This window comes from Leucopleurus acutus (assembly GCF_964270905.1).
Source record: "Leucopleurus acutus genome assembly, chromosome: 17".
Taxonomy (NCBI): Eukaryota; Metazoa; Chordata; class Mammalia; order Artiodactyla; family Delphinidae; genus Leucopleurus; species Leucopleurus acutus.
The window spans coordinates 22,035,418-22,179,596 of record NC_139159.1 but is presented as its reverse complement, the minus strand read 5'-3'; the positions used below and the strand labels follow the sequence as shown (position 1 = coordinate 22,179,596).

General features: G+C 36.2%; 1 protein-coding gene across 2 annotated transcripts; it reads right to left on the bottom strand.

Annotated features, from left to right (window-relative positions):
* Positions 1-28,432: 28,432 nt before the first annotated feature.
* Positions 28,433-124,042, bottom strand: PKIA (cAMP-dependent protein kinase inhibitor alpha). Of its 2 annotated transcripts, XM_082858673.1 has the most exons (4): positions 123,910-124,042; positions 59,406-59,531; positions 32,962-33,139; positions 28,433-29,759 (listed from the first exon to the last, which is right to left on the bottom strand). In XM_082858673.1, exons 3-4 carry the CDS (start codon positions 33,110-33,112, stop codon positions 29,680-29,682), a joined length of 231 nt encoding a protein of 76 aa, XP_082714799.1. In that variant the 5' UTR covers positions 33,113-33,139; positions 59,406-59,531; positions 123,910-124,042; the 3' UTR covers positions 28,433-29,679. The 2 variants fall into 2 exon arrangements, with proteins under 2 accessions (XP_082714799.1, XP_082714800.1); XM_082858674.1 differs by lacking the exon at positions 59,406-59,531 and having other exon boundaries at positions 123,910-123,995.
* Positions 124,043-144,179: the final 20,137 nt, after the last annotated feature.

The window sequence follows — 144,179 nt, the reverse complement described above, 5'->3', positions numbered from 1 at the left end:
TTTTTTTTTTTTTTAAGCAAAGAGTTTTGTTTCATTCCTTAGAATTCTTTAATTTTTTGATTTTCATTTTTAATTAGCATTATTTAGACTGTGCCCAGAAAGAACAATGAAAGATACTTATAAAGTGAATAACGTGTTCTGCTTTGATTTAGAGTTTCTAAGGTCTGTAAAAGTACTCTGTTGTTTCAGAATCTGAGAACTTTCTGTGAAATGGAGATTTGATTAAAATAAAAAAAAGAGTACTTGAAGGAAGAGTGAAGGATTATAGATGTTAGGAAAGTGTGGTAGAAATAGTATGCAACCTTTGGCAATATTTGTAATAAAAGAAGGTATGTGAGAAAGTTATTTAGATGGTATAGTTACAGCATTATTCTATTCATTATTTTTTACTTTAGAACAAAAATAATTGGAGCCTGGTATTAACAAGACTATAGATAGATCTTAGAAATATATTTCATACTTTACTTTTAGTATAGAAATCCAATGGTGGTACAGAAGGTATTTAAGAAGTGTTCTTTAAAACTTTACATATGCCTAGTTCTCAGGGTTATGTGAAGAGTAATCATAAGGTCAACATAGTTGTTGAGTTAACAGAGCTCTAGGCATTCCCATTTCTGATGGTCTGTAGGACGTTTACTCTGGAGTATCCTATCATGATCTTAAACAAAATATACTTAAAACTAAATGCATCAAAATCTCCCCAAAGTTTTCTCTTTTCAGAGCTTCCCCAATTTCTGTCAGATATTAGTACCATTCTTCAAGGCTAGAGGCCACAATCAACTTCAATCTGTTCTGTTATTCCTTGTGGTAAAACTATCTTGAAAATAAAATTTCAAATCTGTGAAAGGTTTTGATTATGTATTTTTAAAGTCACACGACATAAACTTGCATTTATAACAAGAAGACCATTTGATTCAGAAAATATGTGTAACTGATCCTATATGTGAGATGGTTATTAATGATAATTCAAATTTCTAAGTAAATCAATTTGAATTACTACTAGGAAACACAGTAACTAGCAGTAAAATTCATGCTGGGAAAGGAAAGTTGCTTTTTCTACCTGGAAAGTCAAAGTTACTGAGTTAAAATTTTAAAAGTAAAAATCCTAATTATGTTTTCACAATCCCTTTATCTCAACACGTGGAGGAAAACCAGGAGGCAGTATCTTTTAGAATAATATGACAAATTTAAAGATTTTCCTCCCTACTAAAGTTTTCTTCTCTCTCTCTTAATGATACATGCTATAAGTGTGGCTCTGAGGACAGTTTTAAAAACATACCAGAAAGATTGAGTGGTTCTGGGAGGGTTCAATACTGAAAAGCCTAAGCAAGAGAAAGAAACAAAATGCAATAGCTACGTTGCTAAAAGCTGACATAGGTAAAAGGACACACATTATACCTTATAGGAGACTATGATAAGAATAATAATGTCAAATTATATTTCATTGATTATTATTTAAATGTTTTGCTTTATCCATAATATATTTGGATAAAAATAGTTATAATATTTTTGTCATTATGTACAAGATGTGAAGGTCATCTGGTCCCTGTTTCTCCATCTTGGTCAAAAGTGAGGTCTGTACTAACAATTTGATTTAGAGAATATGTAATAAGATTTATGGACCAATGTGATAAATAGAGATTTATTGATCTAGATTTAAAATAATAGGTAGTGAAGAGGCCCTTTTTATTTGTTTAATGTATAGTCAATGCACATGAATATTCCTTGCAGTGTCCAGAACTCATCTATTCCCATTCATGTTACAGAACCGTCTCATCATGTATCTTATTATCAAGTGTGTCATTCTTGGTTCAAGTCGTAACCCCCATCACAGTAAAAAGGTAGTTTTAGAGTGCTATGGCTTTTGTAAGCTGTTTGTATTGGGAAAAATATCTTTTTGCCACTATGCTTTGAAATATGATTTTAAAAGTTTGTTGTATCATCACTTAATATTGCTGCACCATCCATCATGCTGCTTATGATTGAATATTGACTTCCAGTATCTCTCCCAAAGGATGTTAATGTGCTTCATTTGATCATGCTACAATATAACTTACAAAATCGGAGTATACAGGAAAATATGAACCAATTCATTTTCTGTTCATGTTAAATTTACTGTTTTAAATTTCATAATATATACGAAGCACCATGTCTTCCAACCAGGTCTTCCCTTGAACTTTTTAGACCAAAATCATTGCATTTCTACAATACGATCTCTTTTAATATTGACCATACCACTGCCTTCTGCACACCACCACCAGTGGTGAATATGTTCAGATTGAGAAGAGCATTCTCATTTGCACACACACAAAATGTCCCATCCTTCCTCTGTCAGGATTTAAGAGCAAGCATGATGTCACACGTTGGTCAGAAACAAGAGAAGGAATCAAAATTAGTAGAAAGTTTTTTACTTCAGTCTATATGTTGTAGTCAAAAAAGTATGTATAGAGATGAGTGAAAATTTTTGAAGCAATAGAAATTGAAATAACTAAACTCTATTAGATCAGTAAATGTTAAAAATATCATATATGTGTGTGTGTATATATATATATACACACACACCAAGCAGTATGCTAAGAGATTTTTCTTTCCAGCAGAAAGAATACAAAATTAAATTTTACAGCTGCTGCCCTCAAAGCAACTTACAGTTTGGAAGATGGATGTATACACAAATGCACAAAGTAATAAACAAACACATGCTAACAGTAGGAAGTTGAGGGAAGAGAGGAGGGGGTTTTGGTTGGGGTATTTTTTTCCTAATATGCTTTAGACCATCAAAGTGAGATATATCTACTACAAAAATATGAATTCTTCACAAATCAGGAATAGATCATCAACTGGATATCATGTTGGTTTCCAATTGCCAAAATTATTGCACTATTATGGTACGTTTCAGCGTCCTCCCTGGATTCCTTGTAATAGGGCCTGAGTTTGTTGTGGAGACACTGGGGACATTGAGTTGAAGAAATGATAGCAACAGATGCTGCTAAATATAAACCTGATGCTTATGCAACCATTATACCAAGGGTAGAAGTATCTGTTTAATTCCTTTCTGTGGCACATGTACAAGAATATTTCTAACAAAATGAACTGAATTTGAATGTGCAGTAGGCCATTTATAGTTGATAGCTTTGGAAGGAAGAACTAATCTCTATACATCTTAGTCTCCTCCTAGATTCAATACTCAAGGCTGCTATGAGGACCATGTATAGAGACCTTTAGCATATACTGGCCTCTCCTGCTTCCTTACTTTTAAAATTATCCATTTGTAGCACACTTATTTTCTTAAAGTTGTCCGTGATATTTCATTTTAGCCTAATTTTTATCTGCATAATTTTAGGGGCTAAGAAGGAGAACATACCCCATAATTTGTCTAGCAATACTCACTGTATGGCTCTTTTTTTTCTTTTTCTTTTTCTTTTCTTTTTTTTTTTCTTGCAGTACGCAGGCCTCTCAGCGTTGTGGCCTCTCCCGTTGCGGAACACAGGCTCTGGACGCGCAGGCTCAGCGGCCATGGCTCACCGGCTCAGCCACTCCGCGGCATGTGGGATCTTCCCGGACCGGGGCACGAACCCGCGTCCCCTGCATCGGCAGGCGGACTCTCAACCACTGCGCCACCAGGGAAGCCCTGTATGGCTCTTTTTATAGTCTGCTAGTCTACCAAAATAATCTGTGACAATTTCAGAGTAATGTGACAGGGTACGTTCAACCACAGTTGAAATCAAAATAATTGCCTCAAGCCTGTAATATTATTTTATCCCGTATCATCAGGATAGTAAATCTTTGGAGACAACTGTAGATAAGAGTTTATTTCCAAGGGACATATTCTCCGTGGATTTGTAACTGAAACTTTATCACTAAACCCTATATTATTCTCAATCATATGCTTTTTTTGTTATTTTTTTATGAAATAAATGTGGTCATTCTCAACCAAAATTTGGAAAGAATAATAATGTTATTCTTTAAAGTAAGCAGTTTTCTATCCCTAAAGCAAATAGCCTATCCTAATAGGCAAACTGGGACTTAAGGGGCCATTTGGTATATTGCCTCACAGACAAAGATAACTGCAGGACAGCCAGGAGACAAATTTAAATTCTGTTAAGAATAGCAGGAAGTATTTTGGTTCTCAGCAGGATAGCACCACTTGTGGTTTTGTTAAGTACAAAAGACAAGTCAGCTCAACTCTGTGGATTTTGTGTGTGAATGGAAACAACTCCCTTCTGTCCTAGTTCTTCACTGGAGTGCTGACATGTGCAGTGATTGAAAATTCAGATCATTTTATTGGAATCAGCCAGAGTTTACCCTGGCACTTGAAAAGAAGAAACTATTTCAATAGTACAGTAGCATCCATTTTCAGGTTAGCAGAAGGCATATAATAATATTCAGATGTGAGATTTGTTGGCTATGTTGCTTTTATGGTAACAGTGTAGAGTGTGGTAGGAGAAGAGAAAGAAAGCACGGTTAGCCGTTACATTTCTTTTTTTTTTTTTTTTTTAATTTTTTTTTTTTTTTTTTTTGGCGGTATGTGGGCCTCTCACTGTTGTGGCCTCTCCCGTTGCGGAGCACAGGCTCTGGATGCACAGGCTCAGCAGCCATGGCCCACAGGCCCAGCCGCTCCGCGGCATGTGGGATCTTCCCGGACTGGGACATGAACCCGCGTCCCCTGCATCGGCAGGCGGACTCTCAACCACTGCGCCACCAGGGAAGCCCAGCCGTTACATTTCTTAAACCTGTCAGAAGTAGTAGATAAGAACAATTAAGAGATATTATCCCTGTATTAAAATTCTAGAATGTAGAGAATTTATGAATCTCAGATTAAAATTCTTAATGCATTTCACTAGTACTCCATAAATTTGAACCTTTCAAAGTCCGTGACTGTGGATGTGTGTCTTTCAACTAGTTTTGGTTCTATTTATTTTGGCTGCCATGGGCACAAATGCTGTGCAGTGAAAAATCAAGTGGAAAATGGAGGTTTAATTGGCAGTTAAGACACGAATAAACCTTTATTGAGTGCTGCTGACTGACAAATGCACAACCTAAAAGATGAGAATTAATGTTTTATTCAGTGGATTCACCGAGGACTTAAGCCTGGGATACAGCCTCTCAGATAGCTCTGAGAGACTGTTCTGATGACTTAAGGGAGGAGCCAGGATATACAGGAGTTTTTGCAAACAAACAAACAAAAAACCCAGGTAGTTGGAACATCAAAAGATTACTGCTAGCTAAAGAAAACTAGACATCTCAAGCTAATGAATTTAGTACTTTTCTATGTACGGGAAGATGCAAGGGTCTGAGCTTATTGAAATTAATCTTTTGATATGCACCTTAATTATCTAGAGCCAGTATCGTGTTTTACTCCATCCTGAATTCCCTCAGGGTGCACTTTTGTGGGTGACTGCAGAGGCTGATGTCTTGGTGGCACGAAACCTGTTTTTTCCCTCAGGGTGTACCACAAGGGGCAGCTGAAGTGGTTGATGCCTTGATGGCCTCAACATCCTTTGTTTACTGAAATGGCAGGTGACATTCTTTGTCCAAAGCACCCAAGAAGGGTCAAACAATTTATATTCAATCAGGTTAGGGTTAAGGTCAATGATACTAAGTAGAATTGTGTACTCTAGAATCCTATTAGGGAAAGAAGTTGTTTGAATGTTGGGGTCAGATGTGTTTGTGGTGAGAGTGGTCCCTTCAGTTTCACCATTTCTATTTGGTTTTACATGAATCGCTGGTTCGTTGTTGTTGCTCTTGTTTTGTTTTATTCAAATCTTATATGTTTCACTTATGTCTCAAGCTAGATTTCCCACAGACCAGATACTATATTTAATGTCTTGAGAAAATACACTCTTTCTGACCTCATATTAACTTAAGGAGGAATTTGTTCTGAGGGCCTATGTATAAGGAACATTGCTCAGTGTTTTCAACTGTGATTTTGGACAAAAATAGAGAAATATTTTTATTGTGGGTGATTTCTTATACTGTCCTCTCAGTGCTGAGAGTTTAAAGACAAATACTAACTCGGAGAGGGTATTGTTTGTTAAATGGGAAATTGAGTAATGTGGTTCAAGTGTATTGCATATTGAATATTTAATTTCACACACAGCCAAAGCCTTTAGGTCATAAGGAGTGACTATTTCAGTGAAGCTATGAAGCTGCCTCTCCTCTATGCCTTATTTTCAAGGAGGGTTTTATCAAACCTTACATCATAATTTCTTATTATTTATATCTTGTGAAATTGAAACGCCAGTATTTTGTAGAGTTTGAAATGGGATTTTTAGTTTTTCAAAACGAGGACCCCTAGAAGTGATGTCTGGACATTGGACTCTTCCTCAGAATTGAGGGTGGGTGGAGCTTCTTTACTTCATCGTGATATGCTTCAGGTCTGACTCAAGAAGGCCCAACATGTCTCTCAGATAATTGCTTAGGCTAACTCATGGATAACTGTGGATTTTCTAAAATTCAATAAAATCTTTGCCAGACTTAGCAGAAAATTAAGATTTCACGACAAACCATCCTCACTTAAAAACATTGATCCATGGCTTCCCTGGTGGCGCAGTGGTTGAGAGTCCGCCTGCCGATGCAGGGGACACGAGTTCGTGCCCCGGTCCGGGAAGATCCCACGTGCCGCAGAGCGGCTGGGCCCGTGAGCCATGGCCGCTGAGCCTGCGTGTCCGGAGCCTGTACTCCACAACGGGAGAGGCCACAACAGTGAGAGGCCCGTGTACCGTAAAAAAATAAATAAATAAATTGATCCAAAATTTCTTTTTAAAAGTATTAGCAAGGGCTTCACTGGTGGCACAGCGGTTGAGAGTCTGCCTGCCGATGCAGGGGACACGGGTTCGTGCCCTGGTCCGAGAGGATCCCACATGTCGCGGAGCGACTAGGCCTGTGAGCCACGGCCACTGAGCCTGCGCGTCCGGAGCCTGTGCTCCGCAATGGGAGAGGCCAGAACAGTGAGAGGACCGCGTACCGCAAAAAAAAAAAAAAAAAAAAAAAAAAAAAAGTATTAGCAAACAGAATCTATTCCCATTAAAAAATAATAAACCATGACCAAGTGGGATTTGTTACAGGGAAGTAAGGGGGAGGCAATATTAGAAAACCATAAATTGAAACCTATCAATTTAAAAGCCCAAAGGAGAAAAATAATATCAATACTATCATCTTCTTAGACTGAGAAAGACATGAAATGCCAATTTGTGTTAAAAAAAAAAAAAAACTGAAATAAATAAGAATTGATGGCTACCTCCTTAACATAAGATAAAGGTGTGTGTGTATATATATATATATATTTATTTATTTATTTATTTATATATATATATACACACATATGTACATACATATATGTATATATTCCAAAAATATAAATATATACACATGTATATATTCAAAAACCTGTATCTTAATGGGAAAGTGAGAGTGCAAGAAAGAAAAGAGTGGTATGAGATATTTAAAGTGTTGGAAGAACAAATACTAACCTAGAATTCTATATCAAGTGAAATTATCCTTCAAAAATCAATGACAAATAAAGACTTTCTCAGAAAAACAGTAGCTGAAGGAGTTCAGAGAAAAGGAAAATGCTAAAAGTCAAAAACTTGGATCTACATAAAGAAAGGAAGAACATGAGGAAGAGAGGAATAAATGATGGTAAAAGAAAATCTTTTGCTTTTCTTATTCTCAATGAGTTATTTTCCTTTACTTATTTTTATTTATTGAATAAATACATGTATTTATATTATCTTTTACTTATATTCTTATTGTTAAGAATCATTTTACTTTTCTTATTTTTAATAGGTAACTGCTTCAAGTAATAGCAACAATTTTTGGGTGATTATAGAATATGGATAAATGAAATGAATGACAACAATGTTATAAGAGAGGGGAGAGAAGAATTATAAATACTCAATTATGCATAATTTGGACTTTACTAAAAATAAAGATTTCTGTTCTGTGAACGGCACAGTTAAGAGAAGGGAAAGAAGCCACATATTGGGGAAAATATTTGCAAAACACCTGTCTAATAAAGGACTTCTGTCCCAAATATAGAAAGAACTCTTAAAACAAAAATTAGAAAACAACAAATCCAACTGGAAAACGGGCAGTAAATCTAAATAGACACCTCACCAAGGAAGATATACAGATGGTAAATTAGCATATAAAAAGATGCTCAACATTATTTGTTATTAGGGAATTGCAACTTATGAGGAAGTTGAGATAGTACTACACACCTATTAGAATGACAACATTTCATAAAACTTATAATACCAAATGCTGATGAGGACACAGAACACCAGGAACTCTCATTCATTGCTGGTGGGAAGGCAAAATGTTACAAACACTTTGGAACAGTTTGGCAACTTCTTACAAACCTAAACATAGTCTTGTATGTTTACCCATATAATCTAGTGATTATGCTTTTAGGTGTCTACCAACTTGAGGTGAAAATTTTTGTCCACACAAAAACCTGCACAGAAATATTTACAAGAGTTTCATTCATGATTGCCTAAGCTGGAAGTCACCAAGATGACTTTCAATAAGTGAATGGATAAACAAACTCTAGATACAATGGCATATTACTCAGCTATAAAAAGAAATGAGCTATCAAGTCATGAAAAGACATGGATAACTGCATAGTGCTTAAATGCATATTGCTAAATGAAAGAAGACATTATGAAAATGCTATGTATCAATACCATGCTATACAAGTCCAGTTATGTGTCATTCTGGAAAAGGCAGAACTATAGATACAGTAAAAACTTCAGTGGTTGCTTGGGATTCAGGGCTGGGACTTGATGAATAGGTGAAGCACAGGCGATTTTTAGAGTGGCAAAACTATTTTATATGATATTGCAATAATGCGTATATAACACTATGCATTTGTAAAAACCCATAGAACTTTACAGCACAAAGTTTGAGCTTTAATGTATGCAAATTTAAAAAATATTATTGCAAATTTAGGATACTGTAGTAGCAATGTGCACATTTAGCAACCAGATCTTAGTTTCTAATCCCCTTCTCCAAAAAAAGAGCCAGGGGTTGGAGAAATGGCCGATTCTGAGACTGGGCAGGGAATGTACAAAATATCCCAGGATCATCTTATAGTCCCAGAAAGTAAGTAAGCGCTCAGAAAAAAAATCCACATTGGTGGGAATAGGGCAAAGGGGCACAGGAGCCAACAGAGAGAATCCCTGGTGACCAAAGCTGGAACTATTTGAGTAATAACAAAATAGTATTGTTTTGCATTATGTATTATATATTGTATTATTTAGAATATAACCCAAAATATAAAATAAATATATATGGTCCATGAATGCTGAATAAATAAATAAATGGGGGAAAAGAGACAAAACTCCATGCAGAATTCCAAATAAATTATACAGACGCTCTAGCCCTAAAGGAGAGGATACATCACTCTCCACTCTTTAGCGTGGGCTGTGCATGATGATCACACATCTTCTTTCTAAAGATCATACATCTTCTTTCTAAAGGGTACAGTATGGAAAGGGAAAAGAATAAAAATAACTTTTCAAAGGAGAAAGCTGACAAAAAGAACTTCTGCCAGGAAATCAAAGTCAACATCAACATGACATCAAATATATAGCATGTTGCTAATATGTATCTTTGATATGATGTAATGAAAATGGCTCTTTACCTTTGTGATCTGCTTCCTCAAAACCCAGAACCTGAGTCTAATCCTGAGAAAAACGTCAGACAAATTTCAGTTGAGGGATATTTTACAAAATACCTGACCAGTAATCATCAAAATTAAGTCATTTAAAACAAGGATAAGTCCGAAAAACTGCCACAAGCTAGAAGAACCTAAGGAGACCTGACAATATATATATATATATATATAATATATATATAATATTGTATCCTGAATAAAATCCTGGAACAGAGAAAGGACTTTAGGTAAAATCTATGATATATGAATAATATATGGACTTTAGTTATTAATAATATATCAATATTTGTTTCTCAATTCTAACAAATGTACCATAGTAGTGTAAGATGTTAATAATAAGGGAAACTGTTCCAGTTTTGTACAGGGACTCTGTACTATCTGCTCAATCTGCAAATTTAAAACTGTTCTAAATAATAAGGGCTATTAATTAAAAAAGGAACTTCAAGAGACTTCTCAATAATTACAATATATAGACCTATTATGAATTCAGATTCAAACTAACAATAGAGTCATTTTGTGAGATAATTGTAAACTGGAACAGTGACTAAATATTTGATAAGAAGACATTATTCTTTTTCTTAGCTGTGATAATGCTACTGTAATAATATATAGGACAGTTTTTATTTTTTAGAAATGCAAACTGAAGTATTTAAAATTAAAACTATATGATGTCTGGACCTTCCTCAAAATAATCCAGTGGGGTTGTAGAGTGTGGGAGTGTAGATGAGACCAGATTCCCCAAGAATTGATAATGTTGAACCTGGGTAATGACTAGATAGTTCATCATACTACTTTTTGCTTAATATATATTTAAATATTTCTATTAACATTTTAAAAAATTTATATTAAAGAGCTGTCATGAGTAAATGAATATTTGTCCTTATATGTCAAATATTTCTTCTCAGGAATTCATTGTTCTTCAATTGTATAAGAGGGCATTCTTCTATGATAATGCAATCATTTTATATTTCAAAACAATAGCTAAAAAAAGATAAAAAATTCCAATAGTGTTTAACAAAATATTTTACATATAATTCAGTTCAGTGATTTGGGTTCAGTTAAGTTATTATGTTTATTACTTATGTTTAAATGATAGCCATTCTATTCTTTCCCTTTTGCAGACCAGCACTAATCAAAAGAACATTGTGAGATATGTAGAATAAATCATAAATATTTTCTTTCCCAACTAAACCCTCATATTGGAAAAAAAAGTGATTTAGGTGCTTAGTCTTGTGTTAATTTATCTAACAATTTCTGAATTACAGATATTTACAAATTAATCTTAGCAGCTAAGATTGGCCTTTTTTTTTTTTTTTTTTTTTTTTGCGGTACGCGGGCCTCTCACTGTTGTGGCCTCTCCGTTGCGGAGCCCAGGCTCCGGATGCGCAGGCTCAGTGGCCATGGCTCACGGGTCCAGCCTCTCCGCGGCATGTGGGATCCTCCCGGTCCAGGGCACGAACCCGTGTCCCCTGCATCGGCAGGCGGACTCTCAACCACTGCACCACCAGGGAAACCCTAAGATCGTCTTTTGAAACATGCTCCTTCTATTCAAAAATTATTCTGTATCATGAGCTTATAAGTTAAATATTTATTAATGACATGACATACAACATATTTTACTATTATTTCTACTGAGGCAACATTTCAAAAAATGACTCAGATTTTGTTAAATCATAGTTTTAAAATTAACCTCAGTATATTTTTATTTTGACAAAATCTCCTGCATTTCTAACGTATAGTTTTAGTAAGCAATGCTATGTTCCTGTCGAGGCAGGTTTGATACTTCCCAAAGGGTTTTATTCTATTGCCAAGTAAAGGAACTTAACCAAACAAAGAAGCATATATTTCTCTGACCATCTCTGATTGACACAAGAGACCTTACCTCAGGAGAATGTATATAAAGAATATTCCACTTGGCTAAAGGTAATAAAGGCAAATCATACTGTAACCCTAGGACTGTGAGGCTTAGGGGAAGATATTTGTGACAAATGTATTAGAATTACCAGGCAAACATTTTAGTTTGATCAAAACTAGTTTCCTGAGGACTTAAATTTATGTGCATATATTTATGGCTTACAATCCAGTTGCGTGAAAAGGGGGAATTGTGCTCCACAATGTCCTTGAAAGGCACTGATGTCCTTGGCTACCACTGCTGACTTTTTCCCTTCTTGGTACCAAGCTGATCCACCATTGCTTTCCAGAGTGAGTAGCTTTTTAAGCAAAATTCTAAAACAAAATCTCTTTGCTGTGTTTTAAGAGACACAGGCTATTTTTTTTTTAGAACCGCATATGGCCACCAGGAGGCAGAAATCTATTGCTCATTATTTATCAATATTTACAGAAATATGATTAGAAAATAGAAATATAGAAAAATATAAAGGTATATTTTTATTTTACCCTTGAGATAGATGAATGATGATTTAATTATTATTAAATAACTTGATTTTCCTATCTGTGAAACGTGTCTTATTTAACACAAATATTTATTCAAGGACAATTATAGAAAACATTTGATTAATCAGAATGTCTATCATATAGAACTTGCTTAGAATTAAGAGGAGAATTCTTTTTATTTAAAAATTATTGAGAACAATAAAAATTTAAAAGTCAACTCTGCTGGTTTAGTAAATAGCTTCATATCCCCTATATATGCTGGCTGAGATTTTGAGGGCTTCAGGTCTTTTTTTTTTTTTTTTGCGGTACGCGGGCCTCTCACTGTTGTGGCCTCTCCCGTTGTGGAGCACAGGCTCCGGACGCGCAGGCTCAGTGGCCATGGCTCACGGGCCCAGCCGCTCCGCGGCATGTGGGATCCTCCCGGACCGGGGCACTAACCCGTATCCCCTGCATCGGCAGGCAGACCCTCAACCACTGCGCCACCAGGGAAGCCCCCATTTTGTTTTTAAATCAACAAAAAATACTTCTTTAGTATGTATGAATGATGTGTGAGTGTTATATCAATCATACACTTAATACTGTGTGCTGGAAATTGGTATTTATTAAAGAGAGCTTTCATGATATAACTAACTAGAGGAAGAGGAGTCTCTTAGTCTAGAAACTGGGATAGGAGGAAAAGTCTGTAGATGAAAAGGGAGAATTTTGGGGGTAGTGTCTCATCTCTCTTTAGAGGACCTCATGAGTAATGGGAGGGCCTGGAAATCTTGGACTGAAGTTAACTAGACTGAAAATAAGAAACCTTCCTTTAATAAGCCAATTAATTTATACTCTCTCTGTTTTTCCTCTTTTTGATTTCCTTGGTGTTTATCAGACTCTTTGCCTGGTCTCAGTTTTACCAAGGGGAACCAAGAGAAAGGAATTTTGTTTGCACTTAAATCAGAAGGCTAAAAAGAAAACAGCTCTCAGAGGTGCCAGTAAGAAATCAACGTCATCAAATGATTGATCCTGTCAAATGATTCCCCCTGTCCTCCTAGTGTCAATCTCTGATGGCTTCGTGTTTTATTTCATTATGAGTACTTATGTTCCCTTCTACTAGCTATTGACATTGTGAAACTGCAAAGGTAACAGTTGTAAGAAAAAGGTAGAGCTGAACTTGAACTGACCCTAAGACAGTCCGGAAGTAGTTTTCCTCTCTCTTTCTCTTTCCTCCCCATTCAAATTTTGCCCCTCAAAGTTTGACTTTCCTATAGTAGACTAGGGTAAATGTTCTAAGTATTTAAGTTGCTAGCATCCAACTGAACTGGGTTTTATTAGTCTTTAAGCTTCACATGGTTGGAGATCATCCCTATGGTTAAACCATTGTATAGAAAGCATCCTTAAAGTACCTCTCATGTAGAAGGGACTTATTCATCTTTGTTCAATAAGTGAATAAGTAAAACCTCTGTGCTATTGGATAGCACTACCCATAAAGAAGCAAAAGCCATTTAACTATTCTCTCTGAGTTATCTAAGACTATGAATACATATTTCATAAAACACAACAACAATATTAGTAACTAATATTTATACTGAATTCCAGGCAGTTTTATAAGGTGCCTTATATGTATTAACTAATTTCAACCTTTTAACATTCTTCTTGTCTACTATTATTCAACATCCCTAAGAGATGCTATTATCAATTCCTTTTGCAGACAAGAAACTGATACCCAGAGTGGTTAAGGAAATTGGGCAAAATCATACATTTACTTAGTAAGAAGTCTAGGTTCTGGGTCCATGCTATTAAAATCAGTCTCTCCTTCGTATATTTGCCAAGTGTTTCCTAAAATTGTCAGTCACTGGGAGTTCCACTGAATGGACAAATGAAAACTCAAGGTGTCTCTCTGATATTTGGGGAACTGGTGAAATTTCTGACTTCTGGTGGTGGAGGCAGTTGGTATCCTCTACCACCTCTGCCATAGTTGGTAAATGACTCATTGGAAATTTGTAGAGATAGAGGTGAAAATTACTCTTGCCACCAGTGTCAGTTATGCATTCCTCCCCATCACTTTTCCTTATGCCCCTCTCCCTCCCCAGGACCTAGGGCTTATCTCCATACTTCCAGCTAACTTTACATTGATCCTAGAAGCTTAGGTATGGAGCTCATTTCCTGTTTTCTTTCTCCCACATGAAGTTAGGTAGTGGCTGAGGAGTGCAGAAAGGGCTAGGCAGAGGGATTGAGGGAAAAAGCTAGGGTTGGGAGGATGGAAAATGGCAAGCAATTCATTAGGTACTCCTGAGGATTATAAGAATGGTGAAGCGATAAAACAAAGGAAAGTAGTGATAAATGAGTAGGAGGAGAGGAATGTGGAGAGACAAAATGTAAGTGAAGAAGCTTGAGTGAGAAACTGGTGGAATGAGGCAGGTGGGCCGAGTAGGATGGAGTCAAAGAGGAAGACAGCTGTGTTAGGATATTGTCAGATTGAACCATGAAGGGAGGAACAGATGGTCATGTTTTCCTATTTTCAGCTGCAAATGCTGTCTTTGCAAAGTCAGACTCATTCAAAATATTCTTGTATGGGCTGGAAGCACAACAAGGCACTGTTCTGAGAGCAGGGAAAAAAACCAACACTGTGAAGCAATTGTGATTCCAACAAGTGGCAGGCTGAATACTGCTGGGTGTTGAACACATCAAGAAGTTGTTTACTCAGGATTCACTGTAGCATGGGACTCAAGAATGCAGTCCATTTTCATGTTTGCTCAAGTTGGCTGGAGTTAGGAAATGTCTTCACTGAGTTTTTTTTTTTTTTCTTGATTAAACCAATGAGGGAACACCTGTGGAACACACAAAATTTGAATTTTCTTAGAAATGTATTTTAAATCTCTTGAATCTGCAGAAGATAAATGACTAGGAAAACAAATGCTGTTTCCAAAGAATTGAATTTATAGGACCAGAGGGTGTGTGTAGTAATGAGAAGGGCTGGAGCAAAAGTTTGGGGAATTAAGTACCAAGGAAAAGGTTGTAAGCCTGCTGGGACTTAAGCCTGTTCAGTAGGAAATTGAAATCACTGTTACAGGCTTCACAAAGTTGCTGTCCATTTGATCTGTTGATGATCAGGGAGGTGAAACTCAGGTGAGAAAATAGGTGGATAATCCAGGAAAGGAGGGGAGAAGAGCAAATACCCAGTATCATGCAACTTAGAAGGGCTGAGCAGACACAGAGCCAGTGGTTCAGGACTGAATGGAAGCTGGACCTGCATGGACCAGGAGATACAGTGGTTTGAAGGACCTGTGTTTTCTCGGGTAGAGATCCTCTAGAACAGGGGTCCCCAACCACCGGGCCGAGGACCGGTACTGGTCTGTGGCCAGGGCCGCACAGCAGGAGGTGAGCAGTGGGCAAGAAAGCGAAGCTTCATTTGCCACTCCCCATAGCTCCCCATTGCTCGCATTACCACCTGAACTATCCCCTCGCCTTATCCCCACCCACCACCCCTCATCGCCGCTCTCCATGGAAAAATTGTCTTCCACCAAAATGGTCCCTGGTGCCAGAAGTGTTGGGGACTGCTGCTCTAGAAGACAGATGGGTTAGCACGTGGTTTATTATTTCTGGGCTACAAGTTGACCTGACAAACCCTAGGTTAGAACCCTGCAGAAGAGCAAGCTGTATTAGGTGACGGTTCTATAAAAGCAGATGTGGATTCACCATTTTATCAGTCTCATGAGATGTAGCACTTTGCAGGGCAAGGTGACTAGAAGGGAACCTGACTGGGGTTTCTCAGGTGTTGGAATGTTCCGATCCTTGATCTGGATGCTGGTTACCTGATCATTTAATAAAAATCCATAAAACTGCACACTTATGTGCACTTTTTTTTTTACTACTTAATTTTACTTCAACAAAGTTAAAAGAATATTGATGCCTGGGCATTACCTTGCAATAAAATCAAAATCGAAGGAGATAGGGCCACATTCTTAATATGTTTTATAAGTTTTCCAGGTGATTCTGACAAGAAGCCAGATTTGAGAATCACTGAGAAGGAACTATACACGTATAGGCACACTCTATATCCCTATATCCCCAAAGTGAATCCTTTCTCTGCTTAATCCTTGGAAAGCAGAATAGGGTATATAATTTGTGATGTGTAATATGGTAGTCAGACCACTTGAAATGTAGCTAGGCTGACTTGAGATACGTGTATAAAACAGACACTGGATTTTGAAGAATTGGCACCAAAACAAAATGAAAAAAGAATGTATCATTGATTTTTATATTGATTACATATTAATGGACATATTTTTAGATATACTGGGTTATTTTACTGCTTTCTTTTTATTTTAATGTGGCTACTAGAAAATGTTAAATTGCATGTCTGACTTGTATTATTGTTCTATTAGACAGCTCTGGTATAGTTTGAAAAACATGGGAAATGTCAGAGAAGATAGACATAGGTTTCAGTCTTGGCTTTACAACACAAAAGCTGCATGGGTTTGGACAAGACACTTGACCTCTCTGAGCCTTATGTTGCTCATTTATAAGGAGATAGTATACTCATATTTCAGAGTAATTGTGAGAAATGGGGTTAATATAATCAAGCATCCAATACATGTTTGGAACATGATAGCTATTACTACCCTGAGAGAAGATTGAGTCTTCTCCCCCCTTCCTATGGTACTAAAAGACATTTTTTTCCCACACTTGCACCACATGTTGTCAGCTGAGAGATATAGTGTCTATAGAAACTGAGGGGTACATCAGGGCATGAGTAGAAATCATGGATAAAGGACAGCAGCAACTGCTTTGCCAGGCAGGATTCTGTCTGTACTGGGATGCACGCATCTTTCCTGCTTCTCACTTTTCCTCTGACGTCTGTTTTTTTCAGCTGCTGGATTCTTAACCTTGGTATAAGTCCTTGTGTCTGCTTTCATCTTGGAGGCCTTAGCTCGCCTTTAAAATCTTAACTCTCACTTTCAAAATTCTTCTGTTTCTATGTTAGGCCCTTTGGCATGGACTCCAACTGTGTCTCAGGGTCTTTGTGCCTGAGACATACCCCAATGCCCACACTCTTCCCTATGAGTGATCCGTTGGAGCTTGGTCTGCCAGCTGCTGAGGAGCTGTCAGACACACTCATGAGTTCTCAGTGACTTTCATAATCTTCTGGGTCTTCCAGGTTCCCTTCCTTAGGGTCTCAGATTTCTACTCCTCCACCTGGCTTGGTGTCTCTCCTCAGAATGTGCTCTAGCTAATTTGGATAATTTTTAAAATATATGACCCCGTGTTTTCCTACCTCTGTACGTCAGTTTATGTCATTTTGTTTTCTATGTAGAATGTCTAATATCAATAGGCGGATTCTAGCAAACATTTAGAGAGGAGCTAACACTGATCCTTCTCAAACTCTTCCAAAAAATTGCAGAGGGAGAAACACTCCCAAATTCATTCTATGAAGCCAACATCACCCTGATACCAAAACCAGAAAAAGATATCACAAAAAAAGAAAATTATAGACCAATATCACTGATGAACATAGATGCAAAAGTCCTGAACAAAATAATAGCAAACAGAATCCAATAACACATTAAAAGAATCATATACCATGATCAAGTGGGATTTATCCCAGGGATGTAAGGATTCTTCAATACAAGCAAATCAATCAATGTGATACACCACATTAACATATTAAGGAATAAACACCATATGATCATCTCAATAGATGCAAAAAAAGGTTTTGACAAAATTTAATACCCATTTATGATAAAAACTCCAGAAAATATGCATAGAGGGAACCAACCTCAACAAAATAAAGGCCATATATGACAAACCCACAGCAAGCATCATGCTCAATGGTGAAAAACTGAAAGCATTTCCACTAAGACCAGGAATAAGACAAGGATGTCCACTCTTGTCACTCTTGTTCAACATAGTTTTGGAAGTCCTAGCCATGGCAGTCAGAGAAGAAAAGGAAATTAAATGAATCCAAATTGGAAAAGAAGAAGTAAAATTGTCACTGTTTGCAGATTACATGATACTATACATAGAAAATCCTAAAGATGCCAGCAGAAAACTACTAAACTAAACAATGAATTTGGTAAGGTGGCAGGATACGAAATTAATGCACAGAAATCTCTGGCATTCCTATACACCAACAATGAAAAATCAGAAAGAGAAATTAAGGAAACAATCCCATTTACCATCTCAACAAAAAGAATAAAATACCTAGGAATAAACCCACCTAAGGAGTTGAAAGACTTGTACTCAAAAAATTACAAAACACTGATGAAAGAAATACAAGATGACATAAACAGATGGAGAGATATACCATGTCCTTGGATTGGAAGAATTAATATTGTGAAAATGACTATACTACCCAAAGCAATCGACAGATTCAATGCAACACCTATCAAACTGCCAATGGCATTCTTCACAGAATTAAAACAAAAAATTTTACATTTTGTATGGAAACACAAAGACCCCAAATAGCCAAAGCAATCTTGAGAAAGAAAAACGGAGTTGGAGGAATCAGGCTCCCTGACTTCAAACTATACCACAAAGCTATGGTAATCAAGACAGTATGGTACTGGCACAAAAACAGAAAGATAGATCAATGGAACAGGATAGAAAGCCCAGAGATAAACCCACGCACATATGGTCACCTAATCTTTGACAAAGGAGGCAAGGACATACAATGGAGAAAAGACATCCTCTTCAATTAGTGGTGCTGGGAAAACTGGACAGCTACATGTAAAAGAATGAAATTAGAACACTACCTAACATCATACACAAAAATAAACTCAAAATGGATTAAAGACCTAAATGTAAGACCATACACTAAAACTCCTAGAGGAAAACATGGGAAAAACTCTCTTTGACATAAACCATAGCAAGATCTTTTTTGACCCACCTCCTAGAGTAATGGAAATGAAAACAAAAATAAACAAATGGGACTTAATTAAACCTAAAAGCTTTTGCACAGCAGAGGAAACCATGAACAAGACAAAAAGACAACCCTCAGAATGGGAGAAAATATTTGCAAATGAAACAACAGACAAAGGATTAATCTCCAAAATATATAAACAGCTCATGGAGCTCAGTATCAAAAAAACAAACATTCCAATTAAAAAATGGGCAGAAGACCTAAATAGACATTTCACCAAGGAAGACATACAGATGGCCAAGAGGCACATGAAAAGATGCTCAACATCACTAATTATTAGAGAAATGCTAATCAAAACTACAATGAGGTATCATCTCACGCTGGTCAGAATGGCCATTATCAAAAAATCTACAAACAATAAATGCTGGAAAGGGTGTGGTGAAAATGGAGCCCTCCTGCACTGTTGGTGGGAATTTAAATTGATACAACCACTATGGAGAACAGTATGGAGGTTCCTTATAAAACTAAAAATAGAACTACCATATGATCCAGCAATCCCAATACGGGGCATATACCTTGAGAAAACCGTAATTCTAAAAGAGACATGTACCACAATGTTCATTGCAGCACTATTTACAATAGCCGGGACATGGAACCAACCTAAAAGTCCAATGAGAGATGAATAGATAAAGAAGATATGGCACATATATACAATGGAATATTGCTCAGCCATAAAAAGAAACAAAAATGAGTTTTTTCTAGTGAGGTGGGTGGACCTAGAGTCTGTCCTACAGAGTGAAGTAAGTCAGAAAGAGAAAAACAAATACTGTATGCTAACACATATACAGAATCCAAAAAAAAAAAAAAGGTACTGATGAACCTAGTTGCAGGGCAAGAATAAAGATGTAGACATAGAGAATGGACTTGAGGACATAGGGTTAGAGGGAGAAGTTGGAGCGAAGTGAGAGTATCATCGACATATATACACTACTGAATGTAAGATAGTTAGCTAGTAAGAAGCAGCAGCATAGCACAGGGAAATCAACTCGGTGCTTTGTGATGACCTAGAGGGGTGGGATAGGGAGGGTGGGAGGGAGACACAAGAGGGAGGGGATATGGGGATTTATGTATATGTATAGCTGATTCACTTTGGTGTACAACAGAAACTAACACAGCATTGTGAAGCAATTATACTCCCATAAAGATCTATTAAAAAAAAAAAATCATTCCAGCGTTCCCCATGATCTTTCCTATTGAGTGACATTTCTTCCCAAGAGTCTATATGGGATATTCCATGTTCATCCATTATTGCTCATTAAACTTAGATATTTATTATAGATATGTATGTACTTGTCTTACCATTACTATTATAAATGAGTACACTTTAATAAGCCTTAGGGTCCCACGTGGCCCTGTCTTTGTATGGAGCCACATTCAAAAGAAGTCTCATCCAAAAACCAGAAATAATTGAAAAGTATTCCCAATATTTACATGTATCTCTTTGAGAATATTAAAGAATATCTAATTAACAACCCATAAAAATGCTCTTTTCTGTCCTTCTGTCCACACTACATTGATACAGTTCTCTGTTTCTTCATTGAAGCCTCTTACTTGTCAAACCCCAAAAACTTGCTTTTGGAAACTCAGTTTCATAGCTTTTTCTAATCCTCTTTCTAATTCTTAGCTCTTTATTATACAAATTGACTTAAAAATGCTAGCTTGATAAATTTTTTGTCTGCTTCAATCGTTAACTGTTTTACCCCTCAACAAAGAACAATTGTGGTCCTGTTTCTTCATGAAAAAATTCTCCTTTTTCCTCTTATCACTCTAACCTGTGTCTAGATCTATTCTCCCACTTTTGTGTTACAAAGGCCTGGGAGTCACCTGAGCAAAAAATAAATTCTCATTACACAGTGGAATAGAAGAAAAGTTCCTTATAACAAGGAATGGAGTGGTGATGAGGAAGGCTGGGAATACTGATAGAAAAACTATGGGCACCATCATATATTTCAGTTTCTATTGGTCAAAGATTTTGTGGTCTTTTTAAAAAATTTTACTCCTTACTGCACCTAACACAGAAACTTAAACTTACTAAAAGCTCATTAAATATTTCCTAAATAAATGTGATGACTTACCGAATTTTATTTAAGACCATCTGGGAAAGCAGGTTCTGTTTAAGTTGTCACTCCCTAGCTATAGCTATTTTTACATAACTTTTTGCTCTTAAAATTCACAGTTATGTATTGTTTTATGGATTTAAAAAAGCATGTGGGGTAAAAGAAAACTTAGAAATTTAACGGGACAGTCATAATAGTCACACCATCCTACTCAAGTGAAATGTGTAAAATGAATCATGGCAGCCAAAGTGCAAACATGTGTTCTGTTAAAAATTACCTACACCATTACCTTGGCCATTCTTATTTCTTGGTTTCAGAGTCAAAAAAGTACATAATACTTCTTTAGTCCTGTTAGGTTTCCAGTGTTAATTTGATTACTACTATTTTTCTGTTTTTTTCAATTGATACAATATTCAGGAAAAAGAATTTAAGGTCATATATATATATATATACATATATATGTATATATATGTATATATATGTATATATGTATATATGTATATGTATATATATACATATATATCAGCAAGAAACATGTTTTTATATACTCAAAGAAAGCATATATCAATGTGCTTTCTTTGAGTATATAAAAGCATGTTTCTTTTATCATTTCCCCATTTTTTTCTATGAAGTCCTTCTGTTGAAGTTCATCATATTCTTATCAGAACTCCCATTTCTTTAGGCTATTACTGTATATTAGAGTTCATTTCTGTAAAGCATATTCTTAGAAACTCCAGTGTACCCTTGTTCAAGGCCCACAAACATCTCCCCAGAGATCTTCCTCTCTGGCTAATGTGTTGCTTAGGCCAGGAGATTAGGATACAACCTCCTTTTCTGGCTAATAAAAATTCCAGCAAACTGAAGGGAATTCATACTACAGAATGCCAACAAATACCTTTACCAAGGTCACTTCGTAACTAAATGACATACTCTGACTTGCTCATTCATTTCTATATTGTACTATTAAACAGCTCATCTCCGTTAAGTCGTATCAAATCTTCGTGTGTATGTGTGTAAATGTGCAGCGTAGAGTTTGAGAATCAAATTTAAAAATAGTTTATTGCACACACTAGGAAAAAAAGTGTTTATAGATAGAAATCAAGTGTTTATCTTCTGTAATGCAATATTATGTAGGTTTTACTATTTTCAAACATTAACTTTATCTTTGAATTGCATTTTCCCCTAATAGATCTGTGTGTAAACCTCTCAACTATATTGTGAGCTTCGGGGGGCAGACAGTTATTTATTAATATTTGTTGAGTATCTAATAGACAACAAGGTTACAAAGATAAATAAAGGAGGGCTGCTGCCCTCAAGGAACTCATATTCTAGTTGGAGAAATACACATGAAAACAAATTGCTATGGTCTAGTGAGATATGTTTGCAGACCAAGTGTTAGGGGAGCAAAGTACATAGAACAGTTAATTTCCTAGGATGGGGTTTGGGAATAGGGATGCAAGTCCAAAAGGCTCTATAAAAAAGGGTGAAGTGAGGCATAGTCTGAAAGGATCAATGAGAATTTTCCAACAAGCATGAAGAAGGACATCTTAGGAACAGGAAAACAGCTACACAGAGCAAGGAGTTATATAAAAATAAAATATGGCACTTATACCAAAAAGTGTTGTCTGGCTAAATTTAAGGATTTTTTAAATTAGAGGAGTGAAGCCATCAGACTTATGTGTTAGAAAGATACTTCTGATTGCAAGATGGATAGAAAGGGTGTCAGACAAGGTAGGCCATTGCTCAGACATTATATTAGAGATAATTTTTTTTTTTTTTTTTTTTTTTGCGGTACGCGGGCCTCTCACTGCTGTGGCCTCTCCCGTTATGGAGCACAGGCTCCGGACGCGCAAGCTCAGCGGCCGTGGCTCACGGGCCCAGCCACTCGGCGGCATGTGGGATCCTCCCGGACCGGGGCACGAACCCGTGTCCCCTGCATCGTCAGGCGGACTCTCAACCAGTGTGCCACCAGGGAAGCCCCTATAAGAGATGATTTAAAGGGCTGAGTGTAGACAAAAAGAAGTGGGAAGTTTCAAGAAGTAGTTAAAATTAGAATTGATGGACTGAAAAAATTGGAGGAAGAAGAGTTAAGAGAAATCTGAGAATTTTGATTTAAGGTTGCTGAGGAACCAGTACTACCATTATATGAGATCTGTAGCATATGAAGGAAAGCAGGTGTGGGAATGGTCTCATATACTGGATTTAGCATCTGAATGTTGAATTTTAAGATGCTTTTGGGAAATCCATGTTGAGCTATCCAATAGGTCAGGTGATTAGGAAAACCCCGGGCCTACCCAGGCCCAGGATATGGGATTCATCATGGTAAATATGGTGATTGATGGTGTTGGAGTGGAAGATTAGTGAAGAGTGGGATTGGAGAAGGGGAAAAAGGATGGAATTCCAGGGAGGTAGTAGGGACGTAGAGAAGGAAGAACTAGTCAAGCAGAGTGAGGCGTTGCCAGAGAGAAAAGGACAAAAGATAACTAACTAAATTTAAAACACCTGGGAAAAAACATGAAGGCAAACGAAACATCTCAAAAAAAAAAAAAAATCCACGGTAAGATTAAATGCCATACATAGGGTAGGCTAATAAAAGATATATAAACTATCCATTATATTTCATCACTTGGATCGATATATTTATCTAGGTCTAATTCAGAGAATTAGAGTGGGACTGGGTACAAAGGCGTTAAGTATTTTTGCTTGTATGTGGCTGCTGTTTCGAGGAACTGGTAATATCACTGACAGTCATCCCAGGGTATAATGAAACAGAGAACTCTAAAACATCACAAGATAATCTTGCCCATCTCTGGATGTATGGGCCCTAGGTTAGTGCCTATACATGTAACCACCACTCCTATGAAGAAGCGAGCACTGTAGGATCTGGGAATGTAGCAAAGGAACATTATGGGGAGAATGTGGTCAGAGAGAAAGGACACATACATACGTAATGGAAGATTTGAACCTGGAGGAGAAAACAGTCTTTTTCTTGGGATATGTAGATTCCATCTTTACGAAGGCTTTTATTATGCAACTATACTGTGCCACACTAATATCAATCAAAATTATAAAATCATTAACTTTGATTTTAGGTGAAGCTTGAGATCTCTGTAACATCATCACTTTTTAATTTCCACATTGACCAGGGCTTCAGTGACAATTACTGAGAACCCAGGAGCTACTAAAGATGTCATTGGTAATGAAAAAAATTTAGCTGGAAGTCAGATTGCAAAAGGATAAGAAATAAGGAGAAGCAGGGCTTCCCTGGTGGTGCAGTGGTGGAGAGTCCGCCTGCCAATGCAGGGGACACGGGTTTGTGCCCCGGTCCGGGAAGATCCCACATGCCGCGGAGCGGCTAGGCTCGTGAGCCATGGCCGCTGAGCCTGCGCGTCCGGAGCCTGTGCTCCGCAACAGGAGAGGCAACAACAGTGAGAGGCCCGCGTACCACAAAAAAAAAAAAAAAAAAAAGAAAAGAAAAGAAAAAAGAAAGAAGGAGAAGCATGAAAACAGGGAGCATAGATTGTTACCTTGGGAAACAAGTAGTGAAGGAAAGAGGGGAACTTGAGAACTTGAACACATTTGTGGAAAAGGGTAAAGTCAGTGAAAAGGAAAGGATAATTAACAGACCTCCTGTTAAGGTCAGAAAGAAAATGGGTTAAAAACCTCAGATGAAGGAATAATCTTAGACAGGAAGAGGAAAACTTCCTCTGTCCCCAGGGACATGAAAAAAAGTAGCTGTGCAGCACTTATGTCTAAACTGAGGTTGTAAACAATGAATAAACATTGTTATACACTTTTTACAGTCATCCAGAGGACAAGCAAAGAGAGATGGTTTGGTTGATTTTGATCGGACAGGAGTGTGAGAAAGACAAGAAAGCAAGGAAATTGAAAGCACTGAAGAGAAGGATTAACAGGGATTCCAGACTGAGAAGAGAGCTGCTGAGAAAATAGCCATCTTGATATGGTCAGAAAGTAAATGTGGTGCAAATTAGAAAGATAATGGGTGATAGTCAGGTGGGTTTTTACTTTTGACTTTACAATGAGAGATGGCCAGGACCCCAAATCCCTATATCCTGGACTAGACACATGCAAAACATTTACAAGAAGAGACACGAGAGGCTAATGCAAACTGGTCGCACTGTTTCTAGTATTTTGTCCCAAATCCCTATGTAGTGTTTTATCCTCATGACCTGAGTAAGAAGAACTTAAAGATCTACATCCTTTTTTGCCTCTTTGGCTTAAGTCCTTCCCTGGATCCAGGCTGAGTGCTATTTGATGCTTGTTTTCTCCTGAGCCTTGCCTTGGTCTCTGCTTGGTCTTTACTGCCTGTATGTGGTAACAGTAACATTTTGAAAAGAGAGCAACACACTAAGATAAAAAAAAGTTAAACTGTTTGCTCCTCTATTCTAAGATGCTATCCTTAATATAGTAAAACCCTGTGTGTCTGTGAGCACTCCTTTTTGTTGATTCATTTTAGTTTTTCAGTGAACAGGTTGGGTGCATCAGGAAGCCTTGTACTTCTTCTAGATAAGTGGTTCTCAAGTTGTGGAGGTGAGGGTAGGAGAAAAAAAAAAAAAGATATGAAAGTATCCCAGGGAATGTTTCCAAGGGGAAGAGAGTGCTCATATCTCTGTGTGTGCAGGGGGAAGGGGGAGCATTGTAAAAACTTTCAGGGGGTACTGGTAAACACCTATCTTTCTTCTGACTGAAAATCACTGTCCTACAGGTGAGCAGGTAAGAAGACAGGAGTGATATTGGAGTTTAATATTTGAGAGGTGGGATGGCTCTAGTAGGTGATAAAGTCCAGGAAGTGGGCTACCAGGGTGGAACGGAGGTGAAAAGTTTTGGAGTAGAGGCCAGGAAAAATGAGGCTGGAATGCTGGGTATGTCCACCACAGGGTGGCTGAGCTTTGGCTTTCTCCTTTATTACCTGCAACACTTTCCCAAGCATCAAGTACATAGTGTATGTTCAATAAATACTCTTAATAGACTGTGTACATTTCAGAAAAATGTATTACTTTTAATATCAATTATGTGAGCATGCAACATTGCTAAATACAAAAGTCATACAAGCTCACAAATGACTTCAGAGACTGCCACTTGCAATTAAAGAACAATTTAGGCCCTATAAAGACATCATAAACATAGATCCGTTCCTGTTTTCACTTGATGACTATACATTTTCACCCTGTTACTACTGGTTTCACTCAGAAACTCTATTGCCCACAGTTACATTTCTTTACCCCTTAATGCTTCTCTGAAGAGAAACAGACATTATCAGTCATCTTCTAAAATGGTGTATTTCCACTGTGCCTGAGTAAGACTCAAGTGTTGGGCATTTACAGTACACAGCTCTGGGGATATTGCCTAAAAATTGGAGGCTGCCTGTCTAGTATCTGTTGGAAAAACATTTCTATGAATTTATGATATCAATATGTCAGCATAGGACACTTACAATTGATAAAAGGTAAATTTGAAAAGTTTACACTTGTTGCAAATAAGTTGAAAAACGGAAAATTTCAATTTCTAGTTAATTAAACAAAATGAGTAGCATGGAACATAAAAAGTCTGAACCATGCTAAGTTTACAGACTCCATGTCAGAAAAAAATGTCTTCTGGGAAGTATAACACGAAAAAATAAGTTGACATTAAATTTATTACTATTATTTTTTAGATAAAAGTGCTACTCACATATGTGTCATTGCTCATCTAGGTAACCTTGAGAAAAACAATTGCCCTTTCTGGGACTCAGTTTCCTCCTCTAAAATATGGAGGCTGATTCAGTCCATCTCTAAAAGTTCCCTTCCAGATAAACATGCTCTGTAACTGGCTTCAACTTTAGGGCGCGTGCAGTAGAAAGCTCCCTGGAGACAGATAAACAGTTTCAAATTGTATTCATCATTTATTAGCTTTTCAAGCTTGTAAAAGTTATACTTTATTGAGCCTTAATTGCCTTATTTATGAAATGGAATAACGCGACCTCTTTAATTGAATTGTTTGAGGATTAAATGGGATAATATGTGCTGTGAAGTGAATAGCATAAAGTCAGTTGGTTAACAGGAATTCAATGTGTATTATCAAATCAGTGTCTTAGTTTTCTACTCTTTCCTTCTCTCCTTAAAAATTCAATTCCTTGTATGTTACTGACTTGCAAGTAAAAGATATTATGATAAAATTTGGAAGATACTATGAACTTTTGCTGAGCAACATTTGTAGGATGTGAATGTTTTGGAAAGCTAATTTTTATTTTCTGGCTTGGGAAAACCTCTGGATTTGAATATAGCAGACAAAGTAGCAGTAAGAGGTCAAAAATAATTCAAAAGCTCCATATGACTTCACAATTTAGCAACTATTATATATTCAAAGACAGGCATGATACCACATGCATTAATAATAGTATATCACACAGGAATATAAATACTCCACATATACTCAGCACTAGTCCTAAACTTTACAAAATCACATGAAATCAGTTTGGAATTCCACAATTTTAAGGATGAAGAGAACTTTACCTAGAATCACAAGAAAGCTATGAGGATAATAAATAAGGATATTAAAAAGTGATTGTATGGGTTGGATGTGCTAAATAGACTAGCAGAAATTGTCTAAAATAGCCCCAGGAACCTCTTTTCCCACTTGTGAGTCTATTAATAGGTGGATTTGTTTGAACGTTAACTGGACATTTTGGATCCTACTGGGTTAAGCAGAAGGAAGTACTCTAAAATTTAATCTTTCCTATTGTCTCAATGACTCACACTGTTAACATTTTTTCTAGTAATATATGATTGAGGACCATGTGATACCCATGCCCTTATTCCACTCATTCAAAAAGTACTGTAAAGGGAGATGAGGGCAGACTTACCTTTCATCCTTTATGTAACTACAAAGGAGGGCTGAGTTCCTGGTATGTCCATATAGATTATCTGTTGAAATGCTGCTTAACCTACTTCACATGGGATTGTATCTAAGACCTCAAGGACCGTTAAGTGGGGTCTTTATTGCAAAGGGTCTTCCTGTTGCCTGCCATTTGTCCAGTAATTCATGAGCCATTGGCATATTACTGGTGCCTTATATATTACCACTGAGAAATGATTTCATAATACTGACCAGTGAGATTACACAGCTCATAGAAACTTTCCATATAAGAACCACGATGTCAAAACACAGCAGAGGTCACTAACAGTATTAATGAGGATTTTGTCAGCTTCTAATGATGATTATTATTGTATCAGAATGGAATTCACACTAATTATTAGTAAAAGTTTACAAACATTAGAAAGTGCATAATAACATTTGGATCTGATAGGGCTGAAAAAAGACATGAAAAACACAACACAAGGGCTTTACTTTTGTGTTTGGTGTCCACATGATTGCAAGATCATTTTCTACATCTTTTGCTGCTCCGTGGAGATAAGCTGTTCTCCAAATTTTAATAGTATCATACAGCACTGTGATAAATTTGATTCCATAGAAGAAAATATTTCCCATGCTTAGTATTATCTTGTATTCTCTTTCCCACCTCCCCAATTCTCAGAAATCCTCATAATTGGAAATAAAAATATTCATTGGAAAAAGTTCTCCACTTGGGAATAAGACAAAATTTGCAGTTTGAATTCTGGTCTGTGTAGACACCAAACAGACTGAATTCAGGTAATATTCACATTAATGGATATTTTCAAATGCCTGTATAATAAGCAAAGGAGTCTTGATGAATCTGTTAGACTTAATTCATCAGCTGTGCATTAAGGGGAAAGATTAAGTTTTAAAAAACGTGTGCTCTCAGGGCTTCCCTGGTGGCGCAGTGGTTGGGAGTCGGCCTGCAGGTGCAGGGAACACGGGTTCGTGCCCCGGTCCTTCGCGAAGATCCCACATGACGCGGAGCGGCTGGGCCCGTGAGCCATGGCCGCTGGGCATGCGCGTCCAGAGCCCGTGCTGCGCAACGGGAGAGGCCGCAGCGGTGGGAGGCCCGCGTACCGCAAAAGAAAAAAAAAAAAAAAATGTGGGTTCTATCCTGTGCACACCACCACACGATGGAGCAGAATTTTTAGGCAGCCCTTTTAAAAATGAGTAGTATAAAAATTCACAGTAACGTACATCATTTTTGTTTTTCATAAGCAATCAAAGAAGGGGGCAGTGCTGAGCATCTATATTGTATAATACAAAACAGTGTAAATAACACAGCAGGAACACACAGATACATAATGCTAAAAACAGTGCTTTCTGGATGGTTCTTTTACTGGGTGAATACTTGGGCCAGAGATATTTAAACTCTGGGGTTCAACCAACCCTTTGCGATTAGACACAATTAAATCCTCTGACATTGTGAGGGGCCAGATGCTACAGGAAGAATCATCACCTAGGTCGGTGCTACTCTCTACAAGCATTTAATCATATGGTCAAGTGAAAGGATCCGTACAAAAATGACATCCAAACACAAGCCACATGATTTCAACCATTGCTGATGCCAGAGGTAGAGAAAAGTCTGTCTGCAGCCACAGCCTCTGCCCCCATTTTTAACATAACAAGCAGGTTCCTGCAATGCAGCACAGCCATTTTCTTTTTCCCCTTTTCACTCTTGGAAATAAATGCATTCCAGCCAGGCCTGGAGATTTGAGACATTGTCAGGTGTTGATGAAGATCAAAGTGGGGTGTTAACTTTCAGATTTTGCTGCTTCTCCCTGGGCTTCCCCACTTTGTTCTGTTGAATTTCGCTGTGCATCTTCTTCACCTTCTGTTAGAGACATAAAAAAGGATAAAGGCAAAATAAAAATGATTGCTTATATTTACTGACTCTCAGTATATCAAATTGGAAATTTCAGAAATACTCAAGTCTGAAATTCTCATAGAGACAAGTATATTTTCTTGGTAATCAATTCCCCATCAAGAAAACAGCTTAAGTGTTTCAAGGGCTAATTCTGGTTCTGGAAAAGCATGGCTCAAAAACAAAATAATAACTGTATTTTTAGAATGGTTAGTGATGCTCTATGCTTCTGATAAATAGCTGGGAAATCTCATGGCCAGGTCATGGCATGGCACTTGTACTTTCATAGGTTGCAGAAATCAGAAGTAGGGAACAAGTTTACCTTTTGATGCCTGACTATCTTATATTAAGAAATATTTTAAAATTACATTTTACATTATTCTGAACACTTGATGATAACCTAGCTGACTTCTCATAGGTTTAATTAATTTAAATTAAAAGCAACAGTGGAAGGACATTATGTCAGCTGGTTAGTCCCTTGTCAAATAGTTATGATGGCCTCTGGCCTGCCCTTACAGAACATATGTACAAATCCAATAAAACCACTTTCATAACTGTACCCTTAGCAACAATCTCAGCCATAGCAACACTAAAATTAAACAATGCTTTCTCTCCATATTAGGTCACTTTACCTGGGTGCAAGCTGCAGGCAATTCTTAATTCAAAGATTCAAATATTTGCATGTGTGAGCTTGTTACTAAGCGACAAATATGGCTTAGTGGACAAAATATTTGGGTGTGTTTCAATAATGTGTGTTATATTAATTTTTGCTAAGAGTTTATTACCATAATTCAAATTAATTGAGGTAAGTAGGCTGTCCATTATTTAGATGGAAATGTTGAAGGTAATTTCTCCTTTACGCTTAACAAGTACACACAAGACACCTCACCATGCACCATACTTTAGGGAAATTAAAAGCAGTTTTTCCACATAAAAATCATATTCTGTTCTAAAGGTGTTCCAAGCATATCATGATGCATTATATAGAATTTTCATGTACTATCTTCACTATTAGAGAAATGAACAAGCCCCCAAGTTATGCAGATGGCCTGAATCTGAGATGTGTAGATTAGCATGAGATGAGAACTTGATAAATAGGAGAAGCTCTGTCAACCAAAGGAATGAAGTCATATTAGGGCAGATGCAAGACAGTAGAATATTAAGGATGAAAATGACTGCATAAATACAAGATGAGGATCTTGACTCCCATGGGGCTTGGGACTTTCTAGGTATCCAGGGATACTCCTCAGGGCTCAGAATAATGCTGCAAACACAGAGCTGTGGCTAAATAGATGCTTGTTAACAAGTCAAGATAAACATGGGACAACAATATTGTTGAGCATAAACTTAAATAGAAGCTGAAATACTCAGGAATTACAAAGGAAGTCCCGTGCTATTCTCAGCTAGTGATATTTAATTTGCCATTGTACAGTTGTCTTTATTTTTTATGTTTTAGACTTTTGATTGTACAGTTATTACTTTTAGTTCTTGGTACTTAGAATAATAAATAAAGTCAGTGCTGTTTATACTTTGCCTTATTCTGGATTTTGTGATTTGAAGAGAAACAGAAAATTCTTTCAGGGTCTACAGAATTGCAATTAACATGTAGAAATATTTGAAAAAGAATATATCTGGAAGCATAAAGATATTTGAATTATTTTAAATTATTTAATTATAACATATTAATATCAAATATAAAATTATTAATATAAAATGTCAACCTATTTAAATTTTAACATAGTCTAATAGACTATGTTAAGAGACTATAGTCTCTTGTATAAGAAAGGTCTTGAGGTTAATGGGTCTTAATTTCAGTGAAAACAAAAAAAGAAGAAATTAAACTACACTATGAATAAAAATGTCCTCATAGTAAGAGTGGCTAAAATTAATGCAGATTATTTAAAATAGAGTATTCATATAAAACACAAATTTTATGAAAAAGATTAGTAAATTCTCAAATATTGCAGAAAAATTATATTTACTTACTTCATGCCACCAAATTGGAATAATTCCCTATAGCCTTTCTCAGAGCTATTTTGAAAATTAACTTCTGGTAGTAACAGAGAAACAACAAAATCTAAAATATACATCAGTCTATATACTCCATGGAAGTGATTATTAAAGTTTTATTTTCAACCTGAGTTTTAAAAGACCAATCTATGACCTGCTGACCTGTAGTCATTGAATAAAGTTCTGTCAGTAGGTATTTTAAGGTAATGTTGCTGAGCTATTTCATTAACATATATATATATATATATATATATATATATATATATATACTCTGACTCAGTTTTCCAATAACTGGAAGGCTTTGCCATGAAAATTCTAATAGCAAAGAATTATCAAGCTGTTACCAAGAGTCAGAAACTGACCAGTGTTTTTCACATATATAACACTGTGGTTCCTTAATTGTGAACTCCTTTTTACTTTTAAAGATTATTTTTTGCACAAGTGTTTTTCAGGGAAATACATTCAGCTTTGATATTTGCAAAAGCTATGGATGGAAGAGCCATCAGGGGTTTCAGCACTTTGTACTTTGACATGTCAAACTTATTTTACTTTTTCATTGGTAAAGATAGATTTGGTGGGTAGGAGTTCGAGGCCCAATAGTAAGACAAATTTTTCAAACTCAGTCTATCATGAAAGGAAAACTGAAAGAACTTCTTACCTAAGACTTATTTATGTAATAGACTATTTTACTTCCATTCTCAAGAAAAATGGTCCTGGAGACCCTTTTATTTTGAAATGGTTCTTGGAATCGAGATCTGTCAGACTCATCTGTGAATCTTGTTAAATATCTAATGCTATTAAGTGTTACAGGTGGCCAAACTGTCAAAGGTAGGAGCTCCAACTTTGTTAAATGTTCTACATAAGATATTTCAGAGTTTTTATAGAGATTAGGATTAAATAAAAAAAAAACATGTGTTTTATTGATTGCATTAGTAAAATCAGATTAAGGATTCTGCATTTGAGTGGGAAACCCTGTAAGATGCAGTCATTGAAAACAGAGTGGGAGTGATTAAGAGATTAGTACCTGCCTTTTATCTTGCCTTAGACTGTTTATAACTTTCTATTACGTTACTTTCAAAGGTGTTTTTTCATGACTTAATCCTACTTAGCGAAGTGCTGCAAATCACTCCATGTTCATAGAGATGGATGTCAAACGACTCACCTGTCTTGTTGATATCAAGACCTGCTAATTTCAAGGCTAATTCATTGCTGTTACCACTTGCAGAGGAAACCAGGATATCATGTATTGCATTTCTTCTACCCGTTCTTCCTGAAGCAATAAAATCTGCATATGTAGTTTCCACATCAGTCATTGCTAACAAATATCCACATAGCAGGAGCTACAAAACAGAGAAAAATTAATAGGTAAATATAATGTTGGTCAATGGTAAACATTTAACAAAGATACTTGTTAAATTACTGACCTATAATATGGATGTGAAATAACTGTCTTCTTACATGTCCACAAAGCAAGTAATGCTTTGATTCTTGATCAAGGGTCAGGGAACATTTTTTGTAAAGGGCCTGATAGTAAATATTTTAGGCTTTGAGGGTATATAGTCTTTATCCAACTACTCAACCCTATGGTTGTAGGACAAAAGTACTCAAAGAGAATACATTAAATAAAAGTAATAAACTAAACTTATAAAAATAGGCATAAGGCCAGATTTGGTCTGCATGCCGTAGTTTGTGGACACCCAGTTTAGATCATAAAATTCTCCTTCTCTAATACCATTTTAGTCAGTCTTCAACTCTAGAAAGAAGAACTTGAGCTCAGTAGCATACCAAAGTGGTGGGAGGTGGAGTGGAAGTTCTCCACCCTAGACATGAGCAGTAAGAAAAGGCATTGTTTGCAGAGAACCTAAGAACAATAATGAAATTGACCAAAATCCAGTTTGCTTTTTATTATCATCATGCACCAGCAATTCTAAACAATGCCAGTGACCAAATACCACTCCCAGTCCAGGAGCACAGCTCCCTTGTTGCTTACTTGGTAAGTCATTCCTTGGGAGGAATTATAATCTTTCTTGACTGAAACTTTGAAATAAAATCTTCAAAATTACAAAGGACTCAATGAAAGTGAGTTTCCCCAAACAGACCTGGTAACACACATACTTAGTTAAAGACTTAATGAAGAAAATATTTTCAAGGTAGAATATGAGATACATGTAATAACAAAAGATCATCAAATGTAAATCTTTCATTTATTTTTACATCTTTATTGGAATATAATTGCTTTACAATGATGCATTAGTTTCTGCTTTATAACAAAGTGAATCAGTTATACATATACATATGTTCCCATATCACTTCCCTCTTGTGTCTCCCTCCCTCCCACCCTCCCTATCCCACCGTTCCAGGAGGTCACAAAGCACCAAGCTGATATCCCTGTGCTATGCGGCTGCTTCCCACTAGCTATCTACCTTACGTTTGTTAGTGTATATATGTCCATGCCTCTCTCTCGCTTTGTCACAGCTCACCCTTCCCCCTCCCCATATCCTCAAGTCCATTCTCCAGTAGGTCTGTGTCTTTATTCCTGTCTTACCCATTCCAATTACATTTTACTATAGTTTAAGATTAAAAACTCATGCCAATAATCAAGAGAAAGGAGTCTTTTCAAAATATACGAAATGTGGAAGAAGCAAAAATGGTAGAACCCATACACTATCATGGACATGCACACTGTCACTCTGAAATAAATTGATGCCATTTACAGTGAAATCCAGGATGGCAGTCAGTAGCACTTTCCTTAAAGCTTAGTTCTTCTCCCAGTGCATAATGAGGGAGCTATTAATTTAATCTGGGGAAAACTTTTATACTCTCTCTTCTGTAAGAGGAAGCTAAAAGAGGAAACAGGGAGGAATAGCACAATACAAGTTTTGAAATAGGAAATATATGAATACTGCATGCTTTACTGTGACTATATTATGGTTCCAATCACTTGACTATATCCATCATTCTTTTTCATGGGAATATGATTTAATGGTTGTTACCATGTTACTTAAAATTTCCAAATGCTCCTCAGAAGATCCTGGATTTAGTCCTGCCCCTGACATTGGGTCATGGAGTGACAGAAAATTACTTGACCTCCTGGCCTTCCATTTTCTAATAAGTAAAGCAGGACACCTGGATGACATAATCATTAATGGCACTTTAAGTGAAAGTGTAAAAACAATGATCACTCAAAACTATATCATTTCTAGAAGCTTGAATTTGGAAATTCCCTTCTGTGACCATAACCACCAATTTTTTTCTTTTCCTCTTACTCATAATGAATCTGTTCTTCACACTGGTCATATCTTTAATTCCTTTAACCCTTTTTGTTTTAGTTTCCTCTAGGCCCAGTCTGGATCAATTGCCCACCATTTCGTGTAGCTTCTCATTAGCATCAAGAAGTCCCTTTGGTTTACCGTCACCTTGACTTTCCTAAGCCTCACCTGGAAAACAGCACGGTACACTTTCTCTGATCTCATTACTGGGTGGATAAGTGTTACCAAAAAAGTCATAAAATTGTGCCAATTGGTTCAACTAAACATTTTTACTCTATTATTAGTATACACTCTGAGTTGAACGGAAATTCTTTTGTTCACTTCTATTTGACTCTTCTGTATGGCTTCTCTCTGTGGGAAGGATTCCAAACCCTTTGTAGCCCACACAACCAGACACTACCTGCCTTAAGAGGTGACTTTGCATCTTCCTTCTTGGGGAAGATATAGGACATCTGCTGCAAGTTCTCTTACATTTCTTCCTTTCTCAAATACATTTCTCTGTAAATCACTATTGTTTCTTTTCTAAATGAACTAGCTGCTTTCTTTTTAAGGCATGCTATTGATTCTATTTCCTATTACCTCCTGTATGACCTTTCTCCATCCATTTTTTTCTCAATAATTTGAGTCTTCTTTAGAGGAGTCTGGATTTCTCTGTCAAGTTTATAAGCATGTTCAAGTCTTTCCTTACTAAAAAAAAACATGAACCAACCATTCAACCAAATACCCATTCCTCGACCTTCATAAATCTTTGCACTACCTTCTCTTTCCTTCATTAAACTTCTCAGTAGGGTTCAACTACTTTTATTTTCTCACTTTCCTTGAACCAACCTTTAGAATTTTTCTATTCCATTGGCCTTTATATAGTATGTTTTACAGAGACTACTTTCATATAGATCACTGAAATGATCTGTATTAACATTAAGTAACCGCTTAGTGTTAAATGTTCTTGTGACTGTCTATCCTGTTTGAGCTCACATGACACTGCCAGTTACATTATCCTTGAAACTCTCCCCTAGCATATATTAAAAGTTATAGAGGCAAAATAATTATAAGAATCAGATTTATCTGTATTTGAATCTAGACTTTCCATTTACTTGTTATGCTATGTCTAATCCCTCTGTGCTCAGTTCTTTATCTATAAATTGTGATAAATATACTTAGTTCTCAAGATTATGAGAATTTACTTGGATTATGTATCTCAAGAGATTAACATAGTGTTTGGCACATGGTGGGTAAGTACTGATTAAAAAAAAAAAACTGTCACTTCCTTAGCTTTCATGATCCCTTACTATCCTGGTTCCATCCCATTTGACCTTTGTATTTTTTACAGACTTCCCTTTCTAGGGTCACCTTTAGAAATCAGAGCACATTTTGTAGGAATTTAGAATCAGTCATTGACCTTCTTTACTTTCTTACTTGAATAACTCATCTAATCCCAATGCTTCTAATTCCTCACTATGGATAATACAAACGTCTGCATCTGCTATTTAGAATGTTCTCCCAAGGTCCTCACACACAAGAGCAACTGCCTGCTGAATAGGGACTTCCACTTGGTTTTGCACAAACATTTCAAATTCAATAAAACAAAGTAAGACAACAACAAAACACATAAATAGAGAAAACTGGCTTCATTAATATGCCGTGTTGGGGCATATTTTGACTTATTTCTCTCACTTGATATCCATGTCTAATCATCTGCCAGGTCATGTTGGTGTCTATTTGATGTCACTCATATTTATTCTCTGTAAAACACAGAAAAAGCTCTTACCAGGATTATTGCTGAGTTTTCCCACAATCTGAAAAGAACCCACTTTTGCTGCTTTAACTTTAACCACTCACTCTCATACTTGGTATACTACAGAAAAATGCACAGTGTTTTCCCAGAGCTTCTCTGATGGTGCATTTGCTCAAGTCTGTTATTCAACCTGGAATGCCTTCTCCTGACAAACTTGCTTGTTGAAATGGATTTAGCCCTCAAAATTCAGCCAATGCCATCTTCTCTTTGCCTTCTTTCCCCCATCTCTTCACCTAGCACTCCCACAGGCCTTGATTTGTGCCCGCACAGGGCGTTAAAATTCTAACTGGCATCGTGGTTGCCTCTCCTTCTAGACAGATCACAAGTTCTGACAAGACAGGAAATGCATTTTGTTAATATTTTAACTACATAGAATTCCTAGTAGAGCCTTTTGCACATAATCAGTGCTGAATAGAAGTATGTTGAATAGAACTGAACAATGAGGAAGAAATACATTAATCACCTTTCATCAGTAGCCACAGAGAATTTCCCTATCCGTGGGTTATACTAAATCACCAAATCCTAAAACTCTGGAAGGTTTTATAGGTGAAAAATCTGAGGACCAGATAGTTCAAGTGATCTGCCCATCTTCACATAGTTAATTAATTAAGTGGTTGGAATGAAGGTCTTCAAATCCCAGTCCACTCTTTCTGTTTTACCAGGTTGCCTGTCTGTGAGTAAGCTACAAATTTGCATAAACTTTTTGACCTTGAGTAATTCGGTGCTATTATAATGATATTTTCATTACCTACTCCACTATCATTAACCAACGCAGTACTTAGTTTCTATGTTACTTTAAAGATTTAGAATTGGATATCTTTACTGATTTCTTTCTATGGTCACATTTTGAAATAAGGGCACATTTTGTGGAAATTTAGAATCAGTCATTGACCTTCTTATATCTATCAAATATATCTGATAAAAAGGCAAAGTAGGTTACAGGAATAAGCTCATCTCAAAGTCATTGTTATTGTCTTTCATTCTTAGTCTCTTTATGGCTTTTTAAAACATAGGCTTTAAAAATAGCACAACTGCTATTATTTCTCATCTGATAACAATGTTATGAAGTAGGCAAAAATATCCTCATTTTCATTTGAAGAAAATAAGTCAGAGAGTTAAGGGACTGCTAAATAACACACGGAACTATGACTTGAACCCAGGTCTGTGGGCTTTGCATAAAGAACACTGTATTTTGCAATAAAGTTCCTTGTTTTTTGCCATTATCATTTTTTAAAATGTAGACTGTCATAATAATACTCGTGTATGTGGGAGTTTACATCTAATTCACTTTGCTGATAATAGTTTTAAGAAGATTTGAAAAATCAGAGTGAGACAGAAAAAAGTGGTGACATTTTCCATGAGAAGATATGAATTAAAAGGAGCACTGCATTATGATTTGTATATCTGTGAATGTTAATTTCTGTGACGGTGCTAATTCTATTTATAAGAGGGGAGCCAAAAACTTAATTCGAATTTTCATTTAGGGTACTCCTAAGTAATGAGCACATGGAAGAAGAAACAGGGTTATGAGAGATGTATGTGTATACTGTGTTCATCTTTGAAATGTGTGTATCTAGATTTCAATTGGATTTAGTGAAAGACAATAATGAGAATTGTGAGAATAGATTATTCTGTAAACTCCTTTTCTTCTTAAGCATTTATGAAATATACTTGCTAGATTGATGTGCATCTTATTGTAAACCTCTAAAGTAACATAGAAAGTACTGGGCATTCAATTATGGTAGCCATTATAATTATTATTATAATAGTTATTATTATAAAGTAGTATTTCACTTTTATTAGATTTGTTTTCTCCAGACAATAAACTTACTTTTCAGTAAAAAGAATGATAGCTGACAAATAGTGCATATTTAAATACATAATTACATTTTGAAACAAAACATATACATGTTATAAACTCTGTATCTTTTTCTCTCTCTCCATGATTATACTTCCTTAATGAATTCCCATTAGGTGCTCAAAAACAGTAATTTTTACATGCAAGGCAGCTATGTTTTTTTCCTTTCAGCTAAACATCTTGACACAGCTTTTCAATTTATTGATATGACTAACAGAGATTGGAAATAACTTTTACACCAATATAATCACTGCATAATGACTTGTAGTTAGCTTAGAAATTCTGGGGAAACTGTTGCCAAATGACTATGGCTGACAGATGTTCACCCAAAAATGACAAAAGTCAAAAAAAAGTCTAATAAGTGTTAGCAGCTGGTAGAGATTTAATAGAGTAGCACTTAGCACACATTCTGGCCTTATGCAAAATAAACTAATCAGAAAAAAACTTGGAAAAATTTACCAAAGTGGGCTTTGACTCTTCATTAAAGCTTCCTATTTATGTTGCTATAATTAGAATTTTCTAGACATGACAAAATGGTAGTATTGGATATAACCAAGATAATATGGTGCTATTTTTTGTATCTAGTTATATGCAAGAGCTAATTATACTAATATTCAAAGTCGGATTAGAGGGAGGAAAAGACATTTTATTATTTAAGTACTGTACTATTTAAAATTAGATTAAATTTTAAAGCATAAATTTCTAAATATTGATATCTAAAAATCCAATCAAAATTCATGACTAAGAAATAACCTTGCCTTCTTTTCCCCCTTCTTAAAAAAGTCTCACTTTCTCCCTCTTTAACAAAGGAAACAGTATATTGGTATTCTAAAATTGTTTTGTTTGTATAATGGATTTCTAAACTGAGATTCATAATTTGTGTTGGTCTTTCCCTTATTTATGGCCTTTATCTTTTTAAATATCATTTACACAAATTGAGAGGATAAACCAGATTTCACCCTAGCATAATTTATAGATTTAGATAGACTGCAAGAGGCTAGAAAAAGTATGTACTTACGTCTCCTGTATTAAACAAATTGAAGTGTCCGCATAGATGTATTCTAAAAGAAGTTGGGTCTATGAAGCTGCTTAAATGATTTTTATAGTGACATTGAGTCATGAGCCAAATGGTGACTGGATAACATGCTAATTTTACTCCTGTAAATGGGGACACATGAAAATGAGACTCACAGACTTGGAAGAAAGAATGGAGAGAATGTCATCAGCAGGCACTGAAGTCTTCTCTCTAATATAAATGGTATGATTTTTTTTTAAAAGAGAAGGAAAATTCTTCCTCTACCATTATTACAAATACAGTTACATGACTTCTCCATTGTTACTTTATGAAATCATGTGAAGTATGATAGAAGTCATTGAGTAGTTTCCTATGTGCTTAAGACTTGGTCTACATTAGTGTTTCTGAAACGTTTTGGCCTCAGATATCCATTACATTATCAAAAATTACTGAGAACCCGAATGAGATTTTGTTTATATAGTTATATCTGCCATATTTACCATATGTGAAATTAAGACTGTAAATTTTAAATATTTATTAATTCACTTAAAATATAAATAAAAAGCCCATTATGTTTCAGTAAATAGTATATTTTTAGTGAAATGAAATATATATTCCAAAGCCAAAATAAAATAGTGACAAGAATGGCATTGTTTTACATTTTGAAATTTTCTGGCTTAGTTTTGCAAATGTCTGGCTTAATAAAAGATACCTGGTTTCTCATATCTGCTTCTGCATTCAATGTCTCAATATGTTGTTTCAGTTGAAGTATATGAAGAAAATCTGGCCTCACACAGATTTCTTTGTTGGGAAAGTGAGGAGAAATTTAATAGCTTTTTCAGATAATTATGGATTTTTAAATTTTGCAATGTGGAATCTAAAACCATATCAATATGCTTCCCTTACTGTTTTATTAAAATCTGTTGTCTACTTTGCAACTTAAATGGATCTTTTGCCCATGTGTATTTTTAAAATATCAGGTATTGGTCATTTAGAAAAATATTGGTTCACTAGGTTATGTAAAATTTCCAAATAGTAGCTTATTTCATTATATAATATCACATTTGTTAGTAATGCCACCAATCTCAACAGAAAATTCTTTAAGAATTGAGAAACTGACAAGTTCACAGGGGCCGATAGTAAGTTTTCCAAAATTGTAATTTTTATTTGAAAGCTCAGATTTTATCATTGGCAACAGATACAGTTGGATTTTGCTTCTCTTGAAGTGACAAGCTCACTTTGTTCATTTTCAAGAAAATCTCTGCCAAATATCCAAGTTTGAAAAAACCACAGTTTGCTTGTCAGTTGTTCTTCCAAGTAAAAATGGTGATTCATGAGAAAAGTGGCTAATTTAGCTCTCAACCTAAGCAGTCACACAAGTACTTACTTGAGACAACCACGCAGTTTGGTACATCTTCACTGACTTACCATTTCATCACACAGAATATTAAAAAGACCTCTACTCAAGGGTCAAGATTTGACAAAATTAGTATATTTTTACTCCTTAATCAAGTACATTCTTAGGTACATCTTGCATTTTAAAAACATTAACTCTGAGTGTGTGGCAGTGAAGAATACCAGGCTTACTAGTAGTTTGCTGCTACTGACTTGATTCATGCTAAGGTGTCAGCAGTCTTCCCCACCATGCTTTTGCACCATTAGTGCAAATGGCAGCCAAGTGAAAAAGGTAAATAGCATCAGTATTATTATGAAAATTATTTTAAACTTGTGAATCCACTGAAAGTATCTCAGGGAATGATTGAAAGGGTCATTGGGGACATGCAGGAGTTGGGGGACCAAAGTTTGAGAACTGTTGATCTACACAGTAACAGGAAGCTATCCGACAAACACTATGGATTAGAGAAGGGAACCCTTTTGTAAAGAACTTAAGTAAGCAAGTTTTTGATTCCTAAAATATTCTGGAAATAATCAGCTATTTCCATGCTAAGTACAATACTATCTATCTTTTTCTCTTTTCTTTTCCTGCATAAGAATATTACTTATTTATCTAATTCAGGCTTACAAACAATCTAATAGCTTATTTCTAAGAACAACCCGCCGATTTCACAAATCAGAGGGCTTCAAATTAAGTCTTATGAGCTCAGGACAGGGAGCCAGAACTTGATGCTACCTTAGTTCCCCTTTTCCTTGAATTGGGCTATATTCTAGTCACATTTTGGAGTAAGTGACAACAAAGAAGAAATCAAGAACCATACCCTGTTAATAGTAACAATTTGAAAATTTCCACAGAAGTCTCCTCTGTTAAGGCATAATTATAAATCCTGCGCCAGATCATGACATTGCATGCTCTAGAATACCATTTGGTATAATGGGACACGTATTGTCCTTTAGAAGAGTTTGGATAGTGTTCTATCAAAAGCACACTTAAAAAAAAGTAATTTCATATACTGAGTTGTATCACAGAATGATGCCAACACATATTAACTCTGCGAAGTCAAACCCTCTTTTGTTCTAAATCCAAGGTATTGACTTTTTAAATCACAAAATACTGCTAGAATAAATTTTGCCTAATATGAGAAAAAATAGGCTGTCTTTGATGGTTTTCACAGTAAGTTTTTGACTAATACTACTAGAAATAATAACCCACCTACATTTGTTGGGGGGAGTTCGTCACTTCTTCCCTGATTTTCAGTGTATAATAAAAATTCTCAAGTTCAAAAATGTCCAACATTTGATACTAATGGTTATTCTTTTCAATCTTCTCTCTATTCATCAATTCATCTCTGATCCCCAGTAATGTGATAATTGTGATCCTTATGCCTTCATTCAAGATTATATATATATTTTTCCTTGTTTTGACATGGGCACATTTTCATATTGTTTTTGTAAATTCATGACCTAGTCAATTGTATTATTACTTAACTTCTTCTCTGAAACTTCCTTTAGCCCAGATTCAAATCCTTTTTTTTTTCTTTCCACAGTGCTTAACAAATCAAAACTTTTTGATTTGTTAAGCCTAAAATGTTATAAAGCCTAAAAATGTTATAAAGCCAGAAGCACAGGCTATCTTAAGAAAATATTTTCACTGTCTAATTAGGCAACAAGTAACCTCAAAACTATTCATAAATTCCTTTGCTGATCTCTGGCTGACCCGTTCACCATCCTTAAAAACAGCAATTTCTTCATTTCTTTGTGTTTCTTAAGTCTCACTTGTATTTCATCTTCTTTCACTCCATAGAAAATCTTGCCTAATGAATTTATGGAGAATGTCAAGGTCATCCTACATAAATTCCTTCAATTGCTGTTTCTTTATCATCACATCAAAATTGCCATCTTTTTATTTGAGTCCTTTTCCCACATTAATACCTGACTGGTGCTCTTGATTCTGTCTTCTCTCCTATTATTTTTCCTTCAATCCTGCCTTGTGCTTCTGGAGTCTTTCTTTTCCCTGCTTTCTCCAATGCCTATAAAATTATTTACATATTACCTGTTATAAAATATATTTCATCTTTTAGCTCTGTTCTTTTTTTCACTCACCTTTTACTTTCATTTACTCTCAAACTTACAGAAAAAGAGGCAGATACTAATTTTCCTGCATCCTTTATAATGCTTTATGTTTAATTCCTTTGCAATTTAACTTACATATCTATCAATTTACCAGAATTGTTTTCTCAGAGAAAAAACATTACAGATTAATCACAAAATTCAATAGGCTTTTCACAGTAATCATCTATATCAAATTGGTACAACATTTTACATTGCTATTCCTCTCTTCTTGAAACATCTTTCTCCCTTGGCTCTGATAGTTACTGTACTCTTGATTCCCTCATAATCTTCTTATATTTCTTCTTGCCCTTTCCCTCACTTAACTATTAAATAATATATTTTCTCTCTTTTGTTCTTTATGTTCTGTTTGGTAATCCCATTTACCCCAATTGTCTTAATTTCCAACTGTTTATAGACGGCTATGAAATCTATAATTTGGGGGCCTGATATTTTTCTGAAGTGTAGCTTGGGAATTTTTACTGCCTATTGGATATTCCCCCATGTTTGTCCTTAAAAACTCAAATTCAGTAAGTTCAAATGGAATTTCTTTGCTGCATCTCTACCTCCACCCCCAAACTATTTATTATCCTTATTATTTTAGTGTATATTACTACTATTTTCTTAGGTATCCATGATATTAATAGAAATCTTAGAATTGTGTTCAATTACTTCCATCTCACTAATTCTTCCCATCTAATCAATTCTCAAACCTCATTGTTTTAATTCTATCCATTCAATGCTTCTTCAGTATTCTTCATGTCCGTTCTTTGTCTGGTCACTCCCTTCATCACTTTTTTCTTGACTATTGCAATTATAGGCTAACTACTTACTTATCTAAACTTATTCTTTTCCAAGTTACCTTTTACACTTTCGCCAGAATTAACTTTATTAAACATAAAATACTCAAAAATCTTCAGTGGCTCCTGGGAACCCTCAAAACATAGTTGTAACTTTATTTGCATGGCCCTCAAGAATGTGAACCCAACCTAATTTACTAGCTTTTTTCCCTATACTATCTCTCCCATGTATACTAAGTTAGATCATAGCAAATACTTGCTATATCTCTGGTGTTCTCTTATTGGTCTTCTCATGCTGCTTTTCTCAACCTGGAGTGAACTTCTCTCCCAAGAACAACAAAATTCTCATCTTTCAAACCCAGTTTATAAGCTACAGCACCTCCCCATCTCCAGGTAAAATAAATAACTTTATTATAATATTTAATTTGGCACTATGCAAGAATTAATTATTTTCATGTTGCTCTTCTTCCTATATTATATGTTCCTTGAGATCTGGGTCTTTGATTTTTGAGTCCCCTCAGAATGTTTGGCACAGGATTTTGTATGTTGTTCTTACATCTGAAAAAATGTATATTGTAGATTTATTTTTAATCATCATACTCAAGATCCTTATTGGTAAAGTAAATCTGTCAATGTTATTCCATTGTCAATAGTAAAAGTATTGATAGCTCAGAAAGCATGTTTCTTTATTCTTATTCATTTCATTTTCCTGTCTCATAATACTATCATCAATATAAAGAGGTGAATTGTAATTATTTCCTCTAATACACTTTTTCTTCTGTGTATTCTTAATTATGACAGAAGATTTTAAAAAAAATAACAGCAACGAAAAGCACTCTAGAATTCCAAGTAATGTATCCTATTTTCAGTTTACGGAAGGTTACCTCTTCTTAAGTTTTTTATAAAATATATATGACTAAAGTAGTGAATTAATGCATGGAATGATTTGTTCTGTCCTTCTTTTGTTAAGGCTTTTTACATCATTTATTTAATATTTCAAAAGGTTTATAAATCATTTATTAGCTAAACTTTGCAGCATCCCTGCTGACACAGTCAATTAGCTGAAGAAGTACTGCTGGTTGGCAACTGACAAGTAATATTACTTGCACATTACAGATGAAGAAACGAAAGCAGAGAGAGGTTAATCGACTTGACCATGTCTTACACAGTGAGTGGTAGTACTGATGTCAGAATGGGGACCTGGGGTTATTCACATCAAAACCACAAAATCATTAAGAGTCCAGAGCTGGTGCTGTTCTTTATTATATTATACTTTCTAAATCCTTTGTTTAATCTCCTTTTCTGGCTCTCTATGAGTCCAAGGAGGAAAGATACTTTTAAAATCTATACCTTCTCATTAAACTAAGACTATTTTTTCTACATCCAATAAATATTTAGTTTTTGCAAGGACGTTAGAACATCGACACATTTCTTCTCAAAATAACTCATTATTAACTTTTCCATCTTTAAAAGCATGATGAAAGATCAAACCAATCTCAGTAATATTTTCTGGTCTGTTCTGGTCTGGTCTAAGTTGTAATAATGACCATAATAACATAACAGTTATTGTTTACTAATTATTTATCAATAATAACAAAAATATCAAGTATTTGCCAGATACAACACTAAGAAGTTTATGTGAATTGTATAGTTTAAATTCATCAACAAATTTATCAAAGAGGAATGTTCATTATGTCCATTTTAAAGATGGAATATTAAAGGTTTAGAAATATTGTCATGAAACTGATAGGTGATTTAACCACTTACAAAACCAGTTGCCATTTTCCAACATTCATTTTGGAACATACTATACTTAATTTTTTGTTGATGGTTTGCCATCCCTATTTTTTTTTTTAATATGTAAGCAGTTCACATACTGTGGTGTTGAGACATTACTGTGTAGGGTGATATTTTATTGACATCCCTACAGAAGCTGGCTTTTTAATACTATCATCTGATATACATCATATTAATTGACACTGCAATTTCTTCCTTGATTTGTATATTTTTTTCTACAAACACTTTGCATTCCAACTTCCACGTATCTGATCTACTCAACCATGTGATGGTCTTCATCTTCAGACATCTTGCTGTCTGGGCTGTTCAACCCTGTGACAGTAACAACACACTCACTAGGGACTAGGAGTTTGAGAAGGACTTAGAAAATTGTTTGACACCTGAAAAACATGGCTCCAGAATATGAAAAAAAGATCTGCAAAATTGAGATAAAAACTTGTGTAATTAATATTTTCAACTAATATTACTACAACAGCAATGTTACTCAGCTTTCATATAGTTATCTATAAATTATATTGGATATGTGACTTGGGCACATTTTAATGCATTTGATAACATTTAGGGTAAAGCTTCTAAAAGGGCAATTGCCTAGGACTAAGGAAGGTTTAAAAATGTCCTTGCACAGAATGAACTAGAAGTGACTTCAATGGGAAGCTGAGGCAGAGATGCTGGACCCGGAGAGTGACAGAGCAGGCGTACATTGGAGAGAGCTTTCCTATATAGGAGAGCCAAGAATCTGTTACTTATTGAGTGGGGAGCATGAAGGTAGGGGACCCTATAATGAGAATCTTAGGATTGCTTCTAGATTTCTAACTTGGATAAATGACAGGACGGTACTCTTTGGTGAATACTAAAGGAACAGCAACAGCAGCAAAAGTCTAAGAGTGGTACTGTAACATATCACAATGCCACCTTTAAAGTAAATTTGGCAGTCTTCTCTGTTATGAATGAATGAAAATGCATTAATTAAAGACATACACATTCACACACCTGCTAATATCTGCTCTTCTGCAATCATGTGTTTTCTGTATAGTGTCTAAATATCTATTCCAGTTGAAGTAGTGCTTAAACACTTCAATATGCCTCTTTTCAGCCAAAAAGAAAAACTGTCTATGACTGTTTCAACATATTTTAAATATATGTATAATCGTTGCCAACTTATCTGCTTTGCAGATACTAGTTTCCTATACAATATTTAATATCTCCCTTTATTGAAAATGTCATTGCTCAGTATTATGGTTAATGTTTTTCATTGTTATTATATGTCTGAATGTTAGAATTATTGATTGATCTTTTTATTAATGGAATGATTTTCAGCACAATGTTAAATACTCTTCTTCTCTACCATTATTATATGTTATTTTAAAGATTTTCCATACAGTTACTTTAAATGGAATTTTCAGATTTTTCAGGCTTTTTGAAGTCAGTAGGATAGGCTCCAGTGAGTAGAAGAAATGCTGAAGAACAATATGAATTAAACAAATTTAAGTAGTTAAGAAAGCACTGATCTAGCCATTGAGAAATATATACTAATATTTACATAGTATGTATATATAAATCAATAGTTTCCAAATGAGATAATCTACTGAACAAAATATCTTAAAATGTGAATTAAAAGATGTTGTAAAATCTCTATATGATTAAAGTACAAAAAACATTTATAAGCTTGGAATATAAATAATAAGTGCATTTTTGTCTGGGAGACAAGTTGTTATCTGAGAAACCTCAAGACATTTTGTAGGTTATCGAAATCACTTTACTATCAATCTTGAGCATTTCTCCTATCAACTCTATAATTAGTATTGGAAATTAGCATTATGACTATTTCACTATCAGGAACATTGAAGAAACTATTTAAAGTGCTAAACGTTCATTTTAACAAATAAAAAACAATTCATCTGAAGAAGATGTTACAATGAATTGAGGAATTAAAAGATCTCCAAGTAGAGAAATTTCACTGACTGCAGTATAAACAACATGAGGGTAGAGAGTTTCTGTTTTTCCTGTTTGCCCTCCAAAGTTTGGAACAGTGTTATATGCACGGTGCAGGGTAATAAGCAAATATTTAACAAATGAAAAGTACTGAATTCATTACCTTGTGGTACAAATTAGGATTTCTTTTGTACTGTAACTAGAAGATTTTAATTTCAGCATTATGAATTATTAATGTCTTTATCTGCTTCCCAGTTCTGTGTCAACCAAACTTATTTGAGTGATAATTAGAGGACTTCATGTTTATCCTATCTTCTAGGATTTCACTTTTGCATATCTGTTAATTCATAATTTTGATATTTGTATAGCACAACCAAAGACTATAAAAACACATAGAGCAAGCACTTGCCAAAGAACTCTAAATAAAACAGGTCTCAGATATGAAATTAGAGCCATGCTTGGTTATACTTCTAAGTGCTTCATCTAAAGAGAGACCTGCAACACTGCTGCATGAATTAATCACCTAGGGTGACTTTTAAACCTACCAACAGCTGGTCCCTCTATCATATCTGATTTTATTCAATAGTCTAAATGATAATAACTAATAACTGTCCAGATTTCTTGGAGTTATAGATACGTTTTTTATTATTCTAAGTGTTGACCTGAGAAATTATTGAAAACAATAATTGTTCTAATTTACTTATTGAATTGCCCAGTTCTTACATGGCCTGACATGAAAGGTGATTTAAAAGATTGCATTTAAGTTTGGACATATAGCCTTCATCCTGCGGTTTCATCACAGACCTCTTACAGGATAAACACGTGCAACCATTTTGAGTTTCTGAATGGGAGTGCTCCTTAGAGTATTTTCCCCTTATAAATTTCTTGCCAACTTACTCCAATTTGAATGCAGGTAGAAATTTATAAATTTCTCCAAGAACTTATTTTTATTTTTATGAATCTTACTGATTTTGTTTTAATACCGAGGACTTTATCAAATTCATAGACATTTGATAGAATAAAAAGCAAAAGCATAATTAGGAAAAATCCAAAAACCTCAAATAGAAAATAAGATGCTATGTTGTTAGTTACAGAAATTAGCACAAATAGACTGAAAAACTGACCACCATTGTAAACTGAGCTTTTAACTATGGGAGTCGCCAGGAAAAGGAGGATTACCTGACTCAGGGGTCTTCTCCTCTTTCTTTGCCTTCCTTTAACAATCTCGAAAATTAAAGAAAGGTTGAAATGACAATAAGAATAATTTATTTCCCAAACCATTTGAGAGTAGTTGCCAACACAATGCAATGTCTCCCCCAAATCCTCTAGTATTTCCTACAAACATATATCCAAATATAATCATGAAAATCAGGAAATTAACACTGACACATTACTACAGTGCTACTAAGCCTCAGACCCCTTTCAAGTTTTGTCAATTATCCCAATCATGTCCTTCATAATAAAAGGATCAGCCCAGCATCACATGTTGCATTTAGTTGTCCTGTCTCTTTAATTTTTTTTTTTTTTTTTCTGCTGTACGCGGGCCTCTCACTGTTGTGGCCTCTCCCGTTGCGGAGCACAGGCTCCGGACGCGCAGGTTCAGCGGCCATGGCTCACGGGCCCAGCCGCTCCGCGGCATGTGGGATCTTCCCGGACCGGGGCACGAACCCGCTTCCGCCTGCATCGGCAGGCGGACTCTCAACCACTGCGCTACCAGGGAAGCCCTCTTTAGTTTTTTAATCCGTTAAATTTTCTCAGGCTTCCCTTGAATTTCATGAACTAGAAAATTTTAAAGAATATGGATCAGTTATTTTGTAGGATTTAGCTGTTTGTATTTGTCTCATGATTATTCAGGATATGTGTAGTTGGCAGGAATAACACAGTGGTGAAGCTCTGTTCTTCTTACTGCTTCCTATCAAACAATTTTGGCAAATTTTTAACTTGTAACCTTACTGGAATATTATTTTACTTATTTGATTAAGGTGTATCACCCAGTCTTCTCCATTGTAAAGTTATTTTTTTCTCCTTCATTATTAATAATTTCTGTGGTAAGTCACTTTGTAATTATGTAAATATCCTGTTCCTCATCAAACATACTTTATTCAATTTAATTATTTAAATCAGTATGAACTCATAGACTCCTATTTTATTCAATTGACTATAATATGTTTCTACCATTATTTATTTTGAGGCTTAGATTGTTCAAGATTTGTCCAGTGGAAACCCCTTCAGTTTGGCTTCTATATCCTTTGATGTTTCCCAATTATTCTTTGATATCTCCCTTCTTTTTTTTTTTTTAACATCATTATTGGAGTATAATTGCTTTACAATGCTGTGATAGTTTCTGCTTTATAACAAAGTGAATCAGCTATACATATACATACATCCCCATATCTCCTCCCTCTTGCGTCTCCCTCCCTCCCACCCTCCTTACACCACCCCTCTAGGTGGTCACAAAGCACCAAGCTGATCTCCCTGTGCTATGTGGCTGCTTCCCACTAGCTATCGGTTTTATATTTGGTAGTGTATATATGTCCATGCCACTCTCTCACACCGTCCCAGCTTACCCTTACCCCTCCCCGTGTCCTCAAGTCCATTCTCTACATCTGCGTCTTTATTCCTGTCTTGCCCCTAGGTTCTTCAGAACCATTTTTTTTTCCTTTAGGTTCCATATATATGTGTTAGCATATGGTACTTGTTTTTCTCTTTCTGACTTATTTCACTCTGTATGACAGACTCTAGGTCCATCCACCTCACTACAAACAACTCAATTTCATTTCTTTTTATGGCTGATCCCTTACTTCTTGAAACAATAATATGTTCTAGGGTCATCTTATATTTTCCCTGTAGTAGCTCTAGAATCAGTCATTTCTCCAAAGAGCTTTAGTTCCTTCAGTTGGAGAGCTGTATTTAGAAACCAAGATCCGGACACTAGGTGTATTCATTGCTCTTGGGAAGTAGTGGTCCCAGGTACTCTCAATAGGCAGAGCTAGGGGATTTATGTACATATATACATACACACATATGAAAACACATATTCATAACCATTTACACATATTCATAAACATATATTCATAAACATATGCATACATATTGTCTATGTTTATTTCTATAATGTCTCTATATTGAAAATTATGTGTTCACATTAACATCCTCCATTCCCTTTCAACACCCTTTCATTCTAGTTTTTGCCCTTTTCATATTTTAACTCCCTCCACAGATATTAAAATAACACTGATGACCATATCCTTAATATCCTTACTTATCTGATCAATCTTCCTGTATTCAAGTAAATTCTTGTAGCTGCCACTTTCCCATCCCACACATTTTCTCCACCTGGCACGGGTTATGACTATCTGTACAGAGTGGTTGCCAAGGCCACTTCCTCATGTGGATGCCCTTTCACACGAATCAGACTTCAGCAGTCAACTCCAGGCTCCCTTATGCAGACATCCTCTCCCCTTTCTCAGACTCTGAGACCCAATGCCAAGTCATGTGGTTCCTTGAATGCCCACCTCCCCCATGCTGACAAAGTGTTATTTTACCTCACTTAATGGACCAATTTGTTCAAGAAGGGAAGGGATCACAACACTGTAAAGAAATTATACTCCAATAAAGATATTAAAAAAAAAAAAAAGAAGGGAAGGGACAAGGAAGGGGATGAAGAAAGGGAGGTGGACAGGGATGAACAGGTATCTTTTTTTTCTAAACAATATTTGAAGAGGTCCTTCATTTAGAAGTTACCAAGACATTATGAAGTATCAGCTGAAGAACTGAAACAACGACATATATTTACACATCTATATCCCTACATCTATGACACACAATGTACACCTAATTTTACAGCAACCAAAATATAATTTAACAAAACTTATGATGCTTAGCCATACACTTTAATACTCAGCAACTTAAAAAAATATGCAGTGCCATTTGGCTGTTAACTATCAGTCCCTTTATATGAATGGATTTGTAAAACTCCTAGCCAAGAGTGCTTGGGATAGCGTCTCTACTGGTCCTTACTGGATCCTCTTCTTCTTTTGTCACTCTTTTCAGTCATTTGTCGATTCTCGATTGTATCTCATTGATGACTTGCATGACCATTGGTAATCATATCTGGGCAAATACCCCAGCTTGGTGTCTCTCAAAGGGCTGACTGAAAACCATTTGCAACAGAATCAACTGAGGTACTTGATAAAATTCAGGTCTACAGGTCCTGTTCTGATTTCCTGCTCAGAAGCTCTTTAGAGAGTAATAAGTATTTGGAAAATACCTTAGCTAATTCTCACACATTAACACTGAAACCATGGTGTAGTTTGCATGTCTACAATTCCTCAAAGTTCATGGTTTAAAACACATAGGTCTCACCAACTGCAGTTCTTTTATTTTAGCTTCATCAATTCACATTTGTTATTTAACCAACTTGGAAATTGCTAGATGTGTGAATAGCCGCCAAAGTCAAATGTATCTATCTTTTTTTTTTTTTTTTTTTTTTTGCGGTACGCGGGCCTCTCACTGCTGTGGCCTCTCCCGCTGCGGAGCACAGGCCCCGGACGCGCAGCCCCAGCAGCCATGGCTCACGGGCATAGCCGCTCCGCGGCATGTGGGATCCTCCCGGACCAGGGCCCGAACCCGTGTCCCCTGCATTGGCAGGCAGACTCCCAACCACTGTGCCACAAGGGAAGCCCCTGTATCTATCTTTTGCAAAAATGTCTTCTACCAAATGTCTCTACAAAATGAAATGTAAATACCTTCTAAGATCTTGCTTGGAGGAATCTTACAGATTTTTAAAATCTTCCAGGTTTCAGGGAATAGCAAGTGCAAAAGCCCTGATGTTGGGAAAGCCACTGCAGAAAGAAAATCTGGATGTGTGTGTGAGAGAATAGTAGTAGTAAATGAGTTTGGAGAGTAGGGCAGAAGAAATATTGAATAAAGCATGTAGGACAGGTAAAAAGTTTAAGTTTTATTCTAAAGTGATGGGAACGGGTTTTGTGAAATAATGTGATATGATTTATGGGTTTTTTTAGATTATTCTGGCTATTGTACTGTTTATAAGGATTGGGGCAAGAGGGGAAGAAGCAAGGAGGTTGTGGAAGAGGCTGCCTATTGCATTAGATGAGGCAAGCAATGATGGCTTGGAGTTAAGTAAAGATGGCAAGAGTAAGGTGAGAGGTAGGTGGATTCAGAATGTATTTTCAAGTTAGAGCTGGCAAGAATTTCTGATGGACTGGACATAGGAATTGTGGGAAAGTGAGAGTTTAAGGATGAATCTAACATTTTTGGCCTGAGCAACTGGATGAGTTATGGAGCCAGGAAAAACTGGAGTGCAATGGATGGATCAAAGCAAAATATTTAGTTTTATTTGCTAAGTTTGAAATGTCTATTATGCATAGATTGGAGATATTTAGTGGGAAATTGGAATTAGGAGTCTGGAGGTTAGATGAGTAGTTAGGGCTAGAAGTATGAATTGGGGAGTCATAAGTCATCTTCCCATTAAAGTAACGGGACTAGATTAAAACTCATGAGTAGTTAAGGTAGATGGAGAGTGAAGGGGGCCAGGAATGAGCCTTAGGGCATTCTAACAGACATTGAGGGATGGGAGGCATCACCAAGGGAGACTGCCAAGGAATGGTGAGTGAGGAGGGGAGAAATCTAGGAGAGGATGGTGTCCTGGTAGCCAGTGAAACAAAATATTCATTCTGGAAATTATGAAGTTCATTTTCCAAAGTTTCTTGAATTGATGAGAATTTGAAACTTGGTATTTTAAAAAGAGCTTTAGCAAACAGAAAAGAGAATAATTTTCTATAATGAGTGATTGATTGCAGTAGCATGGGGAATGGAAAAGTTGTGAAAAGGGAATCAAGAATTTATGTAAAAGACAATTTTAAACAAAAGTATTCATTTAAAAAACAAGTACAAAATATTTAGACATTATATTTTGCCTTTGTGTCAACAGCAGTACAGCATGCTGTAAGTGAAAGATGAAGGATTACAGTTTAATATCAAATCAGGGAAAAAGGTGAAATACTTGAATTGTTTGTAGATTTTTAATAGATTTCAAACCTTTATTGGTTTTGAATAATGTCATATTTCAAACATAATTTTCTAAATAATCATAACAATTTTAGTATCAGAATAAACCTTATATAACCTTATATAAACCTTATTTAAATGCACATATACTTCATTTTTATGGGTAAAATTAGGACTCCGGTCTTCTGATTACCAGTACTATTTCTTATTGCAACACAGTGTTTAAATGTATAGATGATTGAAAAAAAGAGCATACCAGTGATCTCTTAAATGTTTTACAAAATATTAAGTAATTAAAATTAGGGGAAATAAAGCTCATGAGGATTAAGTTACAGGAAGAGTTTATAAGAGGGCAAAGAAGTAGGAGATGTATTTCCACACGGATAAATATGAGATTTTAGGAGAAAATGACCAAAATTGCATTTATAAGGTCATGATACTAGCTAAATGAAATAAAGACAACCATCATGTGAATAACATATAATTTTGAAGATGAATTTTGAATATGGAGACTGATACAGATTAACATCTGATTATAATAAAAATCAGATAGGCAGGGTAACAAGGTCTTCTTCATCAAATCACAGCTTATCAGGAATAAGGGAACCTCTTGATACTTTGGTATGTGCCATTTTAGGACAATAAACTTGCTACAAAGTGAACACTTGATGCAAGAAATAGTTTAGAAACATAAATGTGATTCAAGAAATTCATGGATGGTGAAAGCTATGTTGGATTATTTCAAAAAGTTAGGGATGACGAGGTTAAGTAACTTCTCTTTTTAATAACAGAATAACTGTCACATGAAAGATCTCACTATGCCATTGACAAAGATAAAATCCCGGGATGCCATGGCTTCACAGTCTAATAGTCTAGAGCTACAATGTCCAGTATACTGTCCATTAGTCACAAGTGGCTATTAAATACTTGAAACGTGGGCAAGTTTGACTTAGGAACTGAAATTTTAATTTTTTTGAATTTTATTGAATTTACATTTAAAAATTTAAAAACACATGTGACTAATGGCTATAGTTTTTGACAGCACTAAGAACATTTCCATTATCATGGAAAGTTCTATTGACCAGAGCTGACCCATAACATTTTTATTTAATTTTACATTTATTCCTCTTTGCTAAGAAAATCCTCTCTCTTGCTAAAAAATAATATCAGCAAGATGGCTAGATATAAGCTCAAGATGCAAAAATCTATTGGATTTCTATAATCCAGGAACAAAGAGAGAGCTTAAAAATTATTTAAAATGGAAAAAAAAACTACCTAGGAATAAATCTAAATAAAAATGTGCAAGACATTTATGGAGAAAATAAAACCTTATTGAAAGATATTAAAGAAGTCTTAAATAAATGGAGAGATACATCTTGTTTATGGATAGAAAAGACTCATCATAATGATGTAAATTTTCCCCAACTTAATTTATATAGTCAATACAATTACAATAAAAATACTTAATAGAGGTTTTACAGGATTGCCAATTCTGAAATTTATGTGAATGGTCAAGAACAGCTCAGACACACCTAAAAAATCCATTCATTCCAAAATGGTCCTGGAAAACTTAATTATTCATAAGAAAACAAAGAAATTGGATAATACAGACAAGTCGATTGTTAGTGCATTAATGGCTTGAATATAAAACAAAGATACACTAGAACTTTCAGAAGAAAATATACTATATCTGAGTAGCATTAAACTAGGGAAGGACATTTTAAGTAGAACAAAAAGACACTAAGCGAAAAGATAAATTTGGTTTCATTAAAACTGAGAGCTGCTATTTATCACAAGACAACATTAAAAAAGTGAGAAGGCATGAAATAACTTATTTGTGTCATATATAGCTGACCAAGGATTATTTGCTTGTATTTAAAGAACAATAGAAATAAGTAAGAAAAAGATAAACAGTAGAAAAATGGACAAAAGATATTCTCTGGACTTTCACAGAATAGGAAACATAGGCAACTATTAAATAAATGAAAGGATTCTCAACCTATCGGTAATTAGGGAAATACAAATTAAAATTGTTATGGACTGAATTGTGTTCCCTAAAATTCGTAGGTTGATGCCCCATCTCCCAATGTGGCTGTTTGGAGACAGGGACTTTGAAAACATAATTATGGTTAAATGAGGTCATAATGGTGGGGCCCTAACTGATATGACTGGTGTCCTTGTAAGAAGAGGAAGAGATACGAGGGATGTATACACACAGAGAAAAGGTCATGTGAGGACATAGCAAGAAAGCAGTGGTCATCTGCAAGTCAAGGAAAGAGGCCTCAGGAGGACCCCAAACTGCCAACATCTTGATCCTGGACTTCCAGGCTCCAGAACTGTGAGAAGATAAATCTCTTGTTTTTTAAGCTACTGAATCTGACGTATTTTGCTAGGACAACCTGAGCAGACTAATAACAAGGAACAAAAGACTAGACTGGCCATTCTAACTGGTGAAGCTATAGAGCAAAAGGACTGAAAATTGATTCCATAACTTTGGAAAACATTTTGACATTATTTTTTAAAGTTGACTATTTGAATTCCCTACAACTCAGCAATTCTACTCTCAGTATGTCTACTCTTTTACTTATGTTAAATCTTGCACATGTGTACCAGGAAACATTAAAATAAATGTTCATGGAAGTACTGTCCGTAATAGGCCCAAAACAACCCAAATATCATTAATAGAATAATAAACACATTTTCTTGTATTTATACAATAAAATATTGTACAGTAGTACAAATGAATGAACACTAGTTAAAGCAGAGTGGATGAACCTTAGAAACATAATGTTGAGTAAAAAAAGCAAGCGCAGAAGACTAAAGTATGATATCAATTTTATAAATCTCAATAATAAGCAAAATCAGATAAAAATTATGTGGATGTTGAACATAAAGCCAAGATCAGAGTGATTTCTTTGGTGAAAGCAGGAAGGTGGGATCAGGGTAGAGAACAGAGAGAAGACTCGGCAGTTTTGATTCTAGTTCTTAGTTTTGGTGGTGTATTTGCAGTTTTTATTATTTCTCATAACTTACATACAATTAAATATATTCTTTTGTATATTATCTAATAATATTTTAAAAATCCATTATATACCAAAGATAACCCCTAGACATTAATTATAGAGAGTCCACTTTGAAACAACATACATAGTTACTCATAAATCTTCTGTAGTTGAAAGCTTTTAGCTATGAAATTCTTCCCCTTTCATATGAGGACTTTATGTTCCATAATGAAGGAAAATTGTTCCTACTTTGGGACAATTTGCCTTCTTTATTTAAGTGATACTAGTCCTTTGGCTGCCTAGAAATTTTAAAAACAACTGATAACTACGATCTACTGCCTGCAAGAGAATAAAGGAAAAGGAGCATAGGAGGCAATCTCATACATTATTGATAAACACATATAAAGACAATATTGGTACAAAGCTATTTCTCCATATAGCAACTCTGAATTTTAATAATAAATACATATATATATATCAAACATTAATAAAAGAATAAAATTATCCAATATGAGTACATTTGCTCTTGTTTTGCAATTAGTTCCAGGATTCTATTTTAGATTATTACTTCATATCTGCGAGAGTTGGGTGTATGTTTGTGTGTTTGGTTTTGTGGAAGCTGCATTGTGCTAAATTTTACATTTCTTTCTTGAATTAAATGGCTTTTGTTATCCCTTGGGAATACTGAAGATAGCAACAGCAGATTACTACCTACCAGTGGAAAAATATAAATAGCAATTTTAGCTGCTAGTGATTCTGAAATTGCCCTTAACTTTGTCCTTATAAAAATGCTCTAAGAATTACGTTTTGCAAATCCACAGATTTACTATCCATATTCAAGTCATTTATGTGGACAAAGTATGTAGCCAGCCTTATCGGTAACACAGGATGTTATAGCCATCAAGCCATCAGCCACTGAAGCCACACCCAAAGCTGCACCCTGAGGGGATTCAGGATGGAGAAAACAGGATACTGGCCCTAGATAATTAAAGTGCATATCAAGGGAATGATTTCCATGAGACCAGATTCTTGCATCTCACCATATATACAAAAGTGCTAAATTTATTAACTTAAGATGTCTAGTTTCTTTAATTAACAGTAATCTTTTGATGTTCCAACTACCTGTTTTTTTTTTTTTTTGCAAGAACTCCTAAATATCCTGTGCCCTCCCTTACCTCTTCAGAACAGTCCCTCAGAGCTATCTGAGAGGCTGTCTCCTGACTTAAGTCCTCTGTATGTCCTCCAAATAAAACATAATTCTCAACTTTTAGGTTGTGCATTTTTTTTCAGTCAACATTTAATTGTATGGCTCATGTAGGTACTATGCCTAAATGTAATGGGATGAGCTGTAAATTATTAAAACTAGATAAATTCTGTCAGCTCTACCACTAGCTGAGATCCAGGCTTTCACCTCTGGATACTTCTGTCATAGACCTTGGCAGATATGGGGTCTGTGTTGGTCTTAAAATTATTCTTAGAATTGTGGGGACTCATTCATTCTTTCAACGAATTTTATTGCTTATATTCTATGTGTCAGTTACAGTGCTGGGTCTTGAAATACAGAAGTCAACACACGAAAATACAAGGATAAAACACATTTTCTACCATATTAATTTTTTTCATTCATTAATTCATCTCTAAGTCATTCAACACGCATCTTCTTATTGAATACTGATGAGGGGTCAAATGCTATGATAAACACTGAGTATATAACTGCAAATGAGATGGATAGGCCCTGATTTTGATGTCACTACTATCTTTTGTCCTGCCATATAATGGGACAGCTTCATTATTCCCTTTACCCTAAGTTTTTTTTTTTTTTTTTCCGGTATGCGGGCCTCTCACTGTTGTGGCCTCTCCCATTGCTGAACACAGGCTCCGGACGCGCAGGCTCAGCGGCCATGGCTCACAGGACTAGCTGCTCCGCGGCAGGTGGGATCTTCCTGGACCGGGGCATGAACACGTTTCCCCTGCATCGGCAAGCGGACTCTCAACCACTGTGCCACCAGGGAAGCCCTACCCTAAGTTTTTATCACAAATTACTAATGAAAATAAAACTGTTAGTGGAGTTTCAACGTGCATAGGTAAATGAGAACACAGAACTCCCCTTTCACATGCCCCATTCTCCTCCTTCTAACTCCCTATGTGAACTCACTTTGTGCCAAGACCAAGATGTGCCCCAATAAGAACCAAGCTGATTTCCTCACACTGACTGGGGCTATTGCTCACTTAGAAGACTTGATGCTTAATTTTGATGAGCAACTAGAAGACCATGGAGACAACCTATAAAAATGATTTGTCTTGGGAGAAAATACTAAAGAGGGTTAATGTGCTGTTCCACATGTCTAACCTCCTGGGATTAAACCACAGGCACCAAGATCACCAAGTGTACTTGGCAACAATGAGCTAAAAAAAAAAAAAAAGCATTGTAATCATTTTCCCCCAAGGCACTCTCTGATAAACACCACAACCTCTAAGGGAATTGAGAACAGCTTCCTTGTGCGGTAGGTTATATATGCATCTTTTTCCAAGCAGTTAAATCATATCCAGCTATCAGCACACCTTACTTAAGGTGACGTAATGTATGAGATTAAATGTTCCTACCTGATTGGAAACCTTCTTGTCCTCAATTCATTGGCTATACTGGATTTTTTTCTTGGGTCAGACCTTCAGACTTCTACCAGAAATTGTTCCTTTGGGGAAACCAGGCCTTCCCAGAAACTCAGGAAACTGAAATGGAGACAGCAAGAGAGAGGGAAATTATTTGGACATATAGACCTCAATTGTTTGGTTTTAAGTAAACGTCCAAGCAAACATCTTCTAAATGGTATAATAACTTTAGGGAAGTTCACAGTTTATAAGTTTGTGTACTCATAAACTGAACATATTATGATAAGAGTACAGGTTGCATTTTGTGTCTTCAACTCAAGCAAAGACTTCAAAAAAGGCCCAGTAATCCTTTGTTCATTAAAACACAAAGAGAGGGCAAAAAGGGCAAGTTTCTAAGTCTTTTTCTTTAAAATTTACTTCCTTTCTTCAGTCTTCATCAAAATCTTCAGGAAATTAACTTTACTAAAGTTAATTATTCATAAAATAAACATAGGAACCTGTAGAAGACTATTTCACAGAGACCTGTAATGTACAATATCCATTGCATACATGCACCATGAGCTTGTCTTTTCTAGCACTGGCATACAGAAAACTCTGTGTGTGTGTGTGTGTGTGTGTGTGTGTGTGTGTGCGCACATGTGTGTCTTTTTTTGTGATGAGCCATAGGGAGAAAATAAACCTATTGGCTGCAATTCAGTGATGTAGAAAGATTTAAGGGTACAAGAAAAGGCTACATCAAGTGAAGCAATAAAGTCATGAGGTTGTGGTTCCATAATAATAACAATAGCAGTCTTCTGTAACGAAGGGAGCAGGCTCCTCAAATTATAGTCACACCTGTTAGACCATCTGCCCATAAATTTCACACTATCATGAATGGAAAACAAATGGCACTGTCTCTCCTTCCCTTTATCCATTGGCCATTCTCACATAAACTCTTTTTCTCTTCAAGGTCATGCTCTTTCCTATCTGTTTAAATATATTAGGATTTAGGAGGAGTGATACGTAATGTGCCGTGCCTTGGTACTTGTACCAGTGACAGCTCTGTAAGGAGCATTGGATTATTAGGAGGCTATCAATTGAATTCCCCTAGAAGCAGAACTGAGGCAATAATTTGAATGCAAACTGTTCATCTGGGAGGTGCTTCCAGAAAACTCAGAAGTGGAGTAGGAATTGAGAATGGAGGCATGGAAGGAAGCCAACAGAGGTGCATTACTAAATAAATTACTCCTGCAGGGAACTGCTGCCAGTACTTCAGGGGAGTTCTGTGAAACTCTATAGAACATGTCTCAGAGTTATCCCAAGAATCGGTGAGAAACTTGAAGTACTTATCTTCCAGTCCCCTCCATCCTTGGTTGAAAGCTACACCCAGATACATTAACTCCTGTACACTTCTGGCCTGCCCTAAGGTGGATAATTGCAGGTGGTAGCATGATTCTATCAGCATATACTGGAATGATGAGTGCTGGGGAGATATGAGTGGAGCATTGAAACCATCTAATACAGTCGGGGCAGGAGATATTAATTATTGGCTTGCAAGTCCAAATGGATAACCTTAAATTCCTGGGTTAATGGTTTTACTTTGAGGTATTTAAGCATGATGTATGAGTAAAAATTTCCTCTATTAAATCAAGTTTAAGATCCTAAGTCCCTAATCTTCTGGAAAACCGTGGGTATCTTTTAACAGATTTTTGAAAAGTAACATGATTAAGATTTCAAATTAACCATTCATTCATTCACTCATTCAACAAACATTTATTGAACACCTAAAGTATGCCATGGGTTAAACTAGGCACCAGTGTTACTGTTACTAAAATCATTATCGTGCCACCTAGAATTCAATGTATTGTGACAATCAAATAAGAAAATCCATAGTTACCGTAAAAATTATTACAGAGTGCTATAGGAAGACACGGTAAGACCTTAATTCATGCTGTGGACAGCAGTATATGGGGGATATCAGTAGGGTTTTCTGTAGAAGGCAATTGAAATGGATATGTAACATGACGGAGGGGTGAATTTTTGAGGAAAAGAGAAGATACATTCATGGTTGCCGGAAAATGAATGGTTAAGGATCAGTCCAGAAAGGAGTTCCATTCATAATCAGTATAAGAAATGCTCACTGAGGCTTCCCTGGTGGCGCAGTGGTTGAGAGTCCACCTGCCGATGCAGGGGACATGGGTTCCTGCCCCGGTCCGGGAAGATCCCACATGCCACGGAGCGGCTGGGCCCGTGAGCCATGGCCGCTGAGCCTGCGCGTCCGGAGCCTGTGCTCCGCAACGGGAGAGGACACAACAGTGAGAGGCCCGCATACCGCAAAAAAAAAAAAAAAAAAAAAAAAAAATGCTCACTGGAGTGTAAGAAAAGAAGACAATGGAGAGGGTGGTAGAAGCCATATCATGAATGGTCCATGTATGTATAGTAAGTGCTATGGTCTAGTCTTTGTGTTCCCCTCCAAATTCATATGTTGAAATCTTAATTTCCGTAGCTGATAGTATTAGTAGGTGGGGCCTTTGGGAAGTGATTATGGTATTAGTGCTCTTATAAAAGAGACCCCACAGAGCTCCCTAACCTCTTCTGCCATGTGAGGATACAATGAGAAGTCTGTGACTCAGAAGAGGGCCCTCATCTGACCATACTGGCACCCTATTCTTGAACTTGCAGCCTCTGGAACCGTGAGAAAAAAAACAAAAATTCCTGTTGTTTAGGAGCCACCCAACCTGCAGGATAATTTTACAGCAGCCCAAAAGGACAAAGAGAGTTTGGATGTGAGATTTTACTCCAAGAAAGATGGGAATCCATTGAAGGATTTTAACTGGTAACTTAGAAGAGAGAAAAGTTTCATAACACATCAGGTATTTTTATAAGAAAAAATTGTTTCATCTTCAGAAAGATCACTCTGGAAATACTGTGACTAGATTTCTGGAGAAGCGTGATGGCAGTCCTGGATATAGAAAGATGAGTTAGTAGTCCATTAATATAAGTCAAACATGAAAGTGGGTATAAAAAGTGTGAATTTGTGGCTGAGAGTTCTTTTCTTTAAGTACTTGAAAAATGTTATGTCAATGCTTCTGACTCCATAGTTTTAGACAAGAAATATGCTGTCATTGGAATTGGTGTTTCTCAATAAGTGATGCATTGTTTCTGCCTGTCCACTTTCGAGATTTTTTTTTGTCTCTACTTTTCAGAAGTTTAATTATGACATGTCTTGGCAAGGATTATCTTTCTGTTTTTCCTCTTTGGGTTTGTTCAGAATCTTGAATTTGTGTTTATGTCTTCTAAAAAATTGGGAACTTTTTAGTCATTATTTCTTTGAATACTTTGTCAGTCCTACGTGCTCTTTTTTTTCATTCTGGAACTTTGATGATATGAATGTTAGTGCTTTTGTTACTGTTTACAGATTCTTGAGATCCTGTTCTTTCTCCCATCTCTACCCCTCAGTCTATTTTTCTCTGTACATTTGGTACATTGTACTGATCTCTTCTAAGTTCATGATTCTATGCTTTGTAATCTCCACTCTACTCTTGAGCAAAGTTTTTTGATTGTTGTATTTTTCAGTTCTACTGTTCTCATTTGTTTTTATTCTTATAACTTCTAGTTCTTTGTTTAAATTTTCTATTTTTTCCCATTTCTGTCAAGGAACACATAATTGCTAATTGAAGCATTTATGTGACAGCCTATTTAAAATCCTTGTCTGATAATTTCAATAGATGTTTTATCTCAGTGTTGGTGTATGTTTATTGCCTTTTCTCATTTATTTTGTGATTTCCTGGTTCTTTGTGTCATGAGTATTTTTCAATTGTATTCTAAACATTGTGAGTTATTATATGACTCTGTATCCCATTTAATTGTATTATTACTTTTTAGAAGGAAGTCATCCTATTTGAGGTGTAGTATGAGGACTGGGGGGTTACGTACAGATTTCCATTGGGCCCTACTGTCAATACCCCAGCAAAAGTGGGCACTTACATTGTCTCACTGAAGACAGATCAAGTAGAAGTTCAGCTATCCTATTGGCCCTTCTGACACCTTCCCCCCCAAAGTGGGAACATTAATATCATTGTGTTGCCTTTTAGTAGGAGTGGAAGTTCATCTCCCCAGTACATTTCTTGGCACCAGGGGAGGGGAGAAGTGAAGTGTTTGCTGTCCTTCCTCCCACTTCATTCCTTCTTGTTGATGCCGGGTGTGGGTAGAGGGTCAGCTACCTGCTGGCCCCACTGACACCAGGGTAAGAGGAAGAGAACTGCCCACTAGCCCTGCTTGTGCCATCTCATTCTGTCTTACTGCCTCAGGATGGTTATGGGGATTCAGCACCCCACTGGGTGTCACTGACACCATGTGTTGGGGGTTAGTGGGGTGCCTACTCCCTCCAACCTGTAACATCCTATTCTTATCGATGTCAGGGAGAGACGGAGGCTAGGTCCCACCATTGGACCCCATGACTGTGTGAGGGCAGCCCAGTGTTAACTAGTCTGTCAGGCACCACCTTTGAAAGTCTCTTTGCTAATGCAAAGGGGTGGAGGCTCAGCTCACCACTGGACCACACTGAAACAGCCCTGGTGGCGAATCAGAGTGCTGCCTCTTCTGGAGGGCAGGAGTGGGGTGGTGTAGAAGATCAAATCCTAGCTTGGCCCAACTGAAACCACAGGACATAGGGGATGGGTGCAATATTCCACTGGCACTTGGCTCGAGTAGAGTGTATATTATTGCCCAAATGGTTTTTTGTCTTTAGCATCCCCTTTCCTCATACTTTGGCTAGGGGGAACGGGGGTTTTTTTGAAGCTTTTTTGTCTGTTGTTCTGTTGGTGGTTATTGATTGGGGGTTCCTGTAATACCCTCTCCAGGATGTATGGGAAGCAACAGGAAACACAGGGGACTCATCACCATGTTATTCCTCAAGTCCCAAAGTCCCTAGTTAAGTCTGCCTTCTCATCTCCACCTTTCAGTGTCTTCCCATGTTTGTTTGTTGTTATGTTCAGGGTTTTAGTTTTAAGTGGGGGAACCTGGGAGAAATGGGCTACTTCATCTTCTTGGAAGCAGAGGTCTGGAGGCCTATTGATGTTACAAAGTACTGCTGACTATAAATTAAAATTTGATGATATACACCTTGCCCTTTAAGAATTATTCTGCTAGATGATGTGGCTTCCCAAAGTTACTACAATTTGATTTTCACACTTTTAAAAGTCAAGTGTTTTGCTGGAGTTGAAATTTAAAGATAAGCAAGAGATGAGGCTAAGATGATCTATGTGGTAACAGATTAAAGTTGGAAACATCAACATACATTCATGTTTAGCTTAAATATTGCTTCATATTACCTTAATACACATGTTATGTAGAGAGATACTTATAGATATGTGCATATACATGGGTAATGTACACACATATTATCTCTTTGCTCTGTCAGCTGAGAAGATCTAGAAGCAATGACATCCGGGCAGCAATTAGCACACCCCACACCCAGATCCTGCTGTCTAATACTGTTCTCTACTAAAAAGACCTAGTTATCCTTGAAGAAATAGCTGATTCTAGGACTGGGGCAGTAAATATACAAGATTTATATACAAGACCATCTTATAATGTCAGAAAGTTAGGAAGTTCCAAAAAAATATATAGGATGGGGATACCTCAGAGTGGCACACGAGCCACTGAACTGAAAAGAGTTCACAAGGGTCAGAACTAGAGCAATTTGAGGAACAAAGTAACTAACGTAGAATTAGATTATAACCCAAAGTATAAAATAAAAATCCATGTGTTCTTCTGATATAAATAAATAATTGGATACATAAGTAAATGCAGGAGAATAGATAGATCTCCAGTGCAAAAGAATTCCAAATAGTTTATGTAGTACTCCATCTTAAGCATAACTCCCTATTCCTTAGCTGTGGGCTGAGCATATTGACTTCCTTTCAAAAAGTACAATATGGAAAAGGGAAAACAGTAATTTTACAATGGAGAAACCTGAAAAACACTACCTCAGCCTGGTGATCAAGGTCGACCTCAGCATTCATAATGCATATTGATACTTTGTATGCTTGATGTGATCTGACAAAATAACCCTTCTACTCTGTGGTCTTCCTCCCCAAAACACATAATCCCAATATTATCATGAAAAATGCATCAAACAAATTCTAGTAGTGGGCATCCTACGAAAACCTAACTACTCAAAATTGTCAAGGTCATCCAAGGAAAATCTGAGGAGCTATCAAACCCAAGAGGAGCCTAAGGAAACATGGCAACTAAATGTAATGTGATGTTTTGGATGAAATCCTGGAATAGAAAAAGGACATTAGGTAAAAACTAAGGAACTGGACTAAGGTATGGACTATAGTAAATGATAATGTATCAGTATTTGTTAATTGAATGTAACAATGTAACATACTAATATAAGTTGATCATCATAGAGGGAAATGGGTATAGTGTATATGGAAACACTTTATACTATCTTCTCAATTTTTCTGTAAAATTAAAACAGTTCTAAAAAATAAAGTCTATAAAAACATTGTGTTTTCTTGTTTTATGATCATGTGCCTGTATTTCCTAATAAATATGTAAATTTGCTTTACCTTCCTTGATACTGACATTAAAGAAAATACTAAGTTACTCTGAAAGAATTTGTAACTCCAATTCAACAAGCAATAATTATTGGTATTAACTTTTTGGAAGAACCCATGGAATAAATCAAAGCAAATCATCTTTAAAGGCTGAATTTCTTTTCAGTGTTTAATCTTTTATATGATTAATGCGTACCACAAGCATGATTCTGTTTCAAAGGGCAGAAAACATTGTAGGCAATGTCTAAAGTACAGTGAAATATTAATGCATGAGGCTATAACAACCTTAATGTATTTTATGTTTTCAAAATGATGAATTGTTATTTCAGTCAATAAAGTATTCACTTGTATACATTTCCTACCCACCTTTTCCCAAAACACCCACAAGGAAATGATACTATCATCTGATATTAGGTTCATCAATTTAAATTGGAGTTTTTGGTAGCTGTGGTTGCCAATGGTACTGGAATGTGTGATACTTTTACAAATCCTCTCCATGGCAAAATTGATCTTCACAAGGTAAATCACAGTAGGTGCCTAAAGCCAAATGACATATAGCTTTGTAGCTAGATTACCAAGCATTTTACTTAGAGGCACAATAGAATGTAGAAGAGGCCACTTCTCTTTCTGTCTTTTTCTGCTCAAAGGTCACTCACCACCTTACTTTTTATCAGCCATCTCAGAAGTTTTCCATAAATTTAGACTATATAATGTCACTTAATGTGAATGTAACTCAACATTCTGTTTTAGTACAGCTAATCTCACATTATTTTATTGGTGCTAAATATGTAAATCATCAGCAAATTTTTGTACTTAACTTTTTTTTTGATGTGGACCACTTTTTAAAGTCTTTATTGAATTTGTTACAATACTGCTTCTGTTTTATGTTTTGATTTTTTTGGCTGCGAGGCATGTGGGACCATAGCTCCCCGACTAGGGATTGAACTCACACCCCCTGCATTGGAAGGCGAAGTCTTAAACCACTGGACCGCCAGGGAAGTCCCTGTACTTAATTTTTTTTTTTTTTTTTTTTTGCGGTACGCAGGCCTCTCACTGTTGTGGCCTCTCTCGTTGCGGAGCACAGGTTCCGGACGTGCAGGCTCAGCGGCCATGGCTCACGGGCCCAGCCGCTCCGCGGCATGTGGGATCTTCCTGGACCGGGGCACGAACCTGTGTCCCCTGCATCGGCAGGCGGACTCTCAACCACTGCGCCACCAGGGAAGCCCATCCTGTACTTAACTTTTAAAAATAATTAAAATAAGCTATTCAACACATTTTTCCTTAAAAATAAGAAGCAATTCTTCTTAGGCTGGCCCTGGGCACATACATGACTTTGCCATTTTTTCCATGGACTATTTTCTTATCTGTTCTACTGTGTCACATTTGTTCTACCTTCTCAAAAAGAAGCATTTAAAAATTCATCTACGCATTCATACATTTATTAAATAAATCTATTGCACACCTACATACGGCACAGAGAAAAAGGTAGAAAACTAATCTGGGTTGCACAGAAAGTAATGAACTCAGTTAAAATTTTTGGTGAAAACAGGTGTTACTCAATCTACTGGAAATTACATTTCATTATGGAGACTCACAGACTCAAGGAAAACCAAGACCTAAATAATAATAAAGTAATAAAAGCACTAGCCATTTACTGAGTGCCTGCTTGTACCTGACTCTGAAACTCTAAAATCATTATGGATGTTTTGAGGATTGTCTGATATAATTGTAATCTCCATTTTACAGATGAAAATAACAAGGTTCAGAGACATTAGATTACTTGCCTAAAGTGAAGTGGCCCAGAAACTACAGAACTGGAAATTGAACCTTAGACTTCATAATGCCAAAGTCTGTGCTTTCAATCACAATGTGTGTGTGTGTGTGTGTGTGTGTGTGTGTGTGAGAGAGAGAGAGAGAGAGAGAGAGAGAGAGAGAGAGAGAGAGAGAGAGAGAGAGAGAGAGAATGTGTTTAATAGAGAACTTCTGAGAAATGGCAAGAAAACTGCCAGGTATCCATAAAACAATAATTTAGGAGCTTCTTACTATACAAGTAATTGTTAATCATATGGCTGAACAAAGGATCTCTCACGTTTGAACTAAGAAATCAAAAGCTTCCAGAAGTTGAGTCTAAATTTTACACTTACATAAGATACTTCATACAGAATGCTAAAGTATAATAACTAAAGAGCTCTGAAAATACTGGAAGCATTCATATTAGTATGATTTCATAATGTGGAAAATAGAGGATTTAAGAAATTGGAAGATGCAGCTGCAGACTCATTTGTTATCATTTCTGTGAAGGGCAAGATAAATGAATAAAATGAGAAAAATGAAAAAAGAATGGCTAGCAATTTTAGGTAGTTTGCTTAATCTCCATACTAGGAAAGACTAAGCAAAAAAATAAAATTCTCGAAATTTTATTTTGAAAGCACCTACAAGTGTGTATGGTCTTTTTATACCAAATAACTTGGAATTATGAACTGTCAAATAAGTCTAATCTTCTCTGATGATAAAATTGCTGACTTTAGTTGAAACTATGAAATGAAAAATGAGGTAATAATAAGAAATTCTTAAGAAAAGGAGTAGATAAAGACGCAGACCTCCTAGAGAACGGACTTGAGGTTATGGGGAGGGGGAAGGGTGAGCTGTGACAGGGCGAGAGAGAGTCATGGGCATATACACACTAACAAACGTAGTAGGGTAGATGGCTGGTGGGAGGCAGCCGCGTGGCACGGGGATGTTGGCTCGGTGCTTTGTGACGGCCTGGAGGGGTGGGATGGGGAGGGGGGGGGAGACGCGGGAGGGAGGACATGTGGGAACGTATGTTTATGTGTGACTGATTCACTTTGTTGTGGGGCAGGGGCTGGCACACCATTGTGGAGCAATTGTGCCCCGGTAGAGATGTTAAAAAAAAAAAAAAAAAAAGAGTAAGTCTTAAAAATTCTTTTTTGCATTTTTTTTGTTTTTGTTTTTTTTGGCAACTTTGTTGGAGTGTGGTTGCTTTGCAATGGTGTGCTGGTTTATGCTTTGTAGCAGGGTGAGTCAGCTATACATGTGTCCCCGTGTCTCTTCCCTCTTGCGTCTCCCTCCCTCCCATACCCCCGTCCCACCCCTCTGGGTGGTCGCGGGGCACCGGGCTGATTTCCCTGTCCTGTGCGGCTGCTTCCCACTAGCTATCTATTTTACATTTGGTAGTATATGGATCTCTAATCATTGTACTACCAAATAACATAGACTCTATTATATGCAAAATAAACTATGCTTGGCATGAGGGAAATAGACAAATACTGCACATCTTTAAACATGGGGTCAGGGAAAAGTTATAACAACAAGTAGTTAGAATTCAAAACAAATGAAGTGATTTTTATAAAATAGGTTGAAGGAAATGTCTGAGGGGCTGAAAAGAAGGTAGAGTTAAGAGAGATGGAATTTCCTGGAGGAGGTACCATTAAGTAGAATCTTGAATAATGACCTGGATTTCAAGTGTACAATATCTGCAAATATTGTAGAAATATTTCTGAAATTTTGGCTATATGAACATGGTTAAAAATCTAGTGGGTGGGGCTTCCCTGGTGGCGCAGTGGTTGGGGGTCTGCCTGCCGATGCAGGGGACGGGGGTTCGTGCCCTGGTCCGGGAGGATCCCACATGCCGCGGAGCGGCTGCGCCTGTGGGCCATGGCTGCTGGGCCTGCGCGTCCGGAGCCTGTGCTCCGCGGGGGGAGGGGCCACAACAGTGAGAGGCCCACGTACCGCAAAAAAAAAAAAAAAAAAAAAAAAATCTAGTGGGTGGTACAGACACTTTGGAAGACAGTTTGGCAGTTTCTTACACAACTGAATATACTCTTGCCACACAATCCAGCAATTGCACTGCTTGACCATTACCCAAAGAGTTGATAACTTATATCTACACAAAAATCTGTACATGAACGTTTATAGCAGCTTTATTCATAATTGCCAAAACTTGGAAGCAACCAAGATGCCCTATACTAGGTGAATAGATAAATAAATGGTGGTACATCCAAAAATGGAATCTTATTCAACACTGAAAAGAAATGAGCTATCAAGCCATGAAAATACATGGGGGAAACTTAAATGCATAGTACTAAGTGAAAGAAACAAATCTGAAAAAGCTGTATCATACTGTATGATTCCAACTATATGACATTGAGGGAAAGGTAAAACTGTACAGACAGTAAAAAGATCAGTGGTTGCCAGGGATGAGGGGAGGGATGAATAGGTGTAGCACAGAGTGTTTTTAGGGCAGTGAAAATATTCTTTATAATGCTATTATGTTGGATACATTATACATTTGTCCAAACCCATAGACTGTACAACACCAAGAGTAAACCATAATGCACACCACAGACTTTAGGTGATTATGATTTGTCAATGTAAATTCATCAATTGTAACAAATGTATCACTCTGGTGGGAAATGCTGATAATGGGGGAGGCTGTACATGTGTACCATTAGGGAATATATGGGAAATCTCTGTACCTGCCCCTCAATTTTACTGTGAACCTAAAACTGCTCTGAAAAATAAAGTTTCTTTTTTTTGTAAAAAAAAAATTCCTTACCACATGAAAAAAAAAAAAAAAAAAAAGAAAAGGAGTAGAAAAAACAAAATTTAAGAGTTATGTTAAAAAATATTTTGAAACAAATGTAAAATCCCCATTACTGGTACAGAGCTTTTAAAACTTTATTTTGGTTTTAAGTTTTAATAAATATTTATATGTTTACATAATTACTGTCATATGGAAGACACAGTTTTAGGTCAGCTTTCTTCATTCTTTCTTTATTAAGCATTACTCTATTTTGCTCCATCATCTTGTAATTATAATATAGTAACTGTGTAATTTTCTACTAAGTGGATATAATTTCCTAAACTGTTTTCTTATTGTTAACAATTAAAGGTGTTTCCAATTTTTTGTTATTACAAAGGACATGACAATGAGCATCTTTATATAATAATTTTCTGGATTATAAATTATTTATTGGCATAAGCTTCCAGGAGTAGAATTAATGTGTAAAAAGATATTAACATTTTTATCTTGCTAGACATTGCCGAATTACTTGTCAAAAGATGGAACCAAATTATATTGCAAAAATCTTTGCCAACAGAAGACATTATATATAATTTTTGATTTTGCTAAATTAATAAGTTGGAAACCTATATTCCATTTCTTTGAATTCTTTGATGACAGAGTGCTGCTGGAGGCTGGGAGGGCAGCCATGTCCGTGAAGGCTCCCCAGAGTTGGAGCGGGGAAGTGGAAAAAGGTAAAAAAAATACTAATTGTATTTTCCCTCGATTGTTATCCCTCACTCTTTTCTGCCTCTGTGTAACTTATACCCAGGTAGCTGGAGAAAAATCATGTGGCAGGGCAAATTGGTATTCCAATAAATTAATAATCACCAACTTCAAATGGATTTTCAAGACTGGAAATATTGCTCTGACTTACAGTAAGTTCTTTCTAATTCTCCTTAAGGACTATTTTCTTAGAAGCTTTACCTACCCTCCTCAAATTTTCCTCCATCCTCTCTACTTCCTTCACTCTGAGCTGGTGAGGTGCTTCATAACTCATTAAGAACATAGAAGTCAGTAAACAGTCCACTGCCAAATCCATTAATTCATTAGCATTTGCATTGATCTTTGTATTCCCTTTTACTACAGGAGGTAAAGTTAAAAGGCCATGTGCACTACAGATAGCATATCATTTTTCTCTCATCTTCTCAAGTACTTCACAGCACTGCATTTTCTACAACCCATCTACTCCTTATGAATGATTCTTGCCAAAATTCAACCTCATTCTAGACTAGTAACTCCAACTTAAAGTGTTAAAAACTATACATGTAACATGAAAGCCTCCCTCCTCCCCTAATCCCTGCATATATTCTTTAGCCAATTCATGTCTAAACTTTTCAAAATTGTTATCTTCATATATTGTTTCTATTTCCTCACGTCCCATTTACTCTATAATTTACATCCATCTGACTTCTCTCACCGTAATCTCTCTGCCCACTGTCCTGAAATTTTACTTATGAAGGTCACCAGCGATCTCCATGTCAGTATAGCCAATGAATAGTTTTTGTCCTATTTCTAGGCTCTTTCCTTCTAAAAAAGAAAAAGAAAAACAAAAACAAAAACCGTTTTTTTTCCTTTATGCTTTCACACTCTCATCATCTTCTGTCCTGGTATATTATACTGGCTTTCTGTGTTTAATCTGATTTCTAATATTCTATTAGTTTCCTTTATCTTCAGTGGAATAAACCACTATATGAAGGATTATTCTCAACAGTTAGTTCTCATAATAACAGTACTAGTAGCAGCAGTCAATACTTCTATAATGCTTATTATGTGCCAGACACTATTCTAAGACACTGTTTAAATACATATATATAGACACACACACACACACACACACACACACACACACACACACACATATATATAAGGTTTTCCTCCTCATAGGCCTATGAAATAAGCCTATTATTATACCCATATTACAAATGAGAAAACTGAGGCAATGAGAGGCCAAGGTCACATGATCAGTACTTGGTGAAGCCCCGCCTGAGTTAATGCTGGAACTTTAGAGTAGACAAGTTAAATAATGTCTCACAGATTGGCCTTAAAAGTGAGCAACATTTAATTAATGACTTGTGAAGTATCAGAAAAAAATGGAACATTTTAAACTGAATGGGATCTACTAAGTCATGTATCAGTAACTAAGAATGACTCTTATTGAATGAAATTATTTTTCATTATTCTTTTGAAAGAAAAATATTCTTGTGTTACTGTTTCAGTTTTTTTTTCATTCACATATTTATTCATTTATTAGACACACATTTCCTACACACCTTCTATGTGCCAGTGTCTGCTGCAAGCCTTGGAAGTTTCAGTGGTGAGCAAAAAATTACAAAGTCCTTGCTCTTAAGCAAATGTCCAGTGGTGGAGGAAGACAGTAAACATGTAAATAAATGTTGTACAGTGACAGAAATACGACTGGACAATGGGGTGGAGAGGCACTGAGGAGGCAGATCTCTTTGGTCAAGATAGTAGTGGTGGCGTTTGAACCGAGACCTTAACGATCAGAGGGAAATTGGTCTGGGTAGAAGGATTAGCCAATCTAAAGCTGGGAGAGCAAGAAGTAGAGCTTGTTGCATCTGAAGGACTGAAAAAGACAACTGTGCCTCGAACCCCATGAAGGTCAGGGAAAGATGCAGTAAGTGACCAGCGCACATGGTCCCTGTGAGCCTGGCTAAGTAGTTGAAAATTTAATCTCTTTACAACAGATAGCCTTTAGAGGTTAGAAGCAGTGCAATAATAGCGTCTGATTTGTGCTTTTTAAAAGACTACTTTGACTGTTGAGTGTCCTACAAAAGCAAAATACTTGTGTCTCTATGAAGTGCAGATAGTAAATTTTAAAGAGCCCAATGAGCTCATAAGCAGTTGGTTTACTAACTGTAATCATTTATCTTAATTAAACTTCATTAATATAAGCTTGGTGACCTTGGGGTCCTGGGACATATTAGATGAGGGAAACCCAACTATTTTCAAATAGTGTGATTTGAAAAATTCTCAAAATTGTTGGGGTTCAGGAAGATTTTTTTATTGCTGGGGCTGGATGGGAAGTTTAGAATAAGAAAAGAAAGTATGATGGCTGGCTTCCATCTATTCTCCCTTTCTGTGGGAGAAACAATGGTGGGGTGACTGCTGTTGACCCAATGCTTAAATTTCAGAGCTGGTTCAATCCAGTAAATATGTGCTGAACAACTATTATATGTTAGGCACCTAGCTGGAACTGGGAATATAAAGAGAATAATTAATAATAAAAGCAGGTATTACTAATAAGAGACAGGCACTGTGCTAATGCTTAACATGCACCATCTCAAGTTACATTAATTTACACACTAACCATATGGGATAGATGCATTTATTATACCATTTTCCGGGTGAGAAATCTGATCCCTTTAAGGGGCTTAAGTTACTTCTCCAAGGTTATACAGCTAGTTAAGGGCACAGGCAGTATTTGGACTCAGGTCTGGTATCAGCACCAATTCTCTTAGCCATTATGCTCTATAAGGACCTTACTTGAGAAGTTCAGGATTATACATATATGGGTACAACCAACCCTAAGACCATCTGGCAAAACCAGTTGCTTGAGAAGTCCTGGATTTATGTAAGATGCTCTTGGAATGGAGAAGATCGTGAAGGAGGGTCCCCAAAACACACTCTCTTTACTAAGGGGCAACAGAAGAGAGAAAGAATTAGCCTACAGCAGTATGATATTGAGGACCAAGAAACAGTGTTTCTCTCTTTTGTGAATAGTTATTAAATTATTTCCACTTCAAAATATCAGAAAGAAATCACAGAACTATGGACAGTTTGTGGAGCCACCCTATCTTAGCGTGAATCCTGGCAGGTGTAGAGTTCATAGTATGACCCTGGCACCTAAGTGTAGTTAAGTAAGCTTTCATTTTTCTTTAGCCTTAAAGCAAAGCAGCTTTCTGATAGGTATAATTTAAGAAAGTCTTCAAAGGAAATAGTTAAAGTCCACTATCTCAGAGAAAAGCAATTTTGCAAAAGATCTATCAGCAAAAGCAAGGCCAAACACACCAATTATTTAGTGAGACTTGTATTGTTATGTCATTGCTCATGTTGTTTCTTTATGCATTTACCTGGAAGAAGGCTTTTAATGTTCAACAATTCTCAAAGAGGTAAAGACCCACACTGATGTGTCAGAGCTTTGCCCTGGAATTAGATCAGTTTAGGTTTGGCTACTTACTAGAATTAGGTAACATTCTTAATCTTTCTGAGCCTGTTTCCTATCTGCAAATAGGGATAACACTATCTATTACAGAGGGATGTGGCTAAATTAAATGACACATGTAAGTGAAATATATCCTTCCAGACTGAGAACATACCTAGTAAATGTTAAGTGATCTGCAAATATTCTGCTTTCTTGAAATGGATGAAACCTGTTATCATGTTCTTAACCAATGGTCTAAATATCAAGACAATATTTAGTTAAAAGTTACATTTGTTCTTTCACTGACCATCTGCATTTTAACATATTCTAACATATTCTCCTTGATAAATTTTGTCAATATTAGTAACATTTGTCATTTAAGCTATTACTTTTCATATGTTTAAAATATTTCAATGTGATATAAGTCATTACTCAAAGGGATGCCTAGCTGGCTTTGTCAAAGATTTATTTTAAGTAAAAATAAAAGACACATTTTTCATTTTCACCAAGTTTTATTGAACAGTGTATTCATTAACTGTATGAACTTTCTGGCCAACCCAATACAGTAGCCAAGACATGGAAACAACCTCAGTGTTTTTTTGTGGATGAATGGATGAAGAAAATGGGGTGCATATAACCTACTATTATTCAGCCATGATAAAGAAGGAAATCTGGCTATTTGTGACCACATGGGTGGATTTGGGGGGCATTATGCTAAATGAAATGTCAGACAGAGAAAGAGAAATACTTTATGATCTCATATGTGAAATCTAAAATACTGAACTCATGATAGAAAGAATGGAATGATGGTTGCCAGAGCTGGGGGTTGGAGATGAGGAAAATGAGTGAAGATGATCAAAAGATAAAAACTTCTAGTTATAAGATAAGTGAGTAATGGTGATGTAATGTATAGCTTGGTCACTACAGTTAACAATACTGTACTTTATGTTTGAAAGTTGCTAAGAGAGTAGATCTTGAAAGTTCTCATCACAAAAATAAAATTTGTAATTATGTGAATTAAGGTTAACTAAACTTATTGTGGTAATCATTTCACACTATATATATGTATCAATCATCACATTGTACACCTTGGACAGATACAATATTATATATCAATTAACCCTCAATAAAACTGGAAAAAATTCATTTGTATTTTAGCATAAATATATCACATTGGGTTTCTTGACAAGATTAATAATAACTATAAATAAAAGGAAATAAGATATTGTTGTTGCTGTTGTTTGCTTTTCCAGAGTGCAAAACACTAAAAAGGGGGGAGGTGAGTATGGGCTTGCCAATGCTGCTCCCTGGGCCCTAATGCTGTGATACAGACATTTAGTCCAGATCTGAAAGAGAACTTGAGTCATTTCAACAAATCTGCAAAACAGTCAGGTTCAAACATGAAGAGATGAATAGATATCAGTAAATTCTTTTTCACACTGCAAGAAATCTGCCTTCAGCTTTCGGCAAAACCTCAGTTTTTGGGTTATGAGAGTAACAGTTCTTAAGCAACCAGTACGATGCTTACACCAGTGCTTTCTCCCCACGATGAATAAGTTTTCAGTCTCCCCACCAGTGCTCATCCCTTCTCCCCTTAATGTCTTGGCCAACATTCAACAATCAGCCCAGAAAACTCTTTTCCAGTTTCATTGCCTGTACATGACCACGTTATTTCAGTCACCTTGGCACATTTATATTACCTACTTCCTAAGGTAGGTATTATATATATGAGATTTTAAATAAAAGAATGCCTGTACTTAATGCTCAACTCCTAGCACAATATGAATATTCCATAACTGCTGACTAGCATTATTATTATATCATTTACATTAAAACTAATCTGTACTTTCTTTCACACACCCATGTTCTTTGTCCCCAACTGGGGTAAAGGAAATAAATGAACGTTTATTGATTATCTACAGTGAGAGTATAGAATGCAGTGTAGGCTATAGAATTAGTGGTGTTCAAGCCTGAAACTGACCTGGATTTGAATTCCAGACCTCTCACTTACTTAGACTTTACTACGCCTCAGTTCCCTTACTGATAATTAGAGATAATAGACATTTCAGGGACCATGGTAAGGATTAAAAATATTATAATGTTTGGATCCATAAAGGGCATTCATTACCTCATTTAATGTAAACTGTTAGATAATCTGATTGAGTTTTGAGAATCTGATAACGGCTCTGCATCCTTTTGCTAAAAATATTTAGATAGGTAGATAACTATTCATAGCATTTTGCATATAATTCCAGGGCTTTGCTAATATGAAAATCAATTAAAGGTTTTAGTTGGCACAAAGAACTCAAAGAAATTGTTATGGTGCAAGAATTATAATTCTTCTTGAAATATAGACTATCATCCTGGAGAAGAAAGAACAACATTTTAATGTGGTCAAATTTGAGTCAAAACTATGCACTTCCATAATGGTGTTTCTACCAGGTCTTGATTTGACTGGGATTGAAATTTCTGACAATACTGTCCCCATCACAGATTTGAAAACCTGGCAGACAATCAAGTGCAACCTATAGTTAAAGGTCGCTCATCTAAAAAAGTGGGTATGTTAACTACCATTCTGACAAGAGCATTATGAAGATTAAGAAAAAGCACAGATAAACTCTCCTAACACCTGACAGCCAAGTAATACATCTTTCAGCTCTTTCAATTCTTTTCCCTTCTTACCTTACTTATTTCCTTCCCTGCTCTGAGTTCTCACTGTGTTTCATGTCCCACAACGCTGAAGTCATTGTAATGCTTTTACTCAGAAATCTCATTTAACATTTAGCATAGTAAATAAGAAAGCCTAAGAAGTGATTCACGTAAACTGCCATTATTACATCATTCTGGTAACCTGATTTGTCCAGAAGTGTAACTATGTGATTCTCCTTTACTTCTAGTTGCTCACCATTCATGGGCACAAATTGAGTGTATATCAGATATATTAAATTCCTGGAAAATTATCTGTGGCGTGATTTGGGGTTCTATTTGTGTACTACAGCTTTCCTAAAACTAAACTATTATCATTTCTACCTCTCTTCTGTCTGAAAATCCTCAAAACATAATTTCTAATTAATAGTTATACTAATTGGCATTATAGTCATTCTTTTTTGCTTTTTCTCTGATTATATCCTCTGACTTTTAAGTCAATCAAATGGGTTCTTTACATATGAGGAAGTTCAAAGAGGAAAATAGGATGAGTAGGGTAAGAAGACATTCACACATAGAATTAGTGGAAGCCTTAGCAGTAACAAAACTAGTGAAATTAGAGCTAATTAATTAGCAGTCAGGAAAATTTTGTCATGTGCTGTCATTAATTGGTCAACGAGGGTAATTAGGCTTACAAACAATAGAAAGCAGAGTGGAAAATCTATTGGTTCTGCCAGCTTCTCCGGCTTGTTATCAGCACAATTTTCTCCTAGTTTATGAAACAATAACAGTTCGCTATTAGAATTTAAATGCCATCAATATAAGATATGGAGATATGTGAAGCCTACTACACTTTCTTCGTAAACTAGTACTATAGCATCATAAATTTCACAGTAGAATGATTTAGTTGAAAGATAAAATTCATGCAGAGTACACTATTTGTTTAAACTTCAAAAAAAATCAAAAAGGATTGCTATATCTTGGCACACTCTTCTTTGTAGAATACGTTAGAGCCGGCCTTTTTTTGATTAAGAGCTACTGTTCTGTAGAGAACACTTTTTTCATATTCATAATCATCAGGCAAATCAAGGATCTGACTTCCTTAGAATCAATGTTTTTTTCCTCACTTCTTAACAAAGAACAGAGCAGCTGATAAGAAAACTAAAATACCTCTTTTTTATTGATGTATAGATGATTTACGATATTATATTAGTTTCAGGTGTACAATATAGTGATTCAATATTTTTATAGATTATACTACATTTAATTATTATAAAATGATGGCTATATTTCCCTGTGCTGAACAATAAAATCCCTCTTCTGTTAAAAAAATAGCAAATGATGGAATGTTAGAAAATTAATTTATTTCCCATGAATAATGATCAATAACTATGGGACACTGGCCCATGGAAGATAAGAGGCTTCTTTTTCCATGTGATTCTGAATACAAAATGTATCCATATTCAGGAATCGTTTTCAAAGTGAATTTTTTTTGGTACCTTAATAATCATAATGGGTACTAAGATCAATTTGTTTTAACACTTATGTAGATAAGTGTTAAATATAAAATGGTAAAACGTAGGGTCTTTTCACTTTTTAATTTTAACTCTGTATATGAGACAAAGAAAACTAACCGCTTTCTATCATACTGTAGTTTTTGCTCAACTACTACTACCAAAATTCTTGAAAGATAGTATTACCTGTTTGTGTCCTTTCAGAACAACCCCCTTGCATACCAGTGCCATAAAAAAATCAATAGCCTTGAGAGACCGTTCAAGGAAATCATTGTTATTGATTCATCCCTCAAATATGACCTAATTTAGCAACAAAATGATGCTGAAGTTTATTGTTTCTTCTCAGTGAATTAATAACTCTGGAAGATTTAAATGTATTTTCCTACATGACAGAGATGGCTTCTATACACATACACAATGGACACATACACACAAATAACATCCTGATATCCATTTTACATCTGTAATTCCACTCTGAATTCTCCCTGCCATTAACCAACTCAAATCCACATTATTCAACTCCTTTCCCTTGCTGGATGGATTGGGTTCAGGAAACAGGGAGCAATTTTAATGTCCTCTTTAGTAAACCTACACCCTATTTATGAACTAAGAAGAAATAGCTTTGGTTTCTATTTTCTGGTATCTTGAGCCTTTCATATGATTGCATCTCTCCAACTATATAGCTTGCAGAATTAGTATTATGATTAGAGATGCAGAAAAATTTTGATGCCTAAAAATGTCTTCTCACCTACTAACTCATGGTTGGCACTCAACTCTCATCCCTTTATCTCTGAATCTCATCCCGTTACCTTAAATCTTTTTTTCCCATTAAAATTCAAATACTGTTTGTGCTTTAAGATCGTAGTCATTTTTACCTCAGCCTGAATGATCCAAAAGCAAGTTTTGATGATGTGAAAGAGGGAAGAGAACTTGAGGGCATAAGTGTTCTGCAGAGGGTATTAGGGAATAGAGAACACAGAGCAATAAATAGACTCACAGGGGAAACTCAGAAAGTGGAGCTTGATGAAACAAGCAAACATCACGGTTTTGCTAAGGTCTATTATAATTAGTTGTTATTCGTGTGTAAAAGTTTGCCTAAAAAGCATAACCTATGAGTGATGTGTGTCCCTGCAGATTACGGATGTATAATATAATTCAAACAGTGCAAGGAACACACAGATTACCACATGGCCTCAACCATGCTCCATTTTGTAGTCTGCCCACTTTGAGCATCAGAAAATGGATTGTAGAAATCTGGTTCATCTTATTTTAAACTTCTCATTCCCCAAATTTGAAATAGTATTTATTTAAAAACTAGGCTCTTTAAAAAGATCTCAAAAACCCTATAAAGTATTCATTGAAAAGAACCTAACATTTACTACTGTAGTACATTATGTACAATTTATTGACTATTTCTCCTGAATATACATTTATGTATTTCATAATCTACCATTTATATTAAGTATAACTATAATATGATTCTGGTGCCAACCTTGACAAAGCTGGGGAAATCCTTTGCTACAAAAATATGTCTCTGCCTTATATGTTTGTTTCAGTATTAATTTCCACATTTGCCAGCAAGATACTTTTCATCCTACTAAACTAATAGGCCACTTAGTTGAATACTGGATAAAATACAAATTGCAGAGAATTCTCCATTTCTGTTTATAATTTTAAAAGTTTCAACTAAAAGTGCAAAGCTTTTATCAATTTCTGTAACTTGCTCTCTTCCTAAACCTACTTGCTTCTTACATCAATATTTAAGTTTCTGGTTTTAAATAACTGTGACTCTCCTTTAATGTGTCCTCTGTTAAAGGCTTTCTCTCCCTTTAGAATTGTTAGTAGGAGAAGTGGTATTTTTGTGGGAAGAAAACAGCATCTTCTCTGCTACTCAGCCTTCAGGACTATAGAGCAACATCCTCAGATGTATAATCAAAAACCTGGCCTGGCATCAACTAGTGGGATTAAAAACCACTTTTTCAATTCCTTGCAATTAAAATATTTACATCAACTTCTCTTTGTTTTAACGATACCATATAGAACCCAGTGTGGGTGTAGCTCATGATTCTGCTTCTCTGACTCATGATCTTAGACTTCTTGCTTCCAACTTCCTGATGAATGTGCCCTTTAGCAATTGCTGGGGGCCAGGTTTGTTTACTGCTACCGGTTTCCAACAGTTCAATGCCCTGAGGCATCTCTTGAAAGTATTTCTTTGCTACAAAGTATTTCTCTCCCCTGCCCTCACCCCACTCTCGGGTTCTGTTGCTTATTTAAGGTTTGCATCTGTAAATAGTCCTTTGGGTTTGTTTCCTTGGTGGACTGGCTGTCTTCCAAGATTTTGTTGTTAATCTTGTCAGACATTTTAAAGATGACCTTTTGGTGTTGTTATAAAACTTCTCAAGAAAAGGAAAACAGAAGTGCTCATCTAACCCTCTTCTAAAGACTATGCAAAAAAGCCAGTTGTTTTAAAACATTATGGCTGGTGATATAAATGGCTGCAGCATATTATATCTGCACCTGCATGTTTTTAACTTCCAGAAACTAAAAATCAGCTCTGCAACATGCAATCAGACATGAAGAAAAAAACAAACAAACAAAAAGCCAGTATTGAAAATTTTCTGCATGATATGTGAATGTATTGGCCAACAAGCCTGCTAATTCTAATATTTACATAAAGACAGTAATCAAATAACCAATGCAGTAAAACAAACAATTCTTCTATGAGAAAAAAGAGTGATGCTACTTAGAGTTGATGGACATGAACTTTAGGAAGTTTAGAGCTGAAAATAATCTTGGAGGCCTCCTTTTATAGATGAGGAATATGAGGTCTATGGTGGTTAAGTGAATTGTCCAAGCCAGAGATGGGACTAGGGTCAAAGTTGAGGTCTTCTGCCAGGGTGTTGAGCTTACTCTTTGAACTTGCTGGGTGTTTACATATTGCATCAAGAGAGCCCATACGTACTGGATTTTCTTCCATTTACTAATAGAAGTAAGTTAGTGCCTTTACAGTTACTGTAGTATAAAATCAGCCCATTCAGTCAAACTAGTCAAAAATTAGTCAATCTAGGAGTCCCAAAGCGACAATGCTTTATAGGCTTTTTCTTTTCTTCTTTTATTTCCACTGGAAATGGGAATTAGATAATGCATGTTTGTGTGTGTGTGTGTGTGTGTGTGTGTGTGTGTGTGTGTATATATATACACTTATATCTTGTTCAAATTTAAAAGAATGCAATTTTTTATAGTCTAATTATGTATGACATAAAAATAGAACATGTTGTTAATCAAATATATTTGTACTATTTATTTTTGTAAGTAACTTCCTTTCTTTATCTATCTATACAGTTTTAAAGATAATGGGACGACACAGAAATATTATTCATTTTCAAGCTAACACTGATAAACAATGTTTTGTAAGTGCCCTAAATTATGTAAAGACTAAAAGTTCCATTGTTCTATCTATGGAAAGTGGTTGATGTTTAGCTATGAAATAATGTATCAATCTCAGGAAACAATTCTTAGGTTAAAAAACTCATTTTCCCCATGATGTCTTTTCACAAAGATTTAATTCAAAGAATTTGCCTTTGTAAGATCTCGATCACTTTTCACCATTGTTCCCATGCATGTTCCTGTTAAGGGTGCCTGATTCTGTTGCTAAGCAACCTTGCAGTCTTGTTGGGGCATGATGATGAACTAATAATTATTTTAAATATGTCTGTTTGGATAGGGTCTTTTTAAGAATATTGTGATACTTTTGTCTAAGAGGCTGTGTAAGAGGGTTCTTCATTTCAACTTACAGTTCTACAGGAATATAAGTGATAGCATGATGTTTTCCAGAAGAGTTGGAAGAATGCCAAGAGTACACTAGAAAAGCACTAGGTCTTACTTCCTCCCGGTATGCTTTTTTTCTAGAAAAGGGTAAAAATCAGTCAGCTGACAAGCCAAGAAATTTACCAAAGGATTTCAAAGAAATATGAGGCACATCAATATTCCTTTTATTGATTAGATTAAATTATTATTTTTTTCCTTCTCATCCCAAATTCTTAAGAAAAATTGTCAAGCCATATTATGTTGAAAAATAAGTCCCATGTAAGCGAGACATGGGTATTTGAATTTTATCAGGCTTCCAGATAAAACTAAATTGTTGATTAAATCCTCTCCATCCTGCTTGCTCTTGTCCCAGACATCCCTCTCCAGTTCAGGAATATCCTCCTTTAAATAGCTTATTTAACCATATGGGACTGATGCCAGTGGCCTTAATATTTTCTGTACGGTATACTGGGATATATAAGGGGACTACCATCATATCTTTAGCATGTAGTGAGATTTAGTAAATAGCATTCCCAGTGTGTATCTGGAAAAACAAAAAGGTTGTTCCTTTAAACAATCTTCTTTGGTGATAAAGCAAAGAATCAAAGGTATTTCATTACTAAAGAATCAGAGAATGTCCTAGCTCTAAGACAAGAGCACTTCTAATGTCATCTCAATATCCATCCAATCCAGAAGCAGAGCTGATGGTGCTACCAAGAGACAGAGCCTCCTTGTGGTGACACCACCTTCAAAAGTTTTGGAAGGTACCCCCAAACATCACCAGTTTTCTTTACAACCTTGCTTGTCTCTAGTATTTAAAGATACATCTGATACTTATTGATTCTATTTATATTTTGAGGGTGATCCCTTCTTAGGGATATCATCTCATATGCAAAGTTAAAAGTATTGATCATTGTTCTCTCCTAAACTTAAACTATTATAATTTATGTTTAAGGCAGCCAAGTTTAATAGCTTTATGACTTGGGGCCATAAAGGTGAGTGTTTAAATCTTGGTTCACTGTTTTGTAGGTGGTATATGGCCACTCCAGGTATCAGTTTTCTTACTTATAAAATAGGGTTTGCAGTGCTTTCTTCACAGATAAAGGATTAAATTTGATATGCTAACATAATGTCTACCATACAGTGTACATTAAATGTGAGCCCTCTTTCCTATCTCCACTGGGTGTGGCCAACTTCTAGTTTTCTAGGATTTACTAGAAAATTTCATACCTTCTAGGAATATATGGCTTCTGATCATATTCCCTTACCATCTTCATTTTACTAAACTAAAGGCTCTTAATTTTTTTGTAATTCCCACATTCTTATTTCCTATCTCAGCTACTTTTCTGTTAATTTTTTAGAATTCAGTTTATTTTAGCAGGCATTAATTGAGGTAAGGAATTACGGTAGGTCCTGTGGTTACAAATGTAAACAGGATCTCTGTTTTCAGGTACCTTATAGTCTAGTGTCAAGAGTAGTAAACAGACAAAAAATTGCAATTTGACCTGATAAATTCTGTGATATTGGTAAGCCTGTGACAACACAAGTGAAATATCTAAATCAGATTAGGGAGGATGGGAGATTAAAGGTAAAGGAACTTGCTGTACTTGTAGGCTTTTCTCTAGAGTTGGCAAACATCTGTACCTGCGTTCAAGGTTTAGATTGACCAAGACAGCCTTAACATTCCTTTCAGCTTAATAAAACTTTAGACAGGTTTCTTCCTGACTTATAGGCCCTTGACCTCCCCTTATTTAGAACATTTACTCTAAAAAACATGCAAATTCTTTTTTCACCCCTTTGACACGTAAATCTTCTTCTAGTAATCTTGCCAGATTTACAACCCAGGAATGTCTTTCTCAAGGACATGGGAGCCATTTTTCGAAATGCAATCATCAAGAAAGATAGCATCACATTCTCTGTGGGAGGGCAAGAGTCTAACTTCAATAAATGCTGATTAGCAAACACAGATGGCCTAATCACATTAACCAGTCTCCTAATGTCCTCCAGTACCAGTCCACTAGCTCGCTCCAGAATTGATAAACTCTCCCACCTTTTGTTTCAGCAGAGTTTAGTCCAATCTCTCTCTCCAATTGCAATAGTTTTGAATAAACTTTCCTTTGCCTGTTTAAGTCTGTCCTTGGACAGGATGCATCCAGGTTTTGTACAAGGGAAAAAAACTGATTTTTGCCCAATAATCTACTCACTGATGCCTGGCACTTGGTCAACTTTTGTAATTGCTGATTAAAATAAGTCCATCATGTCAATGTCTAGGGGGAAATGTTTTCAATGGCTCTAAACACTTTGAGCAGTGATAAATGAAACCTCTAAGTTCACCATCTTCTAATTGGAACTAGAATTATTTTTCCAAAAATATATTTCTTTACACTTATGCACAAAATGACCCTTTGCCTCAAAGAGACTGTGAGTAGGCTCAAGTATCCATTCGTCCTAAAAGCTTTATACTCATTCTTTTGGTATTTCAATTATCTCAAGTGTTCAGAATCATGAATAAAGTTGGGAGCAATTCATGAGGATGTTAATCAACTATAAATTACTCAACAAGGTCTCCCCTTATTATACTCTCCATGAAGCTCTCTAGAGGATCAGCTCAGGTACTGGCCTCATGCGCAGTCAAGATTGAGAGAGGATTTCAAATAATTGATGGTTTTAGCCAAAATTTTGAATTCTAAAAATGGATGGAAATTTGGAAATTCTAAATCAATCATAGCAAATTACAAATTATCATCAAGAAAGACTGCATAATAAAAATTTCTAAAGGTTACTGTAGAAATTAAGCTTAAATTCAAGTTTAATTCTAAGGTAAATAAAAATATGTATTCCATTTTCATTTTTTTATTATAAAATTTATAAAACCAGATTTTTCCTTCTAATGTGTGCATTTGGTGTACTTGCTTTTTCTCTCCAAAAAAAGTTTCACTAACTTAAGGACATATACAACATATGGCACCTTAGAATTAAGGAAATATGGGAGAATGATTTTGATTACCTCCTCATGCTACATGAAAATTCATTACTTCAAACTTTCTTGGACAGTTTTTAAAAAGATGCCAGTTATCTAACTCATACAAACACCCATATACATATGTACATCTCTCTTGTTGGGGAACAGACTTATATTAGTGTAAATAAGTGGTAATTAAAGTTGATGTGTTCATTTTATATAGTTATCATTTAAGACATAGTAGAAATTGGTTTGAACATGATATATACCTTTTTAAAATATATTAGAGACTTATATAAGCACCTCACAGTGCCTATATTTGTCCATTATGAGGTTTAGAATATACTTTACTACTTAAATGAGTTGAGTATGATATTTTATAATTATACCTTTGCTTTTATCATATATTGTGGATGTAGAGTCTTTGGTCAGAAACATACCCTCTATATTATAAAATCATCATTATAGAAAAATGCAGTATTCTTTTAATATATAATTTAACATGAAACTAGGACAGATTTTCAGCAAAAGAAGGGAGCTGCATATATTTGGCTTTTACTGGCAAGCCTGTTTCTGCCCAGTAATTACCCAGTCTTTACATACATGTTACAGTTCAGGGCTTTTAAGGAAATCCAGCTTTCTTTGCTCTCTGATATTTCTTCTCACAAAATACTTAGCAAACACATAGCTATTAGCTCCATATGAAGTGGTTGTATACATCAGGTATTTTTCACAAGCCCACTTAACCAAGGTACTAAGTAATTTGACTAGAATCCAAACCAAATCAGTTGAAGAGCTAAGTGTGCAAAAAATCCTGTAACACACTAGATTCCAGTGAGCCACAGTTTTATTAACACTGCATTACTTAGCAAACTCAGATGGGGTCTTTGGGTCTTTATGTTGAGTTTCTTTAATTGGCAAATACTTAAGAGCACACTTTATTTATTTATTTATTAAAGAATCATCATTTTTTAAAAATTTATTTATTTTTGGCTGCGTTGGGTCTTCGTTGCTGCACGCGGACTTTCTCTAGTTGCAGGGAGCAGGGGCTACCCTTCGTTGCGGCGCGCGGTGCCTTCTCTTGTTGCAGAGCACCAGCTCTAGGCGCGCAAGCTTCAGTAGTTATGGCACATGGGCTCAGTAGTTGTGGCTTGCGGGCTCTAGAGCGCAGGCTCAGTAGTTGTGGCACACGGGCTTAGTTGCTCTGCGGCATGTGGGATCCTCCCGGACCAGGGCTTGAACCCGTGTCCCCTGCATTGGCAGGCGGATTCTTAACCACTGCGCTACCAGGGAAGTCCATAAAAGCACATTTTAAATGCAGTTACACAATGAGATCATGATAAGAAATGCTATAGGAATATAGGCATAGAAAAAAAAATAATAAATCATCACTCACATATACCCTGAGCATTTTCTGCTGAAGAGAGAAACTGAACTCCATAATGAGGGTACAAATATATTACATGCTTCTGATAGTAAGTTCTTATCACTTGAGAAATATCATTAAACATTATATCTGTGCAGCTTAATCCTTTCTTAACTTGAAATATACCTTTAGAAATAATACTTTAACAGTTTGAGAAAATTCAGCTATTACATAGCTATTTATCTAAATATTTATGTGAGATAATTATGAAAGCATTCTATTAATAATTTTATGAAGACATTGTAATAACAATTTAGTCTTAGAATTTTAGAAAAAAAAACAGACCAATAAAGGTACTTCTTCTGGTTCAAATTGTACAAATGAAAATTCTGAAGCTAAGTAAATTGGGCAAAGTATGTTGCTATTTCATAAGTTAATGAAAGTAAATTTATTTATTAAATTGTTATTTATTTATATTCTCATGGGTTTATAACACATAAGTTTCATGTGTATATTATATTTTGACATTTATATACACTACGGTGTGCTCACCACCAAAAGGTTAGTTGTCATCTGTCATCATATTGTTGACCCCCTTTACTCATCTTGCCCTCCCTCCACCCCCTTCTCCTCTGGTAACCACTACTCTGTTCTCTGTATCTATTTGTTTCAGTTTGGTTTGTTCATTCATTTTGTTTTGCTTGTTTTTATATGCCACATATGAGTTAAATCATATGGTATTGGTCTTTCTCCATCTGATCTATTTCACTTAACATAATACCCACAAGGTCCATCCATGTTGTCCCAAATGCCAAGATTTCATCTTTTTATGGCTATTATTCCATTGTAAGTGTGTGTGTATCTTCTTTATCCATTCAGCCATCAGTGGACACTTAGGTTGTCTCCATATCTTGTCTGTTCTAAATAATGCTGTGATGAACACAGGGGTGCATATATCTTTTCAGATTAGTGTTTTTGTATTCCTTGGATAAATACCCACAAGGGGAATAGCTAGATCATACGATAGTTCTAGTCTTAATTTTTTGAGGTATCTCCATGTCATTTAACATAGTGGCTGCACTAATTTACATTCCCACCAAAAGTGCACAAGGGTTCCCTTTTCTTCACTTCCTCTCCAACACTTGTTATTTCTTGTCTTTTTGATAACAGCCATTCTAATGGGTGTGAAGTGATATCTCCCTGTGGTTTTGCTTTACATTTCCCTGATAATTAGTGATGTTGAACATTTTTCACGTGCTTGTTGGCCATCTACATACCTTCTTTGAAGAAATATCTATTCAGTTTCTCTGCTCATTTTTTTATTGGATTGTTAGCTTTTTTGTTGTTGAGTTGCATGAATTCTTTATATATTTTGGATATTAAATACATGATTTGCAAATATCTTCTCCCATTTGGTAGGTTTTCATTTTGTTGATGTTTCCTTTGTTGTACAGAAGCTTTTTAGTATGATAATAGTCCCATTTGTTTAGTTATGCTTTTGTTTCCTTGCCTGAGGAGACATATGCAGAAAGATATTGCTAAAACCAAAGTCAAAGAGAATACTGCCTATGTTTTCTTCTAGGAGTTTTATTGTTTCAGGTCCTACATTGGAGTCTCTAATCCATTTTGAGTTGATATCTATGTATGGTATAAGACAGTGGTCTAGTTTCATTCTTTTGCATGTGGCTATCCAGAGAAACTAAATTTAGATGCTCTCCATCCTTTCATCACATTTTAAACCCATTCAGATTAATCTGCAAAACTTCATCAAGAGGTTTGAAGGTAGAGAACTTTTTACTGTCTAGCTGATTTTTAAGAGTGATTAGGGCAGAGTTATAAATCAAATTACTGCAAAAAACGTTCTGGCTAGTCCATGTCAGTCACTTTCCTAAATTTCAAGGTTATTGATTGCTCAACATATTTTATGACTTTAAATTTGAAAGCCTCAAATTAGCAACAAGTTTTCATATGATTCAAAGCAGTAGGGGTTTTACAGAAGGATTCTGTTAAATTAACATTTTCCTCATTTGAAACACAGATGATTAAGATACATATTAATTTATTCAGAAAAGTCATACATTTTTCCGATGGAAAAAGTCTTCCCTTCTGTGCTCCCTAGGGCTATTTGTGTGAAAAATTTAACAAATATTGGTTCAACTCTTTTTTTTTTTTCTGATTCAAAACTTCAGCATTAGGGATGATTAGTTGGATGGCTAACGAGACAGTAATCTCCTCAAACATTTTTTAACCCACTTGTACATTCTACATGAAGCAGCAGCTCAGTAAATGTTGAATGAATGAGTGGACAGATCCCACTTACACAGAAGACTGAATTCTTCTTTAAGAATCTGAGGTTTAATTTTGTGGTCAAATGTTCAGAAATGTAAATAGAACTCAAAGTTCCCTTTGACTTATAACGTGACTTCTGTCCTCAGCAGATGGTTAAAACGGTTAGTTCTACCAGTGGCTTCAGAAAACATACAAAAGGTGTTAGCAGAACCATGATATTTATGGTATATATTTGATTGTTTCAAGAACTGAGTGAACAGGTATTACTTGTAAGGGCAATCAGGTGCCAGGTTCAATGATAAGGCCTGAACTGCAGGGGTTTCACACTCAGCCCTGCTACTTGCTAATTCTGGCTTAACTCATGCTTCCTGATGCTGCCACACAGCTCCTTATTTTGAGGTAATAGGTGATTTGACTATGCTTTTTTGTTTGTTTGTTTTTCTAATGTTACACAGAAAGCTAGAGTCAAAAATTTGTGTGTAGTCTGAGAATGACACTTTGGATATATTGCTATTTATGATAAGTCCAGATTTACATGTTTACCTCGAACTGGAAAAAAATTGCTAACTAGGATTTCCCCTGTAAAAGTAATTACTGACAATGTCTTCCTCCTTAACCACATGGACCTATATCAAGGCTGCTTATTTGTGCAAGATACCAAAGTTGTTACCGCAGGACTATGCTATCAGAAGCAGATTTTCTGCCAGTGGGCTGGGCCAGCTTTTGCAAACTACAGGAAACCTGTGTTCATAAAAGAACCTAAGGGACACTCCTGATCTAAACTCAAACAGAATGGGGTTAATACATAAATCCTTGCAGGAAGTTTGGACACTGAAAAGATCTGTCACTTAGGATGGCGATTCAGCTTAACAAATGAGGCAATGAGACTTATAGAATATGCCCTTTCCAAGGAAAAAGTTACAATGATTTCCATTGATACTATCAGTATTTCCACAGTCCTCTGTTTCCAGGAGGTTATATATAGTATCACAGAACAACCCTGAGAACAGATAATCAAGCCTTTATAAAGAATCAGAGAAATATATTAAATGTCTCTTAACAAGGAGAATTGAACTTTTTTACTTATAATAACCATTATTATCATTATAGAATTATTATATTGTTCTTAATATTTTATTATTAAATAAATAATTATTATCTGCAGGGAAGGCAGATTGGCATCACATAAGTGTTATGTCACTGAAAACTAATCAATACACACACACACAAAAAATGTGCTAAGGATACCCTAGGGAGTCTCACTTCTGATCTCAAGGTTATGCCAGTTTATCCCAATTTCTCAACAAAACTCTTTATCAAACTTATTGTATCTTATCCCTCACTATATTGGAACTGTTTCAAAAGGGATTTTGTTAGTCATTTTCCTTAAAAAAAAAGAGAAATCCAAGTCATGCTTTTTCTATGAAATCTTTGGAGGTTGCTATGACAAGGTTATTTGTAGCTCAGCCCACAATTCATATTCTTCAGCTTCTACCCAAAGTAACCTGGTTCTGCTTGCTAGGTATCATCTTCTAAGACTCCAAGAGATATTGCCAAAGTTTTCTCCAGAGACTGGGATGGGAAAAATGATGGCATTAGTAAATGCTGAACTTTAAAAAAATCATTTCTATTTTGAGCACCCTAACATAGTTATCTTTATTTTGCATAATCCTTTTTTTTTTAAACAAGGATGTACATTTTTACATGGTTGCAATTACAGCAAACACAGGGTTTTGTGTTATTCCTTCACTATTTCCAATAACGAAAGCATTTTTCATATATTACAATTGGGGGATTATTTTCATGTTAAAGAATACATGATATTTAATGGATACAATCTATATTTAATTTAATCAGATCCCTATTACTAGCTACTTGTCTTCATTTTTTTCCTTATTACAGACAGATTCACAAATAACATTATTATGAATATTTTTTTTCCTCTACAGAATTGTTTCTTTAGAATGAGACAGGGGTTATGGTTTGTTTGGCTTGTGTCGACAGTATTTATAAAAGTGTAAATCTGAATGTGTTTAGGTGAGGCAAGTACAGTAACCTGTATTCCCCATTGCCTTCCCCCAGGCCAACATTGCATGTTTAGATTACTTGCTTGACCCTGAAAGCATTTGAATTTTTGACTCCTGGATTACTGGGTCAAAGGCGTAAGTATCTTTATGACTTTCAATAATAATTATCATTTAACTCTTCTAAACCAGTTATACATGTATTTCAATGTCACCAACTTTCATTTATTTGAGTACTTTCCAAACGTTAGGTGCTGTATAGGTACTGGGGACACAATGATGAAGTAAGACAATGAACAGGGAGTTACAATGCAGTGTGAATTAATAGAGCTTAGAATAGGGTACTAAGGGAACCCATAAGAGGGGCACAAACAAGTCTTTTCCAAATCGGGTCATTACATGGGGAAGTGGTGGCAAGTAGAAGAACGGAGGAAGGAGAGAACTCCAGGCAAAGAGAGTACCACATGCAATGGCCTGGAAAACATAAAGCAAGCATATTTTAAGTATTATGAGAATGTAGAGGGTGAGGTTAGTGTTGAAAGACGTGAATATATATGAAAAAGCATATATATATATATATGATTTTATAATGTAGTCATCATTAAGTATCATTTAATAATTTTTTGTCAAATTTATTAACTATATAAGCATGCTATACATGTAAAGTAGATTTAATATGCATCGCATCTAAGAAAATCCAATTCCTGACATAATCAGCAGAATGAAAAGTGACACAGAGATTAGAAAACTCCCCAGCACTTGAGAGAAGAGAGGTTTGTGCAGTTTGATGGCAGCACAGGCCCATGTGTAGGAGAAGGGGAGGTGATGGAGCCGCAGTGATAGGTTAGAACAGTTGGAGTGCCTGGAGGGCCAGGCCAAGGAGTTCACTTTGTATTAATTCAATGTGAATTAATTTGTGAAATTACATAGCAATTTTAGAGGAAACAAAATTATAATTAAAACTGTAGAGGAAACACTAATTCCTTTCACTAAAGCAAAATTCAGAACATCCTGGTGTCAGCACTGGAAAACAATCTCCTGGTAATTGAAGCAGGAAAACCACATCCATTTAGGGGTTCTCTCATTTTCATTATGACTGCCACCACCATAGCAGCCTCTAGGCTTCCATTCTAACACTTTTGTCCAGGTATGGAGCAATCAGAAACATCTTGCTTTGTTTCGCTTTAGTACAAATGATATAGAAAAGACATCAAAAGAATTTATTAAGCGATAAGAGAGAATAACTGGGAAACAGAGTGTGTATGAAATATATAAACAGTCTAGTTTACAAAGAACTACTTTATTCTTTATAGAACATTGTTAGCCCATAGTCCATGTTATTCTACATTGGACATCACGTATCTGTTAACCCTGTGAAATAATATGTAAGACATTATGTGCATTTATATAGTCTTTGTATAAAGGATGTGATGGAAGAGGACATCTACCAATAGATAGAAAAGAAATTCTTGTAATTGTCTCTTATGCAAGCCAAAAGCGGATGGGGTAATTTGCCAGAAATAATACTCTAAGGGATATAAGTAATTTGGTCCAAGTACACAGCTCTCTGGGTTGCATTATTCAAGAGTAAATTTTAGAATGTCTGGAAGCAGAGGTCTTACCCAGTGTTCAAGACATATGAGGTGTCTGCGAATTTCTCTGAAATCACACTGCACATCTTGTGTACATGCATGTGTGTGTGTATATTTCCTGGGGAGTCTTTAAAAGGCTCATAAGCTCTTTTATGGCACTTCTTCATTTCACTTCTGTGCTGGGCCTCCCCATTTATGAAAGCAGAAGTTTCAGCCTCTGAGACTTTGGGCACAAGTCAGCAGGTGGTGACAGTTTTCTCTTCCAACACTGCATCTTTTAAGCATTCTTAAGAAAGCAAGCAGCCATCAGTAATGAACATCATTCAGGTGACGTTCTGTATGTATGAACTGTATTTGAGATTAAAAGATGGGGAAGAGATGGGAAGTGAGTAGACATGAGACTATAATAGGGCTGAGGAGAAAAGTGGCAGAATCTAATTATGATGGGATGAGTGGGAATACAGAAATGAGGATGGGCAGAGGATGCACATCTTGGTATTTGGTATATACCGCAGGTTTTTTTTCACCAAGTTGTCATTCTGTGTTTGGAAAACAAAACTGGGGGAAAAATGAAATCAAAGAGTAAGTCAGTGCTTGGCATATAATAGGAATGTAATCAATTTTGGAAAGACTCACACTACCATGGTAAAACTTTTAATATTAAACATATATGCATTTGCAGAACAGACAGTAGTTGGACTTTTATATTACTAATGCTTACAATACTTCAACTTCTGGTCATCTTACACAAGTTCATTAGACCACTGATCATTGTTGCAATAGAGTTGTGAAAGTTTAATTTTGAGATATGAATGAGAAATGAGGTCATGGCACAGATGAAGACAGGCAATGAAACTATAAAACTGGTAAGCTTGGTCTATGAGAACCTATATGAGCAAAGAATCTGAAAAAGAATAGATATATGTATATGTATAACTGAATCACTTTGCTGTACACCTAAAACTAACACACTGTAAATCAACTATACTTCAATAAAATTAATTTTTTAATTAATTAATTAAAATTAAAAAATGGTAAGCTTGGTGAACTGTAGTTGACCTCATTCAGGAAAGTATAAGTGGGCACTGGTTCTGGAGGATACAGGAGTGGTTTGAATAGAGAGAGGGCCAAGTTTACTTCCTAACAGTAAATTAAAATTAGGGGAATACAGAGATTATAGAATAATAATCAGAAAGTGGCCTAAATGTAAGAAGCAGGCTGGCTCTTCTTATACTAGAGAAAGAGAAAGCTAAATTTGTGGTGGAGATGGTAAGAGAATCATTTGAAACAATCCAGATTTCAATTGAAGTGAAGAGGTCAGAAAATATTAAGGATAAATAAAGCTTAGTTTATTCATTAGGAACATGGAAGTTAGAGTTAGTAAAAACCAGTCTCAAAATGATAATTCTCTAATTTGATAATTCTGAACTAATCAGAAAAAAAATATGAACTATAGTGCACATTAAGTCAATGTTGAGGAAAATGATGTATTTATTTGAGTACAATTCAGTTGTTATTTTACAATGTTTTAACAAAAGTACACATTAAATACATAGAATTTTATATATACTATACTATAAGTATACTTTTTAGCATAGAATATTACAAAATTATCTAATCACTTAAAATAAAATAGCATTATCCTTCTCACAAAGTTCTGAAATTAAAGAAAAAAATTATGAAAATATAAACTATTCAGTGAAGTTTCTGAAATAATCAGAAATCTTGAATCAAAGAGAGATTACATTTAAGAAGGATGTGTTATTGTTTAATTCAATGGTTAAAGAAATAGAAAAATTAAATGGGAACACTTTTCTGTTAAACTTTCCCCTCTGGCAGCTGGTATAAATAAGGGAGCTGGTATGGACCCTCCATTTCCCTTGAACAGGTGTTAACTTCTTCCCAGAGGGTTTAACTTCACGGTTAAGAGCATGGCCTCTGGGCTCAAATCTTTTGTGCCTGAATCCTAGACATGTCACTTGTTAAGTGTGCAACTTTTGGCAAGTTTCTTACTTTCTCTAAGTCTCAATATTTACCTGTGTAATGTGGATAATATGTGTGAGGGTTAAATGCCACTGACAAACGGTAATTGGTATACATTTAAGCGCTCAATAAATTTGGCTATCAGGAGGAGTTTGGACATAGAGGGAGATGGTAGATAGATCCAGAAGGGAAATGTGAGAATTTGTTTAGAATGAACAGTTTCGAGGAAGATAACAACTAAAAGGGGGGTCCTCCTTCTCATTCAGCCGCTAGAAAAAGAGGTGTGTTTAACAGGACAGAGAAAACAGGTTGAAAACTGGTGGCCCTGTGGCCATTGGAGTAGGGGAAGCATGTTAGAAGTGTTTCACACACAGACCGAAGAAGCTAAATACTACACATCCAACAGAGCTGTGGATATCTATTTAAGTATGTCTGTGGGTCTATCTGTACAATGTTGCTCTTGAAAAGTCAGCAAGCACTGTGAAGATAGAGCTCCAATCCTCTCTGACAGTTGTTTAGGGGAGGGGCAGCAGCAGAGAAATCTCAGAGTGTAAGACAATCTACAAATACCTGCAGGGACATACATTACTACTTTCCACTTTCCTCCTGGTATCAGAGCTCTCAAAGTAGTTTATACCCTTTCATTGCCTTATTCATTCCCTTCATGCATCTTCCACAATCAGGCTTCTGTTTCACATTTTTTACTTCATTTTCTTCTGTAATGTTGTAATTGCAAAAATGAAGTGAACTTGCCTCAATCCTCTTCCTTCTTGTCCTCAATGAACTATGAACTGGTAAATATATATCTTCTCTTTCTCTTATCTAGAAATTCACCCTTCAGAGTGTGAAATCCTACAACGTGTAACACAAAATTGTTCTCTTATAATTAACTGTGTATATATAAACTTTCGCATTCATTATATACATTTATTATATTCGGTTGTTATTCATAATATATTTATTATATTCAGATACATAATGAATGTGAATATCAACTTTATCCCCTTAAATTTAAGCCCTCCAGGTAAAAATATTTTTGTCTTTATGAGCTACATAGGTCTCTAACATATATTCTTTATTTTTTTCCTTTTTTCTTTTTCTTTTCTTACAACCTTTTCAAAATGCAGTAACCATTCTTAGCCCAAGAATAGATTTGACCTGTAGGCCATAGTTTGCTTACTGATGCTTTAAAATAAATAACTCTGAATTTGAGAAAAATACAACAAAACTCAATATTATCAGTTATTGATGTTGGACATGGTACACTCTAATGCAAGTGAGCGACAACAAGTACTATGGTGAGAATATGCTTATCAGTTCCCAACAAATCTGAGGACTGAAGGTAAGTTGTGTGAAAGGAAAATAGAAATGGAGTCATTATTGGTAGGGAGAGCTCTCTCAAATGGAGCCTCTGAGGAAGCCACTGAGGAAGTGTGACTTAGGCACATCTCAGCCGAGATGGAATCTGAACTTTGACTACCTATTGCTTTGACACAGGCATCCAGAGCATCTGCCCACGTTCCAGAAACTCAAGATACTTATCGGACCCTTACCCTAAAATAACTTGTGACAGAGAATCCCTTAAGGACAAATATTTCCTTTCCTGCATCAGAGTCAATCATAATCCCTGCCAGACAGCTTTAACAACCTTGTACCTTTTATCTTTATAAGTCCCTGACTCTTTCTCTTCCACAAAACATCTTTGGGTCTTACCTGAATCTGTGTCTCCAGGATTGCAATTATTAAGACCCCAAATACAACTTTGTTCTCTGCAGCCTTGATACTGATTATTGTTCGACAGTTGGGCCCCATAGTTTACGAATAAGGGAGACAAGTTCTTATCTCTTGGTTCATGCCTCTGATCTCCTTTTTCTTGTTCAATTTAAATGTTATTTCCTAAGAATGACTGTCTTCTTATACTGAGATAAAGTTCTAATTTTCACCTTAGATCTAGTCATGTGACCAAGGAATTACTTTATTCCTTGGTCACATGACAAAGGAATGAGAAAATATACTCATTTTCTCAATCTCTTATGGACTGCTTTCACTTTGATCTGGCAAAAATGTTACTGTTGAGAAAATTGTTTCTTTTGCCTGTTAATCTGATCCCCTCAACCTTTTCTTGTACATTTTCTATGCTACATTTAATCAATTTAAATTACTCACAGTTGATTTCCAGGCCTACCAATATACACTTCTGCCTTTCAATACTCACTCACCTTGTTTCTTTGCACTTCTCTTTTCTGTCATTTTTGCTCCAAATTGCTCATATTTAAAAAGTCCTCTTGCAATATCATGCATAATTCACAGACGTGAGGAGGAACAGCTGTAAAATCTTTCTGCCAAGGCATACACTCATTCATAATGCCCAGTGGTTTCTCAGTTGTGTGTAGGATTTTTCTGCTGGGATGGGTCTTTTATCATCTTCAAACACGCATGACTCAGCCACACATACTAGCTTCACAGAGTCTTTCCGGCTATAAAGTTTAGAACAAGCTTCGACTCCCAAGTATCTGCTATGGTCTGAATGTTCTGTATGTTGAATTCCTATGTTGAAATTCCTACGTTGAAACCCTAATGCCCAATGTGATAGTATTAGTAGGTGGACCTTTGGGAAGTGCTTGAGTCGTAACAATGGAACCATCATGAATGAAATTAATGCCTTATAAAAGAGGCTCCAGAGAGATCCCCTGCCCTTTCTACCATGTGAGGACACAGGGAGTTGGTGTCAGCTTATGAACCAGGAAGAAGGTCCTCACCAGAAGGCAAACATGCTAGCACCTCAGTCTTGGACTTCCCAGCCTCCAGAACTGTGAGCAATAATTGCTGTTGTTATAACCTACCCAGTTGGTGGTATTTTGTTATAGCAACACGATTGGAGTAACATAGCATCTTTCTACCCTAGAGGAATAATTCCTAGACTAATTACATAGTAAAATTTGTGCATTACCTCAACATACACCAAGTGATGTTAGATGAGGTAAAATCCAGAAACAGGGTTGCTGAAGAGTTTTGTCATGATCTCCTATCACATACTATCACATGCCTCAGAGATACTACATATTCACTCGTGTTAGGAGCTTCACATGGCAGTGGTTTTCTTCATGGCAGTGTGAAAGCAGCATCACTGCTACTTGCTACTCCTAAAGGAGCTTGAATGCCTCACTCCTCTTCCTTGTTTGAGAGCTATTCCAGTTTTCACTTGGCTGATCTTCAAGCTACTTATCATAAGGGCCCATTCTCTTGATTTTCAGGAATACTCATTACTATTATATCCCTCAGGGCAATTTTAGAAGTTTAAAGCAATGAAGAGTAGCTTCTTATGATAAGAAAAAAGAATAAGGTGGATTGTTGTTCATTTATTGATCATTTATGAGTAGCTGTCATATGCCAGGCATTGGGGCATTGTGCTTTTGATGTCAGAAGCAGTCCCTGCTTTCAAGTGGTCTCTGGTAAAGCTGGGAGGGGTTTCACCTGGACAGAATAGTATAACATAATGAGTAGATAAGTGCCAGGATAGGGTGCCAGGGTGGGAAGGAGGACACAGAGAAAGAACGAGTTTATCATGAAATATTTTTGAAGAACAGGACACCTGATTTGTGTTTTGAAGGAAATGTAGAAGTGTGAAAGACAACAAAAAGGTTTCAGAAATGAACATTCTAGGCAGAGGCTACAGCAAGATTTAAAAAGCAAGAGGGCACAAACCACAGAGCTGATCTCCCTGTGCTACATGGCTGCTTCCCACTAGCTATCTATTTCACATTTGGTAGTGAGTGTATATATGTCCTGTGACCACCTAGAGGGGTGGGATAGGGAGGGTGGGAGGGAGACGCAAGAGGGAAGAGATATGGGGATATATGTATAGCTGATTCACTTTGTTATAAAGCAGAAACTAACACAGCATTGTAAAGCAATTATACTCCAATAAAGATGTTAATAAAAATAAAATTAAATTTTAAAAAAGACAAGAGGGCATAAAGAGCAATGGTGGTTCTAAAGAACTGCCAATAGGTAAGTATGACTGGAGTATAAGATCATTTAACAAGTAATGCAAAAGATACCAAAATTTGCAGTGGATAATCTAAGGTAAGGATATATCACCTTTCTTTTTTTCACTCTAGAAATACTTACTGAGCGACTCTTATGTGCCAATGATTGTTGTAGGTTCTGCAGTGAAAAAACCATGACTCTACCTGCACGGAATTTGCATTCTACCTAGGGAAGAGACAGAAAATAAACCAATACCAAAATACTGATGTATTGTTTGGCAGATGGGAACAAACATATGGAGAAAAATATATCAGAGATGGAATAGAGCATGTGTAGGTTAATGTGTGCACCTGCATGGGGATGCACAACAGTTGTTTTTTATAGGATGATCAAGGTCTCACTGATGTGGTGACATTTGACCAGAAACTGGAAGGTAGTCATATCCTATCTATTCTCATAACCTCTAGTATCATATTCTATTTATATGTGTATGGACTAATTTTCTAGAACATTTCCAGAAGATGAAATCGTAAATGCAAGGGCCTTTGGATGGGAGAACGTTGAGTGTTGAAAGTACAAGCTAAGAGGCTGGTGTTCCTGGTGTGGAAAGAGTGAGAAGAGCAGTGGATAAACTGGAGAGCTGGTGGTGGTGAAGGGGGTGCAGAATAGATAGGGCTTTTTAGAGTCTCTTTAAGTACTTGTTCCCTTGTGGCTCCCCACCTCTTAGACAGAATCAAGGAAATGTCTAGCCCCAGGCAGTGAAGAATAGGCATTTGGTAGTTTTTGCTAAAGAGTTAGGCTTAAAAGCCTAAAATCTTTATGGACAGAGAGAAATTTTGCTAAATTTCTTCTTTACTACATCAGAGTAATAGATGGATAAATCCAAAGAATTTTCCACAAAGGGAAAGCACCATCAGGATTTGCATTTTTGTTTTGTCTTGTTTTTTAACAAGAGGGAAGGGAAATTACTGTTACTATTTTGAATCTGAGAAAGACTGGAGTAAAGAGAGGTTAAATGGCTCATTCACTGCAAACCTGGGCTTAAGAGTAGGACAGTCAAGAGCATTCTACATGATGCCCTCGGCCAATCAGTCAGAGGAGGGCCAATTACTTTTTTTAAAAAATTAAATTAGTTAATTAATTAATTTATACAGCAAGTTCTTATTAGTTATCTATTTTATATATATTAGTGTATACATGTCAATCCCAATCTCCCAATTCATCCCACCACCACCACCCTTGCCCCGCTTTCCCCGCCGTGGTGTCCATACGTTTCTTCTCTACATCTATGTCTCTATTTCTGCCTTGCAAACCGGTTCATCTGTACCATTTTTCTAGATTCTACATATATGTGTTAATATACGATATTTGTTTTTCTCTTTCTGACTTACTTCACTCTGTATGACAGTCTCTAAGTCCACCCACGTCTCTACAAATGACCCAAGTTCATTCCATTTTATGTATGTACTATGTCTTTTTTATCCATTCGTCTGTCAGTGGGCATTTAGGTTGCTTCCAGGACCTGGCTATTGTAAATAGTGCTGCAATGAACATTGGGGTGCATGTGTCTTTTTGAATTATGGTTTTCTCTGGGTATGTGCCAGTAGTGGGATTGCTGGGTCATATGGTAATTCTATTTTTAGTTTTTTAAGGAACCTCCATACTGTTCTCCATAGTGGTTGTATCAATTTACATTCTCACCAACAGTGCAAGAGGGTTCCCTTTTCTCCACACCCTCTCCAGCATTTGTTGCTTGTGGATTTTCTGATGATGCCCATTCTAATCGGTGTGACTTTCAATATGCTTCCCTGGGGCAGTAGTGATTATCTTCCCAATAGCTTGGGCAGCTTGGTGAAGATCAGAGGCATATTTCAGCTTTTCATAGCTCTCGATCTTTCTACTTCCTAAATTCCCATTCCTTTTACTTGAGCAGTGGTTCATCAAATATGTAACAGCAGCAGAAGTTTCTCCTAGAAACTTGTTAGAAATGCAAATTCCCAGCTGAGGCTCCAGAAATCATTGTTTTGACAAGCCTTTTGATTCTCGCTAAAGCTTCAGACCCATTGCTCTCCTTCTGATCTGAGAGAGAGGGAGAAGGGGAAAGATAGAGAAAGCCCAGGAAAGAATGTTGGAAAGTAAATTCAGATAGCTTTTTATATGGGGTTTTTACTGTGGTAACTTACAAATGGTTGAAAAAAACCCACAAATTGAAACACGTAGCTACTTTAAGGACTCTAGCAGAAATCAATCTTATTCTCGATCTATTACTTAATAGGTCATTTCCTCATAGGGAAGACTAACAGCAATTCAACAGAAAATGCTTTTTATTTTTAAATAACACTTTCTGTTCCAAGATGTCAAAATGTTTGACAAGTGGTCAAAATGCAGCTCACTAATATTCTCAACCCCATGGTAGTAAATAACCCACCTCTGCCATCACTGCTGTTTACTGGTGATTTCTTGTCTGGGAAAGTTGAAGCACCTTCGCTATCTCTGTAGAAAGTCAGTGCCTAAAGGAGAAAACGTCCTTCATCTTGGTTCCCATAGGAAACCAAACTGATAAATTACTCAGTGACTTCTATTATTGCATCTCAAGGATAGTTAACAATGCTCATCAAGGAAAAATCCCAAAGAACATTCTTGCCCTATCTCTGATTAAACCTGATTTTGGAAAATCATCTGGCTCTATCTACATTTAATTACAATATGAATGCTACTTAATTCCCTATTACTTCTGATTACACAGGATCAATGCCACTTGAAGAGTAAGAAGCAAAGATTCACTACCTTGGGGTCTCCTTGACAGCCAAGCCTGTGCCTTAGTCATTTTGACTCCCTAGTGACCAGCTTGGTATCTGGAATAGTATATGCGATCAGTAATTATTTCTTGAATGTATGATGTATGAATGAGTCAAGATATTTTTAGAGTTGGAGTCATGGATCAAGAGGAGAAAACGTGGTTTAAAAAAAAACTACTACATTCTCAGAAGCTGGTGCTGCAATGAATGCTAATAACAACTTGACAATGTCCTCTGTCATTGCAAATAATGTGATACCAACAGCTACTAATCAATCAAAAAGACTTTCAGAATTCAAATTTGGATAGGATTTTGAGCTGGGGATTCCTCTCACCCACCTTTTCCTATGATAAAACTTGGAACTGTAGTGTCAACTGATAATATGCCAGTTTTTCACTTAAAATTGGAAAATTTAATCTAATTTTGGAGGCATGAAATAAAACTGATGGGCAAATATCAGAATTTCCACCAACGTAAAAGCTTAATATCTAAAATGCTGAAGGTTAGTTTATCAAAATACTGAAATTGCCTTATATCATAAGTCAAAGCACCCTCTCTTTACTAAATAAGGAGCTATAAAGTTATACAATTACTGTCAATAATTTTTTTACTTGGTTTGAAAAAAAGTTGCTTGGTTTAAATAAAACAAAGTTCAACTGAAGTGACTATATATCATCAGTCTTGTAAAACTCCTTGTGTTAGATTTCTTCTATCCCCAAAATGCCAACTATGCATATTAAACTGACTCTTGTTTTTTGCATATGATTTCTGTACATATTTCCTATTTGAATTTTAATGTTAAGTACCCTTTCTTAGAGTGTGGATTGTAACCATTCTGTTCAACACTCTATCACCAGTACCTAGAACAGTGCCTGCCACATAAGAAACACTTAATAAAATTTCTAAATTATCTTGATTAAAATCCATACTCATCCTAGCTTTAAGCACATGAAGACAGAAATAGGTTCCAACTGCATAAGAACACGTGAATAATCGAGAGTAAATGTTAACTATAAGTACAAATTATCTGTTGATTAAAATACAGAACATGTCTGAGATTTGGAATTACTTCCTAATGACCCTGAGTCAGAGCTGTGGTAAAGGCTTACTGGGGGCATGTTACCATTTTCTGAGTACATACTCAGAAAAGGAAGAAGTTGATGAGAGAGCATGCAAGATTTTCCAGGCTCAAAATGGAACTTGACTCATCTGCATGGAAACATCCAGCGAAACACAGAAGAGCTCACTCTTCTGCTGGATTAAGCTCACCCTGGTGAATGGAATGGAACAGAAACAAGAGACTGAGGTCTAGGTTTTGAGGATCTTCACTCCACTTACCTGCTTTCACAGGACCAGGCAACGGACAAGAAGAAATGTGGAACTGTTGCTGTGTACCTCTAAACAAATACAGTCACCCTATGTAATAGAATGTGTCATAAATCTGACCAATCAGAATAATTCCTCCTTTCTTGGTGGAGTAGCTCTGATAGAAATGGACAGAGCTGGGCTCGGGGTGGGAAGAGGGTGGTTTCCTTCTGTTACAGGCTCTAAACTTTCTTCAATTTTCCTATGATTTAAGCCTAACTAAAATCTATGGACTTTTGAAAAAGAATAGGTACTAAAATTAAATAAGCTGAGAGTGTTGAGGGTGAAAAAATGATAACAAATTTAAGAAAATGTAGAATTATTACTATGAGAATTACCAGAACTGTGTTTGTTCCAAATATGAGCCTGCTATAGCATTTTAATTATGAATAGAATTAAACAGAAATTCACTTGCTGTCTCCATCTGATAATATTACCAGAGACTTCCCTTAAGGAAATTTAAAATTATTTATTCTATGTAAATCTCTACAAGTCCTTAATTTCAACCTTATTATAAGAAATAACACACAGTAGCAACAAGCTGGCAGAATTTTGACAATTCTCCTGCCTCCCTCCATTCCGCCTTCTTTTCCTCTTTCCCTCCCTCCGTTTCCCTCCTCTTCCCTCACTCCCTTTCTTTCCACAAAGCAAGTCAGTGGGCATATAGCAAATAGTAGGGATCACAGACTGTCATTACAGGGGTTGGGAATGTAGACTCTCACAAAAACAGACTGGATTTTAAATACTGTATCTGCGCCTTACTAGCTGTGTGACCATGAATAATTTAATCATTCTGTGCCTCAGTTTGTCCGGCTGTAAAATAGGTGAAAAGAGTACCTACATCTTAGGATTGTTGTGAGGGGGGATTCCAATTGGTTTTAAAACAGTATTTAGCACAGAGGAAGCATAATAATTATTATTTTTCACTTCTCTGAATATATAAAACATTTAGCATTGGGATTCATAGTCTCAAAATATAACACTCACTGATGTGAATATCTGATTAGCTAAATGAAGAAAAAAATTGTTATAGTAATTATTTCTTAAGTTTCTCATTTTGTTTTTTTAACTGAAAACCAGAATCACAATTTCTTGGTATTATCTGTTATCAATGAATAGTATAAGACTATAATATTATTTTTGACAAGGCACTGAATATTTGAAATGAAGAAAACTAAGAAATAGTAGTAAATAAACCTTTTCTTTTACTAATCCCAAGTGAAAGTACTTTGATGATATATATGTGAAAACTCTGGAGAAGTCATACAGAAAGAGCCTCAAGTATTTGAGGCACACTTGAAATTCAAATGACACTAAATGACTAATTCTTAAATCAAGAAACCTTCACTAAAATTAAAAACACAAATGCTTTATTTTTTCTTGATTTCTTGTAGGAAGTGAAAGAGTACTCGGTAGGTGTCAGACTATTTTAAAAAGCAGGTTATAGAGATGATATTTCAGAAGCATAAAAATACTAAGGCGGATCTCATAAATGATTGGTATATTATTTAATTCAGGTTAGCATCAGAATTGTCAATGTTTGTTTATTAAGCAATGCAATCCTTTAGGTAGGAAGCATGGTTCTTTGGAGAAGTTGATAGACACAAGATACACAAACTGGAATATGGTGAGAAAACAGACAGTATAGATTTTTTTTTTAATTAAACCTAGGAATTATTTAACATGGCCATTTCTTTGGGTTGAAGAAAGAAATTCATATAGATTTTCCTGGTTTAGGCTCCAGTGAGGTCTATAGGCAAATTTGTAACTAGAGCAAGATTCAGACCTATTTCCATTTTTGTGCTTACCTCTTAAACATGTCCAGTTCCTACAGGATAGAGGAAAGCACTAGATTGGCCATGGCATGAAACAGGTTAGAATCCTGGCCCTGCCCACTTAATAACTGTGCATGGCTTAAATGGGCAATTTGCTAAACTTCATGAATTTCAATTCCCACCCTCCAATCCCCACCCTGGGTAAAATGAGTATAATCCTTTTTCTACCAACTCTAGAGAGTTAGGATGGTCTGAGGAGAAAATGTATATAAAATAGCTTGGAAAATTATTTAATGCTGTAAAAATATTATTTATCATTATTATTTCAAGATGAGGCGAAACTCCCCCTCCTCTAATATATTCAGTTTTTTATGGCCAGCTAGATCTTCCAGAAAGCTACATAAAAACTGAACATTTTAACAACACTTGGCAATGTTTAGATGTTAAAAAATAATTATTCGAACTGGCACATTTCTTCTTAAACAGTTCTAAAAGTAATACATACATATTGCAATGAATTTGGAAATACAAAATTAGAACAGGAGGAAGTAAAGGTCACCCTGACTCTCTTATTTCTTGAGTTAACCATTGATAAATAATTTTTAAATTTTCTTTGGTTCTTTTTTCTCTATGTGTGTGATATTCAAAACCAAGTTGTGAATATGCTGTATTTATTATTTAACATTCTTCTCTTCTCACTTGACATTTTACAAAAAACAATTTTAATTTGTTAGTTTCTGTATTGTTTCCGATTCTAAGCATCATAAAATACTTAATAGTGAAGGTTACCTATGAGCTATTATGTAAAAAAAAGTTCAGCATATATATCCTAAATTAATGTATTAGAAATTCATATGCTTTAAAGCAGTGATTCCCCAACTGTTTTGGAACTAGGGACCGGTTTCGTGGAAGACAATTTTTCCACCAACAGAGTGGGTGGGGGAGGATAGTTGGTTCAGGCTGTAATGCAGCGATGGCGAGCCATGGGGAGCAGCAGATGAAACTTCGCTGGCTCGCCGGCCGCCCACCTCCTGCTGTGCGACTCGGTTCCTAACACAGCCAGGGGGTTGCGGACCCCTGCTTTAAACGATATCCCTATGTTTTTATGTGATTGACCATTTCAAAAGTTTCATAGACAATTCCAATATTTATATTTAAAGACCATGAAACTTTTTTTTAGTATTTTTAAATAAAAGATAGTTAAAGATTACTTCATTTAAAAGCTGATAACAAACCTCTAGAACACTTCCTTCTGCTTAAGTGAGGTGTTAGATAAAAAAAGCACTATAGAAATATAGATTCTACTCGAGTTTAAATAAAAATCTGAATAAATACTATAGAAATGTTATCTCCCCTTTATTCTGTTAATAATTGGTAATAGGAATATTATGGAGAATGATTGAAGCTTAATAGTCATATGTCAATTACCAAGATCACATTTGTGTGGTGCAATGAATTTGCAAAGGTAGACTATCAAATATATTTTATTGTCAAATGTGGTCTGCCAACCGGCAAGTCATTTCATAAGTTATGCTCTAAAATATATCATTTACTGATACCCAATAGACATCTCAGTATGTCATTAATAGTGCAGAAACTCTAAGCCAGGGACATTTTTGTCTTTATAATTAATTTGAGACGGCAGCTAATAAAAACAAGAATAATAACACTAATAACCTTCAAATTAATTTTGACCCTAAGCTATAGCAATTTCAACAGAAGTTAGTATATTTACATACCAAATTAAAATTCTTAAACTAGTATTACAATTGATGCAGTGTTTTTATGAAATACTACCTGTATAATATTTCATTAAAATAATAAGATGAGAACAATATAGAAATGTCATAAATATTTGTGTCCTAGAAAGGATTTAGAGGGAATTTCTGGTAGTATAAATTAATACATGATTAATCATATTACTTTTATTTATAAAGCATCCAAACATACACATTTGTAATCTTATATGTCTTTACCCTCAAGAGAAATATATTCCAGAATTAATTTTAAAAACACTGCTTTTACTGTGCTTATGTTTTCTAGTTGAGAAGTCTGGGCTTTAAGCATTTAAGCATAACTACTCAGAACACAGGAGAAAACCAACAATACAACTGATCCCATTTGTTAATATAAACCTTTGTGTAAAAATGTTATGAAACTGGGCTTCCCTGGTGGCACAGTGGTTGAGAGTCCACCTGCCGATGCAGGGGACACGGGTTCATGCCCCGGTCCAGGAAGATCCCACATGGCACGGAGCGGCTGGGCCCGTGAGCCATGGCCGCTGAGCCTGCTTGTCCGGAGCCTGTGCTCTGCAACGGGAGAGGCCACAGCAGTGAGAGGCCCGCGTACCGCAAAAAAAAAAAAAAAATGAAACTAAGAATGGAAAAATAATAGAATTATTAATAAACAAATGGCTATTTGAAAAAATCTAGTTAATAGTATACTACCTGGGTTATTCTCTTACTTGAAAAAATTACAGTATATTAGGTTGTCCTAATTTGGAACTATGTAACTGCCACTCTCATGTTTCTAGTTTTACTAGAAGAGTGCATTTTTTTGGTATAAATGTAAGGAAAAAAACAAAACAAAACAAAACAAAACTGGAAAGTTCCATAGTGCAGTTTCCTTCCTCCCTTTCCCCAACAGAAAAAATAAGAAATACTGTACCTAACCAACAGATCTGATGATTCCAAAAGGGACAAGTCTCTATTCTGAAATACTACTCAAATTAGGATTTTGTGAGACACTGGAAAATTATGGCATGAAAAATAGAAGACTATTTCTAATGCATTATAAAATGTATCCTCAAAGCAAAAGAGCTAATGGAAGGCCAGAGCACTTAATGGATAAAATATAATCAAATGAAACAGAAGCATGTTCCAAGCTGGAAAGCAACAATATCACTATTCTCACATAATTGGATAGTAGTTATAACCCAGTAAGATCAGGTTTAAAAACATGTAAATATATATAAATACACATATGTATAAATAACATATATAGCGCCTGAAGTAAATACATATTCATATTCATATATTAAAGAATCACTTTGAAATTAAAAAGAAAATTAACTATCGAAAAATAAACAACTAGTGAAAAAATAAGTTTTCTTTGCAAAACTTGACTCTGGAAACAAAGATTCTTCAGATGCTTCTCCAAGAACTTGTCTGTTTATTTTAAATATAATCAAATAAAAAAATAAAAATAAAAAAATAAATATAATCAAATATTTGAAATAGAAGGCAAATGTTCATGAAAACAGACATATATACATGCATACATATGCATATATATATTTACACACATAATTGACTAAATATAATTAATCTATATAATACACATAAAATACAGATCTTCCTTAACTTACTATGGCATTGCATCCTGATAAACCCATCATCAATTGAAAACATCATAAAGTGTAAATGCTTATACTACACCCAATCTACCAACCATCATAGTTTAGCCTAGTCTACATTAAAGGTGCTCAGAACACTCACATTAGCCTACAGTTGGGCAAAATCATCTAACACAAAGCCTATTTTATAATAATCTGTTGACTATCTCACTTGTTTTATTGAATACTGTACTGAAAGTGAAAACCAGAACGGTTGTTAAACGTGTCAGTTGTGATCCAGTCGCTGAGTGGGAGGCGTGGCTTGCTGCTGCTGCCCAGCATCACAAGAGAGCATCATGCTGCTTATCAGTAGTCTGGGAAAAGTATAGTTTCTACTCTAAATTCAAAGTATACTTTGAAAAAATTTAAACTATAGTTTCTACTAAACGAGTATCACATTTGCACCATGGTAAAGTTGAAAAATCGGTAAGTCGAACCATTGTAATTCGGGGAATGTCTGTATATAAATTTTTGTACAATATATGTGTATATGTGTATGCACATGTATATTTAAAACAGGAATTTAGACTGTTTGCTACGTCTCATCTTAGAAGCGGATTATGCCCAAAATCTATGCCTCAAGCCTTTGGTGAATAGCTAATGAATTCAGTATTCAAACAGGGATTAAAAATATTGATTTGGAAATTCAGGACAAACTTACCACTAAAAATGTTTTACACTTTTTACTGAAAAGTGCATAGTTAGGTACACATGATTAGACTCTACCACCTGAAATAAATTATTGCCTATTTGCCTAGAGTTGTTGATCACCACAAAATCCTCTCTTGTGGACAACTATGGCTTACATATTAAATGGAAGGCTTTAGGCAGTTTTTGTACTTGTTTCCTTAGACCTAAATTGTTCACATAATGATAAAAAGTCAAATAAGAAAAAAATGTAAGATTATGTGCTTTTTAAGCCCAACAAAACTGTTAGCATACTAAAGCTCGTCTGTGTACTAACAGTGCAGTTTTTATAGGCAGGTGTTTCTGGTACTAAAGTTTTCACGTTAATTGAGGCTCTATTTTTGATTTCAGTTTAAAGGTGTTGCTAGTGATTGTATCTACTCAGTAGTGCACATTTATGAATAAGACTCTGGATATTAAAATTCTTACATGTACTCTCTAAATTCATTGAGATTCAGTAAAATAGAAAGATATATACCAAGAAGATTCCTTTGTATATGATGTACAATGGAGTAACAGATTAATTTTCCTTTTTGGACAACTTAATGATATTGATTAACATTAAAAAACTTCAACAGTTACATATTAAAAAAAAAGATTGGGGTACAAGGCAGATAATTAGTAGTATTACCTTTAAAGGCTTTTGTTAGAGGAAGTGAATGTTAACAACTCTTTATAAATTAAAGTTGCCCTCTCCCAGGAACTTCAACACTGTATCAGAAAAAAATAAAATAAAATTGTCAACTACTGCTTTTAAGAAAGGGAACAATTCTCATTTTCTATAACATTACTTCTGAAATCAACACCCTTATTCAACAACCTTGATATCATTTCTGATAATGAGTCAGTGAAAAGAGTGATTAGACAAATGGTACAATTCAGAAAGAAAATAAATGCCAACTGAGTTTTCCCAGGTCATCCAATCAACTCCTTGCAGAGTTAAAAATAGAAGCTAAGACTAATTCCCACAGCTACTGCCAGATCAGAGCCTGACAACTTTGCATTGTGGTAGCTTCAACCTCTCCTGCTACTGGGATTATCTGCATTGAGACGTCTTCCTATGAGGTTCAGTCATTTCAAGGTTTGGTTTAAAACGGAGAGGGGTAGGAAAAGGTTCATAATTTTAGGGAAAATCTGTGGTAATGAGATCTCATTGTAAACTGCTCACGAGAATTAGAAAGATAAAAATTGGAAATATTTACTAACCCTTACTATGTCTCAAACACTGCAGTAAGTTCCCTTTTATGTTATCTTCTTTCATCTTCGCAACAACCCTGTGATTTTCCTGTTTTAAATATCCAGAAACAATTCACAGTGGTTAAGTAACTTACCCTAAGTCATAGAGATTGAAAACAATAGAGGTAGGATTCAAACTAGGTGAGGTTCATAGTTCAAATTCACTTCCTGAAAAACATGATTAGAACATAAATGGTAGCCAAAACTCCCCAAAATAAATTTAAAAATTAAAAGAAAGAGAGAAAGGAGGGGAGGAGGGCCTAGTGATCTGCATACCTTAAAAATAATGTTTAGAACTTTTTGATTGATCTTAAAAATCACCAAAAGCTAGCTGCCTTGGAGCTCTAAGAATAAAATTATTAACAAACTAAACAAAAAACATTGATTTTTATATTCACTCATTTTGAGATCAACCCAATTGCTTTCCTTTCATAACACTGTACTGCCATTTTATTTAATTTTCTATTATATTCATTAAGGGATAATTTAAAGACAAGTATTTTGCCTAACAGGTTAATGATTATTTTTTCTTCTAAACGATGACCAAGATGCCAATCCTCCTCCCCTTATTCAATGGACTAATTAGTGTCAGATCATTTTAGTGTCATATTTAATTTTTGTGGTGAAATAGTGATTTCACAAACCATGTGAAGATGTTACACATCCACTATAACATGCATGCAGGTGGAAAAATTTTTCAACTGATGTAGAGTTTGCTTTCTCTATGATTGTATTCTTCACAATCAATGAGATAGAAAAAGACATAGAGATAAAAGAACTGTTGACTAATATTTTCTTATTAAAATCTGTATCTTGGGCTTCCCTGGTGGTGCAGTGGTTAAGAATCTGTCTGCCAATGCAGGAGACACGAGTTTGAACCCTGGTCTGGGAAGATCCCACATGCCGCAAAACAACTAAGCCCATGCGCCACAACTACTGAGCCTGCGCTCTACAGCCCGTGAGCCACAACTACTGAGCCCCTGTGCCACAACAACTGAAGCCGGCATGCCCTAGAGCCCGTGCTCTGCAAAAAGAGAAGCCACTGCAATGAGAAGCCCGCGCACCACAACGAAGAGTAGCCCCCGCTCCCTGCAACTAGACAAAGCCCATGCACAGCAACAAAGAACCAATGCCGCCAGAAATAAATAAATAAATAAATAAATAAATTACTTTAAAAAATAAATAAAATCTGTATCTTGCATTTTCAATTTTCTAAAAGTTCAAATCCATTGTGGTTGAAAAAAGAAGAGTAATGTCATATGTTTTCTTGTCCTGGGTAAATGGACTGTGCTTGGTGAGTGTCTTTTTTTTTTTTTAATTGCCAAAATTTCTTTTTTATTTTATTTATTTATTTATTATTTATTTAAAACGGTGTGTTAGTTTCTGCTTTATAACAAAGTGAATCAGTTATACATATACATATGTTCCCATATCTCTTCCCTCTTGCGTCTCCCTCCTTCCCACCCCTCTAGTTGGTCACAAAGCACCGAGCTGATCTCCCTGTGCAATGCAGCTTCTTCCCACTAGCTATTTTATGTTTGGTGGTGTATATATGTCCATGCCACTCTCTCACTTTGTCACAGCTTACCCTACCCCCTCCCCATATCCTCAAGTCCATTCTCTAATAGGTCTTTATTCCCATCTTACCCCTAGGTTCGTCATGACATTTTTTTTTTCTTAGATTCCATATATATGTGTTAGCATACAGTATTTGTCTTTCTCTTTCTGACTTACTGGTTGAGTGTCTTGAACTGCTCAAACTTTAAGGTCCATCACCTCTAATTTCCACCTTACCAAAACCTCAGACAAGAAAGGGTAGTGCCATCCATAATTCATTCCCACCACACCTACAAAAATAATCACAAGGAACTTGTGTAGAATACCAATTCTTTTGTATTAGGAAGGCAGTTTTCAAAATTAAATGGTATTGGTTCATTTGGTTGTTTAATAAATACCTTGCAAATGCCTATAATAAAGCCAAATACCAAACTGACCATTTAAGTTGCAGAAATTTTTATGTTCTTGATATTTTACTATTTTAAAGTAACAGTTTACATTTGCGTGCTTACCATAATATATGATACCAATAAGCTCCCTAGAAATCTAAACATTTATAAAATACACCAAATGCTACTGTCTCATGCCTTGCTTTGCAATCCTGGATTGCTTTCTAATATGGAGATGATGTAAGAACTATAATCTAGATATCTCTTCTACGGGATCACCAGCCATGTCTCAACTAACTTTTATCAGTGGAGACTCTCAGTACATACATATTTATTTATTATAAAACTCTTCGGTACTGATCATTAGGTAATTCTGGTAAATGTGGGCGCATAATAATAGTTAAGAATGTCAGCCCCATTTCATTTCAGCTTGATCCACTGCAGGAAAGCACAAATTAGATGAAAGCAATTTCCCCAAGAACAACTCACTTCCTTGAGATGAGAGATAAACTTGGATGAACAATGATTTGTCACAATTTATTTTTGAGGGTAGTGGTTTAAAAAAAGTGTTAATGTAATCTTTTCTGAATGAATCCTTTTAAAAATGCATTAATTCTCCAGTGAATATAGCTTATAATTAAAAACCTATACATATAATTTTACTTTTCTAAATTTTTACATATGACCATATATAACAAATATTGAAATCTTAAAATCTTCGTAATCTTTAAAATTTGATGGCCTTTAAATCTGAATTTGGATTTGGTGAGTCTGACGGATTATTCTTAGTGACTCTATTGGGTACCACCAATTCAGATTCAACATTATTTCTGCAAGTCTCAGAAGCATTAAGTTTTGTCAATGGATAGAGGGTATTAGCATCCTGGTTGTTTTTCACTACATTGAGATTACCAGAGAACCTGAGTGTGAAAGATCATGGAGAGGAGTGTAAGAAATGGCACTAAAGGTATCATTGACTTCTCTCTATTTACTCAGATTCTGCGGTATACAACAGAAGGAACAAGGCAGGTTGTGTTGCTGCTACTGTTGCAATGACCAAGGATCCTCAGTCTCATAGCCATTGCAGTCCATTGTTTAAGATGTGAGCTTGTTGCTGCTTATTCAGGCAAAAGTCAGAATGCTTATTTGTTTTATGTCTGTTTTTTAATGAGGGTTTGATTAGACAGCAATAAAGACAAAAGTAAATAGGAGAAGTGTTTAATAGGTCCCTCCATCCCTATCAACCAAAGAAAAGGTATACCTTAAAATATTGTTGTGAAAGGTCTAGGGTGTGTCTGTCTGTGTTATTGCAACCCTTCACCTTTAAGTAGCTTTTCAAAACTGTGTTATAAACATGTTGCTTCATCCTTGCCCTTTTAGCCTGTTAATGTCTAACTTAAGTAAAGCAGGTTGCAATCCCCAGCAAGTTATCTGTTTCTCCTTTCTTGGACCATGCAAATCAAAACAGTCTTCTTCTAAGGAGGGTAGTGAAAAGTTTTGCCCATTGTGTTCATACTTCAGCTATTCCAACATTCTTTAGTTTAGCTTAAATGAGACATTCTCATCTTTGGGCTTTAATTATTCTGTTTCAAAATAAATTTTAAAAGATACTCTAAAGAGAAACTAAGATTAAAAAAACCAACAAAATAAAATATTTACCATAATGCAGGTACATAAATATGAACTAAAAATAGTTTTAGATTAAAAATTAATCTTTTTTATTTTAAAAATTAATCTAATTAAAATTTCAGATTAAGCTGGATAGAAATGATCCATTGCTGAAGCTTAAAAAAAACTAGCTATAAATGTTACTAGTTTTCTACACTGTTGTTACAAGACTTGACTGACATCCGTGATGTACTCTGTAATATTTTTGAAATGATGAAATGTGTGATCCAGAGACTTGAAATATTTCAATACTTGTGTATAGGAATTTTCTTCCATGAACTAGAAATGAAAAAAGTGAGAATGTTTCCTTGCTCAAATCACATTAAATAGATTCCCTTATATTACTTGCATTCATTTTTAAGATAGTTATAAATGGTTACATAAAATATAGGAATACTATCTGTTGAAGAAGTTTATGGTTTTTATAGTCAATGTATGTATTCAAATTATAAATGTTTCTGCATAATCTCTGACCCAACAATACCATTCCATGCCACTCCAAGAATTCTTCCATCAAAAGTAAAAGCTCCAGCACATAAAGACATGAACCTCTATGCCCATTACCACATTTCTTGAAATCATAAAACTGTTTGGAACTTAATAAATGTTTATCAGTGGGTTTTGGCTGAATTGAAATTATGGCTCACTCATAGTACACATTACTGGGCATCTACTAAAGGTAATATGGTAGTGATATATTCTAGATATTATTAATATAATAGAAACACAATGTACTAAAAGTGTTTTGCAACTAAAAATCACTATACATTGTATGCCTTTAAAAAGGAATGAAATGCTGATACATGCTATAACATGGATGGACTTTGAAAACATTATGTTAAGTGAAAGAAACCAGACACAAAAGGACAAATATTGTATGATTCCACTTATATGAGGTAGTTAGAATAGGTAAATTATAAACCCAGAAAACAGAATAGAGTTAACCAGAGGCTAAGGGGAGGGGAGAAATAAGGGGTTATTGTTTAGTGAGTACAGTTTCTGTTTGGGATAATAAGAAAGGTCTTAAAATGGGTAATGGTAATGGTTGCTCAACATTGTGAATGTACTTAATACCAATAAATGATACACTTAAAAATGGTTAAAATGGTAAATTTTACATTATGGGACATTTTACCAAAATAAAAAATAAAAATATACTATAAAATAAAGTAAAAATTTACCTCATACTAGGCGTATTATGAAGTTTGCATAAAATTGCACTTATTTTAGGAGCTTATATGGTTATTATCATATTTGGGGACATGTAAAGAAAGCAACAGCTTAAGTAGTCATCTTGAGTTCTTTCTCTCCATCTTTCCAACCTGGTTTGTTCTAGATTAATGGTTTTGTCATGCCTCTCTTTGAATACTAGCATCAGTAGGAATGCTAGCTAGTACTGGTTTCCTTAAGTATCAGCTAAAAAATTTAATGTATTTTTATGCTGGTAATTGTTTTAGAACCTGGGAGGGATGTCATTGTTTTCTTAACTTGGCAAAAGCAAATATATTACTGTAGACAGCATTACTAGAAAGAAATAGTAACTTTGAAGTAGACATATGTCCATCCTAAGAAAACTGAATATATTTCAAAGTAGACCACACCACTCAACTGCTGGCAATGTTCTTCTACATACTTGGCAGTATAGTACTCTAAGTCTGAGAACTGTTTCTTTTTTGTAAAAATGGTTTTGATTGGAAAACCCTGAATAAATCATTTGGAATGTGTAACGTTTAGAGCTCCTTCTGGGATTCCTTGAATCAAGGAAATCAATGAATCAAGGTTCTTTGATTCACTCTTCTCCTTGGCACTTGCTTCCTAGTCATCTCAGCAGCCTTTGTGCCAGTGCTAATGAAGAGCTCCCATTTTAGGTCCTAAAGCAGGGAGAACAATAAAAGGAGAACCTCATTTCAAGTACCAGAAATATCTGGGCTATAAAGGACACACATATTGTCAAAGTAAGCCCAGAGTGGGGTGACATCACCAAGGTCATTCCTGGCTCCGCGCCCCCCCGAGGAGGAACAACTAACAATTATTTGGAAACAGGACACTATTTGAGAAGATCCTAGAACATGGAGGTGAGGCTGAAGCACCCCCGTGCACTACAGAGACCAAGACAGACTGCATTAGAAGGGTGAGAGAAGGAGCTACACGTTGACCACATTGTCCCTCCCCCAGGCCAGTGGAGCACCATGGGTGAGGTCTCCCCTGAACCTCTGGTTCCTCCAGTAGGAGAAGAGAACTGGGGGACAGCAAGCACCACCACTAGCATTGGGGTTGCTTTGTGGGAGCCACTGCTCTAATCTGCTCCACTGGGATTGCAGGGGAATCTGCAGGGTTTGACCACTAAAAGTTGGACTGTGATGAAGGGGGAAGGGGCATGCAACAGCCAGCACATGGATTGTGACAGATGGAATTCATACTTGCAGTGCCCAAGTAGTGATCACAACTGGCATCTTTGCTTATCTACAGAGCCAGGTTGGTGGGGCACTACAACCAGGGAACTCAGCGGGGTACAGATCCACCTGATATGCATCTGGCCCTTGAGCCTGGTTTGCCCATACCCAAGGAAAGAGCAGAGTCACAGCCCACCCACTGTGGAGAGTGTCTTCTGGCCATCTGACCAAAAGGGCTGGCAATAAATCCTGGAAGCTATTTGGCCCAGTCGTGCTCCAGCCGCTCCAGCCAAGAGGCAGGCCGCCAGAGCTCATCACTGGCTCTGGTACAAAAAAGAGCCAGTACCAGGTGTGGAGGGATCCTGTATCATGCACAGGCAGGGAGATTAATTCATATCCAAGGCTGAGAGTAGCTCCCAGCTCCTCCTAACTGGGGAGCCTGTTTGAGAAATTAAGAGTAGCCTGCAGTGGCCCCTCCTCATCCCACCCAGGCAGAGGAACTGGGACTAGCCCCATCCCATCTGCTGTGGATGTGCTGTGGCCCATCTGACTAGAAGGATTGGTGACAACTCCTAGAAACTGTGCGGCCCAGCAGTGCTCAAGCCTAGAGAAGGGTAGGCAGAGCTGATAGTCTACAAAGCAAAGCCAGTGGCCTTGTTCAGCCATAGAACGTGGGGTGTGGATCAGCTTGAGTTAAGACAACAAAGAGCTTTACTGGCTTTAGAGCTGCTTCTCCTGCTGCACCCAGGCAGGAAATCTAATTCATAGATTTCTATGAATTAGATGAGAAATCTAACTCATCACTGAATACAGCCTTCAGCATGTCCAACTGGGGAACCTAACCAGAGAACATGGGAAGGTGTACAGCCATTAAACAGCCCTAGATACAGTGGCACTTGAACAGACAGCACAGCCTGTGGCCTCCCCCATCTGCAGGGCAAAACCAGTGTCCTCACCCGACCAGGGAATTAAGTGCACACTCTGGCCTGATTTGGGTTCCCAAACAATGAACTATACAGGCTCTGGGTCCTGTTCAGAGCCAGGTCCTATACAGGCTCTGATTCTCTGCCAGAAAACAATTTCATAGCCCCATCTACTACTACTACTGAATATAATACCCAGTAAAGTCTGGAGGAAGAGCCCAATTACTCAAATATGCAGATACCAATGTAAGGAATCAAGGATCACAAAAATTAGGCAAATATGACACCACCAAAGGAAAGTCATAAAACTCCAATAACTGACCTTAAAAAAATGAAGATCTGTGAACTGTCAAAGAATTCAGAATAATCCTCCTAAGGAAGTTTAGTGAACTACAAGAAAGCACAGACAACTAAGTGAAATTAGGAAAACAATGCATGAACAAGACAAGAAGTTTGACAAGGAAATAGCAACATCAAAAAAACAGAAACACTAGATTTTAAAAATACAATAACTGAACTGAAGAATTCAATAGAAAGTTTCAAAGGTGGATTCGACCATGCAGAAGAAAGAATCAGCAAACTGGAGGACAGGACATTAGAAATTACCCAGTGAAAGGAACAAAAAGGAAAAGAATAAAAAGAGTGAAGAAAGCCTATGGAAATTATGGGACACAATAAACTAAACAATGTTCATGTTATGGGAATTCCAGAAGAAGAAAAGAGAGAGAGAAAGGGGAAAAAAGTATATTTAAAGCAATAATGGATGAAACCTTCCCAAACCTAGGATGAGAAATGGACATCCAGATCCATGAAGCCCAATCAAGCCCAAATAGGTTGAACTCAAATAGGGCTACACTGAGACACATTGCAATTAAATTGTCAAAAGTCAAAAACAAAGAAAGAATTTTAAGACCAGCAAGAGAAAAGAGAGAAGTTACATACAAGGGAACCCTGGGATAATTGGATATTCACATGTAAAAGAATGAAATTGGACCAATATCTTATACCACTCACAAAACTAACTTGAATTGGATTAAAGACTCAAATGTAAGACCTGAAACTATGCAATTGCCAGAAGAAAACATAGGAATAAAGCTCATTACATGGGTTTGGTAATGACTTTTTGGATATGACACTGAAAACACAAATGACAAAATAAAAAATAAACAAATGGAACTACATCAAACTAAAAAGCTTCTGCACAGCAAAGAAAAACAAAAACCAAAAAAAAAATCAACAAAGTGATTGAAAAGACAACCTATAGAATGGGAAAAAAATATTTGTAAACCATATATCTGATAAGGGTTAATGTCCAAAATAAATTAAAAATTCATACAAATAAATAGCAAAAAAAAATTACCCAATTAAAAAATGAGCAAAGGACCTGAATAGACATTTCTCCAAAGAAGACACACAAAAAGCCAACAGGTACATGAAAAGATGCTCAATACCACTAGTCATCAGGGAAATGCACATTAAAACCACACTGAGATATTACCTCACACCTGTTAGAACAGTCATCCTGTTCTCCAACAGTCAGTGGAGAAAAGGGAACCCTTGTGCTGTTGGTGGGATTGTAAATTGGTAAAGCCAGTATGGAAAACAGTATGGAGGATCCTCAAAGATTAAGACTAGAACTACATATATCTAGCAACTCCACTTCTGGGAATATACCCAAAGAAAATGAAAACACTAACTCAAAAAGATATCTGCACCCCCATGTTCATAGCAGCATTATTTATAATAGCCAAGACATGGAAACAACCTAAGTGCCCATTGATGGACAAATGGGTAAAGAGGTTGTTTTATATATTTATAGATATATACATATCATATGTATGTACACACACACACTGAAATATTATTCATCTATAAGAAAACAAAGAAATGTTACCATTTGAGACAACAGAAATGGACCTTGAAGGCTTTATGCTAAGTTAAATAAGTCAGAGAAAGAAAGACAAAACTATATGATCTCACTTATATGTGGAACCTAAAAAAAAAAGAAAACAATCATAGAAAAAGAGATCAGACCTGTGGTTACAGGAGACAGAGGGTCAGCGGAGGGGAAATTGGAGGAAGATGGTCAAAGGTACAAGCTTCCAATTGTAAGATAAATACATACTATGGACATAATGTACAACACGATGACTATAGCTAACACTGATGTGTGATATATAGAAAACTCATTAAGAATAAATTCTAAGCATTCTCTTCACAAAAAAGTATTATTTGATCTCATTTATATAAATTTCTATGTTTGTGTGAGAGAGAAGGACAGAATACAAAAATGCAAAAAGAAAAGTTGTAAAGTACGAAGCTGCTTAGGTTTATATCTCAATCTATAACATAACAATTTGTTTAATTTTAATAGGTACAAAAATAAATATTAAGCATAGAACAAGGAAAAAGAAAAACTGTGCCCAGTGTAGATGTCCTTAAAGCATTTGCAAAGGAGGGCTTTATTAGGTCCGTAATCACCTGCAATTACAGGCAAAATTCTATGTGTGTGTGTTGTGTATGTACTTGGGGAGTGGATGCATAGCCTTTATTGAATTATTAAAGGGGATGTTATGACCCAAAAGTTTAAAAAGCACTGGAAAGCCTGATCACAAAACAATTTTAAACTACTCTGATTATGTTTTTATAGTTTTCCTTCACTCGTTAACACTTCAAAGAACAGCATGTTAATGTGGAAAGAATCTCTGCCATTTAGGTAAGATATCTGCATCTCAGTGTAAAATTAGCATATAGTAGAAGGATGAAATTATACACCATAGATGAAAGTACCTAGCAGAGTACTTTAAAACTAGTACTTATTTATGCAAGACATCTTCCCCTGCTTACTTATTTTCAGTAGAATGAAAGCATACTGAAAGCTGGTACAATGTCTTCTTTAAAGTTTTGTTTTGTAATGCTTACTATGCTGTTTGATGCGGATGAGCCAATATCCACTTAAGGGCATGTAAGCTCACAATAACTTTTGTTGAATATAACTGTTTGAATGTACTTTCACTATATTATTATATAGGGATTTTAAACTAAAATGCACTTGCACACATTATTTAGAGCCTAACTTGGATATTAGAGTAGGTGGATATACACACCCGGAAAATAATAGCTAATTTCTTCACTAAAATCAAATTGCTGAACATCTACTTTGCATATACATAGCTAGGCACTGTATTATGAGTTGCAGGTAATAAAAAGTTGTTAGTCAAAGACTCTGCTCTCTAGGGTTATTTTAGAACAGCAAATCATGTTCAAACTAAAGGATAGACCAAAATAGAAAGTGCCATAGGAATTTAGACAAGGGAGAAACACATCTGAAATGAGAAAGAAGGTGGGTATGGGGAAGGGCTCATGGAAGAGGCAGTGTATGATGTGAGCAAGGTTTCAACGTGCAGCAGGGTGAGTGAAAGGAACAAATGAAGACATATAGTCGTGATATCATGCGGCATAAACTACAAATAAATATCACTTGTTCTAGGCTGGTCATGAGGCAATTTAAGGGGATTAGTGAGAAACTAGATAAAGAGATATCTCTTTATATATTACTTATTAATAGTACTTTTGAACACAAGTATTTAATTAAAAGAAAGAAAAATATGGGGATAAGAGATTAGGAGGTACAAACTATTATTATAAAATGAGCTATAAGGATATATTGCATAGCACAGAAAATATAGCCAATATTTTATAATAACTATAAATGGAGTATATGACTATAACCTTTAAAAATTGTGTCACTATATTTTACACCTGTAACTTATATAATATTACACATCAACTATACTTCAATTAAAAATGCTATTTTAGTGAATAAAACACTAAGCAGTAAAATTTTAAAAAAAGAACTTAGAAGAGAACTTAAAAATAAAGACCGAAAGAACAGGTTGAAACAGCGCAGAAATCTGGCAATTAAGAGGCCATTGATAACTTTCAAAACAGTACTTTTTCTACCCATTCTCAGTGGAGGCAAAACCTTATTAATCCTACTATTTCTTTTTCTGTTTTTCAAAATCTCAGGATAAGTCTGTTTCAATTGTAGCTAATGGCAGTAATGCAGCACCAGAAAATGCCTTTTGTAAGGAGAGGACAACTTTGAATCCTATGTCAGTACTCAAGTCTTAAATGACTGATAACACTGTCCACCCACCAGACTAAATGTTTTTTTTTTTACGTGATTGGAAAGCAACAGATAGATTTCAATTCTATTTTGTCAAATCTACAAAAAAGTTCCTACAGTTCATTTAGCATCTAATAGCGTACATCCTTCTATTTGGTATTACTCCTCCTTAACACGGGGCAATTAATTTTTCCTTTCTCTGGGAAACGTTTTTAAAAAAGGAAATACAGTCAAAAATCAGTTTCAGTTAGGAAATCATACAACTATTTCTACCTAGGGCTTTGAATTTAGAAACTTTCCTCAGAAATTGTTTAAATAAAACGAAGTCCAAATTCAGAAATACCTTAAATTTAATTATCTTAGTTGCACTAAAATAACAAATTATATTTTCTATCTTGTTTTCTTTCTTCCCCAGAAGGTTTCTCCAACCCTAATCCATAACTTAATGCATTCATCTCACCTATAAAATCACTGGCAGGTATGATGCCAGCTTTGGCGGCTCCAGTCCCCTAATCATGACCCATTTCTTGCCAAAGAATTCCGTTTCTTCAGAAACCAAGTAACAGACATTTCAATTTCTAACCTTCATTAGCATATTTTCATGTACTAATACTCAACATAAAAACACCTTTTAAAATTACAGAAATTTTTACTGTACTTAAGATCAATTGCACTAACCTGTATTTCATAAACCTTGGGCTACTTTCTTAAAAACGAATTATTATTTTAATATGTTTTTCACTTATTATTCAGAATAATTATTCATATAATTAAATATTTTACAATTAGGTAAGAAAGGTGGAAAATAGTCTTGCTATTCTTGTTCTTTGTTCTCTCTTCTAGTTGGTGTGCCTGAGTCAAAATTTTAGAATACTGAAAATTCAATATTTCAAACCCAAACCACATTTAAAGATAATAAAAACAACCAGCCAAAAAAATTTCAGTCCAGAGGTTTGCATGGTCCGGGGAACAGTTCTTTGAGTGGGCCATTTGGAGTGGGATTTGCCCACCCCCCTCCACTCCTTCTGCCTCATGTACTGAAGATAGAGACAAAGAAACCAACTCAAATCTTTCCAAAGTGTATTTATAAATAGAGAATTTGTAATCAGAGAAACAATAATGATATATAATAGAAGTAACATGATTTTTCAGAACCAGTATCTTGTTCTAAAAGCAATATTTAAAAAAGAAGGTGAGAAGGTTAGCTATAAACCCTGGCCCTCTTTTTCATTGATCTCCTGTTTTAATTTGTTAAAATAAAACCCATGGCCTTTTGAGTCAAACTGTCTCTTTAATTTCAGATTTAAAGATAACAAATCTCTTTTTAAATGGAATATTGGCACACAGACACCACACAGTCTGGCTTATTGCAACTGTTCTCTGTTGGTGAAGTGGCACATTTGCTATCCCCACCATAGCAATCTTCACCATTTCACAGAATATCATTCAATTGTACATACCTAGGTGGGCAACAAGAATGGGCACTTGAGCTCAGCAGCAAGGCGTTTGTGGGGAAATCCTAGGTCAGAACCCCTAAAAGGGGAGACTAACTTGAGGATGCCCAAATAACCTGAGGTTTACCTTGGCCACCTCCCCTGGCTTTCTGACTGTCTGTGGGAAAAGCCTCTCTGGAAACTCTTTTGAGGTTCTTGGGGGAATCCTAGGACAAACACACTGCTTGCTTTTGCAGGAGGACTTGCCCCATACCCTACCTAGGTTGTGAGACACCTAGCTGGACTAAAAAAGCTTCCAGAAAAACGGGATAGACTGACATTCGCATTTCTACTTCCACCTATTCTTATGCACATGGAGCAAAATATGTAGGTATATCCCTCTTTCTCACACCCCAACTGATTCTGCTGTCCTCCAAACCCATCTGGTAGCTGCAGTGACTACAATGAAGGGAGTTATCGGAAACCATGTTGGTACTGGGCTTAAAGGATTTTTCATGCCATGCATTTTGGGGAAGAACATAGATAATAGTCCAAACGTGGTATAAGGCAATGCCCTTTCTGGGTCCTTGAAAAATCAGTCACGGAACAGAGGTGGTGGACAGGAGCTGACAAGAGCTGGCTTGTTAATGGGCACAGCATCCCCGGGGTGGGGGGAGAAATCAATGAAATGATTGACAAGAGAAGATGGTAAATGAAGGGAGAAGTGGGGACAAGTGCTGCTGAACTCCAGGAGGTAAGTTTCTCCTCTAATTTGAGATTCTTTCTAAAGGTTCAGTATTGAAGTGGGTGTTTGACGTTGAAATGTGCAGACCCATTCTGATAACTGGAAAGGGAGAAGACTGAGGAAGGCAAAAGGAGAGGGAAGATTTCCGATTACTTCTCCAGGCTGCTGACAAGAACCTGCTGCTCGCAAACCAGAAATTAACCAAGCGAAGGTTGAAGGTAGCAACGTAAAAGTGCAACTCAAATTATTTTACATTCTGAATCCTCTTCAATATCTAAGCGAGTGTGGCATAGCAATGGTTGATTATTTTAAGATTACAGAGGCTGACCGCCTTCTTTGTTTGCCCAGTAACACCGCTCCTCCAATAATCTCGAGCACTTGGCTGATTAACATTTCAGTTCCAGTTGTTGCTCCTTTTCCCATTGCAGAAGGCGGCAGGGATATTCCCCGTCTTCCCTCTGTATTACAAAACCCATTACTAACCAAGCAGAAAGCACCGCGCAGTGTAGCCGAGGCTAATAATAGCCGGGCTGCTTACCTTCTCCGGAGGGATCGAATCAGCGCATGTCCCCGGCGCCGGCTGCCCCGGGGCCGCAGTGCCGCCGCGCCGGGTCTGTGCGTGGTCAGCTCGGCCGGCCCCCACCCCACCTGCCAGCTGCAGCAGCTGCTCCCGCCGCCGAGCTCCGGCCGCATGAAGTCATCCCCCGCGCCGGGCCGGATCGCCACATTCCGCGCCAGCCGCGGGGGGAGAGAGACCTCTCCCGGCTGCGGGGACCGGCTCCTGGAAACTGCGCTCAATGATCGCTACCCTTCCCGGTTGTAGGGTTATTTTCTAGGAATGCTTTTACAGAAGAAGCGTCGCCGGCTGGTGGACCGAGAGAGAAGAGCCAGAGTGACTTTCTCTGCAGAGCTCCTTTCCTCTGAGCGCTCCCCTGTCACTCCCGCGGCATGGACAGCTCCATTCCGCTGTGTGGGTTTTCCACCCTCTTCATCTTCCTTATCTGTATTGTTCATTTCGCTGAATTTGAGAGTGGGATTAGCTTTTAAAATATCATTCAAACACTCCGAAAATATTTTAAATTGGCAACTAGTTTTTCTAAGCCCCTTGTAGCAAGCTCCACTTTCTCCCAACACACGCACACACACACACACATACACACACACAGTTACTCGCACGTACACACCCAGCCAAACCACTCACAATTATGAAAGCTGGGACCTCTCGCCCTCTTGCCTACGTAATGGAACAGGAAACTCCCAAAGGAGTGGGGAAGTAGGACCGGCTAGCGAAAGCACTCGAGGAAAGAGAGAGGGGTCGCCCCAAGATTTTGTTGCTGTTTAGTGGTGTCCTTAGTGGACAGATGTTCCCCCTCTAACCCCCTGGCCCCACCCCAAGTGGAATGGCTGGTCTGGTGACAGCTGTAACATTTGGAAACAAAGAAGCTGAAGCCACATTAACAGATGGCTGCATCTCTTTCTTTCCCGAAGGATTTATCAGAATTGGCTTTAGGAATAATATTAGCATATACGTATATAATAAGCCCTTTCCTTCTCTCTTTAAATTGGCACCGGCTATTAACAGGTTTCTCACTCTCTCTCATCTTCCTCCCTCCCTCCCTCTCCTAAGCTGACCAGATCATCAGCTTCCGGACTTAAGGGGGAAAAAAGGCCAAGGATGTGCTCTCTTTACAGTTGAACCAGGGTTGAGCCATTCCCAAGTAGAGAGGCTCTTTGACACTAGGGTTCTCTGTGAGTGAACTTCTCACATTCAGCTTGCTTTTGGAATTGCCCATCACTAGGTCCAGGCCAGTTTTATCCTTGGATTTCTCCAGCAACCTAAACAGTATAATTACACAAGCCCAAGGCAGTACTTTTAATCTAGGAAGAGTTCCCAACTCTCTGTTTAGCAGTTCCAAAATTAGGAGGTAGTGTAGCAAACAGTTTCAACAAGGCTCAGTAAGAATTCTTGACCCTAGAATGCGGGCTTTTTAAAAGCTGGAACAACCTAATTCATCTCTCTGAGTTTCACTTTCATAAAATTAGACCTCACGAAAGAGCAGGGGATTCTTAATATGTATCAAAGTGTATGTGGAATCTGGATGGGAATATTATATCTTTAATTTCACTAACCTCTAACTGGAATTTAGTATTTAACATTTGCTTTAAATCTAAATGCAGACAACAAACCACAATAATATTAGGCGTACCTGTGACTATATAACCAGCAGACGTCACAGACAATTTCCTAAGGCAGTTTTTATAGATACCTCAAAGTATCACTACTCTGATGTTACAATCAAATCATCATTACCTTTTTTGTTTTATCTAATAGGCTATATATATTTTAGAATGGTTTTAGATATACAGAAAAATTAAGGGGATAATACAGAGTTCTTATATATCTCATTCCCAATTTCCTCTATTATTGACACCATACACTAATGTGGTACCTTTTTTACAATTAATGAGCCAATATTAATACAATAATATTAACCAGAGTCTGTACTTTATTCAGATTTCCTTGGCTTTTGCCTAGTGTCCTTAATTCCGTTTCAGGCTTCCATCCAGGACACCACATTACATTTAGTTATCAAGCCCCCTTAGGCTCCTCTGGGCTGTGGTAGTTTCTCAGGCTTTTCTTGTTTTTGATAACCTTGACAGTTTTTTTTTTAAATTTATTTATTTTATTTATTTATTTTTGGCTGTGTTGGGTGTTCATTGCTGCGTGCGGGCTTTCTCTAGTTGTGGAGAGCGGGGGTTACTCTTCGTTGCAGTGTGCGGGCCTCTCATTGCAGTGGCCTTTCTCGTTGTGGAGCACGGGCTGTAGGTGAGTGGGTCTCCGTAGTTGCAGCACATGGGCTCAGTAGTTGTGGCTCACGGGCTCTAGAGCGCAAGCTCAGTAGTTGTGGCACATGGGCTTAGTTCCTCCCTGGCATGTGGGATCTTCCCAGGCCAGGGCTCGAACCCGTGTCCCCTGCATCAGCAGGTGGACTCTCAACCACTGCGCCACCAGGGAAGCCCTAACCTTGACAGTTTTGAGGAGCAGTGATCAAGTGTTTTGTAGCATACCTCACTAATGTAATCTGTCCAATGCTTTTCTCATGGTAAGACTGGGATTATGGTTTATTGGGAGGACAACCAGATAAAGTGCCTTTTTTATAACATCATATCAAGGATACATGCTGTCAACGTGATTTGACTGTTGATGTTGACCTTGATAACCTGGCTGAGGTAGTGTCTCAGATTTCTCCACTGTAAAGTTACTCCTCCACCCCTTCCACACTACACCTGTTGGAAGGAAGTCACTATGTGAAGCACAAACCCAAAGAGTGGAGAGTTATGCTCCACCTCCTTGAGGACAGAGTATGTACATAAAGTATTTGGAATTCTTCTGCACAGAATTGTCTATTTTCCCCTAAATATTAATTTATTCAATTATTGATATTTATTTATATCAGTATAGACTCATGGATATCTATTTTATCCTTTGCGTTATAATCCAATACTACTTTATTTTGTTGTTTGAATTGTTCCAGCTTTGGCCATTGGGAGCTTTAGCTTTTGACGCCTGTGCTCCTTTGACATACTCCCTTTGGGGTGTGTGAGTTTGTGTGTGTGTGTGTATCTGTGTGTATATGTGTTTAGCATGCATGTTTGTGTGTGTGTTTAACACTTCCTGACTTTCTGGTACCACAAGATGCTCCAGGCTCAATTTGTGTATTTCCTGCCCCAGTCCTAGAATCAGTCATTTCTCTGAGGAGCCCTGATTCCTTTTATTGGAGAGTAGTAATAGAAACCAAGATCTGGGCTCTAGATGTGCTGTTGCTAATGGTGTAGTATTTGATTAGGCTCTCTTAACTGAGAGAACAAAGAAATATATATGTATACTAACCCATGAATATACACATATCAGTAAATATTCCTATATATAACTATCTATATCTATATTGAACTGAGTGTATACTGATGTCTGCAACTATAATCCGTTAATGCTGAGATTATTTTAGCTTTCTCCTCTTGTTTATCTGTAAATTCATACTTCAATATTGAGAAATGTGGCTACCACCATCCACCATCTATTTATTTAATTGTTCAATTTCAGCACACATGTATCAGAATTGTTAACCCATCACCCCAACATCACTATTTTTAAGTATAGTAGTTAATAGAGTCTCTGTTATATCTTGTTATTTAATGAGTTTAAATACCCATTCGTTTCTATATCACAAATTTGGTTTTTAAAATATTCTAATGACTGCATTTAAAACATAGTAACTAGTTCCTTTTGAGATTCTATGTATTATATTTTATGAATTTAAAAGTGTTATTTTAAGACTATTTAAATGGGCTACTCCATATTGTCAAAGGGATCCACAAAAAGGTTAGGATCTCAACCTCACAAAGATTACTGTCAGTTTATAATGAGATGATGTGAAATTGTCTGGTGCAAATGTTGGGAGCTCATGCTTGATAAGTGTTAGCTTTGCCCACTTGGGCAGGCTTCTTTCTCCTTTAAAGTTCTAAATACCTTGGAAGAGAGAACATGCTAAACCTTATGGTTAATAATTTATAATTTAGTGGAAGGATTTGCTAGGTATCAGTGTTGGAGGTAAAAGTCCATATAAGGTTGACGGAGGATGAGAAAAAGACAAGATGACCCTGAAGGTCAGGGGTTTTGTAGTTGAACAGACTGGGGATTGGATCCTTCCATTCACAGCCTGACTCTGTCTCATTTTTGAAATAAGGAGAACAATGGCTATTATATAGGCTTGTCCTTAAGAGTGAAAGTAGATGTTCAATCTTTTCTTTCAATTTGTTTGAGACAGTGGGGATTAAGTGTGGCGATTTGGGACAGTTACATAACATATTGGATTGTCCTTCCTTGTATAGTTTTCACTCTGTGAAGCCAGACTCACTGGAGGTATAGATAGTTTCTCATGATAATTCAGGCTCCTTCATCCATGAAAGTACTCTTGCCAGATGCTTTTTACTCATGGAAGACAATCAGTGTTGATGGTGCTTGGGAAAAAACAAAGATTAAAGATATTAAATGGCAGGAATTAACTGCTTCAGATACTATACCATGGCGAGAGACATAGGGGAAATAGAAAGACAAAAAGTGAACTGAGAAATGTCTTACATCAACATGTACGGTTTGAATCTATCTGCTTGGAACTTGGCATACACCAGTATGCCAGATGATTTAATTTAATGAACAGTGGCTAGGGTGAGGTGAAATAGATCAGTTTTTTAATCTATGACTTTTCGTTGAACAACCCTTTTTTAAAAAACAATCTTCGGATCAGGACTTTGAGGTCCGCAGTAATTCCTTTTTGATTTTCTGGAATTAGAGATCAAATGGCCTCATGATATCATGGGTCCGCAAAGGACAATATGAAAACCTGAGCCAGAGGCCCTGGGTGCCTGAAGCTGTCAGCATTAGAACCACTCCTTTGGGTTAAGGAGTCCTTCCAGAAAGGACTCATTTAAATGCAAATATACTATCAGGAGGGGTAACCATGTATCCAGTATCTGATTAGCAGCCATTAACAATTTAGCAGAGATTAGCTTCTCAGATTTATTATGGAGAGGAGTTGTCAGGGTGATTTGGCCCAGGCATCTGTCATCCACTGACTGCCAGGTCTCCTGCCCTCTTTACTACATAGGGGTCTGCCTAAAGCCGGGAACTTAGTTTACTAGGAAAGAATTGGGCACTCACTGCATGACAATCAATATTGTTTTACATAATTTTGAGTTATGAGAAGGGTAGGAGGAGAATCTCTATAATAATAGTACCTTTGTGTGTGTGTGTGTGTGTGTGTGTGTGTGTGTGTGTGTGTGGTCTGCTCAGCTTAGGTTGATTAATCATACTCTACAGAAATCTTAAAATTTTATGATAAACATCTACCCTTTCAATGAGGCCAGAAAGTATATCATGTAAAATATGCACAAATGTAGTCCAGGGATGGCAAAGCTATAGTAATAGAAATAGAATTGCGTTCAAGTAATTATAGCTGGACTAAAAATTTCCTGCATTAATATGAAAGCATGGATACAAGAGTACAAGAAAATGATCATTCATATGAAGATTGATATTGAATATCTGTAACAGAAATAGGAAAATGGAAGAAGGGAAATGACTACAAACAGAACAGTAACTGTTTCTTTAGACATCGCTAAGAATTCACCTTGTTTCTACTGGTAAGGAGTTGACATATAATACCAGAGCTATATAATACAGGTAGTATTCTGTAATTGGAAGTCTAGATTTAATTGCAAAATGTATGTTTACTTAAGTGAGATGCTTGGAAAAGGCATATGGTACATTCAATAGTGTGGTGTAAGTAATTCTCAAATAAACCCTTTTTAAAAAAAATCATCGTGTGAAAGTCATGAAATAAAACAATGTACTTAGGCATTGCTCTTTAAATTTTTTAACCTTAAATTTTTAAAGAATCTAAGAAAACCAAAAAATCCCTTCTGGAGAAAGGTATACTTTGAATAAAGCTTTTGTATTGTAATGAATAGATTATTAAATAGTAGTTATAAAGAATTATGTCTCTATAATTATTCATTTTTTTATAAAAATGAATATTCAACTTTTCAAATCAAATTTAAGCTAATAAGAAGAGGAAATTTAAATCTGATTAAAAAGTAAGTTTCAGTGAACTGTGTTTGGTCATCAGGCAAGTTGATGTTCATCCATTCAGCAGATATTGATGGAGTGTCTAATATGTGCAGCTGTTCTAGGCACTAGAGTGCTAGGCTCTAGGAGTGAACAAGTAAATCTCTTCTTTATGGATCTTATGTTCCAGTGAAAGGAGACCACCATAAATACATAAATATAGCATGTTAGTTAGTGGAGGGACCATGAAGGAGCAGTGTAATGATGCAAGGTTTAGGGAAAGTATATAGGGTGGTCAGGGAACATCTGAGCAGAGATTTGAAAGTATGGGAGCAAACCGTATGAATACACTGAAAAAGAGGCTTGGTGTATGCAGGTGGGTGGGCTTATACTTTATGTGTTCCAGAGACTAGGAGGTTTGTTTGTAGTGAAATGATCAAAGGGGAAATTTTTAGAAGATAAGGTTAGAAAGCTAGGTTAGCGAAAAATCCTTTAGGGTCTTTTAGGTGATGGTCAAGAGAGAACTTTAGAGGGTTAAGAATTTGTTTTTGGACGTACTAAATTTGTGATGGCATATGTGGACATATGAAGTAGACAACTGGATATACTAGGCTGAAATTCGACAGCAAGTGATTATCATGGCTGTAGATGAAAATCGGTAAATAATCATGGTATTTAAAGTCTTTAGATTTAAAGATGAAATCACTTTATAAGTAGGTGTAGGCAGAGAATACATGACGTTGAAGGACTGAGCCAGGAGACACTCCATTATCTAGAGGATTCGGCAAAGGATATAAGAAGTGAGCAGGGACATGAGAGGAATTGTCTCATGAGCCAAGTGGTAGGTGTTAGAAGGAAGAGGGAGTTATTATTAATCCTACTGGTAGATTAAGATGAGAACTGATAATTTAATATAGGACTTGGTAACATATAATAGATATCACTAATAACCTTAAGAAGAATAGTTTCTATGTAGTGGAGAGGGCAAAAATAGGTAAGTGGGAGATAAGGAAATGAAACATTAAGCAGAGCTATATTTTTTGAGTAGTTTTACTATAAAGAGGAGCAGAGCAATGGGGCAAAGATTAGAATTGGATATGGGAAGAAAGAAAGAATTTTTCCCTTTAAGATGGGATGTATTAGATCTTTGCATGCTAATGAAAGCATCTGGTAGAGAGCAAATAATGGAAGATACAGGGAAGAGGTGACACAGTAGAAGAGAAATCCCTGATTAGGCAAGAAGGGAGGTATCCAGTGCAGAGTAGAGGGTTCGGCCTTAGAACAGAGGACAAACATTTCTTCTGCCAAAGGAAGATGGCAGGCAGAACATGTGGTTTCAGATAGATCGAGATAGGATGGTAGACTTGGTGTTTGGAGTTCACGGATATTCTGTTTTGATCCCTCCTGTATTCTCAGTGAAATAGGAAGCAGCTGAGAATTTAGAGGAAGACATGTTATAGATGTAAAGAAAGGGCAGTTATGAAATTATTCTCTAGGACAGAAGAAAAGAGAATTGATTAAGCGATCAGTTTTCTAGTAAGTACTAAGAGTTCACATGGGGTAAAATGATTATGAATTTAAATGAGGCAAATTAGAAAGGTTGCTCATTTTTTTCTCCAGCCATGTTTAGTTGTTTGGCCCAGATGCTGAATTGGCATAAGTTCTATTTCACTAGGGCTGGCATTTTGCACTGCCAATATGACTGAGAGTGAGGGCCAAGGGACTTCACAGTGTCTATGCAAAAGAGTGATTCTAATGACAGACCATGGGCTCTAATCAGGGTAAGCAGAGAACTGAGGAATTATGCCTTGAGCACTACATTTGATTTTAACTGTATGTTGGAACACAAAACTGAAAATCTTGACTGATAATGGTATGGTAAGAGCAAACACAGCTAGAACCTCCACATTTCACTCTGTTACACAGGAATTATCCATGTTTCTTTCAGCTGAATTCCTGTCTGTAATTTCTTGATCCTTAATTCAGTGACATTATCTGAGGTGAGGTATGCATTTTTGATAAAGTCTTTCAGAAATGCATTTTACAAGACTAATTTTAATTTTAAAGTTGTTAGACTAGAAATAAGTTTAAGAGAGCTTGCAATGTTTTCAAGTGTTTTTCTTTTCTCTAAAGAGACATTAGTTTGACTATTACACCTAGCTCCATCCTTCAGGTGTTCTTCCTCTGGCACTGAAAATAGGAGTAAAATGTAAAAATTAAACAAACATATTACCTTCAAACAGATATGTATCACTGTTTTCTTTCTAATATGGGCCAAATCTTGCTATTGACACCATGTCCATTTTTTTCCCAGCGTAACTAGTTTATTACTAGTTTTCCCTTCATTGTGTGTATGAGACATGTTTGCCCCCTCATGGATGAATCTGGAACTGTCACCATGAACTTTTTCTTGTGTTTATTAGGGAAAAATAGACTGAAAGTATAGATATTGTGGTCAATGGGAATTATTTTTGAAGGAAATGTTGAGGCTGACGAAAAGAGGTTGAAATCACTAGATGTTTAACCTTCTTCCATTAGTTTCAGAACTTGGGATTATGTTAAGAACCACAATTTAACTGAATCTGGAAGAAGATGAGAGTCAAAAAAGTTTAAATTTTGACATCCTTTTAAAATATGAGAACACAGGGCTTCCCTGATGGCGCAGTCATTGGGGTCCGCCTGCCGATGCAGGGGACACGGGTTCGTGCCCTGGTTTGGGAGGGTCCCACGTGCCGCAGAGCGGCTGGGCCCGTGAGCCATGGCCTCTGAGCCTGCGCGTCTGGAGCCTGTGCTCCGCAACGGGAGAGGCCACAACAGTGAGAGGCCCGCGTACCGCAAAAATAAAATAAAATGAGAACACAGAATTGTGAAGAAAGCTAGTCTCACTCTTATTTAAATATTAAAATGCTTAATGTTTGTAACTTAACTCAGAAGGATGAGATGGCTTTTCTTAAATTAGTTTAAGATTATATAAATATAAATAAAGGAAAACCTGCCATTGATTCATCTTCACCTGTTACATACAGAATTATACAAGTTATGAGAAAGTCCATTCTTAGGACGGTGTGAACAACAATGAATCTGACTTTCCCTTAAGTGTTCTCCCTAATTTTCTAGAAAAAATAACTTCAATGTGCTGAATTAGACATTTATGACTTATTTGCTTGTCACTGTTTTAGTTTCTAGGAATAAGACCCAGTTTCTTTCCTCAAAAGAGTTGCAAGTTGATATAGAGACAAAAATTGCAATAAAGCGTAATAAATTCCACTGCAGAAGTTTGTACTTGATATAAATTAATATAACTGCAAGCAATGAATTTTAAGTTCATTCTAGATGAGTGGTTCAGAATAGCTTCATAGAGGAGAAGACCTGGGCTGTCTTGGGAGATGTTTAAACGGATAAGGAGTGCAGCCGGAGGTGGGAAGGCAAAGGCAGTGGAGCCTTAGAACGCAAATGTTCACAGACATGATCTTGTGGTTTATTCACGATTCTTACCGACCTGATAAGGACACATGCTGGTAGCTTCATCATCATCATCGTCACCATCATCATCATCACCATCATGTTAATAAAGAATGGATATTTTTGCCAGGTAGTCAAACAAGCTCTTTACATGTAGCACCTAGATGTTTTCTACCATCCATCTTATGAGTTCAATCATTGTAATTATTCTCATTTTTCACATACAAAAATGAAGACTTAGAGAGATTAAGTAATTTGTTCAAATCTTGGTGTGCGCCCTTTCAACTCCATGCTCTGTACCTCTGTGCTTAAGAGGCTAGGATGATTTGCCCATATTAAGGGCTCAAATATTGGTTGATAAGTATAATAATCTCATAAAAGTTAAAGTGAAGTAATCTGCTTTGATGTTTATGACGCAGTCTGGTGAATGCACTTAAATGCCAATAGATGAATAATAAAAGTTAGAAACACACACAAAATAGAGAATAAAAATTCATATATGTATGTCTGTTGGGAACAAAAAATCCTTTTGAATGTCTAACTTCTTAGTAAATATCAGGATATCACATACACATCATTAGGCAGCATCAATGGAGTATCCTCTGTACCCTGCAAGAGGGCAATGTTATAGATGCACAGAAAGAAAATTCATATTTCCTGCACATTACAAATAAGTACATGCTATGATCCCTCTTTAAGAATGAAGTAATTTGAATTTTAAAATTTTCCTTATCAAATGGTGTATATGAATCATGTTAGGTGAAGAATTATTGGTTGATTGGACATTTTATGTTTTAATTCTTTACAGAAAACAGTAAACAAATCCTTTTAGGCTTAAAATATCACATTCAGCAAATGAGTTATTATACTGAAGAAAGTGATGAATTCAGTAAAGTGTCTGGAATCTAAAATATTGTTATATAAGAAGTAACTGAAGGAACTGGGAATAGATGAGATGACGCAAGACCAGGAGAGAAGTAGGTGGTCGCTCTAAACTATTTTAGGAGTTGTCCTATGAAAAAGGGATTAGACTGTCCCACACTGAAGATTTTAGACCAAGTAGACAGGTTTAGGTTGATAAAAGGATGAATATTTTGACAAGTAGAACCTTTCAACTATAAAATGGACCGACTGCATTTTAAACTCAAGAACTCCTTGTTACTGAAGTGCTTTAACAGAGGTTGAAGTTAAGCAGTTGGAAAAGTAAGAGCCTTTACAGTGAGAAAATTCTATGATTCTATGGTTTTTCAACTCATAAATTTGTGTAGTTCATCCCTTTCACTCATTGTATACACTTAAGTATATTGTTCCTTGAAATGGCCAAAGCTGTTTCCTGTACCACACACTATGAATGTTAGGATTGGTTCTGTGTAAATCTTACCCCCATTGAATTAGTATTAACATTAAACAAGCAGCTTTCTTCTATAAGGAAATAAAAAAGAGGTTCAGAAATGTCCAAACTAAGTTTTTATAAAACTGTGTTATCAAATCTTATTTATCAAAAAACTTCAAACATAGCAGTATGAGTTCCCATATACCCTTTACTCAGCTTCCCCAAATGTTAACATTTTATATTACTAGAGTGTAATTATTGAAAGCAGAAAGTTTACATTGTCACAATGCTACTAATGATTTATAGACTCGTATTCAAATATTGCCTATTGTCTTGTGGTCCAGATTCAAATCTAGGATCCCTTATTGCATTTGCTTGTCATATCTCCCCATTCTTCTCTAATCTAGGATAGTTCCTCAGTCTTTTTTTTGTATGTTATGACCTTGAACTAATGGAAAATCCTAGCCAGTCATTTTGTAGAATTTTTCTCAAATAGGGTTTGTTTGATATTTTCTCATGGTTAGACTGAGGATATGTATTTCTTTTTTCTTTTTTAACATCTTTATTGGGGTATAATTGCTTTACAATGGTGTGTTAGTTTCTGCTTTATAACAAAGTGAATCAGTTATACATATACATATGTTCCCATATCTCTTCCCTCTTGCGTCTCCCTCCCTCCCACCCTCCCTATCCCACCCCTCCAGGTGGTCACAAAGCACTAAGCCGATATCCCTGTGCCATGTGGCTGCTTCCCACTAGCTATCTACCTTACGTTTGTTAGTGTATATATGTCCATGCCTCTCTCTCGCCCTTTTACAGCTCACCCTTCCCCCTCCCCATATCCTCAAGTTCGTTCTCCAGTAGGTCTGTATTTCTTGACAAGAACACTTCAGGAGAGATATTATGCCATTTTCAGTACATATTAGAGGTACAAAAAAATCTGTATGTCTCACTGCTGGTGATGCTAACTTTGATGACTTAGTTATAAAGATAGCTGCAAAATCACTACTTTTCCCTTTGTAATTATTTGAGATTGTTCAAATATTCTGCTTCTTGCTTAATTTTCCCATATTAATTTTAGCATCCATCAATAATTTTTGGCTTCACCAATTACTGTGGTGTTTGAAGATTGTTCATTTTCTATTCCCATCATTCCCTCTACATTTATTAACTATAATTTGAGTATAAGAAAGAGGCTGTTCTTCTCCTTCATTTATGTATTTATCTGGTTATTTGCTTATATATATACATATATCAGTGTAAACTTGTGGATATTTATTTTATTCTATGGGTTAAAATTTATTACTATCATTACTTGTTTTGTTTCTCAAAGTGTTCCATATTTGGTCACTGGTACTCCTTCAAGCTGTCTCCTATATTTTTCCTACTTGGCCATGCAATTTTTGGAGTGATATCTTACTTTCTGACACCACAAAATGCTCCAGACCCATCTTTTACTTTCCTCTGTCTCAGCCTTGAATCAGTCATTTCTCCATGGAGTTCTTGTTCTTTGCATTAATAATGGTATTCAGAAACCAGAATCTTGGTATGAGGTGGACTCATTGCTATCCAAGCTACCTCACTGTGTTTTCAGCAGAGAGAGCTAAAAATATATATACGAATACATAAAAATATACAAATATCTCTATTTTCATATTATCTATCTGGGTGTGTGTGTATACACACACACATGTGCACACACACATTATCTATCATCTATCTATCTACATATACATATAACTTCAAATTGATACCTTGATTCCAATCCAACACCACAGGGTTTATTCTAGCCTCCCTTACCCTTTCCTTATTTGTAACTCTTTTCTTTAACAATTAGAAACCTGATTCTCATTATTTGCAGTCTATTTATTCATTTGCTCAATTCTGGAATACACATAAAATATTTAAAAATCAGTAACCTGTACATGTGTGAAAAATAAATTTACTAACAAGTTCAATATTTGTGTACATTTCGTTTTGTCTTTAGCTTTTCAGTATATATTGTGCATGGTTAATTACAGTATATTAAAATACCGTTTTCCAAAGTCACTTAGGTTAGCTCTTTCCCACCTCCTTCAGTGTGGTTTTTTTCTTCTGCAGTGTGAGAAAATCCAGTACTTTGTGTTCAACTCAGACTACCGAACCAGAATTTCTAGCAGAAAAGGTCATAATCCATATGTGCAATAAGATCCCCAGGTGGTTCTTTTCATTGGAGAAATTTGAGGAACACTACTTGACACCTCTACAATTAATAGTTTCTAAAATGAAACTTCAATTATTCCTTCTTCCAAACTGTCCCATCCTGCAAATCTTTTCTTCCTCAGTGAATGGTGCCATGATTCACACAAAAACTAACTCAATGCAAAAACCTGGGAATGATTCTCAATTCCTTACTTTTCTTCACTTTCTGCATCATTAGGTCCTCTGGAATTTCAACTCTCTCTCTCTCTCTCATCACATATATAATGTTTCTCTTCATCTTCATTGCCACCATCTTAGCCACTACCATTTCTCCTTTGCTCTACTTGAACAGCCTAGTATCTACACAGCTATCTTTTAAATGAAACTATCTTTTCATTTAATTGCTTTCTCTTTGCATCTTAGATAAAGTCAAAATCCTTAGCCTTAGAAATTCTGGCCTTGCCTTTTCTTATAAGTTGTATTTTCATACTTATAAGTACATGCACAGTCACACACACACACACATATAGTTGGTATTGTTAGTTTAGGCTTTGTTTGCCCTCCCATCCTAGCATGAGAAAATTAAGAAACAAAGTCAAACCAAAAAAAAAAAAAACTTTAAAAATAAATTTGAATAATATCCTTTCCCTCCAGAACATTTCTCTAAAGTAGTATCATCATTAATGGCAGTACAGACCAGAATTTTTTCCCTTAGACATAAAGGCATGGTGAAGAAGTCTCATTAAAAACTGGAATCTAAGCTTTCAATGTCAAATTCTGTCTCTAATCTTCTGCAGTAAGCCATAATGATTAAAGTATAGAAATCTGAATCAGAGGTCTGGTTTAGTATAATCTTTTTTTTTATAAGCTTTGTACCTTAGACAAGTCATTTATCTCTCCATTCCTTAATTTCTTCATTTATAAATGGAGATGTTAAGAGTATTGATATTCAAGGCTAATGAAAAAAGAATGCATCTAAGTATTGTATCAAACACTTTAAAAAGTGACCAGTTCAGCTTCTCTGCCCATTTTTAAATTGGAATATTTGGGGGGTTTTGATATTAAATTGTATGATTTCTTTAGATAATTTGGATATTAACTCCTTATCAGATATATCATTTGCAAAAATCTTCCATTCAGTAAGTTACCTTTTCATTTTGTGATGGTTTTCTCCTCTCTGCAAAAGCTTTTCAATTTGATATAATCACACTTGTTTAATTTTACTTTTGTTGGCCTTGCCTGAGGAGATAGACCCCCCAAAAATATTGCTAATATCGATGTTAATGTATTTTTCCTAGAGGTTTTATGGTTTCAGGTCTTAAATGTGAGTCTTTAAGGCATTTTAAATTTATTTTTATGTATGGTATAAGGAAATAATTCAGTTTCATTCTTTTGCAAGAAGTTGTCCAGTTTTCCCAACACCATTTATTGAAGAGGCTGTCTTTTTTTCATTGTACGTTCTTGCCTCCTTTGTTGTAGATTAATTGATCACATAACTGTGGGTTTATTTCTGGGCTCTCTATTCTCTTCCACTGACCTATGTGTCTGTTATGCTAATACCATACTGTTTTGATTACTATAGCTTTGTAGTATAGTCTGAGATCAGTGCATGTCATACCACCAGCTTTGTTTTTCTTTCTCAATATAGCTTTGGTTATTGGAGGTTTTTTGTTTGTTTGTTTGTTTGGATGATTCTATACAAATTTTAGGATTATTTGTTCTAATTCTGTGAAAAATACCATTGGTATTTTGATAGGGGTTACATTGCTTTGGGAATACATACAAATGACCAAAAGACACATGAAAAGATGCTCAATATCACTAATCATCTGGGAAATGCAAATCAAAACCACAATGAGATATCACCTTATGCCTGTCAGAATGGCTATCATCAAAAAGGGAAACCTTGTGCACTCTTAGTGGGAATGTAAATTGGTGCAGCCACTATGGAAAGCAGTACAGAGGTTCCCCCAAAAGTTAAAAATAGAATTACCATATGATCCAACAATTCAACTTCTGAGTATCTATCCAAAGAAAACAAAAACACTAATAAGAAAGGATGTATGCACCCCTCTGTTCATTGGAGCATTATTTATAATAGCCAAGATATGGAAGAAACTAGTGTCCATAAATAGATGAATGGATAAAGAAGATGTGGTATATATATAATGAAATATTAATTAGTCATAAAAAAGAATGAAATATCTTCACTTGCAACAACATGGATTGACCTAGAGTACTAGGTGTGCTAAGTGAAATAAGTCAGACAGAGAAGAACAAATACTGTATGATTTCACTTATATGTGAAATCTAAAAAATAAAACAAATAAAATAAAACAGAAACAAACTTGTAGATACAGAAAACAAGCTGGTGATTACTAGAGGGGAAGGGGGATAGGGGATTGAGAGAAATAGGTGAAGGGGATTAAGTGGTATAAATTTCCAGTTATAAAATAAATGTCTTGGGGATGCAATATACCACATAAGGAATATAGTCAATAATACTGTAATAATTTTGTATGGTGATATATGGTTACTAGACTTACCATGGTGACCAATTCAAATGTATTTAGATGTTGGATCACTATGTTGAACATTTGAAACTAACATAATATTGTATGTCAACTATACTTCAATAAAAAAGTGACCAGTTAACATTAATTGGTATTATAATTACATTTTCTCTGCATAAAGGCACATTTTATTGATTCTTTCATTATAAAATCTAAAAGTACCTTTTACTTTCAAGATGAGTTCTAAGATTACTTGTTAATGTTAATATGGTAATTTAAAATATGTCTAGATATAGTTTAATTTTAATTGCCTAACACAAATATGTCTGATATCACCATTATGAATTAAAACCTATTAGTAAAGATGTCAAATGAGTCACCAAAACATTTTTGTTTATTGCCTCTCATTGAACCCTAAATGCTAACAAGACTTTTTGTTGGAATGAGGGATCAAAATTTTATACTCTTTGAAAACTAGTGCCATAGCTGTTTTATTTTTATAAATAAAGCGATTTCCATTTACTTTGTAGTGTACAATTTTTGAATGGCCTGGAAAGAGCAAAATTATTCTTTGGGCTGACAAAAATGATAAAAAGGCTCATTGCTGATGAAGGGAAGAAGAATAGAGAAAGAAGGATTAGTTCCTCTTTCAAAAGGGGGGGCAAGATACCAGAGCTTTCTGCAGGGAAACTGAAGCACACCTTTCTTTCTGAGATTTGAAAGGAAGAGATGCCCTACATTTAAATATCTAGAGTATATCTTCCATTTAAAAATGAACCTAGCTAATCATCCAGTGAGGAAGAAAAGAGTAAAATAGCCTTTGATCAAGTCCTTTTTGTGGTGTTAAATGAAACTAATTATAATGAATATCACATACCTAATGAGTTCAAGAATTCCCCTTGGAAGAATTGGTCTGTCCTTTACAAAAAAGAGAGTTCAAGTGAGTTATTTGCATTTGGTAGGGAAGCTCTACTGTCCAAATCATACTCATTTAAAGGTCCAGTTCAAAGTCTGCCATAATTTGTTATTATATATGTAATTTTTGAATGTAATATACAGTTATATAGGTATATAATATCAACAAGAAATCTTATCTATACTTCTTTGATTAGGCTCCCTGTAGTGACATATTTCTCATTCCTTTCCAAATACTGAGTGATGATAGTCATTTTTAATTGAAGTGAAATAAATGATTGCGCATATCACAATACGGTTGAGGAACTTAGAGGAACAGTAGAATTCAGGATCATGATTACTCACTGACTTTCTTCATGAAGTTGTCAAAATTACTTATTACTAAAACTCCTATTTTCTGAGTATTGACAAGGTTCTTGTGACATTTATGTAGATTACATTAATGATTTTATAATTTTAACAGTTAGAAGTTGATGCTGTTTCCCATTATTTGCAGATATTTATTTTTGAAAACCCTTCAGTAAACAAGTTTTATTTTAAATATACGAAATTTTGAAATTATATTTTAAGTAAATAAGGCCATTAGTTTTGAGGATTGACCTATTTTTTCACTAATCTTGTCAGTGCTGTTTGTTCCAAATCATCCCCTTTATGCTAAAAAGCAAGGGCTCTTTTTTTTTTTTTCTATTTTTAAGGAGACTGTGTAGAAAGTTTCTTTGGGAAGGATGGAAATTCTCTGAAAAACATGAAGTCTAGGCACCTATTTTCAGAAGAAGTATTTCCCATCACTATCCCTCATGTGCGTCTGTGCCCAGTAGTTCTCAGAACTTAATTTACAACCTGCTATGAGCATTGGACACAATCACTCCCTCCTTGAAGCACTTGCTTTGATACAACCCCCATTCCTAGTTTTCCTCTGGTCTCACTCATCATTTTACCGGAGTCTCCTATACCGGACATTCTTCCTCTTCCAGACGTTATGACCTCTTCTCTTTACCCAGCGATCCTGCTCTGTGTAACCCGTGTGGTCTCCTGGAGAGTTGGTAAGATTTGCTACGTTGAGGCAACGTTCTCGGTAAAACTATTGCTACCCATATTTTGAAGGGCAGCCATGGACCGGCTTAACCCGCATTTCCTATATGGAAGGAAATTTCAGAATGCTGTTATATTGCTGCTTCTTGCTGCTCTCAGTATAGTCTTTAGAAGAGAGATGAACTCAGGCTAGAGTTAGCCAACCTGCAAACAGAGATGAAAGGAAATGTTGCTTTAATAATGGAGGTGCTATTTCCTGTGGCCTGTAATCTAAACTGATTGAGACTATGGTAAATTAGGACCATGAAGGGTAGAAAAATCCAACTGTTTCTCTGCCTGAAACGGAAGTGGTGACAAGACATGGCTGCAAAACAGCAGCCATTGCAGGAAATTTGACTGTGGCCACAAGTCTCTTTCAAGCATCTTTCTTTGAAATTTAAAACAAGACAGCAGGGGCTTCCCTGGTGGCGCAGTGGTTGAGTCTGCCTGCTAATGCAGGTGACACGGGTTCAAGCCCTGGTCTGGGAGGATCCCACATGCCGCGGAGCGACTAGGCCCGCGAGCCACAACGACTGAGCCTGCGCGTCTGGAGCCTGTGCTCTGTAATAGGAGGGGCCGCGATAGTGAGAGGTCCGCGCACTGCGATGAAGAGTGGCCCCCGCTTACCACAACTGGAGAAAGCCCTCGCACAGAAACAAAGACCCAACACAGCAAAAATAAAATAAATAAATAATTTTTAAAAATACCACACAAGACAGTGGAAGCCACTCCAGCGTCAAAGACTAGATTAAGGACAATACATTCCCACGTGTCCAGTCATCTCCTATACTTTGCCTTACCTCCTCTCAACTTCATTTCTGACTCTAGCCAAAGCTCTAGTGAAAAATCCTGTGCAGGCTTTAACTCTCTTTGCCTGACAGTACCCTACCTCAAAGCATGTACATGGTATTTTTCTTTTCCTGCCCCAGGGCTTTTCTAACTCTTTGGCATGAGACCCCAGTGGCAGCCCCTTCAGCCTTACAACTTGGGGAAATTTGGGTGACCTTAAACTAATAGGAAATGTGAGCCAGTTGTTGAATGCTTCTCCATGTCTCCTCAGACTGAAAAGTTTTGAGAATCATTTCATGAGGTTCTTTAGAAAGTCACACATAAAACCAGTCATCGGCCTTGTCTCTAGTGAGACCGCTTTCTTTTCTCCCCTGTTCAGTCTCCAATCCCTCATGTCTGCTCCTTGCCAACAGACCTCCCAAATAAACTACTGGCACACAGAAGAATCTTGTGGGCTCTGTGTTAAGTATAAGGGTGACCTCATCTAAAACACCACCCAAACCCATACCCTGAGAGGGCTCCCCAAGAGTTGAGATAGGATGGAATGAGCACCACACAGAGATCAGTCAGTGCACAACCACAGCTGTGAAGCTGAATAGTTATAACTAGATGAAAACTTTGGCAGTGGTAACTCACACATGGGGCTGGCGGGAAACAAACCTCAACTCTACCGAGTTTTTGATGGGCTTGTCTCACAAAGTTCCCCCAAGCCTGACTTGAAATACTGTCTGGTCCCTAAACTTGCACCAGCAGGAAATGGCCCGTGAAAGTCTTTAGGATACCCTTCTCTTTAAAGTTGATATCAAGTAGGACTATGGAGGATAATGAACAAAAAGTTCTTTGCAGAGAAAGGAGTCAATGAAGGAATTGATTCTACTTACAGAGAAGAGCATGTTTGTTATCACTGCCCAGCAGGGTTAAAATTACTGTGGAACTTTTCCAAATGTGAACTTTTACTGTGTATTATTTGTTTTGGCAGCAGATAGCTTTAGTTTACAGATTACTGGCCCATGAGGAGTTACATTTGCACTTTGTGGAGATGACTGAATCACGAAGGGATCCTGGATTTCTTGGTGAATACACTACTGTCATAGGGCTTGGTGCTTGTTTCTCTCAGGAAAAGAGTGGAACTGTTCTTTTTGGTAGAAAGAAGGATGCATATTGATATTTGAATGGCTAAAGAGGAAGACTGGCTGAGACTAACAGTTTTCCCACAGTATCTGTTCTCTTCTCATACTTTAATACAATTTCCTATTTTTACCCAGGTGCAAAAATACTCATAATAAAGATCTTTTCCTATGTTCTGGCCAACAGCACATAAGCAGAAATGACTCGTGCAAGTTCTGGGATGTGTCCTTAAAGTGAGGGTGATGCTTTTCCTCTCCACTTTCTCTATCCTGGTGCAATAGGGTTATGAAGGCTGGAGTGTCACCTCAGATCATGACGATTAGAGCCACATCCTAGGCACAGTGAAGTGAGAAGCTGAACTAGAGTCTGTCTTGTACAACATCAGAGCCACTGTACTACTCTTGAACTGTCCACATCTGAATGCATAAGTGAGAGAGAGAAAAAAAATCTGCCTCTAGAGACATATTATGTATTTTGGGTCTGTTATATGAAGCATAATTTACTCTCACACAGCTTGAGACTCAGTACCGTCCAGTGTGTCATGAAGGGCCATCTGGTCTGAATATTCTGGGAAAAAGTTCCTCACTCCCAAGATCCTAAGAGAGCTGCAGGAAGAGCTTTTTTTTTTTTTTTAAACTGTGAAGATTGTCATATCCAGAGTGATGCCTGGGACTGCTCTCGTCATTTTGCTGCAGCCTAAGGACAAAGTCATCACTAAAGTTGGCTCTATGAATCAGAGTCCAGTCAAGAAAACGGAAGTGACTCAAGGTGTTCCAAGAAAAGGGAAGTGA

Bases quoted from the DNA above. Each gene is read 5' to 3' on its own strand.
- PKIA (XM_082858673.1), bottom strand. From the start codon at position 33,112: ATGACTGATGTGGAAACTACATATGCAGATTTTATTGCTTCAGGAAGA. The intron at 29,760-32,961 runs GTGAGTCGTTTG...TGTCTCTAACAG, and splicing joins TCTTGATATCAACAAGACAG to AAGGTGAAGAAGATGCACAG.